At 45.6% G+C, this 144,179-nt stretch overlaps 3 protein-coding genes across 4 annotated transcripts; 1 reads left to right on the top strand and 2 right to left on the bottom strand.

The window, feature by feature from the left end:
- Positions 1 to 7,497: 7,497 nt before the first annotated feature.
- Positions 7,498 to 17,387, top strand: LOC115477749 (fibroblast growth factor 23-like). The gene is given in 4 exon segments (XM_030214818.1): positions 7,498 to 7,708; positions 15,687 to 15,790; positions 16,951 to 17,068; positions 17,071 to 17,387. Coding segments are annotated over 4 exon segments (750 nt in total).
- An 8,249-nt stretch (positions 17,388 to 25,636) lies between these two features.
- LOC115477355 (fructose-2,6-bisphosphatase TIGAR-like) lies at positions 25,637 to 42,805 on the bottom strand. Its single transcript, XM_030214185.1, has 6 exons — positions 42,707 to 42,805; positions 31,892 to 31,929; positions 30,046 to 30,167; positions 28,037 to 28,114; positions 26,690 to 26,800; positions 25,637 to 26,205 (listed from the first exon to the last, which is right to left on the bottom strand). Exons 1-6 carry the CDS (start codon positions 42,736 to 42,738, stop codon positions 25,792 to 25,794), a joined length of 795 nt encoding a protein of 264 aa, XP_030070045.1. The 5' UTR covers positions 42,739 to 42,805; the 3' UTR covers positions 25,637 to 25,791.
- Positions 33,657 to 73,707, bottom strand: CCND2 (cyclin D2). Of its 2 annotated transcripts, XR_003943315.1 has the most exons (7): positions 73,239 to 73,707; positions 72,371 to 72,586; positions 67,311 to 67,470; positions 58,159 to 58,307; positions 52,394 to 53,953; positions 48,005 to 48,012; positions 33,657 to 33,667 (listed from the first exon to the last, which is right to left on the bottom strand). XR_003943315.1 is itself a non-coding variant. In XM_030214183.1 (5 exons), exons 1-5 carry the CDS (start codon positions 73,431 to 73,433, stop codon positions 53,801 to 53,803), a joined length of 873 nt encoding a protein of 290 aa, XP_030070043.1. In that variant the 5' UTR covers positions 73,434 to 73,707; the 3' UTR covers positions 49,384 to 53,800. The 2 variants fall into 2 exon arrangements, 1 of the variants encoding a protein (XP_030070043.1); XM_030214183.1 differs by lacking the exons at positions 33,657 to 33,667; positions 48,005 to 48,012 and having other exon boundaries at positions 49,384 to 53,953.
- Between the last annotated feature and the right edge of the window lie 70,472 nt (positions 73,708 to 144,179).

Genomic DNA, 144,179 nt, shown 5'->3' with positions numbered 1-144,179 from the left:
ACTCTGTTCCTTTCATCTTGCTGCACCGTACACTTGGAATAGACTTCCTGAGTTCATACGTCATGCTCTCTCTCTCTCTCTCTCTCACCCTATTTGATTCCAGGCTAAAATCCCACCTTTTTCAGGTTGCTTGTAAGTCTTCATCCCTTACCTGTTCAATACCCATTTTGCTTTATTCCCATAATAAATCAGACTCCCTAATCTCTCATTTTTCCTGACTGTCTTGAATAGATTGTAAACTCTGTTGAGCAGGGACCGTCTCTTACGTGTCTGTGGACACCTAGTAGTGCTACAGAAATAAGAAGTACTAGTAGGTACTATGTCAGGCAGTGGCGTAGCCACAGGTGGGCCTGGGTGGGCCAGGGCCCCACCCACTTAGGGCTCAGGCCCACCCAACAGTAGCACACGTTTGGTGGTAGCTGGTGGGGATCCTAAGCTTTGCCAGCAGAAGACTCCCCCCTGATGGTAATGAAAACGCTGCTCTCCACGATACCGGCACCTGCGCATGCTCAGTTTTCAGCGCATGCCTGCTGCAGACTTCCAAGGTGGAAAGAAGCGTTTTCCCCCAGCTGAGATATTTTTCTGGTCGTAGTGGGGGAGGGGGAGAACACTTGGTGCCCGCCCACGTCTTGCTTAGGCCCACCCAAAATCTGTTGTCTGGCTACGCCCCTGATGTCAGGTAGAAAACGCTCCTGTGCAGGTGGGTTTTCACATTCTTATGTGCATTTTTTTTCCCAGCAAAGTTCAGCCCATGCAAAAAACAGGAACAGGAGTCTGGGTGGACTTTTTACTTTTAGTGATTTTCAGATGAAAATAATAAAAGAACATTTTTAATATATTGATATTGGAAAAATGATATTGGAGTGGAGGAGTAGCCTAGTGGCTACAGCGTCAGGTTGAGAATCAGGAAGCCCAGTTCAAATTCCTCTTCTGCTCCTTGTGACCTTGGGCAAGTCACTTAGGGGGCCGTTTTGCTAAAGGGTTGGCGCTGGGCAACAGGATTGCTGTGCGCCAATCCGGAGCTACTGCCGGGCTACCGCGAGAGCCCGGCGGTAGTTCTCACCCTCATTGCGCACCATTTCCAGCGCTACAAAAATACTTCCTGTTTTTCTTGCGCTGGTGCTTACCTGGCATTAATTGGGCAGGGTACCATGCGCTGCCCGGTTACTGCTGAGTTAGCACGGGAGCCCTTACCACCGCCTCAATGGGTGGTGTAAGTTCTCCCCCCTAAAAATGGCCGCATGGCAAGTGGTTCACTTACCACATGGCAATTTCTTTTTTAAGAAAACAGACAGCCTTTTGCTGCTGAAGTAAAAGTGGGCCTCAACATGCCTCAAAAACCAACGCTGATGCTAGCTCAGACCCCTTTTTACTGCAGCTTAGGAAAAGTACATAAGCACATAAGCACCGCCATACTGGGAAAAGACCAAGGGTCCATCAAGCCCAGCATCCTGTCTTCGACAGTGGCCAATCCAGGCTTCAAAAACCCAGCAACCCCCCCCCCCCCCCCACACACACACACAAAAACCCCCAACTTAATTCTTAATAATGTCCAATGGACTTTTCCCTCAGGAATCCGTCCAAACCCCCTTTAAATTCCGTAAGGCCAGCTGCTGTCACTACATTTTCCGACAACAAGTTCCAGAGTCTGAGTACACACTGAGTAAAGAAAAACTTTCCCTTAACTCTCCATTGCCTCAACTACAAACCTAGCTGGTAATTTCAGAAATTGTGCCAAGATTTAAATGCCCCAGTGCCAAGATTCAAGTGTAAGCTTAATTAAGCTTTAATTAACACACGCACCCAGCTTTTCCTACATGAGCACGCAACTCTGGAATGCATTACCACTTAACTTAAAAACAAATTACGAATTAATCAACTTCCGTAAATCTCTGAAGACCTACCTATTCAACAAGGCTTACCACAGCAAGCAATAATTTAATGATAACACAATACCACTTCAACTACACTCTTAACACTCTCTCGCTATATCCATATGCTTAATTCTATATTGCTATCCATGTACTCCAAGCAACTCCAATGTATCACTTACTCCAGAATGGCGATTGCCATAACGGAACTTTGTAAGTTAATTTGATATTGTCATCCATGTATTTCATGTATCACCAATTGTTTCTTTCACTCTGGAATGGCGAATGCCATAACGGAATATTGTAAGCCACATTGAGCCTGCAAATAGGTGGGAAAATGTGGGATACAAATGCAACAAATAAATAAATAAATTTGATTTACTGCCTTTACTTTGTTGGAGGTCAAAGCAGTGTCCAACGAGAGAAGAACTCCAATTACGATAGGAAGGAATTAGCGTGTCAGCATTGGTGCACCTAAAGGTAAACAACGGTTGCAGCAAATCAGTGGCAGATGGAACTGTTGGCATCTAAGTGTGCCCAGAGGTGCATGGAACTTATAGAATTCTATAGGTGGCACGTATATCCCAGAGACCCTCCCATACTTTGCCATGTTCACACCTCTCGCACTTGTGAGCTAAGTGATTTAGGCACATTTTTAGAGAACAGCTCCTAACGCCTGTTAGTGACTTCTTTTACGTGCATAAGAGCACCTGTTCTATAAATCGGGGGGTGCAAATGGTGTTGAAATTTAGGAGTTTCCTTATGCAATTGCCCTTCATCATTGCAAACTCTCCAGGGACAGGAAAATACCTAAAATATCTGAAAATAACTCTGCTTGAACTATTACTGAAAAGGGTGTGACCTAAATCCAAATATATAAAGGAGTTGATATTCCGCTGCCACCGTTAAACCTGGAAATTCAATGCTGGGTCACGTCTGAGCACCGGCACTGAATTAACACATAGCCGGTTAAGTGCGATTTTGAGAACTTAACCAGCTATGGGCATCACAGAAAGAGAGATCTGACTTTTTTGTGGTTACCCTGGCTGGTGATGTGCTGAATACAAGTGCCGACTCCATCCTGGAACATCCCCCAAATAGCCATTTTTCAGTTCAGCTCTGTTTTTTTCCTGTGGCATTAACCGGTTAAATCCACCAGTTAAATCAGCGGTTAGCCCTGAACGGATGATTTAACCTGTCAGGAGCTGATTCTGGCCAGTTAAATAACTTTTGCCTGAAATATAATAAGGAAAGATGGACCCAATGTGGGAAAAAAGGATTCTTCACAATTCATTAAAGTGCATTAAGTACTTGGGATAATTCTCTTAGACAAGCCACCAGCATTCAGGTGTCAAGAACATTCATAAATGAGCAGAATTCTGGCATGTATGAACCTATGTGCACATATGTGTTTGAACCCCAATACCTTGGTGCCTAGTTTGAATTGAATGTGGGTGGAGTCAGGGCAGAGAACGGACAGGTGCACAATTACACACGTATCACCCGTGAAAACACACAAACGTAAATACTTGCTTATGTTAGCATTCTATAAGGGTGTAACAAAAGAGAGGGAACAAAGTACAAACTAAAGTCCAAAAAAAAAAAAGCACCACGGGCCTTTAAAAATGGAACACAGTTCTTTAATGAATGAGCCTTGACAAAAAGACCCGACACGGGCCGTGTTTCGGTGACTAGCACCTACGTCAGGGGTCACAGTGATGACGTGGAAACACTTCACTTTCTGTATCATCCATTTTGATACAGAAAGTGAAAGTGCCTTGGTGCTTTGTAGCTTTTACTACATGAGACGTGGGTAAGGAATAATATATTGTAGAGGAATATATTCGAGTTATTCCCCAAGTTTTCCACGTCATCACTGTGACCCCTGACGCAGGTGCTAGTCACCGAAACACAGCCCGTGTCGGGTCTTTTTGTCAAGGCTCATTCATTAAAGAACTGTGTTCCATTTTTAAAGGCCCGTGGTGCTGTTTTTTTTGTTTGGACTTTAGTTTGTACTTCGTTCCCTCTCTTTTGTTATATAGCTATTCCACTAGCAACATTCCATGTAGAAGGCTGCGCAGGCTTCTGTTTCTGTGAGTCTGACGTCCTGCACGTACGTGCAGGACGTCAGACTCACAGAAGCAGAAGCCTGCGCGGCCACATTGGTGATCTGCAAGGGCCGACTTCTACATGGAATGTTGCTAGTGGGACTCTGGGCAAGTCACTTAACCCTCCATTGCCCCATGTAAGCCGCATTGAGCCTGCCATGAGGGGGAAAGTGCAGGGTACAAATGTAACAAAAATAAAATAGATACTATTGGAGATTCTGCATGGAATGTTGCTATTCCACTAGCTTTTCACGGCCCGTGTCGGGTCTTTTTGTCAAGGCTCATTCATTAAAGAACTGTGTTCCATTTTTAAAGGCCCGTGGTGCTGTTTTTCTTGTTTAGCATTCTATAAGGGAAAATTGGCACCCGCTCTCCTTTGTAGAATAGGCTCCTGTAGGCACCTAAAAAATATTTGCCCTTTATAGAAATTACCCTATTTATGCAGGAAATAATAAGCACTCAGGGCGTGGCCTGCACTAACAATTAACCTGGTGGCTTGATAGTAAAGCTTAGCGTGCTAACGGAATTAGCACACGCTAAATGCTGCATGTCCTATTTTATAGCTGGGGCCATGTGGCACTTCGCACACGCTAAGCTTTAGTAAAAAGGCCTCAGTGTGCTAATTCCCACGTTCGCTGCACAGTGGGGAATGGCAGGGGCTGTGCGTTAACTGTCTCCACAGCACAGGGATGGCCCATGGGGGATGCGGAGAGATGTGGGGCCTCATTTGCATAAGCAAGCGAGTAAGGGCTGAAAGCAGGATCATGTGTGAAAAATGTTAGGACCGGCTGGCAGAGCAGGTGGCATTAAGTGAATCTGCCTTATCTGTTGCGCAATTAACACATGGATCACCCCCACCAGTTAATGTTGAGACTTTCCAGTACTATGTGGGACAATTGCCATCTGGTAACTGCAAAACTTTACCACGCTCAAAACCTAGGAGCAATTAGGGCCGGAACTGCATACGTGTTAATGTGTGCAGCATGCACAAACCCCTCCAGCACGCATGTGAATCTGTGCACCCAAGATCAGTGCAAATTGTATTTAAATGCATTGAAGTGGATTCAAATCAGGGTGATTATGTATTCACTCCAATGCTCAGATGACAGCATAGAAACTAACGCTGGCCTTAATGCCAAAACACACTGCCAGGTCAGGGATGGCATTCGGGTTTTGAGAAGAGGAGGTTTTGTGTTTTCACACTAAATTGCCAGTTTGGGCTTCTTTTGAAAGGAGAAAGAAGCCTGTTCAGCGAGAAAAAGACATCTGTGAGTCCAAGCAAAGTCAGGGGTGAGGGCGGACATTAGTGATGGCAAACCAAGGGTGGGGCAGTGGGGGCGGTCCGCCCGGAGTGCATGCTGCAAGGGGGTGCAGGGAGCAGCCTCGCAGCTATCAGCTCCGCCGGTTCCTCCTCCTTCTGATGTCACTTCCTGTTCTGGGGCAGGGAACCAGCAGAGCCAATAGCTGCGCGGCTGCTCCCTGCACCCCCAGGAGGGGTGGCAGCTGACCTAGGAGCACCACTGGACATTTGGTGCCTGTTTTTCTGCACTTTAGGGGATTTAAAGTGCAAAAAATTGGGAATGGGGGCTTACATTTCATGGCACAGGGGAAATGTGCAGATATGTTCTTGCACTTCCTGTTTTGGTGCTGGTGCATGTTGGCATGCATCAGTCATGTTCCTCCCCGCTGCTTTCGTTCACATAAAATTTGCATCCATTGCTTTGAGCATTGGGGGGCTAGTTTTCTGCGCTGTTCTTTGCCATGGTATGGGCATGCTTGTCGCAGTTTTGCGCATTGGTCCCTTAGTAGAAAGACCCCTAAATACATTATACCAGAGCTATGGTAATTGTAAACAAAACGGGAGCTGGGCAGACTTCTACGGTCTACGCGCTGATCGTGACTGAATAGATATGGATGGGCTGGAGTGTAAATTTTAAGGGGCTTCGACGTTAGCTTCAGAACTTAGTACAAGAACAGTGCTGGGCAGACTTCTACGGTCTGTGCCCTGAGAAAGGCAAGGACAAATCAAACTCAGGTATAAAGTATCACATACCATGTAAAATGAGTTTATCTTGTTGGGCAGACTGGATGGACCGTAAGGTCTTTATCTGCTGTCATTTACTATGTTACTCTTTGGGGTTCTACATGGAATGTTGCTACTAATTGGGATTCCGGAATCCTGTAACTCTTTAGGATTCCAGAATCTTCAGAACTTTTAGTACAAAAACAGTGCTGGGCAGATTTCTACATTCTATGCCCTGATCGTGACTGAATAGATATGGATGGGCTGGAGCAGGGGCGTAGCCAGATGACAGTGGGCACCAAGTGTTCCCCCCCCCCTCCACTGCCAAAAAAATATCTCAGCTGGTGGGAAAACACTTCTTTCCATCTTGGCAATCTGCAGCAGGCATGTGCTGAAAGCTGAGCATGTGCAGGTGCTGGTATCATGGGGAGTAGCATTTTCGTTACCATCAGGGGGAAGTCTTCAGCTGGTGGAGCATGGGATCCCCTCCAGCTACCGCTAAACGTGTGCTACTGTTGGGTGGGCTGAGCCCTAAGTGGGTGGGCCCCTGCCCACCCAGGCCCACCTGTGGCTACGCCACTGGGCTGGAGTGTAAATTTTAAGGGATTTCCATGTTAGCTTCGGAACGTTTAGCACAGGAACAGTGCTGGGCGGACTTTTATGGTCTGTGCCGAGAATGGCAAGGACAAATCAAACTCTGGTATACATATAAAGTATCACATACCATGTAAAATGAGTTTATCTTGTTGGGCGGACTGGATGGACCGTTCAGGTCTTTATCTGCCGTCATTTACTATGTTACTATGTTACTCTTTGGGGTTCTACATGGAATGTTGCTACTAATTGGGATTCCGGAATCTTGTAACTCTTTAGGATTCCAGAATCTTCAGAACTTTTAGTGCAAGAGACTTCTACGGTCTATGCCCTGAGAATGGCAAGAACAAATCAAACTCAGGTATAAAGTATCACATACCAAGCAAAATGAATTTATCTTGTTGGGCAAACTGGATGGACCATTCAGGTCTTCATCTGCTGTCATTTACTGTGTTACTTGAGTTATAAGTAAAATAAGGGAAGGGGCAGAGAGTAAAGATCTAAATCTAATCAATGGCTGATGATGAAATATTGTCTGATAATCCATTGCTGTGAGAGTATTGACACAGCTGCAAACCCTGCTTTCTGCTGACTTCATGGGACAGTGTGTTGAGATGATAATTACTGATAAACTTTTTTTTTTTTTGCCAAAGAAATTTGGATTGAGTGGATACCTGTTAACCCCCCCCCCCCCCCAAAAAAAAAGCAGCAACCTGACCCTGGAAAGTGCCTCTTCCCGCCCCCTGAGGAAGTCGTGTGAAAGTCTCAGGACGCTGGGAAAAAGTTGCTTTTTCAGCATAAAGGATCCGGCCAGCAGATTTCCCTCGGTGATGTCAGCCAGCTGATCGCCTTTATAAGCTGCTGCACAAGCCTTGGCCATCCTCAGAGACGACTAGTCAACATGGCCCAGACTTGCCCTCCTTGGATGCTGCTGCTCTTCTGCACCTCAGGGGCTGTCACTGCCTTTCCCAACTGGTCTCCGCTGCTGAACCTGGGCTGGAGCAGCGCAGAGCGGCTGATGCACCTTTACACGGCCACGGAAAAGAGCAGCTTCCACCTGCAGATCAACTGGGACGGCCACGTGGACGGGAGCCCGCAGCAGACCGTCTACAGTAAGTAGAACCGGGTTCTGGCCCACAGGGACGAAGCCAGGATGACAGAGAGTGACATGATTTTCTCTACTTATGCGTCTGTGAGGAAGCATCCGTATCTTATCATAAACACATATATTACAGCTGCTATATAAATCGGATTATTCAAAAGCAGTTTGCTACCCCACTGACAGGGTTACTACACCTGCGGGCTGCCAGCTTTTACCGAGTTCTGGCTACTTTAGGCTGGAACTGCTCGTAGGAAGATGTTCACATCCTCAGGTCTCCCTTCTCTGTGCTGTTTACATGATCAGGTTTTCTCCTCTTTGCTGTTCATAGGTAAGTTCATATCCTCGGGCGGGCTTCCTCTTCTCAGTAATGTTTATAGGCAAGTCAGTTCATGTCCTCAGGCTTTCCCTTCTCCGTGCTGTTCATAGGTAAGTAAACTTCCATCCTCAGATTTCACTTTTCCCAGCAGCTCATAGAAAAGTAAGTTCACATCCTCTGATCGCCCTTCTCCGTGCCGTTCGTAGGATGGGGTTCCCTCCTCCGTGCAGTTTACAGGAAAGCAAGTTCACATCCTCAGGTTTTCTCTTCTCCGTGCTGCTCATAGGAAGGTAGGTTTATATCCTTGGGGTTCTCTTCTCCGTGCCGTTTATAGGAAAGTGAGTTCACATCCCCAGATCTCCCTTCTCCGTACTGTTTATAGGAGGTGTTCCCTCCTCTGTGCAGTTTACAGGAAAGCAAGTTCCTTTCCCTCATCCGTGCTGCTCATAGGAACGTGAGTTCACATCATCAGGTTTTTCCTTCGCCCTGCTGTTCATAGGAGGGTTTCCCTCCTCTGTGCTGTTCACAGGAAAGTGAGTTCACATCCTCTGATCTCCCTTCGTGCTGTTCATAGGAGGGTTTCCCTCCTCTGTGCAGTTTACAGGAAAGCAAGTTCACATCCTCAGGTTTTCTCTTCTCCGTGCTGGTGTTTCGTTATACTGAGGGAGGGAAGGAAAACGAGACTGTGGATTTTCAGCCTCTGGTGAGTTTTCTTACGCCTGGTTCTGAGTTCCTTTTTTCTATGTATGTACACTTCACTTTAGGATTGAAAACTCCCAGTGCCTCCTGCACTTGACACGGTCTGTTGAGAGAATTAGGTATTGCTATTGAATTAATTGAAACCCTGGATCATTGTCTTCCAGATAGGATGGGCTGCAACGCAATAACTCCAGTTGGAAAACATCAGCCCCAATCCCCTGTGGTTCAGTTCTGCTTTTTTTGCAGAAGACATTCTCTTACCGTTTCCTTTGATTCCAGCAGCCTAATGAAAAGTGACCTCACTTTCCCCCCTTCAGGAGTACTGAGCACACCTATAGACCTGGCTTCTGTCAGAGGTAAGATCTCTGGTCCCTAATTCAAGGCATTGGCCGACTGATTGCTGTGATATTATCTACCCTGACCTTTTTCTAAATCACTTCCAAATAATCTCACAGGGCTGCAGTTAGGGTGATGCTGTTGAATCTGCTGCCTGTGTAATTCCCACTTCAGGCACAGGCAGCTCCTTGTGACTCTGGGCAAGTCACTTAACCCTCCATTGCCCCATGTAAGCCGCATTGAGCCTGCCATGAGTGGGAAAGCGCAGGGTACAAATGTAACAAAAATAAAATAGATACTATTGGAGATTCTACATGGAATGTTGCTACTATTTGAGATTCTACATGGAATGTTGCTATTCCACTAGCAACATTCCATGTAGAAGGCTGCGCGGCCACATTGGTGATCTGCAAGGGCCGACTTCTACATGGAATGTTGCTACTATTGGAGATTCTACATGGAATGTTGCTATTCCACTAGCAACATTCCATGTAGAAGGCTGCGCAGGCTTCTGTTTCTGTGAGTCTGACGTCCTGCACGTACGTGCAGGACGTCAGACTCACAGAAGCAGAAGCCTGCGCGGCCACATTGGTCATCTGCAAGGGCCGACTTTTCTACATTCCATGTAGAATCTCAAATAGTAGCAACAGTGGAGGAGTGGCCTAGTGGTTAGGGTGGTGGACTTTGGTCCTGGGGAACTGAGTTCGAGTCCCACTTTAGGCACAGGCAGCTCCTTGTCACTCTGGGCAAGTCACTTAACCCTCCATTGCCCCATGTAAGCCGCATTGAGCCTGCCATGAGTGGGAAAGCGCAGGGTACAAATGTAACAAAAATAAAATAGATATTATTGGAGATTCTACATGGAATGTTGCTACTATTGAGATTCTACATGGAATGTTGCTACTATTGGAGATTCTACATGGAATGTTGCTATTCCACTAGCAACATTCCATGTAGAAGGCTGCGCAGGCTTCTGTTTCTGTGAGTCTGACGTCAGGCTCACAGAAGCAGAAGCCTGCGCGGCCACATTGGTGATCTGCAAGGGCCGACTTCTACATGGAATGTTGCTAGTGGAATAGCAACATTCCATGTAGAATCTCAAATAGTAGCAACAGTGGAGTGGCCTAGTTTAGGGTGGTGGACTTTGGTCCTGGGGAACTGAGTTCGAGTCCCACTTTAGGCAAAGGGCAAGTCACTTAACTCTCCATTGCCCCAGGTACAAATAAGTACCTGTATACAATATGTAAGCCGCATTGAGCCTGCCATGAGTGGGAAAGTGTGGGGTACAAATGTAACAAAAATAAAACAAATAATCTTCTGAGTACTGAGCTCCTGCCCATGCTCTCTCCTGACAGTTCAGATCTTCTCAAACTGCTTCCTTCCTTCCTTGAAACCAGCACTACTGGTGGAGGAGACTCACAGTAGGAAGCATTAGCTTTGCTGGTCCTGTGTTATAGAAATTTCCTCTGGCTCTTTCAGTAAAAGGCAAACGGCTTCTCCCATTCTTGGGCATTAATGTATTTTGTCAGTTCCATTTGAGTTTGATTTAATACTGTGCACCTTGCTAAATGCAAATATTTTTGGATTGGTGGGTTACAAAGAAATAAAATGGAAAAAAAAATTAGATATAAGCAAGTTAATAGGTAATGCAGCTAGAGTGACAGCTCCCCCCCCCCCCATGCCATGTCCTGCCCTTACTGACGTCTTTGCCCGTTTCCTGTCTGGTGGAATGCGGCAGACGGGCAGCCTGCGGGGCTGGTATAAGCAGCGATGACACCTGTACCGACACTGGGGAGGGAAGAGGTGCAGATGGGAAGGGGGGAAAAGAACAGTGTGGGGCCGCAGCAAGACCACCCAGGCCCACCTGTAGCTATGCCACTGGCATGAGTCCTTACTGCCTACGAAATAGGTGGAGGTAAGGGCTCAGTCGCTAATCTTTTTAAATAGCCACGGGCTATTGGCAACAAAATGCACGTGGCCATTAAGACAAAAATGTGAAGATTGGCCATTTCACTGCTGTGCTAGAAGTGGTCTTAAAGACATTTTAGCACTGCTTTATATAAGGAGCCTTGTGTAAGATTAATACACGGATGCATACCCAGCATGCACATGCCTACATGTGCACATACAGTACTTATTTACTATACCGTTACTTATTGCATCGCAAAACAGAACGGTCTACAAAAACTTTAAAATAATGTACATTTAGGAACTCCAATTAGAAGACAAATCTCTCACTCAAGATAGTAGGTCAGACAAGCATAAAATGACATTCATACGTCAGCCACAGAGACATGCATGACACTTCAGATTCCCGTCTGATCTATCTATTGAGATTCTGCGTCATTCGATGGAAAAAGCCAGTTGGTAAAACGTGTTTCTAATGTTTTACGAAACTGGGTGTAGGACCCTTTTAGTCTGATTTGCTGGGGAGAGAAAAAGTAGAAAGCGATGAGCGAGTGGAATCCCATCTTGCCCTACATGGCGGGGGTAGAACCAGTCTGTTATCTGTAAGTGAGCGAAGAGTACGGCCTGGCGTGTTATTGTCTGTGCCGCAAGATAAGATGGTATGTTGGTGTGAAGTGCCTTATGTGTCAGTACAAGAATTTTGAATCTAACTCTAAATTCAATAGGGATCCAATGAAGATATTGAAAGAGAGTAATCTTATCCTATTTAGTGGCTCGACAAATGACACGAGCTGCGGTGTTCTGAATGGTTTGTAACCGTTTCAAGTTACTCTGAACATGTGTGTAACTGTCTTGTACTTTATAGAATTTTCCCCATAACTTCCAAAACTAGCTGTTCTTCCCCCACCCAATGTCTTTTATGTCAGTTAGCTTAGCAGGGTTTAAAAAAGGTTTGGATGACTTCCTAAACGAAAAGTCCATAGACCACTATTAAAATGGGGAAAATCCACTGCTTATTTCTGGGACAAGCAGCATAAAATGCATTGTACTGTTATGGGATCTTATGACCTGGATAGGCCACTGTTGGAAACAGGATGCTGGGCTTGAGGGACCTTCGGTCTGTCCCAGTATAGAAATACTTATGTACTTTATGTATTCTTCTTACCGTTTGTCCTCTGCATCTGTCCCACGCGTGTTTAAAGTCATGGGTATTTTCAAATTCAGGTTACGAATCTTTGACTTTCTAAGGTTTGTAGATTATCATCCCTACTCTGCAGTATTTACCACTAAAGGAGATATACACCAGCCACTGAGCAGGTCAATTACTGGTCACAGCTAACCCCTGCTGCTTTGCCAAGGTCTTGTTAAAAGGGAACCCAGAAGTCTAGCCAGAGGCTGCCCAGTTTATGCCACAAACTACTGCGGAGTAAGAATGAATTAGTCGGCTCAGGCTGTAATCAGGCATGATCTGTCCAGGAGCTGAAGATATCACAGACAGAACAAGCTCAGACTTCTTACATCATTGAGCAGAACTAGGAGAATAAGAAAAGCAAATGTATTAGAACTTGAACAGATGAAGAGTTTGCAGCTTGCCAGTGCCGTAGCGAGGGTGGCTGACACCCGGGGCGGGTCGCCACTGCGCACCCCCCCCGGGTGCAGCACGGCGCACCCCCTCGGCGTGCCCCCCCCGGCGCGCACCCTCCCCCGGAGTGCGATCTTACTTAGTTTAGAAGCGAGGGGCGGGCCAATCCGCCCCCGAGTTCATGTCGCTGGGAGCTGCGTCGGCTCCATTGGTTCCTTGCTCTCTCTGCCCCGGAACAGGAAGTAACCTGTTCTGGGGCAGAGGGAGCAAGGAACCAACGGAGACGACACCCCCCCCCCCCCAGCGGCGTGCACCCAGGGCGGACCGCCCCACGCCCCCCCCCCCCTTCCTATGCCACTGCAGCTTGCAAAAGGTTGCAAACTACTTTGATGAACCTGGAAGAATTTTGTGTTTTGGGGAAATTAAACAAGCCTTTCCTTTTTTTTTTTTTTTTTAAGAACTCAGATATGGCTTTATCTAGCTTGGTAAACCCATCAAATCTCACTAAATCTGATCATATAGTCTTCAAAATTCTGTCAAACTCAGATTCACCTGATTTGAATTCAGCCTATTAGCATATTTTACTGGAAATCACAAAACGAGATACACCCAGAACCCAAATATGATAGTGACCTAACACTTCAGCTGAGAGAACTGATATATCACAGTAACATAATAAATGATGGCAGACAAAAACCAGCACGGTCCATTCAGTCTGCCAGACAGGTGGCCAGGGTTGTACCTGTTGCTGTGTGCAGGCTACCTCTGGATTCTCTCCCTGGAGTATTTTTTTTTTATATACCACCTTTCAAAAATGGCAATGGTCCACTGACCGACTGCAATTCTAGCACCTCATGACTTTAAGATTAATGCACAGCTGAGGGGAACTCCCACAACCTTTTTGTCTAGGACAACACTAGAAACGCTATTGCTGCAGAGGCTGTTCTTTGGATACCCTACAGGTGACGCCTAAGCTTTGGAGTTTCAGGAAAACTCCAAAAAAAGAATATTTTGCAGAAGTTAAATTCAAGACTTTAGCTAACTTTCATTTGGAGTAATGCAGTAAACTTTCTTTGGCCCTTGCTAAAAACCCTAAGGTTGAATGGAGGAGTAGCCTAGTGGTTAGTGCAGTGGACTTTGATCCTGAGGAACTGGGTTCAATTCCCACTGTGTCTCCTTGTGACTCTGGGCAAGTCACTTAACCCTCCATTGCCCCAGGTACAAAATAAGTACCTGAATATATGTAAACCGCTTTGAATGTAGTTACAAAAAACCTCAGAAAGGCGGTATGTCAAGTCCCATTTCCCTTTCCCTATTTGAGATTCTACATGGAATGTTGCTATTCCATGTAGAAGTCTGCCCTTGCAGATCAGAAACGCGGCCATGCAGGCTTCTGTTTCTGTGAGTCATACGTGCAGGACGTCAGACTCACAGAAACAGAAGCCTGCGCGGCTACATTGGTGATCTGCAAGAGCAGGCTTCTACATGGAATGTTGCTAGTGGAGGAGTAGCCTTGTGGTTAGTGCAGCGGACTCTGATTCTGGGAAACTGGGTTCAATTCCCACTGCAGCTCCTTGTGACTCTGGGCAAGTCACTTAACCCTCCATTGCCCCAGGTACAAATAAGTACCTGAATATATATAAACCGCTTTGAATGTAGTTGCAAAAAACCTCAGAAAGGCGGTATATGAAGTCCCATTTCCCTTAGCATCTGGGCTCAAATGTAGGCAGAGTCTACCCAATAAAACACTTCCTACCTACAAGGCTGTTAGTTAACAAGAGAACATTAGAACTATTATGATGGGTCAAACCAACAATCCATCAATCCCATCATCAGGCATTCTGGGTCACCTGGACGTACCTGGCAGATTCTGATAGGAAAATCTGTTCCCTATTGTTAATACCCAGACGAAGCATCGGGGGCAGTAATGTAACTTGAGCACCAGTTCAATAAATGGCACCGACGTACCATGATACATTATAAAATACTGGCACAAAGCTTTGTGCACCTACATTTACACCGGGTCAATGGCAGGGCGTAAACGGGCACAGCTGAGACAATGCACATATCATAGTAGTCTATAAGTTCCACGCAGATGTTGGAGACAGACCCATGCTCTGCCTATGTGCCTGGGGAGCCACTGCAGCTCTTGGGCCAGTCCATTGCCCCAGGGACAAAACTGAGCTTGGAAGCCCACTAGACACTAAGTACCTGTATAAAATGTAAAGCACCTTGGTTGTACTGCAGAAAGGCGGCACATCAAGTTCATAGTAACATAGTAGATGACGGCAGAAAAAGACCTGCACGGTCCATCCAGTCTGCCCAACAAGATAAACTCATATGTGCTTCTTTTTGTGTATACCTTACCTTGATTTGTACCTGTCCTCTTCAGGGCACAGATTGTATAAGTCTGCCCAACACTATCCCCGCCCCCCAACCACCAGCCCTGCCTCCCACCGCCGGCTCTGGCACAGACCGCATAAGTTCATGAGCCTTTACCGTACTTGGACACCACCGTACAGAATAGTGCACAGTGCAATGATGCACTTATATACGTAGGGTGCATATAGCCGCAGCCCATTTATAGAACGATTCCCCTGGATTCTATATATGGCATCCTGCTTCGGACACCCTTGCAAGGTATTTGGATGCTAACAATCATTGATGTTAATTGGCACTTATTAAAATGTATGCATCCATCTGGATGCACGCTATTGCATGAGGCATGGCCCCTAACTCCCCTGGCGCATATCTCAAAAGAGGGCACGGCCATGGGCATCAGGGGTGTTCCAAAAACCGCGCCTAATTTGGATGTCAGTTTCAGCATTTGTAAGTCCGCTGCCCAAGAGTTAGGCGCAGGATCCAAGCTGAATGCTATTCTATATAAGGAACACACCCTTCAGAGAATAATGTAACATACATTGTAACATAGTAGATGACGGCAGAAAAAAACCTGCACGGTCCATCTAGTCTGCCCAACAAGATAAACTCATATGTGCTACTTCTTGTGTATACCTTACCTTGATTTGTATCTGAACTGTTTCACTGCCCATTTATTGATTCCTTACATAAAAGGCAAAATGAGTAAATGCCATACTTTTTGGCTGAGCCTCAGGTTTGACTTCAGTCTCTTAATTTCCCAAACAGCTGCACTGATGATCAAGGCAGAAGACGCTGGATATGTGGTGATCAGTGGCGTGAAAAGCGGTCGCTATCTGTGCATGGACAGGGATGGCAATCTCTTTGGATCGGTGAGTACAATGCCACTATAATCTAGTCCAGAAGCAGCAGGAGAGGCAATTTCCTGGGGGGGGGGGGGGGGGGGGGCTGGGAAGGGTTCAAGACACATCTCTCCACTGAGCCCCGAAGTCTGCCTGGGCTCTTTCGGTACAATTCACACAGTCAGTTACTGCGGCCAGAAAGCTGAACCCGAGGCATACAAAGCTTTCTTTCTGTGGGTCATGTCCTGAGAGCACAGATGGACTAATGCATTAATGCGTGTTGCTGCTCTTTATACGTTTACTTAATGAAAGCGTCACTATTTTGTAATAACACATGTTAAATAGCAATAGTGCAGGTTAATAAATCCAGCCCAGTGTATGCTTTAAGTTCACGTAATCCTGCACAATATTAACAATGTGGACAACTGTGTCTGAACGGCACAACTCTCATCCCACCTTATGAGGGGCAAAGGGTTTGGATCTGGATTTAAAATTCTCCGCTCAAGTCTGGTTATATTCTAGGTCTATTAACCCCTGGATTTTACATATGGCACCAATCCAAGATATACACCCAACTGAACTGGCTAACAAGCCAATTAGTGCCAAAACTTGGGCGCTAATTGACAGCAATTTGAATTCGCACACGTCTTGCTACATGATAGAACACTGTGCGCCCAAATCCCATAGCACACAAACCAAAGGGGGCGTGGCCATGGGAGGAGCATGGGCGGCTCAGGGCATTCCTACAATTTACACAAGGCGTTAGTTATAAAATACCAGGAATCTGTGCCCAAATTGGGTGCTGGGATTTACACATGGGTTCAGCAGGGGCAAGTTCTGGTGCCATATCAGGACACAATGCTATTCTGTAATGGACACTCATCTTTGTGTACCCATTATAAAATAGCAGTGAATGCTGATTTTTTTTTTCGGTGACGATTTTTGAGCGCTATTTACTGAATCTGTCCCTAAGTATTTCCCTGCCGCAGTACATGGAGGTTGAAGGGACTTGCCTAGGGTCACAAGGAGCAGCAGGATTTGAGCTCACGTTTCCCTGCTCTTCACACTCTGTTAATGCTCCACTCCACTAACCTATCACTGATTATGTATTTTGTAATGGGGTGACCTATCCCTAGTGATGCGTTCTGTAATAAGCTATCATTGATGACAGGCATGTCTTTCCCCTACAGCATTACTTCAGCCGAGAAGACTGCCTTTTCAGACAGGAGAACCTAGAAAATGGTTACGATGTCTACCACTCACCAAAATACAACTTCTTGATCAGCCTGGGGAAAGCCAAGCGCCCGTTCCTCCGGGAATGAATCCACCACCTTACTCCCAGTTCCTGTCACGGAAGAACGAGATCCCCCTCATCCGCTTCAACACCCCTGAACCCCATCGGCACACCAGAAATGTAGATGCCGATCCTTCGGATCCCAATCAGATCTTAATGTCCGCAATAAATGTGCCCGCCTCCCTTCTCAACCACCTATCCAGAGAGCCCTTGAGAATTAAGGACGATGACATCAGTGACTCTGAAGACCCTTACAACATCATGGTGTCAAGCAGAATAGGCAGCCCAAAGCATTATATTACCAAGGAGCATGGCTCCCTGCTCACTGGTTGAGGATTTGCTAAGTAGGCAACATGAACTGTTAGGAGCCCAGATGAGCTTGAGCTCAATTTTATTCTTGTAGAGAGTATAAAATTATATATTTATGAAGTGGGTAGGAGAAATTCCCATGGGCATGGCCTATGGTTTTTAGCACTAGTTTTTTTAAAGATGCTTATTTTTCTTTGGTTTAGAAATGTACAAGGATACTCTGGGCTGCATGCGTTATCAGGCAATAACTCATCTCTTGGGTGGCTGAAGGCAATTTGTCTACACTCTGCAGCTCACCCAGTGCACAGGGACCTTACTAGAAGGTGGTTAGGTCTGGTTTTCAGGCTCTCCACACTGAATTTGCATCTACGGTAACACGTCTGCATTATCATATTTTAAAAGAAGCAGCTCGTTTGAATGTTTATGGTTACCTATTTGAAAGTGATTTGAGAACACCTGATTTCTCCTTTTTACTGATCTGTTAAATCCACCCTCAAGGGACTATGGCGCCCACCCTCCACCCAAAACCAGATCCCTCCCCCTTTCTCTAAAGTCCCTCCCTCCTGCTGACCTGGATAAGGCATTGGCGATAAAGGTTGCCAAAATCCCCGTCTGGCTTCTATCCTTCTGAACTGGGACTTTGGCATCCTTTAGTACCAGTGCCGCACCCTGGTACGTAAGTTTAGCCGACCCTGCACCCTCACACATTCTGCCAGAGCTACGTTTCAAAGTCAGGGTTTCTTTCTATACCACAAAGATCTGTTAAGCCCTGTGCTGGCTTCTGGCATTTCGATTTTTGAAGCTCTGGCGTGTTCCTTTACTTCTCTTGGGTGAACCTCGGATGGTTGGTTTGGTGGTGTTTTAACCCATTAGTGGGTTATTCTCATTCCCTGTTTGTTCAAATCTGCTAATCTTTGAAGGGTCTTGTTACTATTGCTGCCTGGTAGAAGATCTTAATCAACACCAAGAATGATCATGTTTTTTAGCATTTTTTAAAAAATATATCAATTTTAAAAGATTTAGTTTTAAATTTAGAAAGATTCGGTGTCTAGTATTTCCCCTACAGATAATGATCAGTTGATAAAACTTTATAACCATTTATGTCTCCTAGAGACACAGAATGGATTTAAATATTTAATACTTAACAGCAGATTTATATAAAAGCAGAATTAGTGTCTGCAGCCACAACCCTGAAAAATGCAGAAAACACACAAGGTTCAGATGCAAATAAAAAAACCCAATAATTAATGGATATGGTCTCTATTGACAGAACAAGAATCGGAGTCAGACTTTTTAAGCTAAGCCGAATACTTCTTTAGGAAGCTAATTTTTTTTCAATAAAAGTAAAATTAGCTCTGCTTTCTGTTGTTTGGAGGTCTGAGGGAGTTAGAGATCCCCCCTGGACAATAATTTGGTCAGTTTTCTGCAAAGATCAAGCATTTTTAAACAGAAGCTATCCACCAGATGGCAGAGAATCAATTTTTAAAGGGACAGTGAAGCCTACTCTGTTTTTCTCATTCGTACGTATGTATGACAGTGGGGCAGGCGTTACCAGTTTTACCATTTCCCATACTGGTGCTGTGGTATTTGGGTTGCCGGAGCTCATGCTCCCCACCCTTACTGTGCCTCTATGAACAGGCAACTTTCAGTCCCTGTGGAACCCAAGCCCCTTATTTTTCAGGGTATCCCTAATGGATACGCATGAGAAAGCCTGGCAAGCAAAGCGCTTCAGTTCTATACAAATCTCTCTGGTGTATGTTTATTAGGGGATAGTCTGAAAACCTGAGATTGGTGTCCACGGGGACTCCGGGATGCCTACCCAGAAGGCTCAGCTCTTGTCCTTGAGTCCTATCTAGTTTCAGGATGCCTGCTTCTGTTCTTTGCCTTTTAAGAAGCCAGTTAAAATTAGCAGAGTTTGGTTTTCCTGGTCACCCAAAGCTGTGGCTGGCAGTGGTGCCCCAGAAGTACAATTAATCTTGGCTTGCTTTTTTTCTGCTGCTTTACATAATAGTTGGGGACTTTAGCAATCTCAGCAGAGGGAAAGGACTTTCCAGGTCTGTGGGTCATTTCTCTGCATTCTGGCTTTTCCTGGTGATTGATGGCATTCTCTTCCAGCTGCAAAACCTTCTTCCCTACATTTTTCATGTAAGAACATTAAACCACAGATATTTCTGTTGAAGCAAAGGACCAAAGTGCAATTAGATGCCTTTTCTGTGGATAATAATCATGAGAATATGTAAGCGGGAAGCTCGAGACATTTTCTTGCTATGGCACTCTTCTTTATAGAATGATTAATAGTTGCACTATTATAAGGGGAAACCCCCCTATTTAAGTCAAGTTGGATTTGATTGGGCATTAAACGAAGCCTGTACTCAAAAACACTTACTCTGACATAGCAAGGGGTGTGGTACATTACGGTCTCTAAAATCCTAAGTGGAATGGAATGGGTAAATGCAACTCTGTTACAGAATAATACATTTAAAACAAATTGCAGAAAATATTTTTTCACTCAATGTATAGTTAAGCTCTGGAGTTCACTGCTGGGGGGATATGGTAAAAGCAGTTAATGTAGCTGGGTTTAAAAAAGGTTTGCACAAATTCCTGAAGGAAAAGTCCATTAACTGTTAGTAAGATAGATCTGAGGAAACCCACTTCTTATCCCTGGGGGTAAGTAGTAAGGAATCTAGTTACTTTTTGGAATCTGCTCAGCCCTGTGAACTGCCTTGGCCACTACTGCAAACAGGATACTGGGCTAGATGGATCTCTGGTCCAACCCAGTGCGGCTACCTTTATCTTCTTATGAATATTACAGTTTATTTTAGTAAGTAGTAGCTCAAGGTGAGTTACATCAAGGTATCACGAGTATATCCATATTGCCGGAGGGCTTACAATCTACGTCTGTGAATACCAAGGTAATGGAGGGTTAAGTGACTTGTCCAAGGTCACGAGGAGCAGAGTTCTTCTGGTTCTCAGACCACTGCTCCACTCCTCCAATCATTTCCACAGAGGCCCCTGCTTTTATGGCGTCCTGCGGCAGAGAATATACGGAATTAGACCTCGCAAGTGTTTTGAGTTCATTCTTCTGCTCAGGTGCTGGGCGCCACCAGCCTTGTAAGAAAGTGTCACCTTTCATGATGCGATATTTATTTATTTATTTCAATTGTTAAACATCTGCTGTTATTTATAGAATATTTATAATTATGTATTCTGAACTCATTGATCTTTTTGCAAATAAACTTTTTTTTTTCTGAAGAATGGCTTAATGTAATTATTTGTAAATTAAGCTAGCTCCTGGTTTGCAGGGTTTCCCAGTGAACCATTCAGCTCCAAACCTAGTTGCACATCTGCTTCTGAAATGGTTGACACGTTTAAGTGCATGATTTGGTGCAAATACTGAACCCTATGCAGTTCTTCAAGAGGTTGAAAGGAATGCAGTGTTTTTATGTGTCACCCTAATCTTCCAAAAGCTACTGAGTGGTAAAGCTGAGAGAATGCAAGGTCCATTTTACACACAATGTTGAGGTCGAATCCATACTGCCAGATTGGAACATGCTTCAACGTGATGAGCTTGTTCTAAAATACCTTTAGGACACACTGGAGGTATGTGTATTTGCCGGTATGCACAGAGACAGCAGTGATTTTACAACTATACACACAGTAAAAATAAGCGGAGTGAACCCCTATTTTTCCCCAAATGGAAGCAGCGATTTGCAAGGTCCATGTGTAAGGGCAGCCAATTAAACAGGGAGGCCACAGTTTTCTAGAGGAGAAAATTAACGGGGAATTGGCAGAGAATTACTCCCTTAATCACTCACGTAAAGCCCTGGGCAAAGTGCGCACTCTTACCATCTGTGCACGCCTCTGAGCTGATAGAAAAGTTGAGGGAAGAAACTAATTCCCATAACAGTTTATTCTCTTTGCAAAACTGGGAATATACATGCAGATTTTTTTTGAAATCCCTGTCTGGTGTGGGATCGCCACATATAAATAGGGGCTTTCTGAAATTGTCATTTACACCTTGTAAAATAACCCCCTTCATTGGGGAATTATTTCAGCAAAAACCAAATGGTCAGGCTTGTGGTTGAAATGTGTCTTCTATTCAGGCTGCTATCAATATGCTCAGAGCACAGTGACTGAACATGGCTGGTAAAACTGCTCCTTTTTGCCCGGCTTTCCAACTTAGGAATTCTTTGTTGCATTCTGTGTCCGGATGCTTATCAAATCTGCCATTAAACCAAACTAAGTTGTATTCAGCAGTGAGAAGGGGAAATTCTTTAAAAGCAGCTAAACCCTTTGAAAATTGAATCCTATGTACAGGTATGTCTGAGATTTTTCTCTTCCTGCTTCAAGGATCTTTCCACGTCTGATTTATTATTGCTCACCACAAACAAGTAAAATGCCAAAGAAGCAGCCTTTGCGGATTTGTAAGTATGGCTTCTCAGATATCCCACACTAACCCTAAAGGTTCAGAAGACTTAAGATGCATAAGCACTGCAAAGGATTATGGGTAACAGGGCAGTGCTTAGGGTCTCTCTGCCCAGTGTGGGGTCGGAGGCAGCTGTTACTGTGTGTCACACCTTTGACAAATGACAAAGCCCTTAGACATTATTAACGCAAGTGTTAAAAGCAGAAGGGCTGAGAAGGTCCAGACAACATATATCTCACTTCTCAGAGATAACCTACCCCGTGCCTCCTCCTCACCCCATCCAGACAGAAAAATATATCTACCGATGCTGTTCTCAGCACAGTCTTGCAACAGAAACCCATGGGACGGCTTATGGCTAAAAACCGGGGATCAAATCCATGTTTTATGGTCTAATTCTTCCAGCAGACATTGAACAACCTTTACTCCCATGTTATTAGCATTTGTATAGCGCTACCAGACGCACGCAGCGCTGAACACCTGACATAGAGAGACAGTCCCTGCTCAATAGAGCTTACAATCTAAAATAACACAGACAGACAAGACAATTAAGGAGCGAGGGAAGTACTGGGTGAGGAGGAACAAGGGGGGAGGCAATTGAGTAGTGGCTAGGAGCCAAAAGCAGCAGTGAAAAGGTGGGTTTTCAGCATAGATTTGAAAACAGGTAGAGATGGAGCTAGACGTACAAGCTCAGGAATTTTATTCCAGGCATAAGGTGCCGCGAGAGAAAAGGAACGAAGCCTGGAGTTAGCAGTGGAGGAGAAGGGGGACGACAAGAGAGATTTGCCACACTTACTTTCTATTTATCGGTGAAAATACACCGGGATTCTGACTGGGAAAACTGCAGTAGAAAACGGGAACTACCTCCATCTGGGTAAAGAGAAAAGAGGGACTTTTCGATATGATGTCTAAGTCCAAGGTTGGCTGTTTTGCTAAAAACGTCCAAAATTCAAGTGAATATAGCCATTTTCAAAACAGAAAAATGTCTCTCTTTTTTGTTTGAAAACGGCTATTTGCTAGATGTTTTTGTGCTCTCTGCATTTATCTTTTTGGTCCATTTAAAAAAAAAAAAAATGTCCCAGTGAAAAACGCACAAAATCAAGCCATTGGGATGTAGGAGGAGTCAGCATTCTTAGTAGACTGGCCAGGCAGAGCAATGGTGCTCCCTAGGGGCACTGCAGTGGACGTCAAATGCTTCCAGGTACACATCTTACCGTTGCTCCCTCATCTTGTCTGCAAAGCCCCCCAAAACCCACTACCCCCAAATGTACACCACTACAATAGCCCTTATGGGTGAAGGGGGTACCTATACGTGAGCTCACAGTTTCCACCACAAGTGTAACAGGAAGGGGGAAGTAGGGGCCTGGGTCTACACTGCACCCACCACTAGACTACTCCAGGGCCTGCTGCTCTAATGGACGTGAGTATTACATATGAGGCTGCCATACAGGCTGGTAATAATATTTTTAATCACATTTTTGGGGGGTGGGGGTCAGCGACCACAGGGGAGTTAGGGGAGCTCATCCCTGATTCCCTCCAGTGTTATCTGGTTATTTAGGGCACCTTTTTGTGCCTTATTCGTTATAAAACAGGTCTAGCTCAAAACATCTTACTTTTAGTCCTGGACGGTTTTGTTTAATTCCATTATGGCTGAAAAACGTCCAGGTGTTAGGAACATCCAGATCCCGCCCTTACCACGCCCCGACAATCCCCCTTGTGAGTTGAACGCGCTTCTGACGGACTTCATATAAAAGATCTACAAGTTGGTTTTGAAAATACCAATTTGGACGTTTTTGTGAAAAAAACATCCAAATGCAGATTTATGCCACTTTTTGGATGTTTTTCGGTTTTGAAAATGATCACCATTCTGTTAAGGAGCCTAATGGCTCAGTCAGGCTTAGTCCTCCCTTCAGAGATTTTTCCACCTTTGGAAACCAAGGACTAGAGCTGTGGCAACTGTGGCCTACAATGAAACGTCCAAGAAAGCAGCAGGGCAAGCGAGCCACAAAATGCAAAACAGAAGCATGAAAGGAGCAGATCACACAGGAAAATGTGACACAAGGGTCCAGCCCTAACAAACTGAGGTTTTCATACAATAAAACTGAATTACATTCACGTAACCAAGGTGCATGAGAGAGCTGGAGGTGTGATGCTGGCTGCATCCCTCCCATGACCTCAGGACCTCCCAAGGATATGCGGGAATTACATGTGCATTTGTTTAAGAACCGGGTGAATTTGCATCAGTTGGTTACCCTGAAAACCAGACTCACTGGTGGGTTCTGAAAGAGCAGATCTGGGATTCAGTGCAGAGCAGCTTCTGCCGGGAGGACGCCATGGCCTGTGTTTCTGAGCAGTAACATCCACACACATCTCATAGAGATCAGTGGAGATATTACACCGTTATTAAATGAACTTGGGGAAAATCCACTATTTCTGGGATAAGCAGTATAAAAATGTTTGTACATTTTTGGGATCTTGCCGGGTATTTGTGACCTGGATTTGCCACTGTTGGAAACAGGATGCTGGGCTCGATGGACCTTTGGTCTTTCCCAGTATGGCAATACTTATGTACTTATGCCCCCTCACATCAAATTAGTTTATATGTGCCAGTTATCAAGAAATCATGTTAATTATTTTTTATTTTATTTGTTACATTTGTACCCCACATTTTCCCCATCTATTTGCAGGCTCAATGTGGCTTACATAGTACCGTAAAGGCGTTTGCCAATTCGGTTGATAACAAATACAAGGTTATATTGTGGCCAAATGAGGTAGGTGTGAATCAGGTGTCATGAGGGTCAAGGGAATGGAGATTGTAAATTGTCCATTACGATCATTGGTTATGCTGTGTTGCTGGGTGTGGGGGAATTACAGAGGGCAGCCAGGAAGGTAACCCACAGAAAAGCCTTAACAGCTGAGAGCAGCAGGCCGGCAGTACTGCAGGTAACCCAGAGAAAAACCTCAGCAGATGAGGGCACATTTGCCCTGCCCTGAAATATATCCAGCATATTAAGTGCTACAACATAATGTAATACCTTCTCTGCCCAGAAAAAGTTGCTTTGGACCAGGGGCGTAGCCAGACCTCGACGGGAGGAGGGGCCAGAGCCCATGGTGGTGGTGGTGGGGGGGGCACATCTTGGCCCACACCTCCCCGCTGCCGCCCTCCCACCGCCACTTCTGTCCCCCTGCCGCTGGAAGGTACCTTTGGCTGGCGGGGGTCCCCAACCTCCGCCAGCTAAAGTGTTTGTCCTGCGCTGCTCTCACGTTGCCTGGCTCCCTGTCCTGTTTTCGGCGTTGTGCACACTCGTTTTAACGAAACTGAGCATGAGCGAGCATGCTCAGTTTCATTTAAAACGAGCGTGCACGCATGAAAAACAGGACAGGGCGTCAGGCAATGTTAAAACCCGCGCAGGACAAACGTCTTAGCTGGCGGGGGTTGGGGGCCCCGGAGCCAATCTGGGAGGGGCCCAGTCCCCCATGGCTACACCACTACTTTGGATTAAAGTCATTTACTTCCGAATTTGCCAGTTAGGGTATAGTTCTTTCACTGAGTCACTGTTAGAGAAGGGGTGGGGGGAATTGGTAATTTAATCCCTAGTGCTGCCCCTTCATAACACCAGGTTAAAGAAACACTTAAAACAGGAGAGGACCTTTAACGAAGCAGTTACTTTCTTTATCACTGATTATATAGAGACATAATAAGAGAACAGCCAGTGGTAACTACACTTTTAGTTAGTTTTGTGTTTTCTGGTCTCTGCCCCTGCTACCCACATCAATAGCTGTGTCTTACAAAGCATTCTGGGTAGAGATATGAGAAACGTGCTGAAAACAAAAAATAAATAAACAGAAATATTTAAAATATTTTAGTAGTAGCTCTCATGAGCGTTTAAATTGAAGGTGGGAAATACAGCTTAAATATTCTCAAAGCCCACAGAAGAAATAACTTAGTAGGGATTTCTGTTGTATTGTACATACGCTCCCCGATGGCTGACTTAGGAAACGCTGCTAACTGGGGGTCAGATCCGTGAGATGGTCCTGCTGATTAATGCAGACGCAGCGGACTTCAGGGCTGAAGGTCTCTCCTCTGGTCAGGCTTACCACAAATTGACTGATACCAGTGTTAGGACTGATGGAGAGTTCCTGGGCCTTTCGGAGGTCACCGGGCAGGCGGCACTCCAGTTCCTTCACAAAGTACAAAATCCAGATTCTCATGTAAGCACCGTGGCTCACTACTAAAACGTTTGTACCCGGTGTGGAGTCCAGGCAGTTGGTGTCAGGGTTGACACAGGTGCTTACCAGGGATGGGGGGGGCTCCAAGGCACCTTCGCAGCTGCTGCGTGGTACCCCCACTTCTCTTCCTTCCTCCTCCGTCACTAACTGGCAGAGAAACTCAAAGAAGCCCTTAGCTCGGGCTCTCACCTATGGAGAGTTGAAAGAAAGATAACGTGGCTTTAGGGTTTCTCTTCCGTCATTCAAGAATTACTTTCACCTCGGTGGAACATTAGCTTTTGTCCCACATCATTTCCACTGGCTTCATTTCTGGAATGAACAGTGATGTCTTAGCTTTAAGCCTGCTAAAAGTGCCAAGTGCCAGGACAGCTCTACAATTTGCTAAATGCTGGCTGAAAGTATTTCTTTTTTTTTTCCTTCCATGGTTCTGAATGTTGGTCTGTGACAGCCTCTCGTTCTGACGCGCGAGACTGATGTAGCCAAGCAGTGTGGGGCTCACATTGAAAGACAGTGACTCAACTGACCCTCCAAAATGTGGCCAACTGGACAGGAGAAAGGGCTGCATGTTCAGTGCACCCTCCAGTATCTTGTTAGCACATACAGTCCATAAGACAGACTGACTGTCTCTATAGCTGCACTCCCCCCCACCCCACAAGGAACACCACGACCTCACCTGCTCTATTGTCTCCCCGCCAGGAGGGGTGTAGCTTGGACACTGCTCCCCGGTAGCCTTGGCCATCGCTCTCAGATCGCTCAGTGGTTTTCCCTCAGCTGTCCCATAGCTCTGGAAAAGGTCAATTAATAGCATAACCTTTAGCTAAACTTCAAAACATTTCAAACCTAATAGTTTCTCAAAGTCATGAAACAAACATGCACCCGAATCCTCTTCATTTGAAAGAGAGTGACCAAGAGACCGAAGGTGACCCAGTCCAGACTCCCTCACCACATCTACAGACCTTTAATCCTGCTGTCCTTAGAGAAGTTCATATACCAGTCCACAGAGGCAACGAGGTACTGTAAGGACTAGTTCAACCTGTGACTAATGACCTAGGTCTGTTGCCACCCTAAAGCAGGACCATTTATTTGTGATACATCAAGTACCCTGGACAACCATCTCCATCATAATATGAAGCACCGAGCTTTATACCCGATTTCCTCCATATCCACCTGTATTACAGAAGTGTCCCCTGTATACTGTCCCCTTTACCTCACACTATTATGACAAAGGTCCCTTGTATACTGCCCCCTTACATCCACCATTATTGCAGGAAGAATCTCCTATATACTGCCCCCTATATCCACCACCATTGCCAGAAAGATCCCCTATATACCACCCCTATATCTACCACCATTGCAGGAAGGATCCCTATATACTGCCCCTATATCCACCACCACTGCAGGAAGAATCCTCTATATACTGCCCCTATATTCACCACCATTGCTGGAAGGATCCCTATATACTGCCCCTATATCCACCACCACTGCAGGAAGAATCCTCTATATACTGCCCCTATATCTACCACCATTGCAGGAAGGATCCCTATATACTGCCCCTATATTCACCACCATTGCTGGAAGGATCTCCTATATACTGCCCCTTATATCCACCACCATTGCCAGAAAGATCCCCTATATACCACCCCTATATCTACCACCATTGCAGGAAGGATCCCTATATACTGCCCCTATATCCACCACCATTGCTGGAAGGATCCCCTATATTATGCCCCTATATCTACCAACACTGAAGGAAGAATCCCCTACATACATCCCCTATATCCATCACCACTGCAGGAAAGGTCACCTGTATACCCACCTCCACATCAGGATAAGTCCCCCATATACTGTCGTGCATATCTATTACAGAAGAGTTCCTTGCCTGTATTCCCCCTAGATCCATCATTCTCATAATGATGGTCCCTTCTAGCCACTGTTACAAGCAGGGTTTTCTAACACTGTCCCTTGTCACCATGCCTGTTTTAGGAGACCTGCAGAGCATGGCTTTCATGCCAGTACGCACTCTCTCTCTTAGTCTTGTGTCCAGTTGGATCTCCAAGTCTCCGCAGTGTCTGCTTTTTCCCAGAATGGTGGCTGCAGTCTGAAAAATTAAAGCATCGATTTCATTATTGCACCCTCTTGACAAAAGATCTGCACTATAAACATCCTTTTAATACTCACGCCAGGAATAGTATACCTAGAGAAATAAACTCATCCAGCGTTTTTTAACAAAGTTTTGTTGTAAATATACAGGATTTACTGTTTTTATCATAAATCATACATATTTTGTTCTTTACTGTAATTTCTAATGACAGTATTGGTTAAATCTTGATTGTAAACTGCTCTTGACCTCTTGCTTGGATTGGGCAGTTAATAAGCCTCAGATTTTTATTGAACAAGGGGGAGAAAATGAAAGCACAGTTTATTTATTTATTAGGATTTATTTACCGCTTTTTTGAAGGAATTCACTCAAGGCGGTGTACAGTAAGAATAAATCAAACATAAGCACTAGACAATTACAGCAGTAAAAATATTCAAATAGCAATACAAAGTATGGCGTAGTGTACTACTTTCAATGTCAACACAATACATAATAAACATTTTAATAACAGCGTAGGGTAAAAGCAAAGATTTTAGGGGTCTTTTTACAAAGTTCTGAAAGAAGTGATGCGTGATTGCCCTGAGGACACATGCCGTTTCCCGCTTTTCCCTGACAATATAAGAGAGGGTCAGATGTGCTAACCCAGTGATTCCCAAGGCAGATTTTTGCTCTGGCAGATCTGCTATTTCACTGATTCTTAATGCAGACTGGCTGGCAGAAAGAACAGGAACAGGCCAGAGCAACCACTGCCTGCATGAATCTATCCATCCTTTCCCAATCCTTGTGCACTGTCCTCCAGTTGGCAGGAGGAACCGGTGACCTGCCGTCTCCTTCTCTTCCAGTTTTCCTCTGTATTGAGAATAAGGGCCCTACCAGCAAAGGAAGCAGGAGCAAGCAAGAATAGCTGAAGGAAACAGATGGGAGGGGGGGAGGAAGTTATGTGATGTGGGGGTTTAAAAATGTATTTGGAGATTGGTGGAGGACCAAATGGCCACCAAAGAATTGGCAGATGACATCATTCAAGCCACAGCCCTAACACATGCACCCTTTACATGCCTCACTCACCCCCTCAGAAACAAGTACACGCACGCTTCATACCACCCCCACATCTGGAGTTTATCACTGTTCACGTGCCTGTGTTTGTCTGCTTACGTAGCGCACTCTTCCTTGCCTGTCGGTACGTTTGAATTTATACCAGAATGTTTTGTAGTAACTAATTAAAATTAGGGCCACGTTGCTGGGTGGATAGGGCGGCAGGTGATACTTTTCCAGTATTCTTCTGCACCTCTGGCTCATAAGCACCACAGTTCTACCTAGACACAGAAATATAAATTCACCCAAGGGCATTTCCAAGCTGTTCTTACTCTCGCTCCCTTTAACCCATGGTTGCAACAGTACAGCATGCAGACAATACATAATGTAAAAACTCCAATCACCCCCTTGTGCGGACCTGCATTAGAAAGCACTCCTGAAGCCACGAACTCTGCATGCTGCCCCACTTGTTCTATTAAGAACAAACACTGTGCATCCAGAAAGCTTTGGGATAAAAGCAACACAAGATGTACTGTACAATCAGAGAGTCACTGGAAGACAGCATCTGGGTCAGCTCAACAGGGACCGTTTTCTCCAGAAACCATTTGACTGTTACACCTGTGCACAGAAGAATGAAAGATTCCCTGGGCTGGGAAGGAAAGCGGGTCTCAGTACACTGCTCTTTCATATTTTTACATGATCCTCTTCAAATAATATTCTTCACTAAAACATCAGCATCATTTCCTTAATAAACTTTCCCATTTGAAGTGTTTACTGGAAAACCTAAAAGTGATTTAATCGGAGGTGTGTTGTAACAAAATATCAGGTTCTTTCTCTGAGCTCAGTGTACAAGTTCTACTAACAAACCAGGAGACACACACACACACATGCACACTTGCCTGCTTTGCACGGATGAGGTCGCTGGAGAACACGCGTGTAAATTTCACACTGCTGAGGAACCTGCCAGCAGCCTCTGCCTGCCTAAACCCGGTCTCCGAGAGGGGCTCATCCACCCCTTGCCCTGTGACAAACAGAAATCTGTGCAGGTAAACTGAAAGATGCAGGGAAAGGCCAGAGCAAGACAGAAGATCACCACATAGCAGAACGAGAGGCAATGCTAAGCACCAGCTGTGTACTCTTTGCAGGCTCATTATGAAGAGGGTCCTTGCCTTCCTCTAACTTATTACAGGAACATCTTTCGGGCTGGTCTACCACAACAAATCACAAACGACACAGATTATAAGCACAATAGAATCGGCCACAGCTGGGCGACGTCATCACGATGGTACCAAAGCCCTAGAAAAGCCTAGAAAGCTTTGTGGGCATGTGCGAGCCCCTCATTAAGTGCAAGGTAAGCCCAGTCTTCTTCCAAATACAGATAAAGTGCAGTAACCAGTCAGGCAGTATCCCACTGAGACATGCTGGTGACAGCCTGAGCCAGACTAGCGAAGAATGTCAATTCAGCAGTGCAGGGGCCTGGTAACTATCAGGGCTGGCAAAGAGACACAATGACCTTGTGCTCTGCAAGGGAAGGAAGGTTATTTATCCGTTTACTTATAAACACGCTCAGCACAAATCTTTCTTAAGTGTAAAACAAATTACATAGATTTAAAGTCACATAATAATGGTAAATACAAACTAAAATTCAATCACAAATCAGTCAAATATAATTACACCAGAATACCAAAGTAAATTATGGTTGTAGGAAAACATTAAAGATAAAGGGCAGTAATGTTTTGCAGTTACCATGCGCTAGTTGCAAAAACTAACCCGTGGTAACTGCACAGCCTGTGTGGTAGCGCAGCCCAGAATCCACCCTGCAGTTACCGCACAGGGCAGACATTTTTGCATGAAAACTGTATGGGCAGATAGTGTGAATGCATTTACTGCTGCTTGATGCTTCAAAAAAAAAAAAATACTTCTCCTTGACTATTACTGTGTGATTTTAATTTTGTATCATCTTGTCCTGAACTATTTTTAGATTTAATTACACATCTTTTACAAATACAAGCTCAAGACAAATTATAAAAGCGGGTATAGCTGGTAGAAAGGACTTCCAGTCTACGCTGTTATAAGTATTGCCATACTGGGACAGACTGGAGGTCCATCAAGCCCAGCATCCTGTTTCCAACAGTGGCCAATCCAGGTCACAAAAAAGTGCAATACATTCTATACTGCTAATCCCAGAAATAAGCAGTGGATTTTTCCCAAGTCCTTCTTAATAATGGCTTATGGACTTTTCTTTTAGCTGTGGATTTGCATTAATAGTAAACAAGTTCCACTGCATAAAATTAGACTTGTGTGGCAAACAGCAAGTTTTAACGTGTTAACACACAGCAGCATCCTAGCGCCTTTCATTAAATCTAGGCATATGTTTGTACCCAGGGCAATAAGGGATGAAGTGATTCACCAGGAGCATAAGTGGGAGAAGTAGGATGATGCAGCCGTAGGATTCAGCCCGAAAGAAAATCAGTAAACTCGGGCAGAAAACAGGAAAATGAGAAAGGCTTTGTGGTCATTCTTAGCATCATACTCAGCTTTTCACTGGTATAAATCAGATACAGTGTTCTTATAACACGACTGATTATTCAGGCAGCATTTACCCGCAACTATGAGGACGTAAATGAGGGCTTGGAGAAACAAGAGAAGATCATCATAACTCCCTAAACATTACAAAAATCAACCTGTAAATAACAATTCTGTTCATACACCCTGAGTGCCTGGACACAGAAGCTTGACACCAACCTTGTAGCACCTTGTCCTTGTTGTATCGTGTTTCTCCACTGGTAAAAAAAAAAAGGAAAAGAAAAACAGGTACAGTGATATTAAAATAAACAGATGACCCTCTGCCCCAGTCATCGCTTCTCCGGACAGAAAAATAGTCGTAGCTTTTTCATGTCAGATGAATCTGGAATGAGCCACTGCTCTTAGCAGACAGACTCTAGGAGACCTACAGGTAACGAAGGAGGCTCTGCTAACAAAGCTATCGTCCTCATGACCACATTTCTGTTATATGATTGTTTTAAAGTGCTGTTAAACGTTTATATTACTGATACTGTATAATGTTAGTCCTATTACTAGGTTTCAATTTGCCATTTCCAAGTTTTCCTCGTTCATTCTTGATTATTTTACTATTGTTATGCTGTTAACAAAATTATAAGTTTTATGTTAAACTGTACCTGCTGTACACCGCCTTGGGTGAATCTCTTGATAAAGGCGGTCAATAAATCCCAATAAATAAATTAATACATTTTAGGAACACAGGTGTGTACATAGATTAATAGGTTACATTGGATACCTCCCATTATTTTAAAACTTATATTTTTAACTCTTCACTGACATGAATTAAGGAAAAATTTTGAGATATCAGAAGGCATCAAGTAACTATGATTCAAATTATTTTTCCCAATGTGCATCACTCTGCATTTGTCCACATTAAATTTCATCTGCCATTTGGACATCCAGTCTTCCAATTTCCTAAGGTCTTCCTGCAATTTTTCACAGTCCACATGTGTTTTAACAGCTTTAAATAGTTTTGTGTCATCTGCAGGTTAATCACCCTCATTTTCCAGATCAATTTTATAATTATATGTTAAATAGCACAAGTCCCAGTACAGATCCCTGTGGCACTCCACTATTTACCCTCCTCCACTGAGAAAAATGGCCATTTAACCCTACCCTCTGTTTTCTGTCCAATAACCAATTCCTAATGCACAGAAGGACACTGCCTCCCATCCCATGACTTTTTAATTTTCTCCAGAGTCTCTCATAAGGAACTTTGTTAAAAGCTTTCTGAAAATTCGGATACACTACAACCGGCTCACCTTTATCGACATGTTTATTCACACCTTCAAAGAAATGAAGCAAATTGGTAAGGCAAGACTCCCCTTGGGCTAAATCCATGCTGACTCGGTCCCATTAAACCATGTTTGTCTGCGTGTTCCGTAATTATATTCTTTATAATAGTTTCCACATACATTTTCAGAATGCTACTTGTTTACATCCTAGATATGTACCTATGTGCTGTTTTGTAAATAAGCTCATCTTGCAGTGCATGAATTTTACAGGTGCATGGGCAGATTGCACATTTCTGTACATTACTTACAGAACATTATAAATTACACATGTATCAATGATGCGCAGGTGAGGTAAACTGACTTCACTCCGCGCCAGCGGGCTCTCTTAAAGCAGGAATTCCTGCACATGCCTAGATCTGCAAAATAGGAATCTGCAAGGGGGGGAGCTCCGTCAGATGACGTCACCAACTAGTGTGCTTGCAATTCTCCTGCTTGTCTGCGGAGGGCACTCATGTCACAGTCTTAAGGACACATACACCAAAGTACAGTAGTAGCATTCTATAAAAGGATAGAGAAGAGGCACCTGCTACTGCCTATATGAAGAGATTCACCCAAGAATTACCCCCTATGAGTTCAAAAATAGATTAAATCAGAGTGGGAGTGGCACAAAAATAAAGACCCCCCCCCCCCCAAATGGTTTAATGCATTTCTAGAGAAGAAGCAACTCCAGGAGCCGTAGCACAAAAACATTGATTAGTGTAACACGGCACTTAGGGGACTGCACCTTTTAAAATGCCTCTCCCGTGTTTGCTCTTTAGAATTTCTATTTTTACATTTTAATTTCATGGCTTTATCATTTTGTACATCTACAAATGCTAGTGAGGACAGCCTATCCTGAACCTAATAAGCACTAGCAAAATATACTGAAACTTGCCTAGACACTGATATCTGAATAAATCATTATTATTTTACATGTTGGTTGTTTGCAGAATTAAAACTTATTTGTCTTGTGCACTGTTACCAACTGTTTATTAATCAACTTCCCTGTTTATTACCTCTTTCTCAGATCACTGATCCCTAATATCTTTATTGTATTCAGTCTGTAGGTGAATTTCTAGAACTGTGTAATCCCTGGATTCTGTGAGGATCTCAGTATCCCTCAAAACTATCCAGGAAGAGATTGCAGGTGGGATACTCACCCCCCTTACTGACTCAAACACTGCAGCACTGTCCCTCCTCATACTGTTCCAGACACTGCAGCTGCCCCTCCCCCTTACTGTCCCAGATACTGCACTACCCCCCCCCCCTCACTGCCATTGCAGTACTTCTCCTCCCCCTTACTGTCTAACACTGCAGCACTGCCCTCCTCCTCACTGGCCCAGACACTGCAGCATCTCCCCTCCCCCTTACTGTCCCACACAGTGAAGCACATCCCTTCCCACTTACCGTCTGACACTGCAATACTACCCCCCTCCCCTTCACTGTCCCAGACACTGCAGAACCACCCCTCCCCCTCACTATCCCACCTCACAGCATCTCCCTTGCCCCTGACTCTCTCAGACAATGCAGCACATCCTCTCCCATACTGACTCAGACACTGCAGTACCACCCCTCCCCCTCACTGTCTGACATTAAAATATTGCCCCTCCCCTCACTGTCCCTGACAGTGCACCACGCCTCCTCCTCACTGACACTATACTGCACCCTCCCCCTTTGAGCCCCAGACATTGCAGCACCTCCCCTCCCCTAACTGTCCCACACTGAAGCCCACTCCCTGCCACAGACACTGCATCAATGCCCCTCCCCCTCACTGTCTAACACTGCAATACTGCCCCTCCCCCTCACTGTCTTAGTCACTGCAGCCACCCCCTCCCCCTCACTGACATTGCAGCACCTCCCCTCCCCTAACTGTCCCACACACTCCCTGCCACAGACACTGCATCAATGCCCCTCCCCCTCACTGTCTAACATTGCAATACTGCCCCTCCCCCTCACTGTCTTAGTCACTGCAGGAGCACCCCTCCCCCTCACTGACATTGCAGCACCTCCCCTCCCCTAACTGTCCCACACTGAAGCCCACTCCCTGCCACAGACACTGCATCAATGCCCCTCCCCCTCACTGTCTAACATTGCAATACTGCCCCTCCCCCTCACTGTCTTAGTCACTGCACCACCCCTCCCCCTCACTGACATTGCAGCACCTCCCCTCCTCTAACTGTCCCACACACTCCCTGCCACAGACACTGCATCAATGCCCCTCCCCCTCGCTGTCTAACATTGCATACTGCCCCTCCCCCTCACTGTCTTAGTCACTGCACCACCCCTCCCCCTCACCGACATTGCAGCACCTCCCCTCCCCTAACTGTCCCACACACTCCCTGCCACAGACACTGCATCAATGCCCCTCCCCCTCGCTGTCTAACATTGCAATACTGCCCCTCCCCCTCACTGTCTTAGTCACTGCAGGAGCACCCCTCCCCCTCACTGACATTGCAGCACCTCCCCTCCCCTAACTGTCCCACACTGAAGCCCACTCCCTGCCACAGACACTGCATCAATGCCCCTCCCCCTCACTAACATTGCAATACTGCCCCTCCCCCTCACTGTCTTAGTCACTGCACCACCCCTCCCCCTCACTGACATTGCAGCACCTCCCCTCCTCTAACTGTCCCACACACTCCCTGCCACAGACACTGCATCAATGCCCCTCCCCCTCATTGTCTAACATTGCAATACTGCCCCTCCCCCTCACTGTCTTAGTCACTGCAGGAGCACCCCTCCCCCTCACTGACATTGCAGCACCTCCCCTCCCCTAACTGTCCCACACACTCCCTGCCACAGACACTGCATCAATGCCCCTCCCCCTCACTGTCTAACATTGCAATACTGCCCCTCCCCCTCACTGTCTTAGTCACTGCAGGAGCACCCCTCCCCCTCACTGACATTGCAGCACCTCCCCTCCCCTAACTGTCCCACACTGAAGCCCACTCCCTGCCACAGGCACTGCATCAATGCCCCTCCCCCTCACTGTCTAACATTGCAATACTGCCCCTCCCCCTCACTGTCTTAGTCACTGCACCACCCCTCCCCCTCACTGACATTGCAGCACCTCCCCTCCTCTAACTGTCCCACACACTCCCTGCCACAGACACTGCATCAATGCCCCTCCCCTCACTGTCTAACATTGCAATACTGCCCCTCCCCCTCACTGTCTTAGTCACTGCAGGAGCACCCCTCCCCCTCACTGACATTGCAGCACCTCCCCTCCCCTAACTGTCCCACACTGAAGCCCACTCCCTGCCACAGACACTGCATCAATGCCCCTCCCCCTCACTGTCTAACATTGCAATACTGCCCCTCCCCCTCACTGTCTTAGTCACTGCAGGAGCACCCCTCCCCCTCACTGACATTGCAGCACCTCCCCTCCCCTAACTGTCCCACACTGAAGCCCACTCCCTGCCACACGCACTGCATCAATGCCCCTCCCCCTCACTGTCTAACATTGCAATACTGCCCCTCCCCCTCACTGTCTTAGTCACTGCACCACCCCTCCCCCTCACTGACATTGCAGCACCTCCCCTCCTCTAACTGTCCCACACACTCCCTGCCACAGACACTGCATCAATGCCCCTCCCCCTCGCTGTCTAACATTGCATACTGCCCCTCCCCCTCACTGTCTTAGTCACTGCACCACCCCTCCCCCTCACTGACATTGCAGCACCTCCCCTCCCCTAACTGTCCCACACACTCCCTGCCACAGACACTGCATCAATGCCCCTCCCCCTCACTGTCTAACATTGCAATACTGCCCCTCCCCCTCACTGTCTTAGTCACTGCAGGAGCACCCCTCCCCCTCACTGACATTGCAGCACCTCCCCTCCCCTAACTGTCCCACACACTCCCTGCCACAGACACTGCATCAATGCCCCTCCCCCTCACTGTCTAACATTGCAATACTGCCCCTCCCCCTCACTGTCTTAGTCACTGCAGGAGCACCCCTCCCCCTCACTGACATTGCAGCACCTCCCCTCCCCTAACTGTCCCACACTGAAGCCCACTCCCTGCCACAGACACTGCATCAATGCCCCTCCCCCTCACTGTCTAACATTGCAATACTGCCCCTCCCCCTCACTGTCTTAGTCACTGCACCACCCCTCCCCCTCACTGACATTGCAGCACCTCCCCTCCTCTAACTGTCCCACACACTCCCTGCCACAGACACTGCATCAATGCCCCTCCCCCTCGCTGTCTAACATTGCATACTGCCCCTCCCCCTCACTGTCTTAGTCACTGCACCACCCCTCCCCCTCACCGACATTGCAGCACCTCCCCTCCCCTAACTGTCCCACACACTCCCTGCCACAGACACTGCATCAATGCCCCTCCCCCTCGCTGTCTAACATTGCAATACTGCCCCTCCCCCTCACTGTCTTAGTCACTGCAGGAGCACCCTTCCCCCTCACTGACATTGCAGCACCTCCCCTCCCCTAACTGTCCCACACTGAAGCCCACTCCCTGCCACAGACACTGCATCAATGCCCCTCCCCCTCACTAACATTGCAATACTGCCCCTCCCCCTCACTGTCTTAGTCACTGCACCACCCCTCCCCCTCACTGACATTGCAGCACCTCCCCTCCTCTAACTGTCCCACACACTCCCTGCCACAGACACTGCATCAATGCCCCTCCCCCTCATTGTCTAACATTGCAATACTGCCCCTCCCCCTCACTGTCTTAGTCACTGCAGGAGCACCCCTCCCCCTCACTGACATTGCAGCACCTCCCCTCCCCTAACTGTCCCACACACTCCCTGCCACAGACACTGCATCAATGCCCCTCCCCCTCACTGTCTAACATTGCAATACTGCCCCTCCCCCTCACTGTCTTAGTCACTGCAGGAGCACCCCTCCCCCTCACTGACATTGCAGCACCTCCCCTCCCCTAACTGTCCCACACTGAAGCCCACTCCCTGCCACAGGCACTGCATCAATGCCCCTCCCCCTCACTGTCTAACATTGCAATACTGCCCCTCCCCCTCACTGTCTTAGTCACTGCACCACCCCTCCCCCTCACTGACATTGCAGCACCTCCCCTCCCCTAACTGTCCCACACTGAAGCCCACTCCCTGCCACAGACACTGCATCAATGCCCCTCCCCCTCACTGTCTAACATTGCAATACTGCCCCTCCCCCTCACTGTCTTAGTCACTGCAGGAGCACCCCTCCCCCTCACTGACATTGCAGCACCTCCCCTCCCCTAACTGTCCCACACTGAAGCCCACTCCCTGCCACAGGCACTGCATCAATGCCCCTCCCCCTCACTGTCTAACATTGCAATACTGCCCCTCCCCCTCACTGTCTTAGTCACTGCACCACCCTTCCCCCTCAATGACATTGCAGCACCTCCCCTCCCCTAACTGTCCCACACTGAAGCCCACTCCCTGCCACAGACACTGCATCAATGCCCCTCCCCCTCACTAACATTGCAATACTGCCCCTCCCCCTCACTGTCTTAGTCACTGCACCACCCCTCCCCCTCACTGACATTGCAGCACCTCCCCTCCTCTAACTGTCCCACACACTCCCTGCCACAGACACTGCATCAATGCCCCTCCCCCTCATTGTCTAACATTGCAATACTGCCCCTCCCCCTCACTGTCTTAGTCACTGCAGGAGCACCCCTCCCCCTCACTGACATTGCAGCACCTCCCCTCCCCTAACTGTCCCACACACTCCCTGCCACAGACACTGCATCAATGCCCCTCCCCCTCACTGTCTAACATTGCAATACTGCCCCTCCCCCTCACTGTCTTAGTCACTGCAGGAGCACCCCTCCCCCTCACTGACATTGCAGCACCTCCCCTCCCCTAACTGTCCCACACTGAAGCCCACTCCCTGCCACAGGCACTGCATCAATGCCCCTCCCCCTCACTGTCTAACATTGCAATACTGCCCCTCCCCCTCACTGTCTTAGTCACTGCACCACCCCTCCCCCTCACTGACATTGCAGCACCTCCCCTCCTCTAACTGTCCCACACACTCCCTGCCACAGACACTGCATCAATGCCCCTCCCCCTCACTGTCTAACATTGCAATACTGCCCCTCCCCCTCACTGTCTTAGTCACTGCAGGAGCACCCCTCCCCCTCACTGACATTGCAGCACCTCCCCTCCCCTAACTGTCCCACACTGAAGCCCACTCCCTGCCACAGACACTGCATCAATGCCCCTCCCCCTCACTGTCTAACATTGCAATACTGCCCCTCCCCCTCACTGTCTTAGTCACTGCAGGAGCACCCCTCCCCTCACTGACATTGCAGCACCTCCCCTCCCCTAACTGTCCCACACTGAAGCCCACTCCCTGCCACACGCACTGCATCAATGCCCCTCCCCCTCACTGTCTAACATTGCAATACTGCCCCTCCCCCTCACTGTCTTAGTCACTGCACCACCCCTCCCCCTCACTGACATTGCAGCACCTCCCCTCCTCTAACTGTCCCACACACTCCCTGCCACAGACACTGCATCAATGCCCCTCCCCCTCGCTGTCTAACATTGCATACTGCCCCTCCCCCTCACTGTCTTAGTCACTGCACCACCCCTCCCCCTCACTGACATTGCAGCACCTCCCCTCCCCTAACTGTCCCACACACTCCCTGCCACAGACACTGCATCAATGCCCCTCCCCCTCACTGTCTAACATTGCAATACTGCCCCTCCCCCTCACTGTCTTAGTCACTGCAGGAGCACCCCTCCCCCTCACTGACATTGCAGCACCTCCCCTCCCCTAACTGTCCCACACACTCCCTGCCACAGACACTGCATCAATGCCCCTCCCCCTCACTGTCTAACATTGCAATACTGCCCCTCCCCCTCACTGTCTTAGTCACTGCAGGAGCACCCCTCCCCCTCACTGACATTGCAGCACCTCCCCTCCCCTAACTGTCCCACACTGAAGCCCACTCCCTGCCACAGACACTGCATCAATGCCCCTCCCCCTCACTGTCTAACATTGCAATACTGCCCCTCCCCCTCACTGTCTTAGTCACTGCACCACCCCCTCCCCCTCACTGACATTGCAGCACCTCCCCTCCTCTAACTGTCCCACACACTCCCTGCCACAGACACTGCATCAATGCCCCTCCCCCTCGCTGTCTAACATTGCATACTGCCCCTCCCCCTCACTGTCTTAGTCACTGCACCACCCCTCCCCCTCACCGACATTGCAGCACCTCCCCTCCCCTAACTGTCCCACACACTCCCTGCCACAGACACTGCATCAATGCCCCTCCCCCTCGCTGTCTAACATTGCAATACTGCCCCTCCCCCTCACTGTCTTAGTCACTGCAGGAGCACCCTTCCCCCTCACTGACATTGCAGCACCTCCCCTCCCCTAACTGTCCCACACTGAAGCCCACTCCCTGCCACAGACACTGCATCAATGCCCCTCCCCCTCACTAACATTGCAATACTGCCCCTCCCCCTCACTGTCTTAGTCACTGCACCACCCCTCCCCCTCACTGACATTGCAGCACCTCCCCTCCTCTAACTGTCCCACACACTCCCTGCCACAGACACTGCATCAATGCCCCTCCCCCTCATTGTCTAACATTGCAATACTGCCCCTCCCCCTCACTGTCTTAGTCACTGCAGGAGCACCCCTCCCCCTCACTGACATTGCAGCACCTCCCCTCCCCTAACTGTCCCACACACTCCCTGCCACAGACACTGCATCAATGCCCCTCCCCCTCACTGTCTAACATTGCAATACTGCCCCTCCCCCTCACTGTCTTAGTCACTGCAGGAGCACCCCTCCCCCTCACTGACATTGCAGCACCTCCCCTCCCCTAACTGTCCCACACTGAAGCCCACTCCCTGCCACAGGCACTGCATCAATGCCCCTCCCCCTCACTGTCTAACATTGCAATACTGCCCCTCCCCCTCACTGTCTTAGTCACTGCACCACCCCTCCCCCTCACTGACATTGCAGCACCTCCCCTCCCCTAACTGTCCCACACTGAAGCCCACTCCCTGCCACAGACACTGCATCAATGCCCCTCCCCCTCACTGTCTAACATTGCAATACTGCCCCTCCCCCTCACTGTCTTAGTCACTGCAGGAGCACCCCTCCCCCTCACTGACATTGCAGCACCTCCCCTCCCCTAACTGTCCCACACTGAAGCCCACTCCCTGCCACAGGCACTGCATCAATGCCCCTCCCCCTCACTGTCTAACACTGCAATACTGCCCCTCCCCCTCACTGTCTTAGTCACTGCACCACCCCTCCCCCTCACTGACATTGCAGCACCTCCCCTCCTCTAACTGTCCCACACACTCCCTGCCACAGACACTGCATCAATGCCCCTCCCCTTCACTGTCTAACATTGCATACTGCCCCTCCCCCCTCACTGTCTTAGTCACTGCACCACCCCCTCCCCCTCACCGACATTGCAGCACCTCCCCTCCCCTAACTGTCCCACACACTCCCTGCCACAGACACTGCATCAATGCCCCTCCCCCTCGCTGTCTAACATTGCAATACTGCCCCTCCCCCTCACTGTCTTAGTCACTGCAGGAGCACCCTTCCCCCTCAATGACATTGCAGCACCTCCCCTCCCCTAACTGTCCCACACTGAAGCCCACTCCCTGCCACAGACACTGCATCAATGCCCTCCCCCTCACTAACATTGCAATACTGCCCCTCCCCCTCACTGTCTTAGTCACTGCACCACCCCTCCCCCTCACTGACATTGCAGCACCTCCCCTCCTCTAACTGTCCCACACACTCCCTGCCACAGACACTGCATCAATGCCCCTCCCCCTCATTGTCTAACATTGCAATACTGCCCCTCCCCCTCACTGTCTTAGTCACTGCAGGAGCACCCCTCCCCCTCACTGACATTGCAGCACCTCCCCTCCCCTAACTGTCCCACACACTCCCTGCCACAGACACTGCATCAATGCCCCTCCCCCTCACTGTCTAACATTGCAATACTGCCCCTCCCCCTCACTGTCTTAGTCACTGCAGGAGCACCCCTCCCCCTCACTGACATTGCAGCACCTCCCCTCCCCTAACTGTCCCACACTGAAGCCCACTCCCTGCCACAGGCACTGCATCAATGCCCCTCCCCCTCACTGTCTAACATTGCAATACTGCCCCTCCCCCTCACTGTCTTAGTCACTGCACCACCCCTCCCCCTCACTGACATTGCAGCACCTCCCCTCCTCTAACTGTCCCACACACTCCCTGCCACAGACACTGCATCAATGCCCCTCCCCCTCACTGTCTAACATTGCAATACTGCCCCTCCCCCCTCACTGTCTTAGTCACTGCACCACCCCTCCCCCTCACTGACATTGCAGCACCTCCCCTCCTCTAACTGTCCCACACACTCCCTGCCACAGACACTGCATCAATGCCCCTCCCCCTCACTGTCTAACATTGCAATACTGCCCCTCCCCCTCACTGTCTTAGTCACTGCACCACCCCTCCCCCTCACTGACATTGCAGCACCTCCCCTCCTCTAACTGTCCCCACACACTCCCTGCCACAGACACTGCATCAATGCCCCTCCCCCTCGCTGTCTAACATTGCAATACTGCCCCTCCCCCTCACTGTCTGTCACAGCAGCACCACCCCTCCCCCTCACTGACGTTGACACTGCCCCTCCCCCTCAGTGTCTCAGACACTGCAGTACCCCCCACCCCCACCCCCACCCCCACCCCACTGTCCCGCACAGTCTCACGGTTTTCTATGTTACTTACTGCCGCACAAGTGTAAGTGCAAAGCGCACCATGATGATCAGAATAGAAGGTACCGGCAGTGGGGAACAGCTGTAGCCCGCCCCCTCCCTCCACTAGGAAATCTCCTCCACCAATCTCAGTTCGCCTTACTTCACCCCCCCATGTAAAGCTCTTTTTCATTGGCTACTCATGACAATTTTTCATTGGTCAATGAATAAAAGGCGGCCTCCTTGGGTAACTGTTGAAGGTCGGCGCTGAGGGGAGCGGAGTTTGAGATTGTGATTGGCCAGTGATTGCGAGGGCGGGAATACGTCTATTATGATTGGTCATTGAATGAGGGGGTGGGAAGCTGTGGGGACTGTGATTGTGATTGGCCAGTGCATAGAGGCGGGTCTGGATAGTGGGGCTTGTGATTGGTCAGTGATAGAAGCGGGGCGCGGAGCTTAGGGAGTAATGATGGGTCAGGGTTAGAGAGGGGCGGGTGTAGGGGGACTTGTATCCGCCAATCAGCTTCTCCGTGCCTGACACTAGTTTGTGCACGTGTTGCGGGTCATTGAAAATGTCACTTCCGCTCCGTGTTAGCCGGTCTCGCCGGCCGCCACTACCTCCCCCTCCCCCCACCTATCCTACACAGTAGTTATACGTTACTGCTAGATCTGTTGCGGGTCTGGCCCTTAGACAGAGAGGGCTGCATAAATGCACAGAGCTCCCTCTGATAATAAGTTCATTTTTAGAAATGTTTTATTACATTTTAATAACAGGGGTAGGAAATACAAATTACAAGAAATAATCACACCAAAGAATACCAGTGGACAGGAAACAATCAACTTCCGCAAATCCCTGAAGACTTTCCTCTTTAAGAAAGCCTACCACCAGAACCCTTAACGAACTATAACACAACACCTAAACAGCATCATTCAGAATTATCTTTCCACAACGACCTGAACAAATCCTCTTGTCTTCTTTTAACCTCTTTATAACACCAATTCTATTATTTAGGCGATGCCATAACAGATCTTTGTAAGCCACATTGACCTGCAAATAGTACTACTACTACTACTACTATTTAGCATTTCTATAGCGCTACAAGGCATACGCAGCGCTGCACAAACATAGAAGAAAGTCCCTACTCAAAGAGCTTACAATCTAATAGACAAAAAAAAATGTAGAACCCCAAAGAGCAGCAAGATTCTAGAATTCTAAAGAATAAAAAGATTCCATGCAGAATTTCAAAGTGTAGCAACATTCCATGTAGAATCTACTACTACTACTACTACTATTTAGCATTTCATAGCGCTACAAGGCGTACGCAGCGCTGCACAAACATAGAAGAAAGACAGTCCCTGCTCAAAGAGCTTACAACCTAATAGACAAAAAAAAATGTAGAACCCCAAAGAGCAGCAAGATTCTAGAATTCTAAAGAATAAAAAAATTCCATGCAGAATTTCAAAGTGTAGCAACATTCCATGTAGAATCTACTACTACTACTACTACTATTTAGCATTTCATAGCGCTACAAGGCGTACGCAGCGCTGCACAAACATAGAAGAAAGACAGTCCCTGCTCAAAGAGCTTACAACCTAATAGACAAAAAAAAATGTAGAACCCCAAAGAGCAGCAAGATTCTAGAATTCTAAAGAATAAAAAGATTCCATGCAGAATTTCAAAGTGTAGCAACATTCCATGTAGAATCTACTACTACTACTACTATTTAGCATTTCATAGCGCTACAAGGCGTACGCAGCGCTGCACAAACATAGAAGAAAGACAGTCCCTGCTCAAAGAGCTTACAACCTAATAGACAAAAAAAAATGTAGAACCCCAAAGAGCAGCAAGATTCTAGAATTCTAAAGAATAAAAAGATTCCATGCAGAATTTCAAAGTGTAGCAACATTCCATGTAGAATCTACTACTACTACTACTATTTAGCATTTCATAGCGCTACAAGGCGTACGCAGCGCTGCACAAACATAGAAGAAAGACAGTCCCTGCTCAAAGAGCTTACAACCTAATAGACAAAAAAAAATGTAGAACCCCAAAGAGCAGCAAGATTCTAGAATTCTAAAGAATAAAAAAATTCCATGCAGAATTTCAAAGTGTAGCAACATTCCATGTAGAATCTACTACTACTACTACTACTATTTAGCATTTCATAGCGCTACAAGGCGTACGCAGCGCTGCACAAACATAGAAGAAAGACAGTCCCTGCTCAAAGAGCTTACAACCTAATAGACAAAAAAAAATGTAGAACCCCAAAGAGCAGCAAGATTCTAGAATTCTAAAGAATAAAAAGATTCCATGCAGAATTTCAAAGTGTAGCAACATTCCATGTAGAATCTACTACTACTACTACTATTTAGCATTTCATAGCGCTACAAGGCGTACGCAGCGCTGCACAAACATAGAAGAAAGACAGTCCCTGCTCAAAGAGCTTACAACCTAATAGACAAAAAAAATGTAGAACCCCAAAGAGCAGCAAGATTCTAGAATTCTAAAGAATAAAAAGATTCCATGCAGAATTTCAAAGTGTAGCAACATTCCATGTAGAATCTACTACTACTACTACTATTTAGCATTTCATAGCGCTACAAGGCGTACGCAGCGCTGCACAAACATAGAAGAAAGACAGTCCCTGCTCAAAGAGCTTACAACCTAATAGACAAAAAAAATGTAGAACCCCAAAGAGCAGCAAGATTCTAGAATTCTAAAGAATAAAAAGATTCCATGCAGAATTTCAAAGTGTAGCAACATTCCATGTAGAATCTACTACTACTACTACTATTTAGCATTTCATAGCGCTACAAAGCGTACGCAGCGCTGCACAAACATAGAAGAAAGACAGTCCCTGCTCAAAGCGCTTACAATCTAGTAGACAAAAAATAAAGCAAACAAATCAATTAATGAGGAGAAGAGGGTAGGTGGAGGCGAGTGGATACAAGTGGTTATGAGTCAAAAGCAATGTTAAAGAGGTGGGCTTTCAATCTAGATTTAAAGATGATCAAGGATGGGGCAAGACGTAGGGGCTCAGGAAGTCTACTGCAGGCATAGGGCGCAGCAAGGCAGAAGGAGCGAAGTCTGGAGTTGGCAGTAGTGGAGAAGGGAACAGATAAGAAGGATTTATCCATGGAGCGGAGTGCACGGGAAGGGGTGTAAGGAAGGACGAGTGGAGAGATACTGGGGAGCAGCAGAGTGAGTACATTTATAGGTTAGTAGGTGGGAAAATGTGGGATACAAGTGCAAAAAATAACAGAGGGAGGAGGGTAGGGGGGGAAGCAATTTGTGAATGCATTCAAAGCAAAACCTGCAATTTACACTCGAGCACTATGAAGAACTCTTGTTTAAAGAAAGATAGGTTGTTAAAGGGCAGCCACACGTTATCAACATATAAGGAATTTCGCACTTTGAGGGCTAAAGATTGCTCAAATTTGTGGAGCTGTAAGACACAGAATGCCACCAAAAGTGAGAATTAAGAAAGGAGTTATCCTTCCAATTTGTTCCAACATATAACTAAAAATGATTACAACAAATCGCTGTAGCGGCTGTTCTAAAAATATTTGCAAAATAACAGTGTTTATAATCACTCTGGTTAGTGTCGTTTTCAGTGTGTAGTTCACACTGTCCACAGGTTGGCCACCAGCCCTGATCACTTGCCTCCCAACTGAAGAAAATGACACTCATGGCCTGTGGCTGTATTTGCTTAAGAGCTATAAAAGGGATTTTAAATAAATAGCTGGGCAGCAGATAAACATTGATCTAATTTATCCCACATATTTAGAAGGAATACATTTTAATGAGATCTTCATATGGTCCTAAAAAATCAGTGTTCCACCACATGAAAATAGACTGGAATTATGCTTTCAAAGTTGATCAGTTTGAGAGCTATGGAAATTTAAAAAAATCGAATAAAGAAGCATCTTCATCAGAAAGAATGGCAAGGGCCATCCAAACTATTCTCCCTTTTACAAAGCTGTGCTAGCGCTTGCCGGTGGCCCACTCAGACCGACAATGATGCTAACGCATCATTAGGCCAAGAAGTGGTACAAAACTTTTTTTTTTAATAAGCTTTAAGCTGAGGAAGTCTTACTAAAATCTCTGCCAAGTAGAAACGTTTTGCAAACAGATTGCGCTTACATCGAGCTGTGTCAACGAAACTATAAAGGAACTTACTAGAAACATGAAACAGCAGAAGAAAGTTCTCTGGTTTTTTTTTGGGGGGGGTAAAACCTGTTTTATGTGCAGAAAAGGGCTTTGGCAAAAATAGCCCAATCACACACATGTAAAAGTATGTGGGGATGACAAGGTACACACAAGAAGCCTGTAGAGGTGTAGTGTAGACAGCGTGTGGGGTGAATTGCACTTAACACATTTATAAAATACACATCTGTCTGGCATAGTGACACACGCACATTTGTACCTGTTCCTGATCAGGTTTGAACATATGAGGGTACATTTTACTACTACTACTATTAGTTGCAATAGCTGCAGTATTTGTCAGACTGTTTTATACAGACGCTTTGACAGCTACCATGAGGTATATTTTCAAAGCACTTAGAAACTATGGAACTTTTTTGTAAGGCTAAGGGGGCCTTTTACTAAGGTGCACCAAAAAGTGGCCTGCGCTGGTGTAAACACGTGTATTGGATGTGTGTAGGTTCATTTTTCAGCGCACCTGCAAAAAAAGGCCTTTTTTGGGGCTGAAAATGGACATGGAGCAAAATGAAAATTGGCACGCATCCATTTTGGGCCCGAGACTTTGTCGCCACCCATTCACTTAGCAGTAAGGTCTTACACGTTAACTGGGCGGTAATTGTCAGCATAAGTACAATGCCGCTAACTGCCCGGCCCATGTAAAAAATAAAATTACCGCCCTAAGCAGCTTGTTCTGTACACTGCACGTTATGTATGTATTGATTTATCTTGACACAGCTGCTATCCCCAAGGGTTCTTCATACCAACATCTTGAAGCAGGGGTGCTGTTGTCATGTGGTCTAGGAGAGATCAGTATTTGCTACCTGGGATAAACACATAACGCATTTTGTGTTTAGATTTCACTTTTGCTCAAGGAATATGTGTCACCTTGCATGAGATGAATTTGGTTTCTTGCTTCTTTCAATAGGTGCAGGGGTTGTTATAACTGCCAGGATGGTCCTACCACTGAGCAACTGTTTTTTCACACATGACCCCACTTTCCAGCAAACGAGGCCGGCATTGCTCTCAGGCTGCCTCGTATTAAAATGTGGTGGGATTTGTTCTTGACTTTTGCAAAAAAAAAAAAAGAGCTGAGGTGGGGTTACTTAATAAACTTGCCTCCCCCAACACTGCTCAACCTGGTTATAACCCATGGCATTTATGGAGTGTTAGCTTAAGGACCCTTCATTTCAGAATAGGGGATCCATGGTCCATACTCAACATTAAAGCTACCAGGGAAGGGAGCAGAGGATATAGAAATACAGCCATGGCAATCCCCTACCCCTTCTTACATTTCAGAAGTAGACTACAAAATGCAGCATTGTCCCCTCTTCTCAGGTGCAGGGGCTTGTCGGTAGTGTCAACCTACTGAAGGAAGGTCAAAGGGCATTATGGGACAAAGGTTACATTCAGTTTACTAAATCATTTTAATTTTATGTGTGTGCAATTCATTCCCATGTATTAAAAAAAAATTCTTAAACTTAAAAACAGGTTTTAACATAAATGTGTGAAATAAACAAAAGGGGGGGGGGGGGGGGGGGCACATTTTCCAAAAACAAACCAGAAAATTTGAATTGTCCTTATTCTTGAAAAACACACATAAAACTTCATCCCCAGAACATTCCTCTGTCCAACAGACAGGAGGAGAAAGAAGATGCTGGTTCTTGAAAAGGATGATAGCACAATTGGACTGGGTTCAACAAACATGAAAAGGGTAAGGGGGTCAGGAGAGGTCACAGGGAGACAATTCCTCCACCACACTACTGTTTTAAACATCTTTCTAACACAGCTGGCACCTGGCATGAAGAATGCAAATACCCTGCTGCAAACACAATGTAGTAAGGGGAGTTTCCCCATTTTGGCTGTACGGGGGAAATGCTTCATACAGCTGGATTTAAGAAGTTATAGAGAGACTACCACTGGGGTGGCAGCCAGCCTGTGTGGAAATGCCATTTCTTTGCCAAAAAAACCCCCAAAGTGTCATCCCCAGAAACAGCTGTGGCTGGGATCTTTCATCTGCCACTTCAGATATGTGTAAAATTTATTGATTTTTATTACATTTGTACCCTGTGCTTTCCCACTCATGGCAGGCTCAATGTGGCTTACATGAGGCAATGGAGGGTTAAGTGACTTGCCCAGAGTCACAAGGAGCTGCCTGAAGTGGGAATTGAACTTAGTTCCTCAGTTCCCCAGGACCAAAGTCCACCACCCTAACCACTAGGCTACTCCTCCAGCAGGTACACAGAGTTCAGTAGGGAGGGGTGAAAGCAATCCAATCCCACGTTTTCAAAGCTCTATCTCAACATGGGTCGTTATTATTTTCATTATGGCATATGGCTCAATGGTTCTGCCCCACAAATGTTTCCACCTTCTCCTCCAGCAAGGGGTTATTTTTGCACCTGGTTTGCCCTCTTTCAGCAGCTAAAGCTCCCTCTATCAGGGAATATTTGAGGACTCTCCTTTTCAATGTATTTCTCGAGTAATGAGAGAAGTAAGAACAGTCCAAACGCTTTAGGTCAAGGTGAAATTTATTATTCATAGCACACCCAGTCCCTCTGAAAGACATACCAGAAAACCATCCTTTAAACTAGTCAGAAATAGGTTATTAATAAAATACAACTTAACACTGAACAGACAAAACCTTTTACATGTCACCAGAACTATATGGCAGCTGTCTTCTCCATTAAACACAAACTCTCAAACTTTCAGGGACCATTTGCTTTTCTTGTCATACGGGCCTCTCTCCGACCACATCCACACCTGCTAGAAAAGCATGCCGTGAGAGGGCTACATCAAGGATATAGACCAGAACTGAAAATTTGTGCAGTGGAAAGACTGAGATCAAAGAGGGGGAACCATTGTGGAAAAAAAAAAACCCCTCTCGGTAGCCCTGGTAGCAGTTTGGGGTGCAGGAGGAACTGGAAATCCCCCCCCCCCCCAACATATACACAGGGTGCCCATGACACTGCGAGGAGCTGTGTAAGGTTTAGCTCATGCTATCAGCAAACTGCAGTTCACACCTGGTTTTCTCAAACCAATGGAAAAGCGTCAGGTAACCCAATGAGATTAAACTACAGGCTGGATCCTTCGCTACTGGGACGATCCATAAGGAAACCAAGCAGCAGGAGCTTTTCTTTTAAGATCCTGGTCCCTTTAAGTAGAAAGCATCTAGCTCCACCTTTATGAAGCGTTCTCACAAGTGTGCACAGTCCAAATTACAGCAGTCAAGCACCCGGGCTAATTTACCTGCAGAACCATAAAATCCCAACATAGTAGGGGGCAAATCAAGTACAAATTGTAGGATGGGAGGAAACTAAAAATAAGCTTAAGACCTAGGCCACAGAGGGCAAATCTGTACAAAATGCTTACAGTATTCATTGTGTGCTTGTGAACAAAGACTTAAAGCAAATTAAAATGAAAGAATCTCTGAAATTGTTATTTTTTTTTAAATTCTGGTCGCTCTGCTCTCGAGGTTCTCCAGAGGAGTTAATTTTGGCACATACCATGACGGCAATGAACCTCACTCCTAAGACAGGGAACTGGTGGAGAACCGGCTTAACCTCTCAAACGTACTGTTAACATTTACCAGACTACGTACGTGTATCCAAAAACAGCTTCCATCTGGAGCACAGAAGATGTGGGCCTGGAAACGGCTTTTATACAATAGGAAATATTTCTTTTCGCCACACCTTCTCTGATTCCAGTTGCATTTCTCGGTATTTAAGGATCTTCTCCCTCTTTACCTGTTCCACAGACTAATCTCTTTCTTGTTTGGGTGGTGAAGTAATTCATTGTTTGAAATAAGACCGTGCTTCCTGCACCAGCAGCGAAATATTATACCTCATATGGGAAAAGAAGGCCTCAGACACCACCCTGGGCTTCACTGACTCATTCCTGCCCAGTCTGGTCACACTGAATTCTTTCAACACTGCATTTTGCCCCACTGTAGCGTACTGCTATCTGAACCAACAAGATCCAGGGGGTGGAGAGTCCAGCACCATCGCACAGAATCTAGACTCCAGCGCCTGAGCTAAAAGGACCTCCCAGCAGTCCTGCTGCACCCCAAAAAAGCCAGAAAAAGGGACCAGGATCTCTTTCTCCCTCCTCTACAAAGGATGTACAGTGCTTTGTTATTAAAAAGATTACATTCTCTGTACAATGCGTAATGCTATATTTTAGAAGTACATTCCTGTGCTATGCGTGTATTTAAACCTATTCTTTTTCCCACTATGGTATTCTAAACCAGAGGGGGAGGGTGATGTCCCCCCGAATGCAGAATGGTTGCAACAGCCCTGAGCCTATGGTGAAAGGCCCTTATCCCCTTTGTGTAGAAGGGTTAAGGGGTGATAACCAGGCCTCAGATATGGCTCACAACCACCGATCTAAGAGGCACTCAGCCAAAACTGTAAAGGGATGAGGTATTATGAAAATTTGTCCAGTAAACCTGAGGTACGTTGACCATCAATTGCAGAAAGGCACCAGGAAACAAAACTTGAAGGAGGTTATCACCTGTAACAAGCATATTTCCAGTAAAGTAAGAACCAAAAAAACAAAAAAATGAAATTCATCTCGCTCTACTTACAACCTACTTCGGGGTTTCAAATTTTAAGCAGTAAAATATATTATAAAAATGTTTACAAAATAGCAGCACACTCAGTGAAACAATACAGCTAGGTTCTCTTAATGTGAACAATGAAATGAGTTCATAGCTTCTTAGCAGCAAAAAAAAAAAAAAAAAAAAAAAATTAACAATGAATTTAAATTGTCAACTCCATTCTCTGCTCTTGCCCAACCAAACCTGGAAGAGCTTGTCCCAAAGGGGAGAGGGGGAACTTGATATAAAAAGATTCAAAATATTCTTTATAGTCTCAATATTTGTCATCCACATTTAATAAAAAAAAACTGTTTTATAAATCTTAACAGTTGTCAAGACAGTGTCTCCCACCCTGCCTGCGTATTTTCAGACTCTATCAGGCAAGCAATGGCAGGCAATGCCCGCACCGCCAACTGCCGAGGTCCAACACAAGGCAGCAGTGGCTGTTAATGTGCAGGAGCTCTATTCTGAACACACATGTAATCCCATGTGCCTCGCTCCTTCCAAGACACAGCATGAGCACTGGCGGCAGGCACAGCGCAGACAGCTGGACCCTGCTCTGTAGAGCTCACATGCTGTACAGAGCGCCCCTCCCCCCCCCACACACACTTAATCCTTCCAGCATTTGGCAGGCTTCCCCAACTTTTCTGCTCTGCAGAGGGTGAAATGCTGCACATTTTTAAAATGCAGCCGTGTCTTAAACTGGGAAAGGTTGGGAAACACTGGTTCAAGAAACAACTGTTAATACCATCAAGGGATAACCAAGAGGAATCCTTACATTTTAGGGAAAAAAACCACAATTTTAAGTGTAATTTCCCTCCCCAACTCTACTTACCATCTGAATATAGATGGATTAGAAATCATATTCAAGTCTGCATGATGCTTTTGCTGGGTTTTGTGTGTGTCTTCTGTACACTCTATCCAACAAAGATCCCCCCTAGGACTAAAGTGGTGCACCTACCAGTTTCAGCACTGGATCATTTTTTACAAAAATTCATTGTTTTCCCTCATTTCTCATCCGGAATGTTGTCAACAGGAATGTCCAGTCAAAGCACCCATAAAAAAAAATTGTAAAACCCCAAAAAACTATCCACCAGATACTGATTTAAAAAAACAAAAAAACAGCTAAAGACAGCCAGACATCTTCCCCTACGCTTTGCGTTTTCTTCTCTTCTGCCCTGTGTTTTGCTTTCAGCTCAAATGTTTGTTTCTTTTCAAAAGCCACTGCATTAATCCTTTAGGAACTAGGCTCAAAGTGCTTTTCCCCCTCCAGAGGGAGAAATGTCAGGCAAAAGGTGATAGGGACAGGGGCTCAGAAAGGTGATCCCTTGTCATGATTTAAGACGTTAGGCTTGCACAAGAAATCACCTCCCCTATAGTAAAGGTGGGCAGAGAGGTGCAGGAGTGGGTCTTCAGGAAGGGGGCAAGGTTACCTGCCCTGAACTGGGACATGAAATACTGTGCCCAGATAGAATACAGTGACGGATCTCAGCTTCACTTGGAGTTGTCACTTGGCCGACAGCTCAGACGACTCCAAGCAAGCCTTTCTGCCGAACCTCCATCAAACAATTTACTCTGGCTTGGCTCACAGTTGATAAGGTGAGAGCAGTCTTATGCCAGAATTCTGGCAGTAACAAGGGCTGAACCACACCTGGAGGACGAAGGAGTGGGAGTGTGGGGGAGGGAAGAAAATCTTGCAAAAAAAACAAAACAAAACTGGAAAAACCCTAATAAAAGCATCATTATTTTTTTTCTTAGGTAGCAGCTCCTGCAGACAGCACCAACACTGATTTTCCATCTCTGCAAGTAAAGGACAGAGGTAACCAAAGCCAAAGTCCTGCCTGCGCTCACAATAATTCAATCAATCACTTTCTCAGGGGAAGGAGGGAGAAGGCATGTCCCACCCTCCACCCTTCCCTACAGCGGGGTCATGGAGCTTTAAATGTGCACAGTACCATCCCCCATTAACAGAGAGTAGGGGGCCAGATATAGCACAGTACAATAACCAAGGAAACATCTGAAGGAGAGCCATACAATGGGGTCTCCTTACAGCACCCTTGCCCCTGCCGCAGGTACACAAGCCAGAGCACAATTACCTGCCAGATGGAGGGGGAGGGGGTTCCCTTCTGAAAATGACAGGCACAAAAAAAAAGCCTTTTCTTTCTTTTTTTTTTAGACTTTTCAATGTTTTCTTTGTTTTTTTATATCTAAAATAGCTTTAAATATGTCCTAGGTTGGAGCAGATTAAAAAAAAAATCTAAAGATAAAAAAATAAAACAAAGACTAAAATGGTGGGGCAAACGCAGGCCACACGCTACCGGGCATGGCCGCTCTCACAGGTCGACATCTCGCACGTCTGTCGGGGTGCTGGCCTGGTCCAGCTCATCGGATGCCTTAGAGGGGTCGCTGGGCTGCTGGAGCCTCTCCTGCTGTAGGCTGCTCACCAGCACGGACTCGATCTGTTCCTGGCAGGCCTTCAGACAATCCTGAGGAGGGACAAGAGACAGCAGTGGGCACAGGAATACTGCACCAGTTCAAGAAGAAAGGCCCAAGCCACCTACAAGAGAAGTTAATGCAAAGCTGCCAAGCACGCCTTGCCCGTGAAAAAGGAGGCGAAAGGCTTTCACGGTCTAAGTGAAATGAACTACTGTCGTTCATCCAGACTGCACCAAGCAGGTAAAGAGAACATTCCAGAAAATAAGTGTTCCAGCTGGCTCTGGCTCACTTACAAGGCAAGATGGAAAGTGGGGTTGAAGGTTTTAGACCGTTTAGCATTCTAACCACAAAAACTCACTATAGCCTAGATTCTATGTATCACGCCTAAAAAAACGGTGCCGGAAAAAATACGCCTAGGCGTATTCTGTAAGGTACGCCGAAATTTAGGCACACTTTATTGAATACAACTAAATTTCAACACAGTTTATAGAATACACCGAGCACCCATCTGCGCGACAAAATTTACAGCGGGCGATTACACCAACTAAAACTGGGTGTAAATGCCGACGCCTAAATTAGGCACGCACAGATTTTAGAAATGCCCATGACCCACCCATGGCCACGCCCCCTTTCCAGCTAAGCAGCTTAGAATTTACACGCATGTTACAGAATACGCTTGCACAGTTATGCGCGTAAATTCTAATTAGAGTCGATAATCACTTGTTAATTGGAAATTATTGGCGCCGACTGGCTTGTTAGCTAAGTAAGTTGCGAGCACAAATCCGAATATGATTGGATGTGCATGTGCAACTTACGCTGCGCGATATAGAATCCGGGCTATTTATATAAAATCACTGCTAGTATTACATGTCCTGCAACAGACAAGTAGCCCTAGGGCAGTGGCCTGAGAATCAGGGGACCAGGTTCCATTCCCACTGCAGCTCCCTGTGATCCTGGCAAGCTGCAGTAAGAAATTTTGCCTTACTGCACCATTATGTGGGTCTTTCCCGCGCTCTCAGGCCATTTTTAATGCAGTCATAAAAATGCCTTTTTTCCCCCAATTCTTTCATTAATGGCAGTGCACTAATGTTTGCCCTTTTTAAAATATTACTGCGGCCGTATTTACCGCTTTCTATTTTGCAGGCGGTATGGACTCCCGCATTCTCCGTGTACTAACCAATTAGTACATGGTAATGCAGATAGCACAGGAACTCCCCGCCCTTGACACACCTCAGAAAAAAAAATTATTAAAAAAAAAAAAAATTTAAACGTGTGGTTAGCACATAAGTCAAAAACTAATGTGCGAGGGTGTTAGCCCATTTGTTTGCTGCTAATGCAACTTAGAAAAAGGATTTCTTATTCCTCCATTACCCCAGGTGCAAAAAACGAGTCAGCTGCAGGTAAAACAAGTAGCTAATGTGTAAACTGCTTTGGTACATCAGATGCAAGACCCATTCTTAACACTAAGCACATGGAAAATTAATCTGGAAGTTTAACGCTAGACCCTGCCGGGGCACAGCAAAAAGGACTGCGACACCTCGAGACAACTTTTGCAAGAGCAAAGGAAGATGCTGTCGCTGCTGTGAAGAGTGAGCCAGTGAGGCAGGCATTCGGGGCCACGAAACAGTGGCTCGCCTGCAGTGACTCCTTGCCACACAGACCTCAGATTCCTCTCCTTTAATATCTAGGTGATTGCTTATGCCTGGAGATTAAACCGGTGATTCTCAAGCCTTTCCTGGAGGTCAACATAGCCAGTCAGGTTTTTCAGGATTACTACAGTGAATATGCATGAGATAGATCTGAATGAAGAAGGTATCCAGTACAGGGGCAATTCTGTCAGCGTTGATGCTGCATAGTGAGGGACCTGTTCGATAACAGCGCTGAGCTATTTTAGATCAGGTCCCATTTTATGCAATGAGACTTAGGGGGAAGTTATCAACAGAGGCTATCATTAAAGATATGTTATTTAGGTCTCATTGTATAAAATGGGATCGGTGCTAAAATAACACAAGCTACTGGTAAAACACGAGCTAGTGGTAAAATAACACTTATTAACATTAGCCCATGTTGATAACTTCCCCCCTTAGTGTGAAGAGTTTCAGTCTCTGGTAAGCAGAGCTGATATTGTGATGTCATAATGCCTCATTCCACCAATAAGAGCCAACCTCATCAGTGATGTCACATTGGCTTCATTGCCCTATACTTGGCTCAGCTCTGATATTGTGATGTCATAATGTCTCTTTCCACCAATGAGCCAACCTCATCAGTGATGTCACAATGGCTCGACTGTCCTATACTTGGCTCACGTTACATATAGCAATGATTTAACCAGAGCTGATACTGTGATGTCATAATGCCTCATTCCACCAATGAGCCAACCTCATCAGTGATGTCACAATGGCTCGATTGTCCTATACTTGGCTCACGTTACATATAGCAATGATTTAACCAGAGCTGATACTGTGATGTCATAATGCCTCATTCCAACAATGAGCCAACCTCATCAGTGATGTCACAATGGCTTGATTGTCCTATACCTGGTTCATTTTTATTACATATCGCAGTGATCTCTAGAGACAGTTCTTTTTTTTCTTTAATTAAGGGGAGAAGTTACATTGATAAGATGTGTTATTTTACTGTTAGCCCGGTTCTTAGTAACTAGGTCTCACTGCATAAAATAGGATCTGTGCTAAAATAACATATCTTAACAGCAGCCCCCACTGATAACTTCCTTCATTAATCTGTTAGCATTTCCCGGTCTACTTCTTCATCCTAACCAAGCTTCTATGCATTAATCTACTGACTGCAGCACATTTTCACTGTAGACTGCACTGGCAGATAAGCAGTTGTCTTTATTAAGTACAGAAGTAATTAAAGTTCATTGAATCCTGGTATGTTTCTATCATTGGTGTGCAGGCTGAAAGGGGTGGGAGGGAGGTCTTTCTCCTCATCCCTTGCTCCTCCTAGGCTCCCTTTCACATGCAAGCAGAACAGCCCTTCTCTTTTTCCAGTATCCAGTCCTTTCCGTTGTAGGTTACCAACAGGTTTGCACATTCTTTCAACCAATGGTCAGAACCGGGCCAGATTTGCTTATAAAGTAGACAGGCTTTAGCTTAGGGCCTCATATGTCACAACCCCCCCCCCCCCCCCCCCCCCCCCCCCGTTTACTAAGCTGTGCAGCAATGTCGACACAGCCATGCAGCTTAGTAAATGGGATGTAAATTATGATTATTTTATATCATTATCTTCAACTATTGTTGGTTGTTTTATATTTATCATTAATATTACCACTGCATACAATAGAGTAAAGCAGGTGAGAAAAACTACTGAGCCTAAAATTTACTTCCTACTTGAGGGGAATCTCTTAAATGTTTTAGCTTAGGGTCCAAAATATACATAAACCTGTCCTTGTGTCAGAAAGAGAAGGCAGAGGGTGTCACATTTGTGACTGCTTTCCATGTGGGTGCTCTCCTCGCCCGCTGGTGGCTGCTATGGACTGTTTTCTGCTGTCTTCCATGTTCCAGACTTCAGAGAGTCCGGTCCAGATTTTCCATGTTGCCAGACTTGCTCTGCTGGTTTGTCCTTGAACAGCAACCTTACTTGGCTGGTGATTGCTGCAGCTGAGTGTCAGCTGCTGAGGGGCTTATTAGCTTCTGGGAGCCTTGCTTGCTTTGCCTTGGTATCAAAGGTCTTCCATGAGTTCCTGTTGGTTTGTTCGAGTTCCTGCTCTGAAAGTTTCCTGTGTGTTTGACCCTGCCTGTTCCTGGACCTGGGCTTTGACTTTGCTTTCTGCCTGCCTAAAGACTCTGGTTAGTTTATGGATTACCCTTGTTTGCCGCCTGCCTAGAGACATTGCCTGGACCCGATTACTGCTTTTGGTAGCCACCTGCCTACAGACTTTGCCTGGATGTGATTGTTTGCTGCCTACTATTAAAGTCTCTTCTAGTTATCCTGTGGTTCCTGCCTGTTATGTTCAACCTTGCTATTTGCTTGGGTGATTTGCCTGCCGCTGCTGCTCCTCGGCAGTGGTCCAAGGGCTCACAAACCTAGTTGCTGCATTGAGAACGTGACAGAGGGGGACACTACTGGGTCATAGATGTTAATATCTGTTCCCCACACTGCTCACTTCCAATCAGAAAAGTTCCGGGACCTCAGTTCTTATTCCCATCGGGTCTCTGTTTTAGTCAGTAAAATGTAACATTTCAAAATTTCAGTTTTGTTCAGAAAAACGTCCTGGGCTTAGCAGACTACTTACCACATCTATGTTGGTCACCTCTGCCAGCAGCTTGGTCAGCCTGTCCCCAGACAGGGCGCTCACTCCTTCGTCCAGCTGAAGACCACACACTGCAGCTCCCACACTTCCAGTTGCTACCATGGATGGCGGGTACACAGCGAAGTTAAAGTCTGCGGAAACAATCACGGGAAGAGACATACCCAGGGCTTAAAACACAACATCAGATTGAGATCTTCCAGTTTACCAACCACGACACTGGACCTCATCATCCCAGACTGATATGGGTCTAACCTCTTACAAACATCCAGTGTCGGAGCGTCTACCGCACCCCACCTGGTAACTGGTTCTACTACTATTACTAATCATTTCTATAGAGCTACTAGACGTAAGCAGTGCTGTACACATTATATGCAGGTACTTTCTCTGTCCCTAGAGGGCTCACAATCTAAGTTTTGGTACCTGGGGCACTGGAGGGTTAAGTGACTTGCCCAGGGTCACAAGGAGCTGCAGTGGGAATTGAACCCACTGAACTAACCATTAGTGCTTAACTCCTCGCATGGGTTACTAAGTTCTCCTTCATGGTCAACATCAATCTCCCTTGCTGTAACCCAAGTCTTGACCTCAGTGGAGATTGAAGCAGGTCACTATCCAGCTCAGGATAAAGAACCTGCTGCAGGCAGAATGAAAGCGGAGGGCAATTTATCATTTTCAACGTAACAATGCTGTAGACCTGGTGAGAAAGCGAGCCTGTGTATCTCCTCTTAAAAAGACAGATTCTAAGCAGTCAAGTCAGTGAGAAGGTATTTGGGGCTACAGACAAATTTAAATGAATGCTCTAATAAGATAGTTTTAATAGTTTGGCCATAATGGCCTAAAAAATGCAAAACAGCCACCTTTCAGCTAAAGATGTATAAGCTTCTGCAGCCTTTAGGTGCCGTGGAGAGAGGGGTACCAGCCAATGACAACTCTTTTTACTTTCAATTCAACAAAGCTCAGCGCCTTTTTTGATTGTGCTCATGGGTTTTAATTCCCAACCTTTCCAGACTTGCAGGAGCACAGGGGCTGGTGGGACTTTTATGGTTTTCAGAGTCAGAAATGGGTTTGTCTGCTCATGGAAATTAAGAGATGCAACCCTCTCCTCAAGACCCTTCACTGGCTCCCTATCCGTTTTCGCATCCTGTTCAAACTTCTTCTACTAACCTATAAATGTACTCACTCTGCTGCTCCCCAGTATCTCTCCATACTCGTCCATCCCTACACCCCTTCCCATGCACTCCGCTCCATGGATAAATCCTTCTTATCTGTTCCCTTCTCCACTACTGCCAACTCCAGACTTCGCGCCTTCTGTCTCGCTGCACCCTACGCCTGGAATAAACTTCCTGAGCCCCTACGTCTTGCCCCATCCTTGGCCACCTTTAAATCTAGACTGAAAGCCCACCTCTTTAACATTGCTTTTGACTCGTAACCACTCGCCTCCACCTACCCTCCTCTCCTCCTTCCTGTACACATTAATTGATTTGATTTGCTTACTTTATTTCTTGTCTATTAGATTGTAAGCTCTTTGAGCAGGGACTGTCTTTCTTCTATGTTTGTGCAGCGCTGCGTACGCCTTGTAGCGCTATAGAAATGCTAAACAGTAGTAGTAATTTTGCCTTGAGCTTGTCTGAATGAGCAAGTAACCAGAAGGAACTGTACGAACCAACGAATGAATGAAGCAGTACTGCTAACTCCAGACTCCGCTCCTTCTATCTCGCCACACCTTAGGCTTCCTGAGCCATTACGTCTAGCTCCATCCCTGGCTGCCTTCAAATCCGGGCTAAAGGCCTACCTCTGTTTGATGCTGCTTTCGACTCCTGACTTGTCACTTTTATCTTATCCTTGTGTGTCCTTCTGTCTGTCCTTCCCTTATCCTTATTGATCCTGTCTGTTTGTCCTGATTTAAGATTGTAAGCTCTTTTGAGCAGGGACTGTCTTTCTTCATGTTCAATTGTAAAGCGCTGCGCACGACTGGTAGCGCTATAGAAGTGATTTATAGTAGCAGTAGGTTATAGTAGTACTGCCCGACAGCCCCAGAAAGAGACACTGATCTCTGCACATCAGCAAGACCAGGGTGCTGTGGGAACAAATGTCCCAAGTCATTCTGAAATTTGAACCGGACAAGTGAAGAGCCAATTCAGTTGGGATCTGGGCATCTCCCTGCAAAGGATTTCCTTGTTCATGGGGAGTCTGTCAGCAAATTCCGACACCGTTCTCCTACATTCCACAGTAATGAACTATGAAAACCTTCTGAGCCTGTTAGTGAGGCAGTAGGAAGAAACACACAGAGGGAAACCTTTCTGTTTATCACGGGGGTGGGTAAATGTTTTGACATAGAGACACACTGGTGACACCTGCCTACACAAAGGGCTGGGGGAAGGCAGTTTCTCTCGAATATGCAAGTTGGTGTGGGGGGGGGGGGGGGGGGGGGGGAGAGGGGAGAAGAGTCCTCCTTGAAACGGTATTTTGAACTGTGGGTTTATCGTTGTTTATTTCATTTCCAATGGTTTACTCTCAATACTGTGAAGAAATGCAGGTATGGGAAGACTCATACTTTTCATGTTCTGTAACCAGGTTCATTGCTACGTTAAAGGGTGAAAGAGAATGGGACTTGATATACCACCTTTTGCAACTACATTCTAAGCAGTTTGCATAGTCTATACTGGGTTAAGTGACTTGCTCAGAGTCACAAGGAGCTGCAGTGGGAATGGAACCCAGTTTCCCAGGATCACGGTCTGCTGAACTAACCACTAGGCTACTCCTCCACTAGCAACATTCCATGTAGAATCTCCAATAGGGAAAGGGAAACGGGACTTTTGATATACTGCCTTTCTGTGGTTGTTGCAAGTACATTCAAAGTGGTTTACACAGTATATACAGGATAAATCCCTCCTCTCAGTACCCTTCTCCACCACCGCCAACTCCAGGCTCCGCTCATTCTGCCTCGCCTCACCCTATGCTTGGAACAACCTTCCTGAACCCTTACGCCAAGCCCCCTCCCTGCCCTTCTTCAAGTCTTTGCTTAAAGCCCACCTCTTCAATGCTGCGTTCGGCACCTAACCCTTACCGTTCAGTGAATCCAGACTGCCCCAATTTGACTGCCCCTATCGGACCGACCATTCACTTGTCTATTAGATTGTAAGCTCTTTGAGCAGGGACTGTCTCTCTTTGTTAAATTGTACAGCGCTGCGTAACCCTAGTAGCGCTCTAGAAATGTTAAGTAGTAGTAATAGTAGTACTTATTTGTACGTGGGGCAATGACACCGGGGCTTTACAATGATGGTTAAAAATAAAGATACGTCCCTTTGCAGCTTCATTTCTGCTCAGTACTGGCACTGCGTAAACCATTGCTAAATTAAGATGCCCAAAACAATAATGGATCTTTCGGTTTCACGTATATAGCAATCCTTCTGATCCTGCAATAGTCAGTTAATTCATGCTTAGTATACATAACACAAAGCTTAGAAGTAATAGCATTATTTCTATTCCTCTGACACGCTCTCATGTCCTCTGAATTTGACAGTACAACATAACTGATGCAATGTTTTAAAATGCATTGATCTGAGGACTTAACGCTGTCAAACTGCAAAAATCCGTTACCTGCGCACTACTGAAGAGAAAGGAACGCCTATGTTTACTAAGGCGCGCTACTGTTTTTTAAGGCACATAAATGGTTTACATGTGTTAAACGCTAATGTACCCATAGAAATGTATAGGCACGTTAGCATTTAACGTGCCTTAACTTTAAAGGCGCGTTAGAAACACTAACGGACCTTTGGTCTTGAAAGAAACCTGAGAGTGTCTTAGGGGTATGTTTACTAACGTGTGTTAGCGTTCAACATTTTGGGATACTATCAGGCTCATTTTCGAAAGAGGAGGACATTCATCTTTCGACATAAAAACGGAAGATGGACGTCTTTCTCCCAGAGACGTCCAAATCGGTATAATCAAAATCCGATTTTGGAAGTCTTCAACTGCACTCCATCACAAGGACGGCCAAAGTTCAAGGGGGGCGTGTCGGAGGCGTAGCGAAGGCAGGACTTGGACGTCTTTGACCCATAATCGAAAAAAGCAAGGACGTCCCTGACGAACACTTGGGATGTTTTCACCCGGACGTGATTTGTTTTAACGAATAAGGCACAAAAAGATGCTCGAAATGCCAGATGACCACCGGAGGGAATCGGGGATGACCTCCCGTTACTCCCCCAGTGGTCACTAACCCCCTCCCACCCACCCTCAAAAAACATCTTAAAAAATGTTTCTTGCCAGCCTCAGATGTCATACTCAGGTCCATGGCAGTGCATGCAGGTCCCTAGAGCAGTTTTAGCGGGTACTGCAGTGCACTTTAGACAGGCAGACCCAGGCCCATACTCCCCTTACCCATTACATTTGTGGAGGTAATAGCGAGCTCTCCAAAACCCACCACAAACCCACTGTATCCATATATAGGTGCCCTCCTTCACCCGTAAGGGCTATGGTAGTGGTGTACAGTTGTGGGTAGTGGGTTTTGGGGGGGCTCAGCACACAAGGTAAGGGAGCTATGTTCCTGGGAGCATTTTATGAAGTCCACTGCAGTGCCCTGGCATGTTAGGGGGACCAGTGCACTACAAATGCTGGCTCCTCCCACGTCCAAATGGCTTGCATTTGGACGTTTTTGACATGGACGTCTTTGGTTTCGAAAATCGCCGAAACGTCAGAAATGTCCAAATCCAAGGACGTCCAAATTTAAGGATTTGGACGTCTCTGACGGTATTTTCAAAACGAAAGATGGACGTCCATCTTTTTTCGAAAGTACGGGTTTCCCCGCTCCTGGATTTTGCTGTTTTGCAAAGACGTCCAAATCACAACCTGGACATTTCTTTCAAAAATGCCCCTCTAGGCTCATCTCCCCATCCAGTATTGCAGCTGCTCAAGCATCAGCATCAGGGCCCTCACAGAATCGGAGACGTCCAAGGCCACTGCAAATTAGGAAGTCCAGTATCCTAGAACTCCTAATTTATGGAGAAACAACAGAGGCAGACTTTTACTTGTAGAACTTGTTCATAATTAAAGAAAAGTATAAAAAGATAACACACTTCTTCTCATCTAGCTGCATTAATATGGAATTCATTACCTCTGGCGATTAAACTCTGGAATTCATTGCCAGAGAATGTGGTAAAGGCGGTTAGCTTAGCGGAGTTTAAAAAAGGTTTGGACGGCTTCCTAAAGGAAAAGTCCACAGACCGTTATTAAATGGACTTGGGGAAAATCCGTTATTTCTGGGATAAGCAGTATAAAATGTTTTGTACATTTTGGGGATCTTGCCGGGTATTTGTGACCTGGATTGGCCACTGTTGGAAACAGGATGCTGGGCTCGATCCCAGTATGGCAATACTTATCAGAATCTAATTATATGCAGTTTAGGAAAGATTTGAAGACTCATTTGTTTAAGGTTCTGCTGGAGAAATGGTGATTTTATCTTTCTAAATACCTAGTTTACTGTTATTGTAATTTGTAATTGTTTTTTTTTATTATAGTTTCTCGCAAGTAACTAGTTAATTTTTATTGTAATCCACTCTGTACCATTTGTAAGAAATTGTGGAATACAAGTGCTTGCATTTTAAAATCTAGTAGCCAAATTTCATGTTCAGTTAAAAATATTAAACCAACTGGAGGTCCCCTTTCTGTGTGAGGCCTGGTCCAAATTACCCTTCTTCCCTCCTCTCCCCCCCCCCAAATAAGCCCTGACCCACAGAGCTGGTGCCTATGAACGTCCCACCATGCAGACTGCAGAGGCTATCCACGACTTGTTTTTGTCCCGTCTGTCTCCTGCATCATAATGGTATTTTTTTGGTGCCTCCTTGAAAGAGCTATTAACGCACTGACTGATAAGATGGCTCTCATTTGTAACAAATCTGGCCTTTGAAAACCTACCAAGACAAAAAAAAAAAAAAAAAAAAGACAGCCCTCCTTTCCAGAAAATTCAGGTGCCGACAGCTGTGCTCTAAAGACCAACCCCTGGGCAAACTGATGCAAGAAGGTGGCCCCCAAAGCTGAGGCTGGGGTCCACAGTGGTCAGTACCCACTGTAGCACTTTCAGGGTTCTGGCATGATCGTTTGGCAGTATAAAAAAATATTTTATTTCCCTGAAAATGCAGGCCTGATCTAATCCCACAGGGCTCAGATGAAACCCAGGAAGACAGAAGGAGAACCAACTTCATCGCGCAAAGATGAGCAGAGCCTAAGGCCACAGAATCTTAAGTCAACTAGTTCCAGAAAGTTCTGATCCCATCTGAAGTAGAGGAGTGTGGTAGCCGTGTTAGTCCACTCTTAAGGTTATCAATAGAAATCAAACAAAATAAAACATGGAAAAGAAAATAAGATGATACCCTTTTTATTGGACATAACTTAATACATTTCTTGATTAGCTTTCGAAGGTTGCCCTTCTTCGTCAGATCGGAAATAAGCAAATGTGCTAGCTGACAGTGTATATAAGTGAAAACATTCAAGCATTACTATGACAGTCTAACAGGGTGGGAGGATGGGGGTGGGTCGGAGGTATGCATGGGGACATCAAAGCATATCATTGATATTCTAACAGAATAGGTGTGGATAGGTGAGGGGTGGGGTGATCAACAGAGACATACAGCTTTATGGTTTATAATGTCCCCAAGCATACCTCCAACCCACCCCCATCCTCCCACCCTGTCAGACTGTCATAGTAATGCTTGAATGTTTTCACTTATATACACTGTCAGCTAGCACATTTGCTTATTTCCGATCTGAGGAAGAAGGGCAACCTTTGAAAGCTAATCAAGAAATGTATTAAGTTGTGTCCAATAAAAAAGGTATCATCTTATTTTCTTTTCCATGTTTTATTTTGTTTGATTTCTATTGATCCCATCTGATAAGCTTCCTGTGTTCTTGAAAAAAAGGAAACCAGGCTGTTATGCCCCCTGCGACACTCCTAACATCCGTATCCTCTGAAAACATGGGGCAACATTCAAAGGTTTTCTGTACGTAAACGCGTGTCTACCCTTGCAAAAATACATTTGGAAAATTACCCTTCTCTTCCTCACACATAGGTAGTGGGAGGCTGTTTCACGCTGTGATAATTTCCCACATATAACATGAAGGCAGAATTAGATGTGAAAGTACACACAGATTTCACTTTACTTTCATGGGCTTTCAGTAAGTACAGCCCTGTACCTCAAATCTAACTTTGTACATCAAGGAAACCCAGAAAATTGTAGGCTTCCGTGGCACTGAACACAGTTCGGGGTTTGCAAAATCTAGTTGGAAAATGTTGGGAACAGGATGCTGGGCTTGACAGATCTTTGGTCTGTCCCAGTATGGCAACACTTATGGTGTCCAGGGAGCTATGGCAAACGGTCCAAGATGGCAACTGTGGGGAGAAGCAGGGTCATATATATATATATATATATATATATATATATAGGGGAAAGGGACTTGATATACTGCCTTTCTGTGGTTTTTGCAACTACATTTAAAGTGGTCCTTATTTGTACCAGGGGCAATGGAGGGTTAAGTGACTTGCCCAGAGTCACAAGGAGCTGCAGTGGGAATTAAACCCATTTCCCCAGGATCAAGATTAGCTGCACTAACCACTAGCCTACTCCTCTACTCCAGATCCGCTGCTCAGGCAGCACACGAGCAGCCCAAAAGCAGAACTTGGCAGACTGTCCTGCTGCAGCTCTTCCCCTCATCCCCCGACCAGCAGAAGAGCTAAATGCCAGCTGCTAGCGTCACTCGCACATCCCATGCCGTATTACCCAGGGGACATCACTGCTGGAGAGTTAATGCATTTAGTACAGGGACTAAAGGGTGTCACGAAGTTACCCCCCAGATTCCATATGTCCAAGATGTGCCCCAATTGAGATTTTCATTTACTGAGCCGTGCTAGCGATTCCCATGCAGCAGCCCACAGGAATTGAAGGGGTTTCCTCTCATTTACCGTGCAGGAATTGCTAGCACGGCTTTGTAAAAGCAAAAAAAAAAAAAAGCCCTAAATTGGCTAAGGAGTGAATAATTGGGTGCTAATTGGCTCCACTTTGAATCTGCGCACACATCATGCTATGCGCTATTCTATAACTATGTGTGTGCAAATCTCATAGCACGCAACCCAAAAGAGGGCATAGCCACAGAAGGTACATGGGTGGGGGCAGGGGCGTTCCTAAAATTTGCATGTAGTGTTACAGAATATCGTGGATGTGCACCAGGAATTGCACCCGGTTTCAACAGACATCCTGGAGCTCAAATCTGGCTGCTGAAATCAGAACTCGATGCGATTCTACATCGGGTGCTCATCTTTGCCCATTGTAGAACAGCATTTTGCGCCGATTTACACCTTTACGTATAGTTCGCGCACAACCACATTAAGGCTTTTTTGGTAGTTTGCCTGTTATTGCGTTAATGAATTTCTCAGAGTGTGGGGGCAGGGAAATATTATCTGTATGCTAACGCCTAAACGGGAGGAACCAAGTGGTCCTGTGTTAACTGTGAGCGGGTACCATGTGCTAATGGAAATATTCGCACGACCTGAGTTTAAAAAAACACAACAAATGCCTCCACTCAGTGCTGTGTTAGATTTGTGGCCAATGTGCAGTCGTAAAAGGAGCCCCTTAATCTTAAAAGACTTTTGCGAAACAGGGAGGCGTCAAGTCTGCATTTTCATAGTGTTCAGAAACGTACCTAGTTCTGTAAATGTGAAACCAACCAATTGGAGAAATACTTTGTACACCATGAGGATGCAACTACGAGGGACCATCCTGTTACATCTCTTCTAATTTCATCGGCAGAAGATGAAAACAAACAACACAGATTAACTGGTCCATCCTGTCTGCCCAGTTCTTCCAGTCCACATGGCTAAGAATGCAGACCAGTTGCTTGTAGGGTATCACTCTTTAGTCCATGTCAGGTTTTCTGTCTCTACTATCATGGGTAAAAACCTCACAAGATTTCACAATTAAACACCCTATTCCCACCCCACACCCATCCTTAGCCCCAACCCCAAATCCCAGCATCCCCAGTCCTTAATGGCTTTGCTGGATGATACCCAGTCAGCACCAACTCGGATGGTTTCTGGGGATGCTGTAAGAATGCCTTTTAGCAGGATGGTACGAGAAAGATCACCCTACCTGTTGCACACAGGGCAATAAACGTCTGTGAATGCTTGCGGACCAGAAGCAGCTTGTCTTTCGGCAGGGGTAGCTTTCTTAAGATGTGCTCGATGAAATCGTGCGGCGTCACTGCAGCTAAGTTCCACTTCAACCTTCCTAAAACCACCAGCTCCCACTCCTGGGGAAAGAAAACAGAAGCAGCACTTGAAAAAACAAAATATGAAAGGAAACTGATGCGCCGTGAATCTAGCTGCAGGGTCACCGAGGGCTTGTACGCACATGGCAATGGCTGAGCACTGCACAGAGGGGTTGAGAATGGGTTTAACTTGCACGGAAGACATGGCCTCACGCTGCATGGAAATGAGGCCACCGAGTATTTCGTGGCAATGCACAGAAGGCTTTTTGACGCAAGGACCACACAAAAATTCTTTTTTTGCCAGGTCCAGGGTGGCGTAATTTGAGATATAACTACCAGTTCTGTCTTGCTTTGCAACTTCAAAACTGACCACAGCTAACAGATCATGTTCGTGTGTCTGAACGAAAAGTAAAGTGACCGCATATACCCATGACTGTTAAATGTCAGCCTCACCAAAATTTTACATGCAAGAAATTTTTGCAAGGCTGGTACTTATACACAGAACGGCTGCCAACGTGTGCCGACACTTCCTTACTGCAAAACCTTTGTGTGCAGGCTGTCAGCAGACTCCCCCATTTAGCATGTAAGTTCTGCATGCATAAAATTTGAATATACTTAGCTTTCTACATGACACTGTATTCCCATATTACATCTGTTCTGGCCGAATTGCACTGATTACCAGAGTTAGAGAGGATAATTTGAAAATCCTGTGCTTGATATTTAAAGCTTTTCGGTTTAAAGTTAACTATTTTTCTGCTGTTATTAACAAATATGTTCCATCCATAACTTTATTGGAACTTCCCCCGTTATCCGAGGCCAAGCTGAAAACCACTATGAAACGGGCCTTTTGTTATTTTGGCCCTTTATTGTGGGATCAGTTGCCTGAAGGTATCAGGGGTCCTGTTTAATATGCAGCGCTAAGGGTGAGCTAGCGTATTTTAGCGCACGCTGAATGCCAAAGACACCCATAGGAATATATGGGTGTCTCTAGCGCGTGCTAAAAACGCTAGAATGACTTAGTAAACAGGGTCTGAGTAATTATTTACAGTTTGCGAGGCTGTGAAAACCTGGCTATATGTCAATAGTTTAGGACAATTACATGGCCGAGATTGGGTCTCCTCTGTACTGTATTCGATTGACTGGGCATTATTTAAGTTATTTTCTGAATTGTAATTCTAGCAACTGTAAACCACTTTGGTGTCCTCTGGGCATAAATGCGCTATATGAAATTAATAAATCAAATAGAAGGCGTACACCAGACCCTTGAAAATCTTTTTAAAAACAGTTCAAGGGCAAAATCTTTGTGCCCAGCAGCTTCTCAGCAAACTGCCTTCAGTTACTCGGGATCCTCAATCAGTTTGCCTAACCAAATGGCTCTGAAGTCAGTTTAAAAGTTGCAAAACACTCCACTTTCCATTTATGCTTAGCAGACCCTTAAAAACCAGAGTGCAAGTCCTGTGTAAAGAGAATGAAATAAAACATGCACAGTTCACATTAGGTAGGACACCACCGTTACATGCTGGGAATTTATTTCATCCCAATCCATGGCAGCTGCCTTAGGGGGAAAAATGGCCTTAGCGCACCTTTACGCGGGTCTTTCCCACAGGCTAAAGCCATTTTTAGCGCAGCTGGAAAAATGGCCGCTTTTCCATTCTCTGATGCGCTGATGTTCCCGTTAAACACGAGCATGTGAGCACGTAACGACACCAAGGGGCTAATCCTGCGCTAACCAGTTAGTGCACAGTAATTAGCATAGAAAAAAAACACCCAGTCACCACCCTAGACATGTGCACTCTGCAGAAAAAATAGAAATGTTTTTTTAAGTGGGTGGTTTGTGCACGCACATTGCAAAACAACCATGTTTAAGATGCGGTAAGCACGCAATAGTACAAGAAGCCCTTAGTGAGGGAATGTCACGTTATATAAATCAAAACAATGCAATGCACAGGATCTACTCAGCATGATGAATCGCAACAAGGAAAATTTGCCCTATGCAACAGGAAGCACTGTGCCAATATGTGTACAGCAGGCTCAGCAAGACCACTCCGATCTCATTCATAAAATCCTCTCCTGGCAGGAAGTCTTCAAGGACTGGCACACTCTGCCTGGCAACCGGAATGACATTTACCAATCCCATAAACCCACAGGAGGCTCTCAAGGGTGCTTTCCCACCATGTGGCTCTTATACACAATATGAAAAAGGTACTTAAAAGGTTTAAATACTGCTTGAGAACGGGCACGTTCCCTACCGGAGAACAAAAGCAGGGGTATCCCAGGCTCAAGGCCACTGCAGTTACCCTGGTGGCAGAACCGGCTGACCAGTGCTTTTGAAAGAAATTGTTATTTATTTTACGTTTTAGAGTCTGCAACGCTGCCCAAGACAAAAGACCCGTGTGCCAATCTTCCTATCTCCTTTATAACAAAAGACAGGCACCTTTTTGTTTTGGGTACGTCTCCCTCTACCCCTGGTGGGGATTCCTAACAGGCAGAATGAACTAAAAGGTTTTCCTGGGCTGGACAAAATTCTCTCTGCTCCTCCTGTGCAACAGCCAAGTCTGTTTCTTTTACTTCGATAAAAGATAAATATAATATATATAAACTAGTAAAAAAAGGCCCGTTTCTGGAGCCAATGAAACGGGCGCTAGCAAGGCTTTCCTGTGCCCCCCCCCCCCCCCCCACCGAACGCACCTTGGTTGTTAGTGACGGCATTGCGCCGCCGTCGATGTGTGACTGTGGCCCCCCCCACCCAACGCACCTTCGTTGTCAGTGGGTGACCCATAGCGGCGCCCTGGCCGTCATCGATGTGAGTGAATTGCTCCGCCTCCGCCCTCAACGTCATAACGTTTGACGCAAGGGTGGGGCCCCGAGGCTGTGAGTTTCTTGGCTTCAGAGCTTCGAACTTATGAACTTTGGCTTCAGTGACGTCATCCGACAATAGAATGTTGAGGGTGAGTTTTATATATATAGATATATATATATTTTTTAATTTATTTTACCACGCACTGGTGCAGCGGTCACATCATCTGTAAAGTCTAATGTCTGTGGTACTACACTATAACATCTGTAATGGACCAGTCAGTGGAAGAGTTCTCTATTCTAATTACTTTCACAAGTCTTGATGCCTTTCTGATGGGGAGAGGGGGAAACACAAGCCAGCCCCCTAGTTACCACATTCAGTGTTTAAATGGGGGCAGAACATCAGTAAGACCATGATCCCAACTGCCCACCCTGACTCCTTGCTGCCTGTCACTGTGAGGTCCAGGGCTGCTACACTACCACCAACTTTTTCTGAAAAGTGCTTTAAGACCACCCAGAATTTGCAGGGCTTCCTCCCGATGCTGCCTTCATGTGACAAAATCTCCCGTCGGACTGACAAAAACCACACTCATGGTATTGCACAAGGTTGGTACCTATTCCTTCCCTTTCTTAAGTGCATTACTGGTTCTCTTTTTAAAATGTTACTTTCATTTTTCAGTCCTTGGAAAGTTCAAAGCCTTCGGTACACCCAGTGAAAAAAACTGGAGAGTATGGAATATTTGTTGAGTGGAGGAGTAGCCTAGTGGTTAGTGCAGCGGACTTTGATCCTGGAGAAACTGGGTTCACTTCCCACTGCAGCTCCTTGTGACTCTGGGCAAGTCACTTAACCCTTCATCGCCCCAGGTACAAAGACATACCTACCTAAACCACTTTGAATGTAACTGCAAAAAAAAACCCACAGAAAGGTGGTATATCGAGTCCCAATTCCCTTTCCTCCAAGCCAATGTCTGCTGCATGAAAGGACAAAAGTGATGCAAGCAAGAAACCTGCCACACACCTTTATTTTATTCCAAAATGTTCAGTACCTTAATGTTAACCCTTTTTATTTATTTTTTTTTTCGGCAAACACTGCTGTTGACAGCTTTTGAACTTTCAGTTCAGAATGCCTTGGGTACCCGGGATTTATCTGCAAGTGACTATGGCACCATTTGATAGTTTTAAGAAATATGTGATATCAATGGGTAGAAACCTTCCGGCTTTCCTACCAAACTCTTCCCCATTCCTGAACAGAACTGTGACAGCGACAGGACCCCCCATCCAGCTGCAAATATGCACATAAAAACAATCACATGTATACTTTAAGCCATGCTCTTGCAGACCAAACGTAACAAAAAAAAGTAATTATCAACATTTCCACTCAAATAATCTCTTCTACCTAAGAACAAGTCAGTTGACTAAACGGGATTTGGAATGCACCAGCAAAATGAACTGCAATGGAGGTGGTTAGAAACGGGTTCCGCTCGATACAGTGCTCGCACCACAACTGGCAGATGAGGCCAATAAAGAGCGTAATTGTTTAAAAGTACATCTTGGGGGACCTTCTCTGAATCCACCATGCAAGCCAAGAGCTCATGGCCTTGGCAATGCATCAAGGGTGAAGTCACTTCCAGCAGCACATGTCTGTCACTGGATGGCAGCAAATACTTAGAATAAAAAGGCACCTCCCGGAGAACGTTCACCTCGGAAATTAGCACGTACAAAAAAAGAAAGATTGAAACAGGGGTGGTCGAAAAAATGACCATCAAGGATTTCGGCTTCACAAGAGCTCTGCTGTTCAACACTTCTTTTCCATGTGGTTGATGTATGAACGTATATTATTATTATTAATAAACTAATTCCTGGCACCGTTTGCTTAAGTAAAAAACAAAACGAGTCATCTGCACAATGCATCAATTAAACCAGTGAATACACTACTAATTCCTACATAATGAATGTTATATTCAAGAAATAAAGCAGTAAAAAAATAATCTGTTTTATATTAGGAAGACACGATACCCTTCAATATGTATATACATCAAATTAATATAATTGTCTATATAGTGATTTCTTTGAATGCAAGGGGCCCATTTTCATAAAGGCAAGCGAAATTCACAGTATAGAATCGGAGAAAACAAAGGCTGCTTACCAGCAGCTCTTGCGATTTGATGGAATTGTCAGTGTAAATGCAAAGTTTATCTGCAGTTAAGGGAATTGTCTCTTTCAATTTCGATGCCAGGAACATGCAAACGGCCCCCAGGAGTTGCAAATGGCATTTTCTGGTGGGAACCACAGCTAAGAATCTATCCAGGTAATTTACAGCCAAAGGGAAAACCTCCTCTTCGCATTTCTGCTCTTCACAGACCTGGATTGTGGGAAGAAAGAGAGAGAAAGAAAGAGTTAAAAATGGTTTCTGGCACGATGAGGGCAGATCACGCCGGCCAGGGGCTTCCCAGACCTGGGCTGCACTAAGGAAAGAATTCAAGACATAGCCTCCCCCCCCCCCCCCCCCAACCATCCAGCCCAGCGACAGGCAAAACCCCATTTTCGATTTCGTCATGTTTTCCAAAAATATTTTTAAATGGGAAACAAGCAGCAGGACGGTAGCTGCCGGCACAAAACACAACATGGGACGATCCTGCATCGATCTCGACCATTGTAAAAATTCCCCGGGCTCATTTTCCGGGGTGGAAACGTGGGGGAAAAGCCTCCCCCCCCCCCCTCCGGCATCGTGGCGAACCGGGCACCGGGCAATGCAGCGTGGAGAGGGGGAGGGGGCGCAACAACGTGCAGAAAAGTGGCTGCAATGCAGCAGGGGAAGGGGTCCGAGCCCCTCCGACACCCCTCCCCCCACCCCTAATAGTCATGGCTCCATGCAACCCTCGGCCCCAGCTTCCTCCCCCGGTCACTTTCCTTCGGGGAGAGTCTTTGCAACGACTTATCAAGCACAGAGGGGGAAACGTTTGCAAAAGCTCTCCGCGATCGCTCCGGGGACCCCCTTGTCGGTGGCTACCAACCTCGAGCATCCAGGTGGCCACCATCCTGCGCATGAAGGGCTGGATGTCCTTTTGCACGCATTTGAAGTAGGAGCATTGGGGCTGGTAGCGCTCTTCGATGCTGAGCAAGTTGTGCAAAACGCGCTGGTCCGAGAGCAAGTTGGGGTCGGGCAGGGCTCGCTTGATGGCCTCCACCTCGCAGCAGAGCAGCTCCATGGGGGGGAGGGGCGGGCGGCTCTAGCACGGTGCACAGAGGGGGCTTCCCGTTCCCGGCCGGCTGCAGCTCAGGGCAGTGACGCAGCCCGGCTGGGGCTGAGCTGCTGTTATTATGTAGAGCAGCAGCTGGGCCAGACGTAACATCAAACGCTGGGGAACCGAGGGGCCCTACTACAGGGCTCAGCGAAAAAAGTGACAACTCGCCTCCTCCACAGGGAGGAGGAGGGGCAAAGCAGCAGCAGCAGCCGGCGATCGCCCTCTGCAGCGCGCCTTCTGCTAATTAGGCGCCTATAGGCTCCTGCAGATTTAAGAAAAGCTTCCGCTCTTGATATCCGCTTCTCATTAGGATGCGGGGGGTTTCCTCTTCCCCCCCCCCCCCTTGAGTGATTCACCTGTAGCACTGGCTACTTATTCCCTGTGCACATGACAAGGAGAAAAAGCAACGTGCAAGTTAAGGAAATGTTGCTAAATGAAGGGGGAGGGGGGGGGGGCTGTTCTCCCTCCCAGAGACTGCTTGTCTGCATTGCAAGTGCGATCTCTCTCCTTTTGCAGTGACACCGACTCGCTTCCAGGAATAGTGTGAGCTACATCTGCGGCCGCCCAGCCTGGCCACACTGATAGAGCTTTCTAGGAAAAGGCTGCACCGCACTTCCGAGGGCTGCAGCGAGCTGAGCTATCTAACAGTGTGGCTCTCGTTCGGTGCTTAACACCTCCACAGAGGCTTCCTCTATGCAGCACCCCACCCACCCCGCTCACTGTCACTCATTCCTCATCCCCGTTCACTATCACGCATTGCCCCCTCAGTATCACTCATTCCTCCCCCCCCCCCCGCTCACTATCACTCATTCCCCATCCCCTCTCACTATCACTCATTCCCCATCCCCGCTCACTATCACTCATTGCTCCCTCACTATCACTCATTTCTCCCTGCTCACTATCACTTATTTCCCCGTCCCCACTCACTATCACTCTTCCCCACTCACTATCACTCATTCCCCCCTCGCTCACTATCACTCATTCCCCCCACTATCACTCATTGGCCCCCTCACTATCACTCATTTCGCGCGCCCCTCCGCTCACTGTCACTCATTCCTCATCCCCGTTCACTATCACGCATTGCCCCCTCAGTATCACTCATTCCTCCCCTCCCCCGCTCACTATCACTCATTCCCCATCCCCTCTCACTATCACTCATTGCTCCCTCACTATCACTCATTTCTCCCTGCTCACTATCACTTATTTCCCCGTCCCCACTCACTATCACTCTTCCCCCCTCAGTATCACTCATTCCCCCCTCGCTCACTATCACTCATTCCCCCCACTATCACTCATTGGCCCCCTCACTATCACTCATTTCGCGCCCCCCTCCGCTCACTGTCACTCATTCCTCATCCCCGTTCACTATCACGCATTGCCCCCTCAGTATCACTCATTCCTCCCCCCCGCTCACTATCACTCATTCCCCATCCCCTCTCACTATCACTCATTCCCCATCCCCGCTCACTATCACTCATTGCTCCCTCACTATCACTCATTTCTCCCTGCTCACTATCACTTATTTCCCCGTCCCCACTCACTATCACTCTTCCCCCCTCAGTATCACTCATTCCCCCCTCGCTCACTATCACTCATTCCCCCCACTATCACTCATTGGCCCCCTCACTATCACTCATTTCGCGCCCCCCTCCGCTCACTGTCACTCATTCCTCATCCCCGTTCACTATCACGCATTGCCCCCTCAGTATCACTCTTCTCCCCCTCAGTATCACTCATTCCCCCCCCACTCACTATCACTTATTTCCCCGTCCCTTCTATCACTCATTGCTCCCTGCTCACTATCACTCTTCCCCCTCAGTATCACTCATTCCCCCCCTCGCTCACTATCACTCATTTCTCCCTGCTCACTATCACTTATTTCCCCGTCCCCTCACTATCACTCATTGCCCCCTCCGTATCACTCTTCCCCCTCAGTATCACTCATTCCCCCCACTCACTATCACTCATTGCCCCCTCCGTATCACTCTTCCCCCTCAGTATCACTCATTGCCCCCCCCCACTCACTATCATTTCCCATCCCTGCTCACTATCACTCATTGCCCCCTCAGTATCACTCATTCCCCCTGCTCACTATCACTCATTTCCCCCTCAGTATCACTCATTTCCCCCCTCCGCTCATTATCACTCATTCCCCATCCCCGCTCACTATCACTCATTCCCCCTGCTCACTATCACTCATTGCCCCTCAGTATCACTTATTCCCCCCTGCTCACTATCACTCATTCCCCCCACTATCACTCATTGGCCCCCTCACTATCACTCATTTCGCGCCCCCCTCCGCTCACTATCACTCATTGCCCCCCTCAGTATCACTCATTCCCCCTGCTCACTATCACTCATTGCCCCCCTCAGTATCACTCATTCCTCCCTCCGCTCACTATCACTCATTGCCCCCTCACTATCACATTCCCTCCCGCTATCATTCCCCATCCCCGCTCACTATCATCCCCCCCCCCCCCCCGCACACTATCACTCATTGCTCCCTCAGTATCACTCATTGCCCCGCTCACTATCACTCATTGGTTTCCTATGACTTTTTCACAGGTCACTTTTTCCAGATGGGCTAGTTTTGTGCCTACAGGAATGAACTTCACAATCTGGACGTAGTCGTGATCGCTCAGACTGGTGCACAGGAAAAACGTGTATTGGAAGTTGTGTCAGATCTCTGCCCGAATGAAGGCACGGTGGTGGTGGGGGGCCCTCCCACGAGTGCAACACACGTCCACAGCCCACTGGAAAAATGAAAGAGAAAGGAAGGATCTCTTTAAATGAAAGTGAGTAACCCTCCCCCCCCCCCTTTCCCTCAGTATTTGCATAGCCAATGGTTCTGGGGCCCCTGCTCCTGCGCGCTGATTGTTACTGGGCAGAATTATTTTAAGAAAGGCATTCCTCTCCACTTCAAAGGAAAGCCCCTGTTCTTCCCCCACCCCCACACCCACCGTAATCCTTATCAATTCATGAAGCCAGCCACCGAACTGCAGCTGCAAACAAAAATTTATAGCACATACCGATCGGAACAAACCTGCAACTACAGTAACAAAAACCTGAAAGGCACGTGGACCTTAACAGACTTTATAAATTTTTTAAGAGCAAAACTTTGTGGGTTTTTTTTTCTTCCGGAAAGATGTTGAGTAGCACAAATTAGATTAATGCATACTGGACAAGAAAACTTTGCTTTTGACTCCTAACCACTTGTAACCACTCGCCTCCACCTACCCCCCTCTCTTCCTTCCCGTTCACATTAATTGATTTGATTTGCTTACTTTATTTATTTTTTTGTCTATTAGATTGTAAGCTCTTTGAGCAGGGACTGTCTTTCTTCTATGTTTGTGCAGCGCTGCGTACGCCTTGTAGCGCTATACAAATGCTAAATAGTAGTAGTAGTAGTTTTTAATCTCTAATATGGGAATACACGTAGCTCGGTTTATGCTTCGGGAATCCCGCAGATAACGTAGACGCAATCAAATGTAGTGATCATTTAACAGATTCATTAAAATGCATAAGAAAAGTAGATTTACAGATGTGTGTTGATGTGCACAAACGTATAATAGAGTTTTTTTAATGCAAAAATTTTAAAGATGCAAATTCCTGTTCGGATGATCACAGATATATATATTTTCAGTTAAAGACCTGTGCTTTATGGATCCCGTACTGGCGGGCGTTATAGGTGCAGCCCTATATATTGGCCTGGTTACCAAGGTTTTCTGTATTACTTACGAGAAAGGATCTCTCTCCCCCCCCCCCCCCCCCCCCCCCCCCCCGAGGTCTATCTATGCCCATGCAGCAGTTCACAACTATTTGCTTTCAATCCAACATGCCAAATGAATCGATCTCGTGTGTCTTTCTAAAAACTCTTATGGTATTCTTTTGTGTTTATGTAGGGGTTAGAATGTCATAGTATATATATATTTTTTTACATTACTGTGTATGTTAGTGGAGGTGGGGGCAGTGGAAGTCGCCCTACTTGTAAGTATGGAAGTTCTCTCGAATCCCAGATAAACCATTTATTTGTCAATACGGGAAAGATAAATGCAACAGAATTGTATATGGACAAGGGGAGAAAACTGATGCCATTTTGCAGCTTTTGCTCCAGCACCGCATCTTAAGAAACCGGTTCTATTTATCTTTTTTTCTCGGTTTAACTCTGGTAGGCAAGAACAGCCAGAGGAAACGCTGCTTTTTAACCTATTGAAATGAAAAATGTAAAAAAAAATATATAATGTCTATATATTACGAGCAATGATGTAAAATATTGTCTTAGACCTCATATTAACAGCTGTTTCTCTCAACTGGAGAAAATATTTAGGCTTTGAAATTGCTCAAGTGCTGTAAGTAAGCAACAGCCCATTCTAAAGCTGTCTCCGGCCGCAACAACACGTCTGACCACGTTGATTTTTCGCGGAAAAATGACGTCAGAACATATTGGCGCTCCGGGGTGTGTTTTTCGCGGGAACGTGAGGCGTGGCTTCTCTCTGCGGCATGTTTAGGAGGAACGGGACAGGACTTTGAAACGAGAGCCTAATAAAGCACAGGCTACATACAACTATTAATTTATTAAATCATTCATTTTATTTTGCTACAGTTTAAGGGAGGCGTTGACTTGAAACGACTTCATGCCGCAAACACAAGTGTGCTTTCCTAGGGCTTTTAACGTTATTAATTAAGTGTATTCACACATTAAGACCATAGGGCAAGATTATTACTTTGAATGAAATATGTGGATTTTTGTTCTCGGCTAACTAGAGCAGAGAAGCTTGTGAGTCGTGTTTTGGTGTGTGTATTTTTTGTAACTTTGGAATGGTTAGTTATACTTTGGTCCTTCTTGGGGTGGATGACACCCGATTTTCACTTTCTAAAAGTTGGTGAGTGATTTGGGAAGGGGCACAGCTGGCACTGGCTGCAGCCTCCTGAAAATAAATACATGCAGTTTCCTTGTTCACCCCTGTAAGTTTGTCCTTCTGTGGTCACTAGACCTCTCCACGTTTCAAAGTTTGTAGGTGACTGGGTGAAAGGGCATAGGGGGGGGGGGGGGCAAAGTTGTTAGGTTTGGAAATGATGTGTGGAGGAGAAGGGGTCCTGAACCAATGCTATCTAGATTGATGACGATTATAGAGAATTACTTAGCAGTAATTGTCTGCATGTTTGACATATATTCATGCAAAAGAAATTGTAAGTTATATCACTGTATTGACTACTTAGTGACATTTAAATTTATTGGAGTTTGACATTTTATCCATTTTTTATCCCTAATCTTCAGAAGATGATACCTGATACAGCTGGTAACATTGGGCAGGGGATGCTAATATATGTTGCATTTTTACAAAAAATCTTATATGGGAACTTTGCCAGAAGGACACAAATTTGGGGCTCATTTTCAAAGCACTTCGAAGTTCCATAGGTTATATAAGGCCCTTATATAACTTGCAAGCTAAATGCACATACGTTTATCTGCCATATAGGACAGAAAATTGTATACAAACCTACATAAATCCAGAAAATGGCCCTTCGGGGAGTAATTTTATAAAATCTTTTTTTTTTTTAATATAAGAAACTGTGAAAAATACAAACAATTTAGACAATTTACTCAAGTATTTAGGTTTGTCCCATTTTTTTAACTTTTTCTTTGGATAAATTTTGATTTGTGCATGCTCATTTTTTCAGAAAATGTCAGTGTTTATGTAAAATATTATATTATTATCTTTTTATTAAAATTGTCATATACATGTTTTAGAGATTTATAAATTATTGTAATGTTTTTGCTGATCTTTATATTATTCAGTGTTTTTAAATATTCATTTATTTTTTCATTTCATATCACATTATATTTGTATAGTATTCAAATTATGTGTGTATCATATTTTCATTTTTATATATTGTTTTTATTTGTAGACTCCTGATGCAGGCCTTTTGGCCGAAACACAACGTTGTGTCGAGTCAATATACTGTTTAATAAAATTTGGTTCATCTTCACTGTGATCCAGTCTCTGGGACTCCTGGTTTTTTACCCACTTCTTTGTTGTTTTGTGATTATCCGTGGGACTTCTTTGAGTTCTCCACGTTTGTGGATTCTCTACTACCATACGCTTATCTGCCATATAGGACAGAAAATTGCATACAAGCCCATTTCTCTACATAAATCCAGAAAATGGCCCTAGTGGGAGTAATTTTATAAAATCTTTTTTTTTTAAATAGTTATAAGAAACTGTGAAAAATACAGACAATTCAGACAATTTACAAAGTACACTTTGACACATTTGATGTGATACCATAACCATAACGAGATCTCTAGCCAACTGTGAGGGAGTCTGCCACTTCCCCAGATTCCTAGCCCCGCCCAAGGGGGAAGTGACACGGGAGGTATGGAGCCTTTTAGCATGCTCATCATTCACTAAAAGGAGTGTGCCTGATGTGAGGGGAAGAGAAAGCAGGGCAGGCAATGTGGTGGCAGCGCTGGACGAAGTCTTCATCTGGCAGGGGTTGGGGAACCCCTTCAGCCAAGATGTTTACAGCAGCGGCATTGAGCAGTGGGGTGGTGGAGGGGGCAGCAACCAAAATATGTCCCCACCACCACCTTGGGATCTGGCCCCCTCCCACCTCAAGGTCTGGCTACACCCCTGGCCTTGCAGGAGCAGACCACCCAAAGACCCTATTGTGCACAGACACCTTTAATAAAATATTATTTGTTTTCACCATAACATGTGGCATGCGTGTGGCTTATCTTGCTGTTCTCCGCAGCCCATTCTTGCTCACAGTACCACACCAACATAGTATAGCAACTCACAGATTAAAAATAAACAAAATCCTCCAGAGATCCACAATCCAGGATCCAGTGGGAATTTACCAATTAGGCAGAGAACAAAGTCAATTCAACAGTCATTTTTACATGTATTTGACCACAGACCCGTGTAAATAGCTTGTTATAAAAGTCCAACTATCATAAAAGCACACATCTCTGGCATAGCTACAGGTGGGCCTGGGTGGGCAGGGGCCCACCCATTTTGCATTCAGGCCCCCCCGAGCAGCGGTGAACCTCAGTGGTGTTGCTGGCAGGGTTCCACAAATCCTGCCAGCTGAAAACGTCCTCTGCAGAGCCTCCCAGGCTGTCTGAACAGCGGGAAAGTCGGCTGCTTGCTTCCAGTCGGTTGTTACATAGACTGCCAGTACTAAGATTCACAATGCTGAACTTGCTTTCCGTTGAAATTGAAATTAGACTCCTGATGCATGCATCTGCAGAAACCTGGCCATGTTGGTTTACTATTTCTCAATAAGCTTTCTTCTGCCATACTGGTGGTCCAGTGTCATCATTTTTCTTCTGTCTTGATGACCGATTTGTTCTTTTTTGCTTCTCTCTTTTGAAGAGCAGGCATACTTTCAGCCATTGACACTGGCATCCCCCTTGCATGGTCAGTTCATGTGCATGAACTGATCATGTATGAGGGTGCGGGGGTTGCTGGCTAGAAGCACACCACTGACTTTTCCGTTGTTCAGATGGCCTGGGGGGGGGACTCAAAGAAGACATGGAATTCTGTTCTCTGAGTCTACGACAGCAATGCATGCAACAAGAGCAGGAGCAGGACGGAGAGGACGTCGGCTGGCGGGGAGTGGGGTCCCCCGCCAGCAAAAGTGAAGGTAGGCGGCAGCGGCGGGTTCGCGGCGGGAGGGGGGTCGGAAAAGACGTGGGGGGGGGGGGGGGCGGCAATGGCAATGTTATTTTTTATTACATTTGTACCCTGCGCTTTCCCACTCATGGCAGGCTCAATGCTGCTTACATGGGGCAATGGAGGGTTAAGTGACTTGCCCAGAGTCACAAGGAGCTGCCTGTGCCAGGAATCAAACTCAGTTCCCCAGGACCAAAGTCCACCACCCTAACCACTAGGCCACTCCTCCACTGTTGCTACTATTTGAGATTCTACATGGAATGTTGCTATTCCACTAGCAACATTCCATGTAGAAGTCGGCCCTTGCAGATCACCAATGTGGCCGCGCAGGCTTCTGCTTCTGTGAGTCTGCACGTACTCACAGAAGCCTGCGCAGCCTTCTACATGGAATGTTGCTAGTGGAATAGCAACATTCCATGTAGAATCTCCAATAGCAGCAACATTCCATGTAGAATCTCCAATAGTATCTATTTTATTTTTGTTACATTTGTACCCCGCGCTTTCCCACTCATGGCAGGCTCAATGCGGCTTACATGGGGCAATGGAGGGTTAAGTGACTTGGCCAGAGTCACAAGGAACTGCCTGTGCCAGGAATCAAACTCAGTTCCTCAGTTCCCCAGGACCAAAGTCCACCACCCTAACCACTAGGCCACTCCTCCACTTTGTAAACTGCTGTGATAATCATAGACATGCTGTTTGTATGAAATGCTTCTAGATTTGTTTGAGCTGTGAAAGACTTTAGAAGCCAGGAAGAAGCATGCACCTAGTAGTTTAAAATAGTCGGGTAGGGAGTCTGTGGCGTGGAAAGACAGGCAAGCTGAAACTCTTTGACAGTGGAAATACGTTTTGCATTAAAGGTGCTAGAGGGGCTGTGTGTTGGCTGAGAAAGTTCTGACTGGGAGCCCGAACTGATCTGTCCTCTGGGTAGATTAATATCGAGAGGCCAAGGTCTGCTCTGTAGAGTGACAGGGAATGTTAAATGACTCATAGGCTATACTATGAGTGTCAGACCAAGGGCGAGAGGGGACTTTTATTGTTTGTTTCAATTGCACTTTGCTTTAAGTTATCCACATGGATGCTTGCTTTTGCTGTAAAGATTATTCTTTAGAAGCCTATTCCTTTCAACAGCAGATTAATCCATTAACTGATGGGTTGTATCCGCCTACCAGCAGGTGGAGATAGAGAACACTGAAAGCACATGGTGTTCCAGGACGCCCAACTCCCTCTGCCTTCAGTATATCTCTATCTCTCAGCAGGTGTGGACTGGGGTAACTGTTCGTACGGTGCCTTCTTTTCTGCCTAAGGTGGTTTCAGCTTTTCATCTCAACCAGCCCATCTTTCTTCCATCCTTCTCTAAGGGGCAGTTTCCGGACTCCTTTGGGCAATTGCGCCTTTTGGATGTCCGCAGAGCTGTGTGGCAGTATCTGCAGATGTCAAATGAGTTTAGGAATTCTGATCATTTATTTGTTCTGTTGGCAGGTCCCCGAGGGGGGTTTCCGGCGTCTAAGGCCACTATAGCCCGATGGCTTAAGGAATTCATTTTTTCGGCTTATCTGCTTTCAGGGCGGTCGCCGCCTGAAGCGTTTAAAGCGCACTCTATGAGGTCAATGTCCTCTTCGTGGGCTGAAACGGGTGTTTTTTCTCTTCAGGAGATCTGTCGTGCGGCTACCTGGGCTTCTCAGCTCTCTTTCGTGCGGCATTACAGGCTGGATGTGGCAGCGCGGCAGGATGCGCATTTTGGAGCGCAAGTGCTTGCTAGCGGAGTTGCCTGTTCCCACCCTACTTAGGGAGTGCTTTAGTACATCCCATCAGTTAATGGATTCATCTGCTGTTGATGACAAGGAAGGGAAAATTAGGTTCTTACCTTGATAATTTTCTTTCCTTTAGTCACAGCAGATGAATCCATGATCCCTCCCTGACTGACTTTAGTTTTTGTACAGATGTTGCATACAGACATTGTGCCTCATCAGGAGTACTTGAAGACAAGCTATCAGAGTTTCTACATGCTGTTTTTATTGCAGGAGGTTGATAACGTCCCTCCTTTGTTTGGTTATTGCCCCGGTTCTGGGGCGTTTGTTCTCTTTGAGGAATGTTTATGTTATATTGCCTTTTTTATTCACTCTGCTTTGGAAATTTCATATACTGAATGCACAGGGAGTTGGCATCCAGGAATACCATGTGCTTTCAGTGTTCTCTATCTCCACCTGCTGGTAGGCGGATACAACCCATCAGTTAATGGATTCATCTGCTGTGACTAAAGGAAAGAAAATTATCAAGGTAAGAACCTAATTTTCTCTTGTGAAACATCCACCCAAATTTGTGAGTAAGGTATGCACATAGCAGGGGCGTATCTGAACTGCGGCGGTAGGGGGGGCCAGGGCCAGAGAGGGGGGGCACATTATAGCCCCCCCCCCCCGCCACCGCCATTGCCGATCCCCCTCCCCCCAGCCGCTGCCATTGCTAACCCTCCCCCTCCGTTGCTCGCCTACCTTCGCTGGCGGGGGACCCCAACCCCCGCCAGCCGAGGTCCGCGTCCTCCTGCCGCTGCCGGCTGCCTTTGGTCCTTTCATTCTTCCATTGAAGCTGGCGCCGACGAAAAAGTTTCTTTTGAATCTGACGTCGCTGCACGTTGCACGTTGTACGTGCAGGATGTCAGACTCAGAAACAATTTCTGAGTCTGACGTCCTGCACGTACAACGTGCAGCGACGTCAGACTCAAAAGAAACTTTCGTCGGCGCCAGCTTCAATGGAAGAATTAAAGGACCAAAGGCAGCCGGCAGCGGCAGGAGGACGCGGACCTCGGCTGGCGGGGGTTGGGGTCCCCCGCCAGCAAAGGTAGGCGAGCAACGGAGGGGGAGGGTTGGCAGCGGTAGGGGGGTCCAGGGCGAAATCTGCGGGGGCCCAGGCCCCTGAGGCCCCACGCAGATACGCCCCTGGCACATAGTACTCCAGAGTCCTGCCTCCAGTATGGAAAATGGAGAGTATTGAGTTCCTGACCAAGGGACCAGACCTGTGGCATCAGAATTTAAGCTACTGATGCAGAATAACCCCAGGTGTGCTGTAACAGGGTATGGTAAGTGGAGGGATTTCAGTTCTCTGAGCCAGGGGTGTAGCCAGACAACAGATTTTGGGTGGGCCTAGACAAGAAGTGGGTGGGCACCAAGTGTTCTCCCCTTCACCCACCACCAAAAAAAAAATCTCAGCTGGCAGGAAAACACTTCTTTCCACCTTAGCAGTCTGCAGCAGGCACGCGCTGAAAACTGAGCACGCGCAGGTGCTGGTATCGAGGAGAATGGCGTTTTCATTACCATCAGGGGGAAGTCTTCAGCAGGCGGAGCTTGGGATCCCCACCTGCTACCGCTAATACGTGTGCTACTGTTGGGTGGGCCCCTGCCCACCCAGGCCCACCTGTGGCTACGCCACTGCTCTGAGCTGCTGATATAGAAATACAGCAATGGCCATGGTTGTTGCAGGAGTCTGTGCTTCCTGCAGTTTCTCTCAGGTGCTTTAGATTGCCAAATTAAAATTCCTGAAAACCAAAAGCCATAAGGCAGTAGACCATTTCCCTTTAACCCCCTCCCACACAGCTTCTTCCTCCTCCGACTTGCTTTCTTTTCTTCATACTGGCTTATCATGCCTGGTTAAATTTTGCTTCTCCCGCACTAGCTGAAACATCACCTCAGTCTGTCTGCCCTCCAGCTCATCTGCCCTCCCCTACATGTCCCTCAGTTCATGCCCCCCCCCCAACACACAATTCTCTCTCTCTCTTCTCTAAATTATATCCCCTAAAACACATTTTTCCTCCCCGATATTCTCATCCCACTCCATCTGTCTCTGTCCAACACTTTCCTCTTGACTTCCCTCCATGCACATTTCTCTCCTCTGTTGCCATCATCAGTCAATCTCCACTTCTGTAAATTCCCCCCCCCCCCCCCCATTTCACCTTGCTTGGAAGCTTGCAGGTGGGGGCTGCTCCGCATCATAGGGGAAGGTAAGGGAGAACTGAGAGATTAGTGGGGGACAGGCCTGGGTGGAGTTCAGATTTAATCTTTTCCTCTCTTCAGCTCCAAGCCAAATTCTATGGAAGAATTGAACGTTCTGAGCAAAGGGGGGGGGGGGGGGGGGGGGGGGGGGGGGGGAGGGGGGGGGGGTTCTGCACTGCTGGAATGCAGATTCTGTGCAGAATTCCCCCAGGGTAATAACTGAGAAGGGAAGATGAGGATCACGCATATTGTAAGGAAATGTATAATGTATTACACACTTCCTAGAGCTAGGGAAAGACCAACATAAAGAGGCTCTATTCACGTCTTCTCAACTCCATTTTTAAACAGAGGATGGGTTCAATTCAGCCACATGTGGGAGTCCGAAAAACCTCCAACAAAAAAGTACTTTCTTAGCTTTGTCTCATGTACAACAGTTTATATTAAGCGTTGTAGATTACTGGGTTTAACCCCAGACACTTCTTATCACTATCTCTGGTCTTGCAGAAGGTCTGATGCCCTCTGAAGAATCTACCTCCATGCAAAAGTTGGTGGATCTAGGTTTAGTTGATTCAACGTTATAAAGGTGGGACAGAAAATGTACATAAATGCCACATTCATCCCCACCTTTACCTTCCACCCAAATTGCTTACTGACTTTGAAGAATGGAAAATACTGGTGTTCTCTCAAGCACTTGTTTCCACACAAAGTTCTGAGGTAGGTCCGGTCATTTCCAAGTGGAGGAAGGGGGGTGGGAGATACAGAACGAACTGCAGACACATTACTTCTCTCCGTTTCTAATCACCACACTGGCTGAAAACTAGGAAAGGCCTCTTAGCCGAGGCCCCTTTTTACCGCCGCTGGTAAAAGGCAAGTCTCGTCTTCCTACAGGGTGTAAAACAGGAGACGATGCCCGTGCCAGCCCCATTTTGCCGCAGCATGGTTTACAATTCGACAATATCAAAAAAGTATCATAGAAATCAGCACTTAACTAGGTCTCCCACTTAGCCATCTCTCTCCTCTTCAATCTGTTCAAAATTCTGCTGCACGACTAATATTCCGCCAGTGTCGTTATGCTCATGCTAGCCCTCTCCTCAAGTCACTTCACTGGCTTCCTATCCGTTTCCGCATACAGTTCAAACTCCTCTTATTGACCTATAAGTGCATTCACTCTGCAGCTCCTCAGTACCTCTCCACTCTCATCTCTCCCTACATTCCTCCCCGGGAATTCCGTTCATTCGGTAAATCTCTCTTATCTGCACCCTTCTCCTCCACTGCTAACTCCAGACTCCGTTCCTTTTATCTTGCTGCACCATATGCCTGGAATAGACTTCCTGAGCCGGTACGTCAAGCTCCATCTCTGGCTGTCTTCAAATCTAAGCTAAAAGCCCACCTTTTTGATGCTGCTTTTAACTCCTAACCCTTGTTCACTTGTTCAGAACCCTTATTTTATCATCCTCACTTTAATATTCCCTTATCCCTTATTTGTCCTGTTTGTCTGTCCTAATTAGATTGTACGCTTTGTCGAGCAGGGACTGTCTCTTCATGTTCAAGTGTACAGCGCTGTGTACGTCTAGTAGTGCTTTAGAAATGATAAGTAGTAGTAGTAGTAGTAACCCCCCCATTTACAAAGTCCCTCTAGCGGCTGCTGTGTGCTAATGCGCAGCTTTGTAAACAGGGAGGTAAGTGCTGACTCCACTCCCAGAATGCCCACAAAATAGCCAGTTTCACATTGGACACTAACTGGGTATTTTCAGTGGCACAGTTGGCTGAAAATTCCTGATTAGGCCCCAGACAGGTGAGTGGCCTAGTGGTTAGGGTGGTGGACTTTGGTCCTGGGGAACTGAGGAACTGAGTTCAATTCCCACTTCAGGCACAGGCAGCTCCTTGTGACTCTGGGCAAGTCACTTAACCCTCCATTGCCCCATGTAAGCCGCATTGAGCCTGCCATGAGTGGGAAAGCGCGGGGTACAAATGTAACAAAAATAAATAAAAAAATAAAATTTAAATGGTCAGCCTATAACAACGTCAACTCCATAATTAATACAAATACACCTGGTCGCTCCTATCAGCCGCCTTATCCTAGAATTAGAAGTTTAATTCTGTTCTAATATATTCAGTTTCCTTAAATATTGTATGTTGCCCCAGACTTGTGGACTAAAGATGAGTAAATAGCTAGTCAATAGTTTGATTGATTATGTATTATATACTATTTCCCTTTTTGATTGTGTAATGACTAATAATCATCTTTTTCTGAACTCAAGATTTATGCTTGAAGTAAACTGTAAAAATATAATAAATACAATATAAAATAAATAAATGGCCAGGAACCTCTCGTTTTGCATATCGGGCCCAAAGAGTAGGTGCAGTGCAGTGTGGGAACAGCTAGGCGCTACTGGGGATTATTCTAGGAAGCCATTTTACAGAAATGTGTGTTGTATTAATAAAACAGTTGCAGCTTCAATATTTTTTTTAATAGGTGCCTTGATATAAAATTATCCCCAAGAAGGGCAATTTACAAAAATCATTTACCCAGGAAAATGGGCTGTTAAAGAAGGAGAAATCAAACTCAGGTATTCATAAAAAGTATCACATACCATGTATAAAATGAGTTTATCTGGTTGTACAGACTGGATGGACCGTTCAGGTCTTTGTCTGCCGTCATTTACTATGTTCCCTGCATGTAAAGTTGTGCTGATGGTTCTTTGAGTCATGTGGCTGTTGGGAACTAATGTTGTGCTTTGCCTAAAGCTGCTTCTTCTCCCACTCCCTCCCCTACCCCAGAAACTGCCACCCTAGGCATCCCTCTATCCAGCCTACTTCCACTATTCAGGACTTGCTCAGAACTATACTGGATTCTACCACTAGGGGTCTCCTAGAATATGTTGCAGGGGCTACTATGTTCATTTTTTAGGATGAAGTCCAGATCATGTGTGAAAAGGAAGACATGTAACGAAATGTACCAGAAATGGGAGAGGTTTTGCTGTTGGTTTATCTATAGAGGCAGGGCTTTTTTTGAGGGGGTACTTGGGGGTACTGAGTACCGGCACCTTTTCCATTGTCTGCTAAAATTGACCCATGGACCCCAAGTTTTAATGAAAGAGCTCTGGCTCCACACACCAATTCTGCCTAGTCATAGATTCTGTGACTGGTTGCAGGGGGGGGCCTGGCTATTGTGGGGTGGGTCCCTCAGTGATCACCCCACCCCTGAAGGGTGATCTGGCATTTGAGTACCGGCACCTTTTTTGCTAGAAAAAACGCACTGCATAGAGGTCAACCTTACCCGCAACCTTACCCAAATATTAAAATCTTATGCATAGTGCGGAAAATATTTGAACGATCTCATCTGGAATCTGTAATAATAATAAGGTTAATATCTTGATGACAAGTAGTCAGATTAGCCTTCCAGAAATGTGCTTTTCAGCACTCTGGAGCAGAGAGAAGCTAACGTACCTAAATGCTATCCTTACCCAGTTCTTCTAAATTCAGATTGAGTTCAGAGGGAATTTGAAGCTCGTTCTTGTAGCGATAGCTGTCTCTTGACTCCATAATACACTTTGTTTTGGATTTAGCTTATGGCCTGTTCTGTAGTAGCAGTGGTGATCCTAGGTTGGCTGCCACCCGGGGCGGATTGCCGCTGCGCACCCCCCCCCCTGAATGCAGCGGCGTCTGTCCCCCCAGGGTGCAGCATGCCCCCCCCCCCCCAGTGCAATGACACCCCCCTCCCCAGCGCATCAAGCCCCCCCCTCCGGGTGCATTCTTGGCTGCTGGAGGGTGCAGAGAGCAGCCGCGCGCCTGTCGGCTCCACTGGCTCCCTGCTTCCTCTGTTCCGGAACAGGAAGTAACCTGTTCCGGGGCAGAGGGAGCAGGGAACTAGTGGAGCCGACAGGCGCATGGCTGCTCTCTGCACCCTCCAGCAGTGTGCACCCGGGGCGGACCGCCTCCACCGCCCCGCCCTTGCTACGCTGCTGTGTAGTAGTTCAATATGAGTTGTTATATTCAGGTACAGTAGAGGTTTCCCTGTCCCCGGAGGACTTACATTCTAAGGGCCCTATTTACTAAGCCATTCTGTAGGTGTGCTAACGTTTTTAGTAATGCTAGAGACACCTATAGGAATATATGGGTGTATCTAGCGTTTAGTGCGTACTAATTTTATCCCACACTAAAATCGCTAGCGCACCTTAGTAAACAGGGCCCTGAAGTAATGGAGGGTTAAGTGACTTGACGAAAAGAAGCAGTAGGATTTCGACCCTGGTTTTCCTTGGTTGTCATCCTGCTGCTTTAACCTCTAGATGTTACCGTTTTATTGAACTACCATGTGCCAACTGAACGATGGTCCAGTTACTGTAAAAAGGACCTGGAAGAAAAATGAAAACCTAAAATCAACTCCATCACTTATGCTTCTAAATGGTAATATTCAGCCACGAAACGTCAATAGCAAATCCTATGTTGGAGAGACTTGGCATGTTGCCCTTGTTCCATCTGTATTGTCTCCTGATCCTTTCAGTGGTCAATGGCTTCTCTGGAGTGAGGGTTAAAGCAGTGAACAGAGGACCGAGGAAGTTAGGTTCAAATCCCACTGACGCACCTTCTGACCCTCCAGTGCCTCAGATACAAACTTAGGGGGCCTTTGACAAAGGCTTACCGCATTGCAAAATTGGAACTACTGCTGACCCAACAAGGCCGCCGCTGATAGTTTTGGCTCAAGCGTGCGCCATTTCCGGCATGCCGGAAAATTCCTTTCTAGCATGACACTTACCCGGCGGTAATCGGGCATCGTCATGTGCAGTTACCGCGGGAGCCCAAAGGGTGGCGGTAAGTACTCCCGCCGCATGGCCATTCGCTAAGAGTTATCTTGCCGCGTGGCCATTTTCTTGGGATTTTTACCCGCTGCGCATGGGAAAAACGGCCCCCCGCTGTTACTGCGGGGCCCTTTTTCACGCAGCTTAGCAAAAAGGACCCCTTAGACTGTAAGCCATCCAGAGACAGGAGAAAATGTCTACTGTACCTGAGTGTAACTTGCCTTGAGGTACTACTGAAAAAAAGTCTGAGCTAAATCCAAAACCCTTTCCCCTTTCTCACTCCAAGGGAACAGCCTACTTCTCTCATGCAGCTGTTACTGTGTCTTCACTGGGGTATCTGCTACATTTTCCCATGTTTTTCTCAATATCTCTTTGGAGCTCTGCTGTCACAGAACAGCTGCCTGCTGATACCAGATAGAAAGAAAGAATTTGGCTCTCCGGCACACCAGCAAACTTATGAACAAAAAGGTTTTTAAGAAACACTGATAAATGAGGAAGCTGTTTTATACTAGGCAGTGTTACCAACATTCCTGACATTGCTTCTAAGCATTACTTTACTCTTCCAGTAATATTGAAATGTAGCCCATTCAGCTGGTTAACACAAGCATCAGTATTCCTGTTTAATTCTTATTTATTCAACCGCCAGCAAGATATCAGTGTTTAAAGCCTGTCTTATATATCCCTTCCTCCGCTCTTGATGATTCTCATCATTTTCTGATACCTTGTCCACAAAAATATTGGGTTTAAAAAAAAAAAAAACAGCAACAGTTGCAAGAGGGCAGCCATGTTGTTTTCCTACAGCCCCAAACTCCCAGAGTGCCTTGCAGGTTATCCTGTCACAGTGCTTGTTGTAGTAGGCTTATCTGAATTTCAGGCATTGGAGCAAGAGCTGTCTTATATATCCCTTCCTCCGCTCTTGATGATTATCATCATTTTCTGATACCTTATCCACAAAAATATTGGGTTTTTTAAAAAAACAGCAATAGTTGCAAGAGGGCAGCCATTTTGGTTTCCTACAGCCCCAAACTCCCAGAGTGCCTTGCAGGTTATCCTGTCACAGTGCTTGTTGTAGTAGGCTTATCTGAATTTCAGGCATTGGAGCAAGAGCACTGGTAAAACTTATCATTGTGGTGCAATAATACAGTTATATTTAGAGTGTAAAGTGGATTGTGAGTTGCCAAATGCAAGTGAGATCGGAATTTGCTTGAGTTTGCCATCAAAATCCATTTTGCCTATCTCAATTCTATTTTATGAGTCAGTATCCAGCAACATGGTGACATTTCCAGGCATGTTCATTTTGGGTTTTTTTTTTAACTTATGTTGTCGTGGGAACAATTTAATAAGTGTGCATGTGTTCACGCAGTCCACTCTTCCATGAGCAGTGTACACCAACAACATGAAACTTTCACATTTTCTGCTCGTTTTTGTTGGCTGACAGGAAACAACATAGGATATGCTGTTGACATTTCTTTTGTTGTTTCAAGGGAAATGCCCCCCCCCCTATTGAATATAGGTATAATTTGAAAACGTCTTTGGCACCACTGAATGTACCTGCTGTCCAAACTAGGCATTTCATAGTATACGTACTCACTTTACAGGTCACCTTGATGTGTAGCTTATGTGTTTAGCAACCGAATATTACCATTTAGATGAGGGTCCGCCAGGGTGAGGAAACACATTGAACACATTTCTCACTAATGGTCTTTTTAAAGAGCATTATCTATCGCTTGAAAATCACGCAAAATCCATTACAAAGAAAATGTTCAACACGATGTGGATACTGAAACGCGTAAAACCATATCTCCCCCTGAAAACATTCCGGAACTGGGTGCAATCCACAGTACTTACCCATGCCGACTACTGTAACAGTATTTTCTTAGGCTGCAAGACCCATATCCTGAAAAAAGTTCAGACTGCACAAAATACAGCAGCAAGACTCATTTTTGGCAAATCACGATTTCAAAGTGCAACACCTCTTCGTGAAAAACTTCACTGGCTCCCTATCAGAGAACGAATCAACTTCAAGGTCCACACATTAATCCACAAGACTATCCACGGTGAATCTATGGGCTGTATGCTCAATCTGATTGACCTTCCCACCAGAAACATGTCTGTAACTTTGCGAACTTACCTCAACCTACATTACTCCAATTGCAAAGGACTCAAGTACAAAACCTATTATGGATCCAACTTTTCCTTTTTAGGCAGCCAACTCTGGAACGCCCTCCCCAGAGCTATCCGATCAATCAGTGACTATCTACCCTTCCGGAAATCACTAAAAACTCATCTGTTCAAGCAAGCCTACCCAAATGACCCAGGTTAATCCTATGAGCTCATCTACCCATTACATATCCAGGAGAAAACGGCATTGACCTAGACTACTTCTACCACCTAATTTCCCTATGCTTGTCCCATGTCTCATCACCCACCGCCTCCTCTACCCCTCCTCCAATGCTCACTTTCCCTTGCTCATACCTCTCCTAGTCCCTTCACTTTCGCCCTTCTCTACCTACCTATTTCTTTCATTATTCTACTATACTTAACTTATATTTCTTCAGCAAAACTCTGTAATCCCTGTTACTATGAAAGCCGCATTGAACCTGCTTTGAGTGGGAAAGCGCGGGGTATAAATGTAATAAATAAATAAATATTGTATCACCATTCTGTGACCAGTTGATGGTTTTATGTATTTTACACAAAGACTCCCGAAGCAGGCTCACAGCCGAAACACGGTACTGTGTCGAGTCTTCATCAAATAAATTATCAACATTCGAAGCCTCCTTGTTTGATTCTGGTTTGCTTGGTCCATTTCCCACTCCCTTTCGTGCTCACATTATTACCATTTAGAAGCATAAGTGATGGAGTTGATTTTAGGTTTACATGTGTTACTGCATTTATGGGTGTTAAAAAAAAGCATTTATATAAGTACTAGTAAAACATGCCCGTTTCTTGCGGCAATGAAACGGGCGCTAGCACGGTTTCCTTCCGGACCTCCCCCCCACCTCCCTCCCTACTCACCCCGTGGGCGTTCGTCCGGCATTGTTGCTGACCTCGGCACGCCACCTTTAATTTGCTGACGCTGCTCCGCCCTCGATGTCATCACGTTTGACGCGAGGGCGGGGCCCTAACACTGTGTTTTCAGTGGCTTCACCACCACGAAGGCTTCGAACCGGAAGTGCCCGGAGGACCTGACAGTGACGTCAGTGTCCTCAGAACGTTGAGGGTGAGTTTTATTATATAGGATTGTGATGAGGAATCAAGGGTAGGAGCAAGGAATACTCTCCAGCAGGTGAAAATACAGGAGAAAGTGAAAGGATCCTTGCAGAACCAGGGGTGGGGATGTTCCATGGTATTACCTAGGCAACAAACCTGTATGTTCCTTAGTCCAAAGGAACCAATCACCTTAGAAGGGGAGGAGCTCTAGTTTCCTTGGAGCCATATAAGACTGCCTCCAATCACTAGGGGTGGGGCTTGCTTTTCCACCAACAGGCGCTAAGGACAGTGTGGTTGCTCTGGTCCATGGAACTGGAGACTGCTGGAGACTACCTGGAACCCCAAGAAGGGGAGGAAATGGAGGTGCTGGAGCATTGGCACAGTGCAGTCTAAGATGATAGATTTATTTTAATCAAATCCAGGTGCGCTTGTTCTTTTCCACAGCAAAAGAGTTATGGGAGCTCATCTACATAACTAATTTTCATGTGCATATTTAGTTTGCTGTGTTGGAGCTCACCTCCTTTCTGAACTAAAAGCAAAGATACACTTCTGAAAAATACATTTTACTTCTGAGGGTGCTCTGCTGTAGATTTTGTGAAAAGATTTTGATTCATTGTTTGGAAATTTCACCCTGAATGAATTAGTGAGAACAAAAAAGGGCCTCTGCCGAGCTACAGCTGCCCCAATAGGGCAGATTGTTTTGGGATTCTACTAGACTGGAGTCTTTCCTGGATCTCTGGAGGATGACTTGTCAAGTGTCAATGCCATGGATATGTAGAAGGCATATGGTAGGAAGCTTTGGTTGGACTTCAAAGTAATATAAAATTATTTTGCACTTTTGTGACCTCTTTCAAAAGTCTGACTAGTACCATGGCATTTACAGGGAAGGAGGTTTGGGTGGAATTTGCAGGCATGTGAGTAGATTACGTAATTAGCATATTTTATAATCCAGGTGCAGACATGCACCTGCTCTCAACAGGGGGTAAATGCCTGGGCCTGCAGTGTACGTGATTTGTAAAGGCTTATTTATTAAGATTTATTTACCAGTTTTTTTTTTTTTTAATTCACCCAAGGCCAGAGTACAGCAAGAATAAACTGGATACAGGTAATAGACAGCTACAGCAGTAATTCTGTGAAATCCATCTAGTAAGGATATGCGGATTGTCTTCGGTCCATAACTGGGTCTGAGTCCAGATTGAAACAGATCTAGCCAGTTTCTCTCTTCTTGTGGGGATGGGACGACTTTCCTATGAAGAGAGGCTGAGAAGGCTAGGGCTTTTCAGCTTGGAGAAGAGACGGCTGAGGGGAGATATGATAGAAGTGTATAAAATAATGAGTGGAATGGATCGGGTGGATGTGAAGCGACTGTTCACGCTATCCAAAAATACTAGGACTAGAGGGCATGAGTTGAAGCTACAGTGTGGTAAATTTAAAACGAATCGGAGAAAATTTTTCTTCACCCAACGTGTAATTAGACTCTGGAATTCGTTGCCGGAGAACGTGGTACGGGCGGTTAGCTTGACGGAGTTTAAAAAGGGGTTAGATAGATTCCTAAAGGACAAGTCCATAGACCGCTATTAAATGGACTTGGAAAAATTCCGCATTTTTAGGTATAACTTGTCTGGAATGTTTTTACGTTTGGGGAGCGTGCCAGGTGCCCTTGACCTGGATTGGCCACTGTCGGTGACAGGATGCTGGGCTAGATGGACCTTTGGTCTTTCCCAGTATGGCACTACTTATGTACTTATGTACTTATGTACTTATGCCAGTCTCTGAGCTGAATGTATATTGTTTGTTCTACAAGTTAGATACTGGCTGGTAACTTTCAAGCTCGTCCTGGTCAAGGTTGTTCTTCTTTAGCAGAGAGGAGAGACTTGATGACCTGAACATGTATACTCTGGAAGAAAGGAGGAACAGGGGTGATATGATACAGACGTTCAAATATTTGAAAGGTATTAATCCGCAAACGAACCTTTTCCGGAGATGGGAAGGTGGTAGAACGAGAGGACATGAAATGAGATTGAAGGGGGGCAGACTCAAGAAAAATGTCAGGAAGTACTTTTTCACGGAGAGAGTGGCGGATGCTTGGAATGCCCTCCCACGGGAGGTGGTGGAAATGAAAACGGTAACAGAATTCAAACACGCGTGGGATAAACATAAAGGAATCCTGTTCAGAAGGAATGGATCCTAAGGAGCTTAGCCGAGATTGGGTGGCACAGCCGGTGGCGGGGATAGTGCTAGGCAGACTTATACGGTCTGTGCCAGAGCCGGTGGTGGGAGGCGGGGATAGTGCTGGGCAGACTTATACGGTCTGTGCCAGAACCGGTGGTGGGAGGCGGGGCTGGTGGTTGGGAGGCGGGGATAGTGCTGGGCAGACTTATACGGTCTGTGCCAGAGCCGGTGGTGGGAGGCGGGGCTGGTGGTTGGGAGGCGGGGATAGTGCTGGGCAGACTTATACGGTCTGTGCCAGGGCTGGTGTTTGGGAGGCGGGGATAGTGCTGAGCAGATTTATACGGTCTGTGCTAGAGCCGGTGGTGGGAGGCGGGGCTGGTGGTTGGGAGGCGGGGATAGTGCTGGCCAGACTTATACGATCTGTGCCCTGAAAAGGACAGGTACAAATCAAGGTAAGGTATACACAAAAAGTAGCACATATGAGTTTATCTTGTTGGGCAGACTGGATGGACCGTGCAGGTCTTTTTCTGCTGTCATTTACTATGTTACTATGTTCTTTAGCAGAGGACACACTGCTGTTCTTTTTTAGCTTCCCATTAGAAAGAGAGGGGTTCACGATTTTTGTGCAGGCAAGCAGGGGCTTCACAGTGTTTGATGGGCAGGAATCGAGGGGACAGGTGGTTAGTCAACAACCTCTCAGGATTTTGTCAAGGCCCTCCTCTATTGGGTTAAGGGTCCCATATGTCTGTGTAAGGAGTGCCTTCTCCGTGCTGTCTTACCCTAGGTGCTCCCTTGTAAATTATTTATTTATTTGTTTGTTACATTTGTACCCCACATTTTCCCACCTATTTGCAGGCTCAACGTGGCTTACATTGTTCCGTCATGGAGTGAGAGATACAAGTGGTATTACATTAAAGATCATGATTGACATAGTAGATTAAGCAGTCAAGTAAAAGAGTACATATTCAGAATGAGGGATAAAGTGGTATTGCGTTAGAGTTCATTCGTGGTAGAGTAGACCTCGGTAGTCAAGTATAGAGAGTTAGGTTTTATCCAGTTCTAGCTTCAGGTTCGTTATCTGGTATTAGGATGGATCAGTGTAGTATGCCTTGTTGAACAGGTTGGTCTTCATTGATCTCCGAAAGTTAGTTAGGTCGTGCATTTTTTTCACGGCGAGTGGTAATGCATTCCACAGCTGCGTGCTTATGTAGGAGAAGCTGGATGCATATGTTAATTTATATTTTAGTCCTTTGCAGCTGGGGTAGGGGAGATTCAGGAATGTGCGTGCTGATCGTTTAGTGTTCCTGGGTGGCAAGTCTATGAGGTCTGACATGTAGACCGGGGCCTCTCCGTAAATGATTTTATGAACCAGAGTGCAGATTTTGAACGTAATACGTTCTTTAAGTGGGAGCCAGTGTAGTTTTTCTCTTAGGGGTTTGGCACTTTCGTATTTCGTTTTTTCAAATATGAGTCTGGCTGCTGTGTTTTGGGCAGTTTGGAGTTTCTTGATGATTTGTTCTTTGAATCCGGCATAGATGGCATTGCAGTAGTCTAGGTGACTTAGCACCATTCATTGTACCAGGCTGCGAAATATTTCCCTTGGGAAGAAAGATTTTACTCTTTTGAGTTTCCACAATATCAATTGTACACCCATTTTATGTGGTCATTTTACCTCCCTGTGACCACCACTGTTACTATAATAGCTCTAATTATTTCTTTATGAGTCCCGTGAAGGGCTACCACAAGTCTCTTGTAATCCCTTGAATTGGGTCGTTTTATATCTCCTGCGAGTTCTGAAATGCAACATTCTTTAGATGTTTCCTCCTAGTGTTCTATTAACATCCTCCGGAGAGCTGCCACCGTTACCATCTCTCCTCTACTTTTTTGTCTTCACTGAACTGTATAGTCCTTTCTTGCAACTCCTTAATTTCTCCACTATATCCTCTCATCACACTGTGCTTTTGTGGGATTCCATTCCAGTTGTAATCAAGCCCAGCACAATTGTGCTTCGCTCTAGGCGTCTTCAGGGGCGATGACTATAACCAAGAAAAATGCGGCGAGGAATACTCTACTTCCACTCAACTTTCTGTCTACTCAGATTTGATCGTTACATCTTGTTACAACACCAACGTACCTTATAACATGCCAAATATCACTCTGCTTCTTCAGCTTTGTCAGGTCGGAACGCAGACCGACTTGTCAAACATGGCGCTGAACTCTTCTCAGACGCCACGCATGCGTGATTCAGGTTCCCATTTCATTTAGGAAGCCTTTTGTAAAACAGGTTGCAAAATATAAACATTTTGACTTGATCATCCCTTTTTCCATCTTGGGTGACTCTACAAAATTAGGGTTTAGAAGGGGCAATTCTGTAAATGGGGCCTCCACGTGCCGAGGGCCTATTCGATAACAGTATTAAGTTTGATAGAATGCTAGCGCGTAACCGGGTATTGGTGAGCTTATATGTAACGCACTCGAAGTTACACCTGACATAGAGCTGGCGTAACTGCAATCATGTAAATGCAGCAGGACGCACATAACTGACGGCATTCTGTAAGTGAGAAAGACAAGAGAGGCAGAAGATCTGTGTTGCGAACAGCAGACCAATTCACGTTGGAAGTAGTTACGAGAACTTTAATTAGACCCAAATACTTATGCCTGACATGGCCTCGTTTCGCCAAAAGGCTGCAGCAGAAGCAAAACTAGAGAAGCAAAGTCAAATGCACACTTCTCTCTAGTGTAACACACAGAGCAAATTAGTCCTGTAGCAAATCCTCAGGAGAATCTCCACAATAAACTAGTTTTTGTAATTGCTTGCAACATGTGTCGTCGGCTGTTCGTTCTGCAGTATTCTGTAATTTGCATGCATGACTGTGAGCTCCGCCCATGCTCTGCTCCCTTGCATTTATGAGTTATGCAACTTAATCTGTTGATGTCATCCTACCTTAGATCTAAGGGCTGTGAAGAAATATCTTGTCAAAGAAAAGTTGAGGATGGTTTTGCTGGGTGCCCTTCTCCCCGTGATTTGCTTTGCTCTTTGGACTTCAAGGATGCTTACACGCACATTCAGATACCTCCAAGTCACAGAAAGTTTCTCAAATTTCGAGGAGGGAAATGCCACTACCTGTACCTTGTCATGCTGTTTGACCTCATGTCATGTTCGCCGCCATGGTCTTTACAAAATGTCTTGCAGTAGTCGTAACAACAGCATCACTATTCAAATGGAGTTCATGGGTTTCCCTACCTGGACGACTGGCTGGTCAAGAGCACACCCTAGGAAAGTGCCCCAGAGTCAATGCAGAAGACTATTTGGTCATTGGAGCTGCTAGGATTTGCTGTCAACTACCCAATGCCCCATCTTCTCCCTCTTCATTGATTGGAGTTCATTGGAGCCCTGCTAGACACTGTACATTATCGGGTCTACCTGCCTCTGGCTTGTGTTAAGACCCTAATGGCCATTACCATTCAGGTTCAAGACAGCCAGCAGTCTTTGCATATTTTAATGTTACTGGGCTACATGGCTTCCACTGTTAATGGTACGGTTCCAGTTGAGAGGTGCCCAATGGACCCTAGCTTCTCAGTGTACCAGGCCACGGGGAACCTAGTGGATGTCATTTCCATAACCCCGGTGCTCACCCGGTCGGACAGTTTGGCCTTTTGTGACCCTGGGACTCCTATTCCAAATTTTTCTGACCCAGAAAATTCTGACTACAGTTGCAACCTCTCTAGGTTGGGGAGCCCATGTAGATAGGCTTCACACTCGGGGAGTATTGTCTGCTCAGGAGTCTAGTTAACAGATCTACCTCCTAGAGCAATGCTTTAATTCAAATGGACAAATCCTCAAATCTCTGAAAACCTACCTCTTTAACAAGACTTACCAGGAGTACCCATAACTAACTATGACACAACTCCTACCTACCTTTATTCAGAAAGTATCTTCCTATAACTGCTTGACAAGATCCTCTTGTTTTCCTTGACTTCTGTTTAACATCAATTGTATTCTGTACCCTGGTATGGTGATGTCATAACAGGTCTCTGTAAGCCACATTGAGCCTGCAAATAGGTGGGAAAATGTGGGATACAAATGCAATAAATAAAAATAATAAGTATGTCTCTATAGAATAGTGCTTAAGTGCCCTGCTGACACTTTCACATATCAATGTACACTTAAGTGTGTAAGGGGTAATTTACTAAGGCGCGTTAGCATTTTTGACATCTAAATCTGACTTTTCAGCAAAAGGTCCAAAAATCAAGTAGTGAAAATGACCATTTTCAAACTAGACAAACATCTCTATCTTTTTGTCTTTGAAAATGACCATTTCCTAGATGTTGTTGTGCTTAGCAGATTTATCTTTGTAGACCATTAAAAAAAAAAGTCCACATGCAAAATGCACAAAATCAAGCTGTTGGGATGGAGGAGCCAACTTTCCAAGGGGGCACTTCACATAAAAAGTCCTAGGTACACAGCTCACCATTACCCCCTTCAAAACCCACAAGAAACCTACTATACCCAAGTGTACACCACTACAATAGCCCTTATGGCTGCAGGTGTCACTGATATGTCGGTACAGTAGGTTTTGAGGGGTTTTTTTTGAGGGGTGACACTTTCCACCACAAGTGTAATAGTTAGATTGGATTATGGGTCTGGGTCATTTTCTGTACAGAGCACTGCACCAACCACTAGGCTATTCCAGGGCCGCCGAGAGGGGGCAAAATTCCCCGGGCCCGGACGCCGGTTCTGCAGTTCCTGGACTCACCCGCCTGCTTCTTCGGCTCCGGGCCCCTTGCATTCGAAGTGGCAGTCACAGATCCCCTCCCTTCGGGCCTTCCCTCCCTGTGTCCCACCCTCGCGGAAACCGGAAGTTACATCAGACGAGGGCGGGACACAGGGAGGGAAGGCCAGAAGGGAGGCGATCTGTGACTGCCGTTTCGAATTCAGGGGGCCCGGAACCGAGGAGGCAGGCAGGTGAGACCGCGGACTGCAGCGATGGGGGCGGCAGCGGTGGGGGGAGCGATAGGGGGCGGTAGTGGCTGGGGGAACGACGGGGGGCGGGGCGGCTTTACCCCGGGCCCGGCCTAGTCTCTCGGCGGCCCTGCCTCTAATAGAACTGGCCATAATGTCTGAAGCTGTCATAAAGGCTGGTACGTACTGTTTCATTTATTTTTTTTGCAGGGTGAGAGGGGTCAGTGACTACTGAAAGAGTAAGAAGTTGTCATTCTTCTATTCCTGTAGTGGTCATCTGGTCATTTAGGGCACTTTTTTTGTGGCTTATTTGATAATAAAACAGGTCTAGACCAAAATGTCCAAATATAGCCATGGATGTCCTTGTTTTGTTGTATTATAGCAGAAAAACGTCCCACGTGTTAGTAACGTCCACATTCCATCCTTAACACACCCCTGACATCCCGTTTGTGATTTGAACACACTTCTGCCAGATTTCATAGAAAAACATGTAAAAACTGGTTTTGAAAATACCAATTTGGACTTTTTTTGTGAGAACAGGTGCAAATTTGTGCCACTTTTTGGACGTTTTTCTCTTTTGAAAATGAGCCTCTTTGTGACCTTAATTTTATCTCTCTCTCTCACACACACACACAGGAAAATTTGCAGACGTAAACCTCTTGCATACTACATATTTTAGTCTGTTAAAAGTAAAGTAAAAAAACAAGTTACTGAATACAAGTGGCAGACGGGGCTGTCATTCGTATGCCAGTTTCTTGACAGAAACCCCAGTGCATGGGCACAGTAGGCAAATTACTTACCAATTGCACCATGAAGCCTTCGTGTAAAAAAAATAGAGGGCATCTAAGTGAAAGCTGACAGGCAGCTGTGCCTCCCGTGACCAGTGCATGTGTGGCCGATCTCTTGCAGTTTCCATGTCAAAGGAACTAGTCTTAGACCCAGTTCTTCAAATATTTCTTCAGAATCGGACATAGAGGTATTTAAACAACTCCCCATTGACCTACTATTTCAGCCACTGAACAGAAAACCTCTATGAGAGTGGAAGTCTGTAGCCAGATCCATAGAAGAATCTTTGATAAATTTCCCTGTCTGTGCAGTGACCACCAGAGAATGATATCCCTCTGAAATAATCATTCCAGCATGTTGGGAAAGCAGACACTCTTCACTCATGCCAGGATGAAAAACTTGGAGGCTGCATTGCCTTCGTTAATGTACAAGATTAATAATCCCACTGCAGCTCCTTGTGACGCCTGGGCAGTGACTTAAACCCCCTCCCCCCTTGCCTCAGGTACAAATAATTACCTGTATATAATATGCAAACTGCTTATCCCTTTCCCTTTTAAATCCAGAGACAGTGCTGTATGTGAGTTAATGGACCACACGCAGGTCTTTACTTCAGATGTGCCTGCTATTCCTATAGAAGGGGGGGAGGGCGGAGAGGATTTAAAGGTAGATGCAGAACATTCGTTACCTCAACAAGTGGTGCAGCCAACATCTCTGCCCTATATGGGGAGATTCTGTATATGATCGGAGAAATTATAGACCGGTGAGCCTGACGTTGGTGCCGGGCAAAATGGTAGAGCCTGTTATAATGAACAAAATTACAGCACATATTCAAAAGCATGGATTAATGAGACAAAGCCAACATGGATTTATTGAACGGAAATCTTGCCTCACCAATCTACTATATTTCTTTGAAGGGGTGAACAAACATGTGGATAAAGGGGAGCCGGTTGATATTTTGTGTATCTGGATTTTCAGAAGGCGTTTGACAAAGTATCTTATGAAAGACTCCAGAGGAAATTGGAGAGTCATGGGATAGGAGGTAGTGTCCTATTGTGGATTAAAAGCTGGTTAGGATAGAAAACAGAGAGTAGGGTTAAATGGTCAGTATTCTCAATGGAGAAGGGTAGTTAGTGGGGTTCCCCAGGGGTCTGTGGTGGGACCGCTGCTTTTTAACATATTTATAAATGACCTAGAGATGGGAGTAACTAGTGAGGTAATTAAATTCGCAGATGACACAAAGTTACTCAAAGTCACTAAATTGCAGGAGGATTGTGAAAAATTACAGGAGGTCCTTACGAGACTGGGAGACTGGGCGTCTAAATGGCAAATGACGTTTAATGTGAGCAAGTGCAAAGTGATGCGTGCTGGAAAGAGGAACCCGAATTATAGCTACGTAATGCAAGGTTCCACATTGGTAGTCACTGACCAGGGAAGGAATCTAAGCGTCGTTGTTGATGATACTTTGAAATCCTCTTCTCAGGGATAAGCAGTGGCTTGTAAATACACTATCACAATAACTTAAGTACACTTTCCCAAGATGTGGTTAAGCCTTGGCATGAACAAGTCTGTTGTAACTTTGCATGTTTTAACGTGCAATATTTATATACCAAGAGGAAATGAGCTATTTTGCATAATTTTGTATCTACTCGTTAGCATAGGTTCTTGCAGTTAATACACCTTAAAATTGCTGTTAACAAATGTCATCTGGATTGAATTTTGTAGTAGCTGTTTTATTCCACACAAATGTTTGCAGATATGTTAACACACTTTGTGGATTCCTGAGTGTTCAGTCCACTCCTTCGTATAGTTTTGAAGTCCTTGGATCATTGTGGTTCTGCTTTATTTTGTAGCAGGGATGGTATCAGGTTAATTCTTTTAGAAGCTGAATACTAATTCAGTTTGGCGGTGGCTTTCCTCCTCTTACTCTACAGGATCAGGTTGGCGTTTTATTTTAAGTAGTGTAAAGTTCATGGCTGTAGCAGATGAAGGTTACACAACATATGTGTGTTGCAGATTCTGTTGAGAAGCCGGAGGCCTGGGAAATTTGCAGAACTGTGAAATTACCTTGATCTAAGGATTCCACTCTGGCATTCCAGAGAGCTTGTGATTAAGTCAGCAGTTAACAAGTTCCAGCAGAAGTCTGACCTAGTGACAGGGCAGCAGTGTATGTAAGAGATTTATTAAACACGGCAAATTAACCCTCGAAATGCAGCCCTACCTATGTAATGGGAATCTGGGTCACAGAGCATCTATTATAACCTAAATCATTCTGTGTGGATGAAACTGGTGTTAGACAGTAGCAAAGCCAGACACAAAACCCTGGATCTTAAATGTACCCTTTACAAACATTTCTGTGTTTGGCGAGAAGGGAATGGCGATATGCAACGCGCAATTGTTAAAGCGTTGTGGACTGCCTTGCACAGTTAACGCTTTTTAGGAGATGTCACCTCTGTAGAGAGATGCTGATTCCCTCAAAACCAGGTTTTTAAATTTTCTCATAGGTCTAGGAGGCACAATTTTGCAAGCTGTCGCCTCTTGCAATATGTGCAGCTCATAAACTTGGGTACATAAGTACATAAATATTGCCATACTGGGACAGGCCAAAGGTCCATCAAGCCCAGCATCCTGTTTCCAACAGTGGCCAATCCAGGTCACAAATACCTGGCAAGATCCCCCAAAACTACAAAACATTCTATACTGCTTATCCCAGAAATACTGGATTTTCCCGAAGTCTATGGACTTTTCCTTTAGGAATTCGTCCAAACCTTTTTAAAACTCCGCTAAGCTAACCGCCTTTACCACATTCTCTGGCAACGAATTCCAGAGTTTAATTACACCTTGAGTGAAGAAACATATTCTCCGATTCGTTTTAAATTTACTACATTGTAGCCTCATCGCATGCTCCCTAGTCCTAGTATTTTTGGAAAGCTTGAACAGACGCTTCACATCTACCCGTTCAACTCCACTCATTATTTTATAGACCTCTATCAATCTCCCCTCAGCTGTTTTTTCTCCAAGCTGAAGAGCCCTACCCGCTTTAGCCTTTCCTGGAATTCCATGCTGCTAAAAGAAAGTCACTGTCCTCTTGTAATTGTTTGCCTTATTCTTGATACTAGGAATGATACTGGCTAATTTATTTAAATCCTCTAAGGAGAAACATGGTTATTGCTTGTAGAAAAGGTGGCTGAGGGGAGATATGATAGAGGTCTATAAGATAATGAGTGGAATGGAACGGGTCGATGTGGAGTGTCTGTTTAAGCTTTCCAAAAATACTAGGACAAGGGGGCATGCGATGAAGCTGCAGTGTAGTACATTTAAAACGAATCGGAGGTAAGTTTTCTTCACTCAACGCGTAGTTAGACTCTGGAATTCGTTGCCTGAAAAAGTGGTTAAGGCAGTTGACTTAGCGGACTTTAAAAAAGGTTTGGACGGCTTCCTGGAGGAAAAGGCCATAGAATGTTATTGAATGGACGTGGGAATAATCCACTATTTCTGGGATGGGCGGGACAAATTGTTTGTTCTTTTGGCCGCTGTCGGAGACAGGGTGCTGGGCTCGATGGACCCTTGCACGTCTGTCCCGGCATGGAGATGCTTATGTACTTATGCAACTAGAAAAAGGGGAGGCAATTTTCAAGCCCTGTGGTTCTGCGCCTAATGTTTTTCAAGGTAAATACCCCATAGAGTTTGCCTTTAAAATCGGGCTGATGCACACGTGTGGTACAAAATACCTGTAGATTGTGCATGTCTATCAAAGTAAGATGTGTTATAGTCAAGCACCATATAGCCAATGGCACTATCACGCTTATTTTCGAAAGAGAAGGACGCCCATCTTTTGACACAAATCGCTAGATGGGCGTCCTTCTCGCAAGGTCGTCCAAATCGGCATAATCGAAAGCCGATTTTTTGACACCCTCGACTGCTTTCCGTTGCGGGGATGACCAAAGCTCACGGGGCCATGTCAGCAGGGTAGTGAAGGTGGGACTGGGGTGTGATTAGGAGATGGTCATCCTCAGCCAATAATAGAAAAAAGAAGGGCGTCCCTGATGAGCACCTGGCTGACTTTACTTGGTCCATTTTTTTTCATGACCAAGCCTCAAAAAAGTGCCCGAACTGACCAGATCACCACCAGAGGGAATCGGGGATCACCTCCCCTTACTCCCCCAGTGGTCACTAACCCCCTCCCACCATAAAATACAAGTTTAAAAATACTTTTTTGCCAGCCTCTATGCCAGCCTCAAATGCCATACTCAGGTCCATCGCAGCAGTATACAGGTCCCTGGAGCAGTTGTAATGGGTGCAGTGTACTTCAGGCAGGCGGACCTGGGGGGGGGGGGGGTTCGGGGGCTCAGCACCCAAGGTAAGGGAGCTATACACCTGGGAGCAATTTCTGAAGTCCACTGCAGTGCCCCCTAGGGTGCCCGACTGGTGTCCTGGCATGTGAGGGGGACCAGTGCACTACAAATGCTGGCTCCTCCCACGACCAAAGGGCTTGGATGTGTTCGTTTTTGAGATAGACGTCTTTGGTTTCCATTATCGCCGAAAACCGAGGACGACCATCTATAAGGTTGACCTAAATGTCAAGATTTGGGCGTCCCTGACCGTATTATCGAAACGAAAGATGGACGTCCATCTTGTTTCGATAATACACGCTGCCCCATCCCTTCGTGGCACCATCCTTAGAGATGGGCGCCCTTAGAGATGGTTGTTTCCGTTCGAAAATGCCCCTCCACGTAGTTAACTAGGACCTCCTAATATGCATTTGACTGGTGACTATCCATTTACCCTTGGATTCTATTTGCATGTGATGCTGAGATTCCCATGCAAAGAAATGAGTTAACGTGCTATGAACAATCAATTATTGACATTAATTGGCTCTAATTTGAATTTGCTTGCGGATCTGGCTGCACACGATTCTATAAAGATCTGCACCCAAATCCTCTTGTATGGGCGTGGCTATGGGATTCAGGGGTGTTCTGAAGAATTATGCGCAGTGTTATAGAGTTTCACATGCTGACCGCTGCTTTGTAAAAGGGGTCCCACATGTTTCATTAGTATTACGCTGACATTGTATTATATCTCCCTATGCAATATATGTAAAACTAATGTAATTTCACCTAAATGTAAACTGTAAGCCACTTTGAACCAAAACCTGTTTTTGGAAAACAGTGGGATACAAGAATAAATAAATAAATAAATAAATAAATATCTCTGGAGAATGTCTGTACTAATGTTGACTGGTCTTCACTGTCTGAGCTTTACTATCAAATTATAGCGTTCCTTCATGCTTTCATGTTTTATTGTAATATTGTCAATATTCGCAATGGAGAAGGGTAGTTAGTGGGGTCCCTCAGGGATCGGTGCTGGGACCTCTGCTTTTTAACATACTCATAAATGACCTAGAGATGGGGGTAACTAGTGAGGTAATCAAATTTGCCAATGACACAAAGTTATTCAAAGTAGTCAAATCGCGGGAAGACTGTGAAAAACTACAAGAGGACCTTACGAGACTGGGCGTCTAAATGGCAGATGACGTTTAATGTGAACAAGTGCAAAGTGATGCATGTGGGAAAGAGGAACCCAAACTATAACTACGTCATGCAAGGTTCAGCGTTGGGAGTCACGGACCGAGAAAGGGATCTAGGTGTCGTGGTTGATGATACGTTGAAAACTTCTGCTCAATGTGCTGCTGCGGCTAGGAAAGCAAATAGAATGTTGGGTATCGTTAGGAAAGGGATGGAAAACAAAAATAAGGATATTATTCTGCCGTTGTATCGCTGCATGGTGCGACCGCACCTCGAGTATTGTGTTCAATTCTAGTTTTCGCACCTCAAAAAAGACATAGTGGAATTGGAAAAGGTGCAGAGAAGGGAGACAAAGATGGGATGACTTCCCTATGAAGAGGCTGGGGCTCTTCAGCTTGGAGAAGAGGCGGCTGAGGGGAGATATGATAGAGGTCTATAAGATAATGAGTGGAATGGAACGGGTCAATGTGGATCGTCTGTTTACGCTTTCCAAAAATACTAGGACAAGTGGGCATGCGATGAAGCTGCAGTGTGGTAAATTTAAAACGAATCGGAGGAAGTTTTTCTTCACTCAACGCGTAGTTAAACTCTGGAATTTGCTGCCGGAAAAGGTGGTTAAGGCGCGGTTAACTTAGCGGACTTCAAAAAAGGGTTGGACAGTTTCCTGGAGGAAAAAGCCATAGAATGTTATTGAATGGACGAGGGAATAATACAGTATTTCCAGGATGGGCGGGACAAATTGCTTGTTCTTTTGGCTGCTGTCGGTGACAGGGTGCTGGGCTCGATGGATCTTTGGTCTGTCCCAGCATGGTGATGCTTATGTACTTGTGTACTTATCTTACACATTGTAAACTGTTTTAATTTGATTACAAGAGAAACGGTATAGCAAATGAAATAAATGATAAACGGTAAATGTGTATATTTCGGATACTGTTTTGTGGTAGTTCTATTATTTGCTGTTTTCCTCATTGATTGTGTTTATGTTTATTCTTGGTTATTTTACTATTGTTATGCTGTTAATAAAATTGTAAGTTTTATGTTAAACTGTACCTGCCGTACACCGCCTTGGGTGAATCTCTTCATAAAGATGGTTAATAAATCCCAATAAATAAAAATAAGTGACTTCCCTCTCATCCTTAGACTTCACTGCTGTTTGGGTCAGTGGGTTCTGCTGTCCTTTCATGTACACGACAGGTCATAACATAACCTCCTGTACCTTAAGAGCCTTTTGGGTGAGAAATGAACATAACTTATGCCCTAGTTAATGTTCAATAACCAGGATGCAGAGGCTATTTAAGGAAAGCCCAGCGCATACGAAGGTAAAGCTGGTGTAAACAGTGACATACAGTGATAGATAACCGTACATTACAAAAAGGTGACGTTCTTCCCACTGTCGGAGCTAAAGGCGTTATTTACAGTAAAGGATGTGGCAGGAACTGATCCAGCGTTGTCATTTAAAGTAAGCAAAATGTCTATATTACCCTGCCTTCCACTGAGGCCACCAAGTCCGTGCGTTGTACTAACAACCTGTCAAGTAGAAATTCTTTTTTTGTATCCTGATCCTGCTTGTAATGTTAACAAAGCATCATTTCTTTTGCAAAACACTAATCAGCCTTTTTATCTTCTGCCCATACTGTGTTGCGCTTCAACAGAAGTCCTCAAACTGTAGCTTAAAATGAGTTTGGTGGTGTCTTTTGTTTGTTTGTTTTTTGGTTTTATAACTGAACACATGTTACAAAGTACAGGTATAGTTTTTCTCTGTCTGGGTTTAGCCAAATTTTCATAACGAAAGAATCCATGTATTGTTACTTCCCATTTTGAAAATGGCTCCAGGCAATTCATACACTTAACATAGTAATGTGTAACGTAGTAGATGACGGCAGAAAAAGACCTGCACGGTCCATCTAGTCTGCCCAACAATTGAAACTCATATGTGCTACTTTATGTGTATACCTGACCTTGATTTGTTTCTGCCATTTTCAGGGCACAGACCGTAGAAGTCTGCCCAGAACAAGGCCCACCTCCCAACCACTAGCCCCGCCTCCTCCCACCGGCTCTGCCACCCAATCTCGGCTAAGCTTCTCAGGATCCATTCCTTTTGAACAGGATTCCTTTATGTTTATCCCACGCATGTTTGAATTCTGTTACCGTTTTCATCTCCACCACCTCCCGCAGGAGAGCATTCCAAGCATCCACCACTCTCTTCATGAAAAAATACTTCCTGACATTTTTCTTGAGTCTGCCCCCCTTCAATCTCATTTCATGTCCTCTCGTTTTACCGCCTTCCCATCTCCGGAAAAGGTTCGTTTGCGGATTAATACCTTTCAAATATTTGAACGTCTGTATCATATCACCCGTTTCTCCTCTCCTCCAGGGTATACATTACACACACCTTCTCTTTACCACACAGGAATATTCTGTTGTATTTTAACACTTATGTTTACTTAGAATTGTTTGAACTTAGGTTAGCTATTGTCAGACACATTGGCAGTTGCTGCAATTCAGTAACTTAACTCAGTAATTAATCTAAAACAATACAGCCAAATGTTAGATAAATATAATCAATGACCCTATGAAGGACTGTGGGGTTGGTCCTGCTGAAAAAGAGCCTTCCTTCAGGACAAGCTGGAAAACTACTGGTCAACATCCAGCTTCCCTTTTCCGGGCAAACATCAGGAACAGGCAGTCTGCATTCCAGATAAAAACTGGCTGGATCTGTGTCTCAGGGCTGTCCCAAGGTCTGTGCACTTCCCCTTGCATTGGCTGTGGAGCAGTGGGTAGGGCTGGGGCATGGGGAGGAGGGACACAGAGGATGTGAGTCCTGCTTGGGATGCTCCTGCCTTCTCTGTCTAACTTCAGACCTGAATATGGAACAGAGAAGGTTCTTCTGATCCCCACAGAAAGCTTAGGAGGGATTCATACTCTTTCCTATTTTATTTAATACTAGTAAAAAAGGCCCGTTTCTGTTTGAAAGGAAACGGGTGCTAGCAAGGTTTTCCTCTGAGTGTGTATGTTTGAGAGAGTGTATGTGAGAGTGACTGTGTGAGAGAGGCTTCTGTTCCTGTTGCTGTGCATTCCCCGTGTTGTGCTGATTCGCTGCTCCCTGTATCGTGGCTCCGCCCCTCTTCCTTCTACCTGCCAATCTGGTGTGGGTTGTGTGACGTCACTATTATCTACTCCAACTCCAGACCACCTCCAAGGGATCCACGGTTCCAGGCAGCCTCAGAATGTTGGAAGTGAGAATTATTATATAGGATCTATCTCAAGCCTGTAGCTGAGCTATTACAGTTGATAGATACAAAGGGGTCCTTTTACTAAGCCGCGGTAAAAAGTGGCCTGGGGTTGTATGAGCGCGTCTTTTGTGTGTGCGCTGGGCCATTTTTTTTTACCGCATCTAGAAAAAGAGCCTTTTTTTAGGGGCGGGAAAATGGACGTGCGCTAAAAATTCAAGCCAGCGTGCGTCCATTTTTGGCCTGAGACCTGACCGCCACCCATTGACCTAGCGGTAGGGGCTCATGAGCTACATGCGCGGTGACCGGGTCGGTACGTGCCAACTGCCAGGTAACGCCGGAAACGCCACATGTGGTAGGAAATAAAAACATAATTTGTCCAGGTGTTATGGGTACGCGCCAAATCCGAAATTACTGCCTGGCGGTAGTCTCATTTTGGCACACACCGCATGCACATAGAGCCTACCATGCCTTCGTAAAAGGAGGCCCAGAATTCCGTATCTGTGCCGGTGATGTGCTCGTACCCCTCCGAACCAAATCTACCCACTTCTTTCAGTAAATTGACTGCCTGTTTAACAGCAACTGAAGAACGGGCAAATCAACAACAATCTTGACCTGAATTCAAGCAAAATGGAGATCCTGTGGGTTCCTAACACAAGTGGACTGGTACCTGACGTCAAAATCCCTTCTGGGAACTACAAATTATATCCAGACTAGCTTGCAGTACTGTAAGACCAGCTGCACGTACAGCACACAACTGTACATATAATTTATCTTCAGTTAGCCACCTACTTCAGGGCCGCCCAGAAGGGGGGCAAAATTCCCCAGGGCCTGGCCCTCAAGGGGTGCCGGTGCCCGCCTGGCGCTAGCATGGCTCTCCTGCTCCTGTGTGCCGCAAAGCACAGTTATCGCGTTAACTCTGACAGCCACAGGTCCTTCTTCCTGCCGTGTCCCGCCTCCTGTGTAAAGTACTTCCTGTTTGGACACGGCAGGAAGAAGGACCTGGGCAGCAGAGCAGAGCTAGTAGGAGAAGACAAGCAAATAAAGGCCGGGGGGGGGGGGGGGGGGGGGGGGGGGGGGGGGGGGCTTGGGCCCGGGGAGGGGCAGCCCGCAGGCCCTGGGGGGTGTTTGCCCTGGACCTGGCTGTGCCCCTCAGCAGCCCTGACCTACTTCAATTTATCCCAATGCCTTCATCTTACCCATCTTGTCTATGCCTTAACTGCTCGTGTTTCCTGTGCCCACCCAGGCCCACCTGTAGCTACGTCACTGCCCTGCCACCACATCCCTGGTCAGTTGGTCTACATAGGGGAAGTTATGAAAGTGTGGCAAAAGGCAATCTTTTACTGCACCTTGATTTATCACAAGAGTCACACCTGTATTATCTCTGTACTGCAGCTTACTGACTCCTGTGGTAACTGAATAATGCTGCGTGCAAGCCACCTCGCAAGCAGTGTTATCCCATCAGCATGGGAGTATTGGGATGCAACTGCACAAATTGGTTACATAGAAGTTGCATAGAAGTACTTTTAAAACAAATAGGAGGAAATATTTTTTCGCTCAACGAATAGTTAAGCTCTGGAACTCGTTGCTGGAGGATTTTGTAACATCAGTTAGCATATCTGGGTTTAAAAAAGGTATGGACAAGTTCCTGGAGGAAAAGTCCATAGTCTGTTATTGACAAAGACTTGGGGGAAGCCTCTGCTTGACCTGGGTTTGGTAGCATGGAATCCTGCTACTCTGTGGGATTCTGGAACCTTGTTGCCCTTTGGGATTCCGGAATGTTGCTACTATTTGGGATTCCGGAATCTTGTTACTCTTTGGGGCTCTGGAATGTTGCTACTAATTGGGTTCCTGCCAGCTACTTGTGACCTGGATTGGCCACTGTTGGAAGTAGGATACTGGGCTAGATGGACCATTGGTCTGATTCAGTATGACTATTTTAGGAATGGCCAGAGCGCCCCCCCCAAGCTGCAATGAGAAGCTATGCTCAAAGTCCATAAACTGGTGTGGTTTTCTGGATGCAGAATCACATCCCCTCTGATGTGTTTTTTCTGAGTCATTCTTTAAATGTCCCTGTATCATGATACATGAAGGTACAAGCCCATGAAGAGTGAAGAAGAGACCAGGGCTTCCTGCACCTCCACAGTCAGTATGCAATGAAGTCATGTCCGTATGGTGGATTTCCAGTGTGTGCAAATTTATCTCAAGAATATTCATTGTGGTCATAAGTACATAAGTAATGCCACACTGGGAAAAGACCAAGGGTCCATCGAGCCCAGCATCCTGTCCATGACAGCGGCCAATCCAGGCCAAGGGCACCTGGCGAGCTTCCCAAACGTACAAACATTCTATACATGTTATTCCTGGAATTGTGGATTTTTCCCAAGTCCATTTAGTACTGGTTTATGGACTTGTCCTTTAGGAAACCGTCTAACCCCTTTTTAAACTCTGCCAAGCTAACCGCCTTCACCACGTTCTCCGGCAATTCCTGCTAAAATCCTGTCTATGGTATGCCTATTTAGGCATAGAAAGAAAACTCAAGAATCGACTATGAGTGATGTATAGAAATCAGTGCAGTGCTGCATTAGGCCTCTGAAATATGCTACAACAGTGTTTCCCAAGTCCAGTCCTGGAGTACCCCTTGCCAGTCAGGTTTTCAGGATATCCACAATGAATATGCATGAATGTTATATGCAAATCTTTCATGCATATTCATTGTGGATATCCTGAAAACCTGACTGGCAAGAGGTACTCCAGGACCGGACTTGGGAAACGCTGTGATACAATATATTAGTGCAGGAGTGGGCAACCTCGGTCCTTGAGAGCCGCAATCCACTCAGCTTTTCAGGATTTCCCCAATGAATATGCATGAGATCTATTTTCATGCACTGCCTCCATTCTATGCATTCATTGGGGAAATGCTGAAAACCGTACTGGATTGCGGTCCTTCAGGACCAAGGTTGCCCACCCCTGGGTTAGTGACAGGGAGAAAGAGAAGGTGTGGAAAGCCTGGCTAATCGAGTTCTGTTTCAAGACTGTCCCTGAGCTCAGGGCATTGTGAAATGCATTGTAAATATTTGTATATTGTACTAACATGAGTATGTTCAAAGGACCAGCCGCCTTTGTGGATTATACCTTTGGGTCATTTGATACCTCATTCATTACAGAGATTTGGACTCCTGGCACAAATATCTGAGGCTCAGCACGGCTCGTATTCAATCTGCTTTGTACTGGAAGTGATACAGCTGGACACTGCTTCTAGTCTAACCGACCCTTCTGTGCAAGTCCAAAGGTTACCAGAGTCCTTCACACCCTTTCTGCTTGTATGTTAAAAAGATGTTGGACGAGCTCTGCTGATCATGGTGGTTACTTCTGCTTGGTTTTAGTATCTTACGGTTTTCATCTCATGTTTATTTATTTATTGGGATTTATTAACCACCTTTATGAAGGGATTCACCCAAGGCGGTGTACGGCAGGTACAATTTAACATAAAACTTACAATTTTGTTAACAGCATAACAATAGTAAAATAACCAAGAATAAACATAAACACAATAAATGAGGTAAACTTGAAAACAGTAAATTGAAACCTAATAATAGAACTACCGTGAAACAGTATAAAAAATATACACATTTAACAGCAGCAGAGATATAATACAATGTTAGCATAATACTAATGATACACCCAGGGGCGTAGCCAGACTTTGGTGGAAGGGGGGTCCAGAGCCTGAGGTGAGGGGGCACATTTTAGCCCCCCCCCCCCAGCGCCGCCGACCCTCTCCCGCCATTGCTGACCCCCCCCATTGCCAACCCGCCGCCACTTTTCACAACCTCCTGCCCTCTCAACCCCCCCCTCCGCAAACTCTCCCCCGCCGTCGCCTACCTTCGGTTTTGCTGGCGGGGGACCCCAATCCCCGCCAGCCGATGTCCTCTTCATCCTGCAGTCAAAAAAGTCTTTGTTCTGTTGCATGCTGACGTCCTGCACTCAGAGAACAGAACGAGCTTCCCAAATTTATTTATTATATTTATGGCATTTATACCCCGCTCTTTCCCGCTCGATAGCAGGCTCAGTGCGGCTTACATGATGTGGTACAGAGTATCATAGAGATAACACAAAGTAAGGTACAAGGTGTGGTACAAAGTACCACAGAGATAACACAGAGTATGGTATGAAGTATCGCAGAGATGATCCAGTTGGAAAGAGTAGGACAATAGGGAGGGATGTGTGGGAGGGGATTGTAGTGTGGTTTGAGTTTGAGAATTAAGTTGGGTTATTTGGGTAAGCTTGTCTGAAGAGGTAAGTTTTAAGCAGCTTTCGGAAGGGTAGGTGTTCATTGGTTGTTCGGATGTGTCGAGGTATTGCGTTCCAGAGTTGGCTGCCTATAACGGAGAAGTTGGATGCATAGTAGGTTCTGTATTTGAGGCCTTTGCAATTGGGAAGATGGAGATTGAGATAAGTACGAGAAGATTTGGACCCGTTCCTGGCTGGAAGATCGATCAAGTTGGTCATGTAGCTTGGAGATTTGCCATGGAGGATCTTGTGGATCATTGTGTGGGCTTTGAAGTTTATGCGTTCCTTGATAGGAAGCCAGTGAAGTTTTACCCAAAACAATGCGTTATTAAGGGTACTTCTATCTTTGACTGGTGACTCATCTACGCACCTCCTGCATATGTAAATGTAACCAACCTGGCATGTTTGCAGGAAAATGAGACACATACATGATGGCAGAGCGACATATTATTCCATTAGGGTGCGTAAGAGCAGCGTAGGGGACTAGCCAGACTCTTTGATCCGTTGTGGATTGCGTTCCTTGGTGAAACATTGACAGACAGAAGTTCAGACTCACGGGCAGCTTCTAGGGTAACTGTGCTGAGTCCCCTGCCCCCCCTACCACCCCTGAGCTGCTGGATTTAATTCAAACTACTCGTATATCCAAAATATTCAGGAACTGCAGCAAGGTTTAGCTTATGGCACCGAGGGACTTCACTCTCTTAGTCTGAGAATGGAAAAGTTTACTTATTCCAAGTTCTCAACTGCTGACATCAGAAAGGTTTCCAAGCTGTACCTCCCAGGCACATTAGACAAATTCAGCCTTGGAGTTGGAAGGTACTGGAATTTTCCATGCCGGTGCAGGTGAAAAGTTTCTTGTTCAGATTCCCTGGTGCAGTTGGAAGCTACAGCTCGGATTTTGCTGTCCAAGGGGCCTCATCTAAATTAGGTCCCTGTTTACTACAGCACAGTGGGGTGCTACCCTAGTCCATCCAGTTTGGAACATGTGTTGAATGCAACCCTTTTTGGTAATGTGTGGGGGATGGTTGACATTTTGGGGACAGTCAGCTGTGATGTTACAAACCGCTTAAAGTGCCTTAATGCCGTGACAGAAAACGTGATGTACAGCCCTGAAGATACGGGGAAATGTTCCACGCTGTCCACCGGTTTGCAACTGCACTTTTTTTTATGTTCAATTTTACTGTTTATGTGTAAAGTTTTTATGGATGTTTTATTGTGGTCTGTCTACTATATTTAGGTGGAATATAAATGGATTAATAAATAAATAAATAACTTTGCATTATGTTAATGTTTGTTAACTGCAATAACTAGTTCCTATTCTTTCCCTGCGCCATCGTAAAATTCCACATTATAGGGCTTGTTGAAAGGCAGTAGGACTTGATTTACTTCCCTTCTGTGCTTTCTGCAACTACATTCAAAGAGGTTTTACATACAGGTAAGGGGCATAAGTGGCTTGTTTATAGGGAAAGGGACTTGATATACTGCCTTTCTGTGCTTTTTTTTTTTATTTTGCAACTACATTCAAAGTGGTTTACATAGTATATACAGGTACTTATTTGTACCCTGGGGAATGGAGGGTTAAGTGACTCAGAGTCAGAAGGAGCTGCAGTGGGAATCCAACTCAATTCCACTGCACTAACCACTAGGCTACTCCTCCACTCATTCCACCAATAAGAGCCAACCTCATCAGTGATGTCACAATGGCTTGATTGCCCAATACTTGGCTCACTTCTGATATTGTGATGTCATAAGGGAAAGGGAAATGGGACTTGATATACTGCCTTTCTGAGGTTTTTGCAACTACATTCAAAGCGGTTTACATATATTCAGGTACTTATTTTGTACCAGGGGCAATGGAGGGTTAAGTGACTTGCCCAGAGTCACAAGGAGCTGCAGTGGGAATTGAACCCAGTTCCCCAGGATCAAAGTCCACTGCACTAACCACTAGGCTACTCCTCCACTCATTCCACCAATAAGAGCCAACCTCATCAGTGATGTCACAAGGGCTTGATTGCCCAATACTTGGCTCACTTCTGATATTGTGATGTCATAAGGGAAAGGGGGAAAGGGAAATGGAACTTGATATACTGCCTTTCTGAGGTTTTTGCAACTACATTCAAAGCGGTTTACATATATTCAGGTACTTATTTTGTACCAGGGGCAATGGAGGGTTAAGTGACTTGCCCAGAGTCACAAGGAGCTGCAGTGGGAATCCAACCCAGTTCCCCAGATTCAGAGTCAGCTGCACTAACCACTAGGCTACTCCTTCACTCTTAAAGTTCTCCTTCTATAAAAAGCATGTTCATATGATGCATGTACTTTGCTAGTAGGTGTGTACAGGTGCAGAGTTTGCAAATAAGTCTGTAGGTTATAAACTAGACTAATTTACATGTGTACTTAAATAATTTACGCATGAGCTGCAGAGCATGTGTAAAACATTGTGTGATTTCTACTGTTTACACTAGTAACATAGTAACATAGTAGATGACGGCAGAAAAAGACCTGCACGGTCCATCCAGTCTGCCCAACAAGATAAACTCATATGTGCTACTTTTTGTGTGTACCTTACCTTGATTTGTATCTGTCATTTTCAGGGCACAGACCGTAGAAGTCTGCCCAGCACTAGCCCCGCCTTCCAACCACCAGCCCCGCCTCCCAATCTCGGCTAGTAGTTTCTATTTTTCAGGTACAGCCCTGCCATGTGGGAAAACATAAGGCAGAATCTAGTGAAGCCTGGTGTTTGGCCACTAAGATTTAATATGCATTTAGGCTACAAAAACTCAAGGGAGTGGTTCTGTATAGGGGATGAAGTACTTCTAGGAACAAAACAAGAGCAGGCGATGCTGCCTGTGTATCTGGTCAGAACTCATTTGGTCTCGTATGTGAAATTCTGGAGACTGTACATTCTCAACAGTATCAACCGGACTGCATGGAATACTGTGTGCAGTTCTGCTCACCACATCTCAAAAAAGATATAGCGGAATTAGAAAAGGTGCAGAGAAGAGTCATGAAAATGATAAAGGACGACTTCCCTATGAGGAAAGGCTGAAGCGCCTAGGGCTCTTCAGCTTGGAAAAAAGATGGCTGAGGGGAGATTTGGTAGAGGTCTATAAAATAATGAGTGGAGTGGAACTGGTAGACATGAATTGCTTGTATACTCTTTCCAAAAATACTAGGACTAGGGGGCACGCAATGAAGCTACAAAGTAGTAATTTTAAAACAAATCAGAGAAAATATTTCTTCACTCAATGAGTAATTAAACTCTGGAATTTGTTGTCAGAGAATGTGGTAAAAGCAGTTAGCTTAGCAGGGTTTAAAAAAGCTTTGGATAACTTCCTAAACGAAAAGTCCATAAACCATTATTAAGATGGACTTGGGGAAAATCCACTGCTTATTTCTAGGATTAGCAGCATAAAATCTATTTTTACTGTTTTGGGCTTCAACGTACAAAATACTGTGGGCATGTAAATGGAGGCCTGCCCATTGCACATTGGAAGACTGGACATCCAAATGGCAGATGAAATTTAATGTGGACAAAGGCAAAGTGATACATATTGGAAAGAACAATCCAAATCATAGTTACCTCATGCTAGGGTCCATCTGAGGGGTCAGCATCCAAAAAAAAGATGCAGATGTCGTAGACAACTTCTGCCCAGTGTGCTGCAGCAGCCAAGAAAACAAACAGGATGCTCGGAATTAGGAAAGAGATGGTAAATAAGACCAAGGATATTATAGTGCCTCTGTATTGCTCTATGGTGCGAACTCACCTTGAGTATTGCATTCAGTTCTAGTTGCTTTATGTCAAAAAAGATATAGCGGAATTAGAAAAGGTTCAAAGAAGAGTGACCAAAATGATAAAGGGGATGGAACTCTTCTCGCATTAGGACATCCTAAAGAGGTTAGGGCTCTTCCGTTTGGAAAAGAGACGGCTGAGGGGGGATATGAAAGAGGTCTATAAAATCTATAAAATCTAAAAATCTATAAAAGAACCCGAATTATAGCTACGTCATGCAAGGTTCCACGTTAGGAGTTATGGACCAAGAATGGGATCTGGGTGTCGTCGTCGATAATACACTGAAACCTTCTGCTCAGTGAGCTGCTGCGGAGAGGAAAGCAAACAGAATGTTGGGTATTATTAGGAAAGGTATGGAAAACAGGTGTGAGGATGTCATAATGCCGTTATATCGCTTCATGGTGCGACTGCAACTTGAGTATTGTGTTCAATTCTGGTCGTCGCATCTCAAGAAAGATATAGCAGAATTGGAATAGGTGCAGCGAAGGGCGACTAAAATGATAGCGGGGATGGGACGACTTCCCTATGAAGAAAGACTAAGGAGGCTAGGGCTTTTCAGCTTGGAGAAGAGACGGCTGAGGGGAGACATGATAGAGGTATTTAAAATAATGAGTGGCGTGGAACAGGTGGATGTGAAGCGTCTGTTCATGCTTTCCAAAAATACTAGGACTAGGGGGCATGCGATTAAACTACAGTGTAGTAAATTTAAAATAAATCAGAGAAAGGTTTTCTTCACCCAACACATAATTAAACTCTGGAATTCGTTGTCGGAGAACGTGGTGAAGGCGGTTAGCTTGACAGAGTTTAAAAAGGGGTTAGATGGTTTTTCTAAAGGACTAGTCCATAAACCACTACTAAATGGACTTGGGAAAAATCCACAATTCCAGGAATAACATGTATAGAATGTTTGTACGTTTGGGAAGCTCGCCAGGTGCCCTTGGTCTGGATTGGCCGCTGTCGTGGACAGGATGCTGGGCTCAATGGACCCTTGGTCTTTTCCCAGTGTGGCATTACTTATGTACTTTATGTACTTATGTGTTGAACGGGTAGAAGTGAATCGATTTTTCTCTCTTCCAGAAAGTACAAAGTTTAGGGGACACTCAATGAAGTTACATGGAAATGCTTTTAAAATGAACAGGAGGAAATATTTTTTCACTCAACAAATAGTTAAGCTCTGGAAACCTTTTGCCAGAGGATGTAGTAACAGTGGTTAGCGTGTCTGTTGGACATGTTCCTGGAGGAAAAGTCCATAGTCTGTTATTGAGACAGACATGGGGAAACCACTGCTTGCCCTGAGATTGGTAGAATGAAATGTTGCTACTATTTGGAATTCTGTCAAGTACTTGTGACCTGGATTGGCCACTGTTGGAAGCAGGATACTGGGCTGGATGGACCATTGGTCTGACCCAGTATGACTATTCTTATGTTCTTATAATAAGTTCTCAGTGCATGGCATCTGGATGCCAAAATGGAGGCCCCACTTATAGAATGGCCCCATAATATTCAAAATTGCTAACAATTTTTGAGAGAGCAGGGACGGTGTATATGACTTCCATCAGTTTGCCTTAAAATCGGAATTCATCTATTCTTTGGAATGCAACTATTCTACATGTGTCTAGCCAGGTTCATTTCCTATCCTGTCTGAAAAAGTCTCTCTAAAATATAAAAGACAGTCAGTCATGTCTCACTTATAATTTTTCATCCTGTTGGAGGAAGGGGGCATGAGAGGTGATGCTTGGATTCGAGCAGCCACAGGATACCCCAGAGGTCAGATTCCAGGCAGATGAGATCACATCCTTTCTCCTGGATAAGAGGGGACTCCTTCTCCTCGGGCACCAGGCCACATAAATATATGCAGGCCCGGCATTTAGCCTGCAATTATAAAACAAGGAGAGGACATGATATCACCCAGTGGGCAGAGTTAGAAGGCCTCTGGCTTCCCAGTCCAGCGCTTTCCAGATGGAAGCCATCTCCAGAACAAAGAAAAGCAGCAAGATTTTCTAAATATATATATTTCTCCATGCTTGCATTCCTCGCAGAAAACAGCTGGGATTCTCTTGACTCTGTCAACATGAAATTATGACACATTAGGCAGGAAGATACATCTCTGGCACAGTAAAGCAATACCGCGCCGAGAGGAGAGAGGAGGGAGACAGCGGAAAGCTGGTGAGGGGTTCCTGTGTTGGCCTGCACGCAAGGGGATTCTGAAGGGAGGCCAGGCATGTGGTCAGCTTACGAATTGATCAAAATGTTATTGAAGAATTATTAAGATGAATATCTTAGAACTTTGCTGTGATTGGGCATCAAGTCGGGCTTTGACCAAGCAGATGGGAAGAGAGATTGGTCAGTAGAGTCTACTGTCATGTTCCTTAACATCAAAGGGAAGAACAGGATAGATTCTTTTCCTCTGAGATTTTGCACAGCCTCTTGAGTAATAGAGGGGAGGGGAGGGCAGAGGGTGGGGACACACCACAGCGTTCCTGCTCATTCCTTCTGGTTCGATTTTCTAGGAGTCCTTGAATTCCATGGAATGGATGTGGCCTTTATTTAAAAAAAACATGGAGCATCCTCCAGCCCACAGAGTTTCACAAGAAATGATATGGCGCATAACTTTCACTGTCTGTTCTGCTGAATCCCCCAAAAATCTCAATTTGAAGATGCCACGGGGAGGAACAGTTTAAGGAGTGGTTTAAACTTTGCAGCTGCAGAAACTGAATTTGGAATTCCAGTGTCAAGTAATTATTGTGCATGAATAAAAAGCTTTTGCTGATTCCTATTTTTCAAAAGGCTGGGAAAAAAAGCAGAGCTACAATACAATTTCCAAAAGTCACATGTATTAAAGTCCAGAAAAGGGGAGGGAGCCTTTGCTTGAGAGATACTAGAATACCCCTCTGTGATGGGAGCATGGGATAAGTGTTGGGACGCTTCTCTCTGAGATGCAGCTTTGAGGCCTGAGTGTTAGGTCACACTTTCTGTGAAATGAGTACTGGGACTCATCTCTCTGCAGCTTGAGTGCTGGGACGCTGTGATTAGGGTTACCATATGGCTCCAGAAAAAGGAAGAGACACATTGATCCAGTCCGGGTTTTACTTCCATTGAAAGCGATGTAAGTAAAACCCAGACTGGCTCAATCTGCCCTCCTTTTTCTGGAGCCATATGTTAACCCTAGCTGTGATGAGTTTATATTCCCACATGTGACCAAGATATCCCTCAGCGCAGGCAAAGATCATGCAGGACTACAAATCCCAGCATATCTCAAGTGATTCAGGAATAGGGGGTTCTCACCATTGCCTGCGCCTCTGGGGAACCCTACGTGGAGGGGCATTTTCGACAGAACATCTAAATCAGAATTAATGTCCAAATTCTGAACAGGAAAGAAGGTCATTTTCAAAAAAGATAAACGTTTATCTTTTGTTTTTGAAAATACTATGGATGTTTTGTTATTTGGACATTTTTCTTTGGGGGGGGGGGGCATTTTCGAAAAGAAAAGAAAACGTCCAAGTGCAAAACATCCAAAATCAAGCCATTTGGACGTAGGAGGAGCCAGCATTTTTAGTGGACTGGTCCCCCTGACATCCCAGGACAGCAATAGGGCACCCTAGGGGGCTCTGCAGTGGACTTCATAAACTGCTCCCAGGTACACATCTGACCATTGCTCCCTTACCTTGTGTGCTGAGCCCCCAAATCCCACCCCAAACCCACTACCCCCAACTGTACACCACTATCATAGCCCTTACAGGTGAAAGGGGCACCTACATGTGGGAACAGTGGGTTTCTGGTGAGTTTTGGAGTGCTCACAGTTTCCTCCACAAGTGTAACAGGTAGGGGGAGGTAGGAGCCTGGGTCCACCTGTCTGAAGTGCACTGCACCCACCACTAGACTACTCCAGGGACCTGAGTATAACATCTGAGGCTGGCAAGTAATGCTTTTCATCACATTTTTGGGGGGTGGGAGGGGGTAAGTGACCACTGGGGTAATAAGGGGAGGTCATTCCTGATTCCCTCCAGTGGTCATCTGGTTATTTAGGGAAACATTTTGTTCCTTATTTTGTAATAAAAACAGGTCTAGCTCAAAACATCTAAGTTTTAGTCCTGGATGGTTTTGTTTTGTTCCATTAAGGCTGAAAAACATCTAAGTCTTAGGAACGCCCATGTCCCCGCCTGAACCACGCCCCCTGACACACCCCCTTGAGATTTGGATGCACTTCTGACCGACTTCATAGAAAAACGTCTAAAAATGGGTTTTGAAAATAATAATTTATTTATTTATTTGTAGCATTTGTATCCCCCATTTCCCCCACACATTAGCAGGCTCGATGTGGCTTACAAGTCACCGTATTTGGGAGCTCCAATACGGTCGATGTTAAACAAATACAAATAGAATCAGGGTAAGGGAAGGTAAGAGCTACTGTTAATACAATACTGTTTTAATTGTTAATTCATTCTCGATCTCGTTATACCTAATGTTTTATTTATTGTTTATTTATTTATTGCATTTATCCCACCTCTTTGAAGGCTCAATGTGGCTTACAATATATCATGGATAGCGGAAATGAAAGGAGAATTGACATTTAGTGTTACAGAAGTATTTTGGGTTGCATGGTAATGGAAAACATGATAATCTCTCTATATAAAAGGCAACACCAATGTTCTATGAAGCCTCCAGCCGGAAGTGTGAAGGGGGTGAGATATCCGGTTTCCCTATGAGTGTCTGCCCCGCCCTCTCTGTAACACAGTCAGTGAAGGAAAACAGCAGAGCACGAAATCAAATCGCTGGCTCTGTAACAGTGAAGGACTCAGAGGGGGGAGGGGAGAGAGGCCAGAGGGCAGGGACACACACACTCCCACATGCACACAGAAGAAAACATTGCTAGCCCCCCGTTTCATTTGCATCAGAAACGGGGCTTTTTTTTTTTACTAGTGATATAATATAAGGCATTCCTAACATTATTAGATATATGTGGGGATTTCACATGTTTTGGTCTTTTGTGGTATGTCTTGTCGAAGAGATGGGTCTTCAGCAGTTTGCGGAAGTTGGTCAGTTCATAGGTTGCTTTTAGGTTTTATTCCATTATGTACTCATATTCTTGTATTATTATTATTAATTGTATCTCTACTCAGCCATGGCAATAGCCAGGGCGAAACATTGTAAGCCACATTGAGCCTGCAAATACAGTAGGTGGGAAAATGTGGGATACAAATGCAACAAATAAAATAAATAAATAAACAATAAATGACAAAGATATAAAAAATAACGTTTGTGAGAAAAACGTCCAAATGCCGCTTTAAGCCACTTTTTAGACGTTTTTCTGAGCCCGATAGTCATCTAGTATAACGTCATAGAGGGTGGTGTCTTGTTATTCCTTGTCCTGCAGGTGGGTTGGTGTCCTGAAGTCTGAACTCAGCTGCTGGCAACACAGGAGGAGCCCAATGCTGACCTTCTCTGTGCTGACACCGAGGTTAGAGTAGGAAATCTCTCTGGAAGGTGCATTGCATCATCTGCCTGACATCAACCCGTTCAGAACTCAGTAACCGGGGATGGATTGGCACCCACCTACTCAAAGAGGGGTTATATCAATGCGTTTCCTGCATTTATGATTCAAATTCATCGCCAGTGTCATTAGGCTCATGCTAGCCCTCTCCTCAAGTCACTTCACTGGCTTCCTATCCGTTTCCGCATACAGTTCAAACTCCTCTTATTGACCTATAAGTGCATTCACTCTGCAGCTCCTCAGTACCTCTCCACTCTCATCTCTCCCTGCATTCCTCTCCGGGAACTCCGTTCACTGGGTAAATCTCTCTTATCCGAACCCTTCTCCTCCACCGCTAACTCCAGACTCCGTTCCTTTTTTTCTTGCTGCACCATATGCCTGGAATAGACTTCCTGAGCCGGTACGTCAAGCTCCATCTCTGGCCGTCTTCAAATCTAAGCTAAAAGCCCACCTTTTTGATGCTGCTTTTAACTCCTAACCTTTATTCACTTGTTCAGAACCCTTATTTTATCATCCTCACTTTACTGTTCCCTTATCTCTTGTTTGTCCTGTTTGTCTGTCCTAATTAGATTGTAAGCTCTGTCGAGCAGGGACTGACTCTTCATGTTCAAATGTACAGCGCTGCATACGTCTAGTAGCGCTTTAGAAATGATAAGTAGTAGTAGTAGTTTTCATGTGATATGTTGGTGATTGACATTCTGAGTTTTTTACATGGTAAAGTAGATGTATCGGGAGAGTAAATTAGTCCATTATGTCTGGATTTCCATTTGTGGGTCTTTGAATTATTGTAACTGATATCATTAAAAAAATATAGAAAAAAGACAATAGTTTACAGATGTTCCTAAAATCCCAAGATGTGTTTGAAGCCTTGTTGCTTTCCATTTGTCAGTTAATATTTGTAAGAATGGAAGAAAGGAGGGAGTCTGATCCTGAGATCACCTGTTTTTCTGCTTCTGATGTGTTGCTATTACTCAGCCCTGTCTTCATTTTTTATCCATCTGGCGCTGGGTCTGCTAGTATTTTTCCTGTTTGTTTCCAAGTACTTCATTTAACCAGGGCTGGCTAGGGCTCTTCACCTTGGAGAAAAGGCGGCAGAGGGGAGATATGATAGAGGTCTATAAAATAATGAGTGGAGTTGAACGGGTAGATGTGAAGCGTCTGTTCACGCTTTCCAAAACTACTAGGACTAGGGGGCATGCGATGAAGCTACCATGTAATAAATTTAAAACGAATCGGAGAAAAGCTTTCTTCACTCAACGTGTAATTAAACTCTGGAATTCGCTGCCAGAGAATGTGGTAAAGGCGGTTAGCTTAGCGGAGTTTAAAAAAGGTTTGGACGGCTTCCTAAAGGAAAAGCTCATAGACCGTTATTAAATGGACTTGGGGAAAATCCACTATTTCTGTGATAAGCAGTATAAAATGTTTTGCACATTTTTGGGATCTTGCTGGGTATCTGTGACCTGGATTGGCCACTGTTGGAAACGGGATGCTGGGCTCGATGGACCTTTGGTCTTTCCCAGTATGGCAATACTTATGTACTTGTGGCTCCAGGTTAATTGGTTCCTTGTTTAAAAACTGAAATTTGTACCTCCCCTTCAGTGGTGGCAGCTCTGGGGCAGCAAAGGAAAGGGCAGCAGATGTTGTCCAAAATAACACCTTTATTGAAATATCGAAGACTCGACGTCCTACTAAGTATTGATTGGAAGAAAGCAGCAAGATATCGAACATCACCAGCATCATAGTAGGTTTAGCTTGATATCAGTTCATATCCAACTAAAGACTCCTGAAGAAGGCCTTTTTAGGCCGAAACACGACTTGCATCGCGTCTTGGATATTTCAATAAAGTTGTTATTTTGGACATCGTCTGCTGCCCTTTCCTTTGTTACCCTTGTTTTGTCTGTGTGTCCACGAGGGTTACTGTTCTTCTGTTTTCCAGCTGTGGGGCAGCACAATCTCCTTTGGAAGTGGCAGTGCCTTTCATTACAAAATCCCCCTTTCTCGCTTTACTACCCAGAATCTTTTTCTCTTCATCCTTTTCCCTGCACCATTATTCCTCCAATCCCCTTTTCTCCCTTTCCCCATGATTTACCGTCCACATTGGGGGAGGGGAGGGGAAGTAGCATGGCAGTATCCTCTGCGGAGGAGTAGCTTAGTGGTTAGTGCAGTGGATATTGATCCTGGGGAACTGGGTTCCATTCCCACTGCAGCTCCTTGTGACTCTGGGCAAGCCACTTAACCCTCCATTGTACCAGGTACAAATAAGTATCTGTACATACTATATAAACTACTTTGAATGTAGATGCAAAAACCACAGAAAGGCAGTGTATCAAGTCCCATTAACAAGATTCCAGGCACAATCTCAAAGAGTAGCAACATTCCATGTAGAACCCCAAAGAACAGCAAGATTCTGGAATCCTAAGAGTGACAAGATTCCATGCAGAAACTCAAAGAGTAGCAACATTCCATGTAGAACCCCAAAGAATAGCAAGATTCTGAAATCCTAAAGAGTAACAAGATACCATGTAGAACCCCAAAGAATAGCAAGATTCTGGAATCCTAATGAGTGACAAGATTCCGTGCAGAATCTCAAAGAGTAGCAACATTCCATGTAGAACCCCAAAGAATAGCAAGATTCTGGAATCCTAATGAGTGACAAGACTCAATGCAGAATCTCAAAGGGTAGCGACATTCCAGATAGAACCCCAAAGAATAGCAAGATTCCGGAATCCCAAAGAGTAAGGAGTGCAGGAGTAGCCTAGTGGTTAGTGCAGTGGACTTTGATCCTGGGGAACTGGGTTTAATTCCCAGTGCAGCTCCTTGTGACTCTGGGCAAGCCACTTAACCCTCCATCACCCAATAAACCACTTTGAATGTAGTTGCTAAAACCACAGAAAGGCAGTATATCAAGTCCCTTTCCCTTTCTTGTGCACAGCCCAAAAGCTGGCTCAGGAACTGTCTATGAACTAGGCAGAGCATACAAGGTAATTCCAAGTTCCAGAGGGTCTTTAATTGTTGAGATGTTGAGCGTTCTTAGTAAATTGAATCTCTCATTTTATTTTCTAGATCTAAGTCTGTTCCCTTTAATTAAGATGGGCAAATCAGCGCTAGTAACTTGACTTAGCTAAGATGGTTAATACCTCTGTGTGAAAGCTTTCGGCTCTGGACTCCGATCAGCCTGTATTGGACCCCTGTGGCTTTGTATAATTTTAGATTTCTGTTTAAAATGATCAAATATGCAGAATTAGTCGAGATGATGCTAAGGTCTTGGATTTCCTCCAGTCTCTCTTTAGGGCTCGCCACGGAAGGAGAAGCTGTTCTTACGGCCCTTCAGATTGATCAACTTTCCACTAGGGACTGTGGAAACCTTTCTGTCTTTTTTTTTCCCAAGCTCTTGATTTCCTAGATCTTGTAATTCCGTTGGAAATCTTGCCAGAAATTGGTGTTTAGGGAACTGTATCCATTAGTTTTCTTTCTTTTATCAGTGGTTACTTCCAACAAGTTTTAACTGAGCATCTACATCCGTTTCTTTCTCACTGTTTTACGGGGTCCCCAGTTTCTCTTCTCTCTCCATGGTTTCTAATAGATTCCTGTGATACCCCTGAGATGTAATTAGGAAATTCAGCTTGGATATCCACAGAAGTGGATGAAAGCTGGCTGTTTATCTCCTTGAGGATTGATGGAAACAGGGTCATAGAAGCTATAGTGGTTAGGGTGGCGGACTTTGGTCCTGGGGAACTGAGGAACTGAGTTCGATTCCCACTTCAGGCACAGGCAGCTCCTTGTGACTCTGGGCAAGTCACTTAACCCTCCATTGCCCCATGTAAGCCGCATTGAGCTTGCCATGAGTGGGAAAGCGCAGGGTACAAATGTAACAAAAATAAAATAGATACTATTGGAGATTCTACATGGAATGTTGCTATTCCACTAGCAACATTCCATGTAGAAGGCTGCACAGGCTTCTGTTTCTGTGAGTCTGACGTCCTGACTCACAGAAGCAGAAGCCTGCGCGGCCACATTGGTGATCTGCAAGGGCCGACTTCTACATGGAATGTTGCTAGTGGAATAGCAACATTCCATGTAGAATCTCAAATAGTAGCAACAGTGGAGGAGTGGCCTAGTGGTTAGGGTGGTGGACTTTGGTCCTGGGGAACTGAGGAACTGAGTTCAATTCCCGGCACAGGCAGCTCCTTGTGACTCTGGGCAAGTCACTTAACCCTCCATTGCCCCATGTAAGCCGCATTGAGCCTGCCATAAGTGGGAAAGTGCGGGGTACAAATGTAACAAAAAAAAAAGCTGGGCTCCCATGGTCCGGCATCTACCTCTCCCTTAATGAGCTTCTCTCCTCAAAAGGGCAGCGTCCTGCCCCCCTCTGACACAGCTTCCTATTTCTAATGCATGGAATACAGCAGAAGGAAAACTTCAGGGTCAGCTGCAGGCAGTGTGTATGAATCGCTGCCGCTGCCCTTTTGAGGAGAGAAGCTCCTTAAGTAGACACAGGGGGAGGGGGGAAGGAGGAGATCCAGACCGGGGATGCAAGGGAAGAGAGAATTGGCCACAGGGAGGGAGGGAGAGGGGGGAGAGAGAGGAACGAGAGATGCTGCATGGTGGCCAATCCAGGTATTTGTGACTTAGATTGGCTACTGTTGGAAACAGGATGCTGGGCTTGATGGACCTTCGGTCTGTCCCAGTATGGCACTTATGTACTTGGGATTCTGAATGGAATCTTGTTACTCTTTAGGATTCCAGAATCTTGCTGTTCTTTGTAGTTCTACATGGTATCTTGTTACTCTTTAGGATTCCAGAATCTTGCTGTTCTTTGTAGCTCTACATGGTATCTTGTTACTCTTTAGGATTCCAGAATCTTGCTATTCTTTGGGGTTCTACATGGTATCTTGTTACTCTTTAGGATTCCAGAATCTTGCTGTTCTTTGTAGTTCTACATGGTATCTTGTTACTCTTTAGGATTCCAGAATCTTGCTATTCTTTGTAGTTCTACATAGTATCTTGTTACTCTTTAGGATTCCAGAATCTTGCTATTCTTTGGGGTTCTACATGGTATCTTGTTACTCTTTAGGATTCCAGAATCTTGCTATTCTTTGGGGTTCTACATGGTATCTTGTTACTCTTTAGGATTCCAGAATCTTGCTGTTCTTTGGGGTTCTACATGGTATCTTGTTACTCTTTAGGATTCCAGAATCTTGCTGTTCTCTGTAGTTCTACATGGTATCTTGTTACTCTTTAGGATTCCAGAATCTTGCTATTCTTTGGGGTTCTACATGGTATCTTGTTACTCTTTAGGATTTCAGAATCTTGCTATTCTTTGAGGTTCTACATAGTAACTTGTTACTCTTTAGGATTCCAGAATCTTGCTGTTCTTTGTAGTTCTACATGGTATCTTGTTACTCTTTAGGATTCCAGAATCTTGCTATTCTTTGGGGTTCTACATAGAATGTTACTACTATTTGGAATCTTGCCAGGTATTTGTGACCTGGATTGGCCACTGTTGGGAAACAGGATGCTGGGCTTGATGGACCTTTGGTCTGTCCCAGTATGGCAATACTTATGTACTTAAGAGAGGGAAAGATGCTGCATGCGGGTGTAGAGGGGCAAGAGTTTCACTTATGTAGGACACTGCACCATTTAATTAGGCCAGTAGAGTCCACAGGATGTCATTGAAGTATCACCTTCCCATTAAGTGTAAATGGGCAGCTGCGTTTGCGTACACATGCTATTGTGTGGTGTGTCACATTCCACCTGTGGTGTGTGCAGTTAAAATGGCTAGGAAAGATCTAACACATGCAGACAAAATTGGCTTGCTTGAACAATTGAAAAAACAACCACCAAACGCCAATTGGCAGAGATTACTGGAGTGCCAAAATCTACAATAGTACACGTTGTACAACAAGAAGAGAAATTTGAGAAATGGATGGACGTTAATGAGAGGCAACAGGTAGTTTTCCAAAAACGGAAGCACGAAGGCACTGTACTCGGTTTTCACAATACTCTGACAACTTTGTTTATCTGGGGCAGCCGCTTAATTGGGGCAAAGTATAGGAGTCCTGATGTGTCCCAATTAACCAGAATCTACCGTATTGAAAATTCCCTAGACATGCCATATTGTGATTCTAATGAGGCAATTTGAGTTTCCAGAGATTGAATCTGAACATTGCTCTCTTTTTTTTTTTAAATAAGAAAACAAACTTATGAGTTCTTCCCTTACAGTAGCTTTAAAAGCTTCCCAGACTGTAAGTGGGGTTGAATCACCTGTAAAGTTTTTCTGAAGAAAAAATCAGTAATAAATGTATTGAGATGTGAAGTATGACGTTGTTCCATTATTAGCTGAGTATTCAACCTTCAGGGTGGACTTGCCAGTTTTATTCAATTTCCCAAAATCTAAGTGAACAAATTGGATGGATTGTTGCTCCTTGCAAGGTTTCAGAGATCATTTTTTCGTGTACAGAAATGGGATAAGAAGTGGTGAGAGAAACTATCTATATGAATCTCTCCCCAATAGTTTTGATGTTATTTCTTTAGTAAGACCTTCCACGGTTGCTGGTGGCCTCGCTATCTTTTATTCCACCAGCCTTAAGGTTGTGAAACTCCCTTTATCCCTGTTATATGCAGAAGTATCAGCTATCTGAATTTGCACAATGACTCTGCTTACCCTACTGCTTTTTTACTGTTCCCCCTTCTCTGACCCGAGCACTTTCTATCTCAGTTGATAACACCCTCATCCTCCCCATCTCATCTGCCCGCAACCTCGGAGTCATCTTTGACTCCTCCCTCTCCTTCTCTGCGCATATCCAGCAGATAGCCAAGACCTGTCACTTCTTTCTCTATAACATCAGCAAAATTCGCCCTTTCCTCTCTGAACACACCACCCGAACTCTCGCCAACGCTCTCATTACCTCTCGCCTTGACTATTGCAACTTACTCCTCACCGGCCTCCCACTTAGCCATCTATCCCCCCTTCAATCTGTTCAGAACTCTGCTGCACGTCTCATATTCCGCCAGAACCGATATACTCATATCACCCCTCTCCTCAGGTCACTTCACTGGCTTCCGATCAGATACCGCATTCAATTCAAGCTTCTCCTTCTTACCTACAAATGCACTCAGTCTGCTGCCCCTCACTATCTTTCTACTCTCATCTCCCCTTACGTTCCCGCCCGTAACCTCCATTCACAGGATAAATCCCTCCTCTCAGTACCCTTCTCCACCACCGCCAACTCCAGGCTCCGCTCATTCTGCCTCGCCTCACCCTATGCTTGGAACAACCTTCCTGAGCCCTTACGCCAAGCCCCCTCCCTGCCTGTCTTCAAGTCTTTGCTTAAAGCCCACCTCTTCAATGCTGCGTTCGGCACCTAACCCTTACCGTTCAGTGAATCCAGACTGCCCCAATTTGACTGCCCCCATCGGACCGACCGTTCACTTGTCTATTAGATTGTAAGCTCTTTGAGCAGGGACTGTCTCTCTTTGTTAAATTGTACAGCGCTGCGTAACCCTAGTAGCGCTCTAGAAATGTTAAGTAGTAGTAGTAGTAGATTCCTGTTTCTAGGCTATCACAGATGCAAATATTCAATTCCCAAATACTAACAAGCTAGGAGACTTCAATACTCTGTTGATACTCTGGATCATGCATGCGCTAAGACTGCGCTAAGACATTCCTTTCATTCATATCTGATCTTGATCTTTTACAATAGATTCCCATTCCAACTCATCGAGATGGTCACACCTTGGATCTTGTCCTATCCTCCCTCCTTCTTCTCTATCCAAATCCCATGGTCCGATCACTTAGAGAAGCATAATCCAACGGTGCCGGCCATCTACATGGGTGGCCATCTATATGGCCAGCACCGCCAAGAGCAGTCCCGAACCGTATTATCGAAAAAGATGGCCGGCCAGTACAGTAGCAGATACAGTGCACTCCACTTACGTGTACATCAGATCAGCACACACTCCATTTATCTGCAATGGACAGTTACAGTCCCATTTATTGTTATGTCAACTCAGTGGCGTAGCCACAGGTGGGCCTGGGTGGGCCGGGGCCCACCTACTTAGGGCTCAGGCCCATCCAACAGTAGCACATGGTAACGAAAATGCTGCTCCCCAAAATATTGGCACCTTTGCATGCTCAGTTTTCAGCACACGCCTGCTGCAGACTACCAAGGTGGAGACTGGAGAGAAGCATTTTCCCACCAGCTGAGATATTTTTTTGGTGTGGGGGTGGGGGAGAGAACATTTGGGGCCCACCCAAAATCCACTGTCTGGCTACGCCCCACTTATTCCATTTAGGCACACCAGCATAAGCAAATGATCCATTTAAGTGCAATGCTTCAAATCAGCTTCTTCGACAACATCACTCCATTTAGGTGAACTCTCCAAAGTTAATGGCGGGGAACCAGCACCTTCCCTCATTCACTCCTAGCCCTCTGATGTACTAACGCTGCATGTCACAGTCAGCTGCACATCACAATACTGTAAGCCAATGAGGGAAAGAGAGGAGAGAGGCAGGACCACCCCTCCAACTTCATTGGCGCTCAACATCGTGATGTACAATTGCAATTCCAAGCGCGAAGGAGTAGAGAGGCTGGCCGAAAGACAATCCAACACAGAAGATGGTGCTTTCAAAGATGCTTTATTTGCTGCTTGGACACAAGGGACTCGACACGGTCCGTGTTTCGGCGTCACAAAACACCTGCTTCAGGGATCACAATAGTGTTCGGAAAAAGACACTGAACAACCAAGGTAGCTGCAAAGCAATCCACTCTACATTTGACTGTGACTTTCTTTTCCTCCAATTTTGTTCAGCTTTGTGTAATTACTGCTTAACAAGTGCAGGCCATTGTGGTACCACAGTTTTTTCCAGTAAGGAAAAGAAAAACTAGTTGGTTTCAAAGGGACAATCTGTGCTCCTAATCTTAGAAATAAGCAGTGGATTTATGTGTCCTTGGGGCAATGAAGGGGTTAAGGGTTTGGAGAGTGTTGAGTGCAAACAGCTAGTCTGTTGTCTAAATTTAGGGAAGTAAAGTTGGATGAAAAAAGTGAAGAGGGACAGGGATAAATTATGTGGGTCAATGTCTAGCCCATTTTGGAAAATGCTGTGCAGCGGAAATTGGGAAACAGATTGTGATGGAGAAACAGATACACGTAACTAACCAGCTTATTTTCGAAGGAGATCGCCGGCCATCTTCTGACACAAATCGGGAGATGGCCAACGATCTCCTGAACCCGGCCAAATTGGTATAATTGAAAGCCGATTTTGGCTGGCGGCAACTGCTTTCCGTCGAGGAGCCGGCCAAACTTCAAGGGGTCATGTCCTTAGGGTAGCGAAGATGGGATGGGGGCATGGTCACGAGATGGCTGGCTTCGCCTGATAATGGATAAAGAAAGCTGGCCCTGACAAGCATTTCGCCGGCTTCACTTGGTCCCTTTTTTTCAGGACCAAGCTTCAAAAAGGTGCCCCAACTGACCGAATGACCACCAGAGGGAATCGGGGATGACCTCCCCTTACTCCCCCAGTGGTCACCAACCCCCTCCCACACAAAAAAAATATATATTTTTTTGCCAGCCTCTATGCCAGCCTCAAATGTCATACCCAGTTCCCTGACAGCAGTGTGCAGGTCCCTGGAGCAATATTTAGTGGGTGCAGTGCACTTCAGGCAGGTGGACCCAGGCGCATCCTCCCCCTACCTGTTACACTTGTGGTGGTAAATGTTAAGCCCTCCAAAACCCACTGTACCCACATGTAGGTCCCCCCTTCACCCCTAAGGGCTATGGTAATGGTGTAGAGTTGTGGGGAGTGGGATTTGGGGGGGCTCAGCACCCAAGATAAGGGAGGTATGCACCTGGGAGCAATTTTTGAAGTCCACTGCAGTGGACTGCAGTGTCCTGGCATGTGAGGGGGACCAGTGCACTACAAATGCTGGCTCCTCCCATGACCAAATGCCATGGATTTGGCTGGGTTTGAGATGGCCGGCATCGGTTTCCATTATTGCTGAAAACCGATGTTGGCCATCTCAAACCCGGCCATCTCTGACATTTGGCCGGCCCCAACCGTATTATCGAAATGTGCACGTAACTGGAGTGCACGGTATCTGCTACTGTACGAGTTCAGTGAGGAATGATTTCAGCTCGACAGTGGTGTTATGCACAGTTAACTCTCATCCAAGTAGGGTGAGTTAGTCAATAGTGTGCTTCCAGTTTCTTCAAATGTAGTCTCGTAGGCAAAGACTCGTTCTTCCTTGCAGTGATGGACTTTGCCAAATTTGGGAATGATATGGATCTTTTTCCTCTCAAACTCCAATGGGCTCTTAACTTAGGCTGTGTTCAAGATGTGCAAAATGTGAGGGTAACATAATAATTTTAAGACAATTGGTCTCACAAGCCTGCTGGCATTGAGAATTTTAGAAGGATTTCGCTGAGTTCTATTTCTCTAAGGGTTTGTTGAACGAGATCTGAAGGAAGTCAGGGAGCCACTTCTCTGAAAAGGAAATCATAGGTGGACCTCAGCTCCCTCCCGAGGTCCCAGAATCTGCAAATTGCTACGTCAGTTAGGATTAGAATGATCCTTGATTTTGTGCTTTAGTTGGCTCAGCTTAGGCAGAGGTCTCTTTATCAAGTCAACATTCTCCACTATCTGCCAACTGAGCCTCAACCTTTTCAAGCCACTTTTGATAATCAGCGATCGCTGAAGCTAAGCCTTCCACTTCCGACTTAATATCACCATTGGTCTGACCCAGTATGAGGTTCATTGGCACCCATGAGAATTTGCACGTGTATCTGGCTGCATGCTATTCTATAAGGCAAGGTGCCTAATTCACATAGCGCATATCTCAAAAGGGGGCATGACCATGGAAGTATGAGTGTGTCCGGGGAGTTCCAAAAATGTACACATGTAGTTAGTTTGGCACGTAAAGTTAGGGCACAGGAATTGACACTAAGCAATGATTCTATAAAGGGCGCGTGGCTTAGTAGCATCTTTTCTGGCGCCCATTTTTCAGCTCCATTTATAGAATGTGGCCCTATGTGGGCTGGAGGGTTTGAGTGGAAATGTAGATAGATGACTTTAGCAGGTTGTTAGCTCTACAAGTTAATATTCCAGACATAGTTATCAAATGTCTCTTCTGTTGCAAAAATATTGATTTTTGCAGGCGGCATATGTTGCAAGACTGGGATGATCATGTCCCTGGTAGTTCTGCCATCTGCTGGTCATTCCTGATACTAGATCCAGTTTGTCCGTGTCACGGTGGAACAAGTTTAAATAAAGATTGTTGAAAAGCATGACCTACTTGCTAAACATATATCGTCAGTATTGTGGATAGCAGGGGCATAGCTGCTATGGGGCCATGGGGGCCTGGGCCCCCATAGATTTGGCCCTGGACTCCCCTGCCGGCGACCCTCTCAACCCCCCTCCCGCCGCCAATCTGCCGCCTGCTACCTTTGCTGGCGGGGGACCCCAACCCCTGCCAGCCAAAGTTTTCTTCCTTCGCTTGGTTTCTGACTGAGTCTGACGTCCTGCACGTTGTACGAGCAGGACGTCAGACTCAGTCAGAAACCAAACGAAGGAAGAAGACTTTGGCTGGCGGGGGTTGGGGTCCCCTGCCAGCAAAGGTAGGCGACAGCGACGGCGGGCGGGGGGGGGGGTCGAGAGGGTCATTGGCGGGGCGGGGTCAAAGTTGTTGGAGGTGTTGGCAATGTCGGGCGGGTGGGTCAGTGTCGGCAATGGGGGGGGGGGGGGGTTGGCGGCGCTGAGGGGGGGCTAAAATGTGCCCCCTCACCTCAGCTCTGGACCCCCCTACCGTTGAAGTCTGGCTACGCCCCTGGTGGATAGAATTAACTAGGCAAACTGAATAGGATAATGGGTCTTTTTCTGCCCTCCTCTACAATGCTACTCGGAGAATAAGCAGAGAAATCGTACCTCGCTTCATAGCTTCTGGCATGGACAGTCTTTCAAGAGGAAACAAGTCTGATGCTATCAAATGGAAACAGCTTGATACAGAGCATTCTCTAATCGTTATGTGGGCGCATTTCTCGCAAAATGGAAGAATGCCCTCCTGGTCTGCCTAAGGCTGTTTTCTGCATAACTGCCACCCATGTTCAATTTCTTGTTCTGTTTTGCAAAGTGTGCCATGATTTATACATCTTCTGGGGCCTGGATTTATGTGACAGTCTAGAAAAATGAAATTTGCCTTTGAGTCCTCTCAAGTCTTTGGCAACTTTAGATGATTTAACAGAGAGTTGTTCCAAATGGCTTATTTTGAATAAAAATAGCTGTTAAACCTTTGGCACAAGCTAGAAGCAAAGACAACAAACCAGACTATTTTAATAGCTTGTGACTTGTTCGGACATCTTTAGCTTATTAGTATTGGGGCCAGAGTTTAATTTGGTTTATTCATGTGGAGGCTTTTTTTGGAACAGGATTTGTGTCACAGGTTGTACCAGAGTATTATAAGCTCTGGTGACTTGTGAGGTCTAATCTTAGCTGGGTTACTGATTTTTTTTTAAATTTATTTTGCAAGATTTCTGCACCTTCAGTCAACTCATCCCTGAGCTATTTGCTCTCTGTAAAAGAAGAGTTGCCATTTTTTTGTTGTTGTTTTGGGGTGTTGGTTTACAATAATATTTTTATGTGACGTTATGTATTTGTTTAATCCATGCATTCATTGTACCTACCTTTAGATTTAATCAAGTTGTAATAAATAATATCACTTCTTATTTTGACATGCTGGATATAGAGTGTTGACTCACTAGGGATCTTGCCAGGTATTTGTGACCTGGATTGGCCACTGTTGGAAACAGGATGCTGGGCTCGATGGACCTTTGGTCTTTCCCAGTATGGCAACGCTTATGTACTTATGTACTTGGGATTCTGAATGGAATCTTGCTACTCTTTGGTGTTCTACATGGAATGTTGCTACACTTTGAAATTCTGCATGGAATCTTGTCACTCTTTAGAATTCTAGAATCTTGCTACTCTTTGGGGTTCTACATGGAACGTTGCTACTATTTGGGTTTCTGCCAGGTATTTGTGACCTGGATTGGCCACTGTTGGAAACAGGATGCTGGGCTCGATGGACCTTTGGTCTTTCCTAGTATGGCAACACTTATGTACTTATGTAGTCCAGTCTTCTTCATTGCAAGGCTTAGGGATTGGGGGTGGGGGAGGCAGTGGCAGCCTCCATCGATCCTGTGTGACCCTTTGACTCGTCCCACCTACCCACCCACCTTGAGTCTAATGGCTCTACCTGTTATTAGTTGATCTGTGTCCATTTAGCTCTCTGTAAGTTTAAGGCCGTTCTCAATTAAACATGGTATTTTTTTACTTATGTTGCGAACAAAAACAGTGCCCTGCTGCTGCTGCTAGTCACAAAGGGAAGTCACCAGAACATTTCATTCTCAGACTCGAGTCTGATGATGAACAGAACCTTCCCAGAAGTTAAGAAAAACAAGAGCAGATGCAGGAAATACCATTGATTGAAATCTAATCTGCATTAGTTTTGCTTGTTCATAACTTAATCTCAAGGTCATAGGTCTTGTTCAAAGCTTAAACTCAAGGTCATAGGTTACAGGTATTACACCTATGACCTTGAGATTAAGCTATGAACAAGCAAAACTGATGCGGATTCCAATCAATGGTATTATATTCTAACGTTTTGCATCCTGGTGATCCAGTAGGAAGTTTGTCACAATGACCTGTTTGTTTGTTTTTTTTAATACAATTTTTCCCCTGCTTTTTTATTGGTGATCAGCTGTTTTATAATGCAAACCCATAGTGTTATTTTTTTATAATGTAATATGTTACTTATAAGTATAACCCTAGTGTGGACAGCTGGTTGTAGAGGAGCAGAGTGGATATGATCAAACTTTGACTTTTGACTGATGGTGCGAGGGAAGGGGGGCGGCCCTTAAGATCGTTTGCTCTGGGCATGGCTTTGAATTTCGATGGCCCTTTATGTGCCTACGTGTGGACTTCACTAGCGGGTGCATTAACACCTACTGCTGAGCGGGTGCTGATAAACGTGAGTGCATTGACCAATACATGAGTGTCTCTGTGTCTTTTATAAAGTAGCCCCCAAAATAGGTGCCTAGTTGGACTTCCTTCCTATATGACTTCTAAAAAAACTACCCTAACCCCCAGATTTCAGTGTGCTACCGAACTGTGCATGCAACTTAATTGGCTAACGCGCTTAACCATCAATAATTGGATTGTAACAACCAATTATTGAAGTTAATTGGCAGCAGTTAGGATTTGCATGTGCATCTGGCTGTACGCTATTCTATAACACCGAGCGTCTAAATCCCACAGCGCACAACCTCAAAGGGGGCATGGCCATGGGAGGGGCACTGTTATAAAATATACCCCTCTGCGCCAAAATCTACGTGCCGGTCTTTATACCACGTTTCCCTCGGTGTAAATGGACGTGCGTAGTTCTAGACGCTGGGATATCAACTAAGTGTATTCTATATACTGTACCTAAATCTAGGCGCAGGGGCGTAGCCAGACTTTGGCGGGAGGGGGGTCTAGTGCCCGAGGTGAGGGGGCACATCTTAGCCCCCTGCGGTGCCGCCGACCCCCCCTGCCATTGCTGACCCTGCCACCACCAACTTTGCCCCCCCTGCCGCCGACCCTCTCGACCCCCCTCCCGCCGCCAACCCATGTACGTGCAGGATGTCAAAAACAGACAGAAGCCTTTTGCGAGAAGAAGAGGACCTCGGCTGGCGGGGGTTGGGGTCCCCCGTCAGTAAAGGCAGGCGACAGTGGGAGGGGGGGGGTCGAAAGGGTCGTCGGCAGGGGGTCCAGGGCCAAATCTACGGGGGCCCTGGCCCCCCTGGCCCCATGTAGCTATGCCACTGGAGCCGCTTATAGAAAATATGCTTAGGCGGAAATTTGTTCCGCACGGATTTTTCAGGGGCCATATATAGAATCTATCCCTGCATGTCCGAAAAAATTAGATTAAACTTCGGATAGAGTTTTTTTTTTTTTTGCATGGGTACATTTATGACATCTTCCGCCATAGGCAAGTCACCTGACTGACTAGTTGCAGTATCACAGTGATGTAAAACAGTGAAATTCTCATAGTTCATAAACTTAGGATTTTACTGTGATCGTTGGTGTTTTTAAAATGTTACCACATCTGGTTAAGCCTTCTGACAATAGATTTCAATTTGAATCAAGGGATAAACTGATGTATCAAATAAAAAGATATTTCCTGTAAGACTAGGTCAAAGAAATTTCCAGTTCACTCAGAGATGCAGATTTGCAGACATTTCAAAAGCAAGAAAGCGTGAGATGTGGTCTGAAGGTCCTGCTAGGAGAGTGGAAATTCAGCATGAGAAAGCACCAAAATATACTAATCAACTTAGAAACAGAGCTGCAACGATCTGATGCTTGTACCCACTTTAGCAATGATAACTGAGGAAAAAAAAATAGCATAACCCAATGGGAATTGTTTTTTTGTGTCTGACATTTTTACTGACAAGGCGAAGTCCATGATTTAACCGCGCTGTTTCCCATAACTGCTGAAGAGGGACAGGCCCCTCCTCCACATTCTTCAAACCTCGAATGACTACGGAGGCAATGATGCACTCACTATTAAATCGGTCTTTGCTCCTTGAGCATGGAATGGAAAAGTCCGCAGAATGCTCTGTCCAGCTCTGGAAGAGATCCCTCCCGACTGTCCACTGGGGGCATCTCCTCTCTCACAACAGGAGTAAAACAGTTACATTTTTCTTTTGGTGGAAAGTCTAGGTTTAGTAGCTGCCAGGTCACCTAGTTCCATTACATAGTATCGTGGAGGGGCATAATCGAACGGGGCCGGCCATCTATATGGGCGGCCATCTTCAAGGCCGGCCCCGTAAAGCGGCGTCCCGACCGTATTATCGAAACAAGATGGCCGGCCACCTTTCGTTTCGATAATACGCTCGGAGCCGGCCAAATCTCAACATTTGGGCCGGCTTTAGAGATGGCCGGCACTGGTTTTCAGTGATAATGGAAACTAATGGCGGCCATCTCAAACCCGGCCAAATCCAAGCCATTTGGTGGTGGGAGGAGCCAGCATTTGTAGTGCACTGGTCCCCCTCACATGCCAGGACACCAACCGGGCACCCTAGGGGGCACTGCAGTGGACTTCAAAAATAGCTCCCAGGTGCATACCTCCCTTACCTTGTGTGCTGAGCCCCCCCCAAATCCCCCCCAAAACCCACTACCCACAACTGTACACCACTACCATAGCCCTTAGGGGTGAAGGGAGGCACCTACATGTGGGTACAGTGGGTTTTTTTTTTGGGGGGGGGGTTGGAGGGCTCCCATTTATCACCACAAGTGTAACACGTAGGGGGGGGGGATGGGCCTGGGTCCACCTGCCTGAAGTGCACTGCACCCACTAAAAACTGCTCCAGGAACCTGCATACTGCTGTCATGGAGCTCGGTATGACATTTCAGGCTGGCAAAAAAATGTTTTTTAATTTATTTTTTTTGGGTGGGAGGGGGTTGGTGACCACTGGGGGAGTAAGGGGAGGTCATCCCCGATTCCCTCTGGTGGTCATCTGGTCATTTGGGGCACTTTTTGGAGGCTTGGTCCTAAAAATAAATGGACCAAGTGAAGCCGGCCAAGTGCTTGTCAGAGCCAGCCTTCTTTTTTCTATTATCGGCCGAAGCCGGCCATCTTGTAACCACGCCCCCGTCCCACCTTCCATACCCTGCCAAAACGCCCCCTTTAACTTTGGCCGTCCCTGCGACGGAAAGCAGTTGAAGCCGGCCAAAATCGGCTTTTGATTATACCGATTTGGCCGGCTTCAGGAGATGGCCGGCCATCTCCCGATTTGTGTCAGAAGATGGCCAGCCTTCTCGTTCGAGAATAAGTAGGACAGTAACATAGTAAATGACGGAAAATGAACAGAGCAGATCGTTAACAATCAAAAACAAGGTTTATTAATGGAAAACAAATTGCACAATATGTATACACACAAACAGCCCGACACAGGCCGTGTTTCGCCCAACAGGGCTGCTTCAGGGGCTATACGATAGTCCTTCGTTATCAAATATCGCAATTTCAGAGATATGTGACTGAAGTATTGACTCCAAGTCAGCAGTTTATGTTTTGGCATCTCTGATCCAGCTGTTTTTTTTCAGATCAAAGAGGTCTTCTCTATATTCCATAGGTAGGACATTTCATATTTGTCCTTATATTTAATAACGAAGGACTATCGTATAGCCCCTGAAGCAGCCCTGTTGGGCAAAACACGGCCTGTGTTGGGCTGTTTGTGTGTATACATATTGTGCAATTTGTTTTCCATTAATAAACCTTGTTTTTGATTGTTAACGATCTGCTCTGTTCATTTTCCATCTTGGAGTTTGCAGACCGTCTGCCTTTGTGCTTTCTTGGACATAGTAAATGACGGCAGATAAAGACCTGAACGGTCCATCCAGCCTGCCCAACAAGATAAACTCATTTTGCATGATATGTAATACTTTATATGTATATGGGAAAGAAAGCCAGCAGATCAATGTCACAACAAAAAGATTTTATTGAAGATACCGTGTATGAACTTTATATGTATATCCAAGTTTGATTTGTCCCTGCCTTTCTCAGGACGCAGACCATAGACGTCCTCCCTGCACTGGTTTTATTCTCCAAATACTGGCGTCGCCACCCAATGTCCGCTAAGTTTCCATAGATCCATTCCTTCTAAACTGGATTCCATTGTGTTTATCCCACACGAGTTTGAATTCCATTACCGTTTTCATCTCCACTACTTCCCGCGGGAGGGCATTCCACGTATCCACCACCCTCTCCATGAAAAAATACTTCATGACATTACTCCTGAGTCTGCCCCCCCTGCAACCTCAATTCATGTCCTCTAGTTCTACCGCCTTCCCATCTCCGGAAAAGGTTCGTATGCGGATTAATACCTTTCAAATATTTGAACGTCTGTATCATGTCACCCCTGTTTCTCCTTTCCTCCAAGGTATACATATTCAGGTCGGCAAGTCTATGCTCATACGGTTTGCAATGCAAATCTCATACCATTTTCGTAGCTTTTCTTTGCACCGCTTCCAGTCTTTTTACATCTTTAGCAAGATACGGCCTCCAAAACTGAACACAATACTCCAAGTGGGGCCTCACCAACGACTTGTAGAGGGGCATCAACACCTCCTTTCTTCTGCTGGTTATTATACCCCTCTCTGTGCAGCCTAGCATCCTTCTAGCCACGGCCCTCGCCTTGTCACATTGTTTCTTCACCTTCATATCCTCCGACACTATCATCCCAAGGTCTCTCTCCTGAGTCAAGCTTGCTAATCTCTCCCCCCCCCCTAGTCGGTATCTCTCTTTTGGATTTCTACACCCCAAATGCGTCGCTCTGCACTTCTTGGCATTAAATTAGGGGCATTTCAGGCCAGTCCTGGGTTTCTGATGATCCTGTTGTGATGCAAGATAGGACCTGCAGTGCTGACTACAAATCCCAAGCTACTTCAGTTTGCAATTTCAAATCCTTGTAACTTATTTCCTGTTAAAATTTGACTTGCAGTCACATGGAGAGGGAAACTGGAGCTGTTCACATAACAGCGAATGGTGACTAGTATACAAATGTGTCACACACAATATTCACTCAGGAAATCAGGAGGTGACTCTCAGTATGGTCACCCAGAGATGGGAGTTTATCATTATTTTTTTATTTACCTACATTTTTTAAAATTCTAAGGAATGTGTGGCAACATAAAAAAATAAAATCTTGTATACATGTATAACCTAGAGAACTTGAACTATGACTGGGCTGAAAACGCCTCTGGGCTGGGGTAATATTAGCTGACTTTACAATGCCAAAAATCAGTGGCTCTTGGGACAGAGTGGGTTAGTTTACAAGTAATTTCTTCAACAGTGTCTAGTCTGTTGGGTCATAAGCACCAGAGAAACTCCCCAAATAATATATTTCTTATTTCTTTCCAAGGATCAGCAATGTCTTTCTCAAATTTATTGGCAACTCATTTTATGGCCTTTTCCTCCAGGAACTTGTCTAAACCTGTTTTGAATCTTGCTATGTTGGTGGCCTTGACTAGGTCCTCTGGCAACAGATTCCACAAATTAATTATGCACTATGCGAAAAAACACATTCCACAATTCTTCAGTCTGCTGATCATTAGTTTCGTGGACGGTACTAAAGGTTAAGCAACTGTTTCCTATTAAGGAGGAAGTTATCAACATGGCTACCATTAAGATGTGTTTATTTTATTGATGTATTTATTTTATTTTAGCACAGGTCCCATTTTGTGCAATGAGACCTAGTTACTAGTAACAGGGGTTATCAGTGAAACAACACATCTTAACAAAAATAATATGTCTTAGCGGTAGCCTTGGTTGATAACTTCTCCCCTTAATTAAAGGCAAAAGAAATGTCTCTAGAAATGGAAATCACTACTATATGTAGTGAAAGTGAGCCAAGTATAGGACAATGAAACTATTGTGACATCACTGATGAGGTTGGTTGTTACTGGTGGAATGAGGCATTATGATGTCACAATATCAGCTCTGGTTACCAGAGATTGAAACTCTTCATATTAAGGAGGGAAGTTATCAACTTGGACTGCCGTTAAGATGTGTTATTTTACCACTACCTCGTGCTAATTCAACATAGGCTGCATTTTATACAGTGAGACCTAGTTACTAATAATCCAGGTTAACAGAAGCCCACATTGATAACTTCCCCCCTTAATCAAAGAAAAAGAAATGTCACTAGAAATCAAAACCACTGCTGTATGTAATTAAAATGAGCCAATTTTATACACCCACAAACTTAGAGCAAGCTTTATTTGCCCCTTACGATATAATGGCACTTCTGCACCTGCCTCATAACAAAATACCCCCCAGGCTTAAAAACAGTGTTTTGTTGCAGCCGCTCCGTGAGGTGTGGCATTGGTGGGTGCGTCATTTAGGGGGAAAACCTCATATCACTGACTTATTACCAATTATGGGAAATGTCATGTTTCCAGCAGGAATGGACAATCTGATTTTTGGCACTTGGGCGAAGAAGGGAATTGTGCAATTAGAGCATTTGCTGCAAGATGATGGGGAGGTGTTGCCATTTGAAGCTATACAGGACAGGGTGGGAGTGGCCTGGGGTAATAGGTTTGCATTTGCACAAGTCAAGCATTATATGAAGTCCTTGCATCAGGCCTCCTTGAGGGGCCGTTGGGGGAACCGGATCCATGGTTTTTTTGAAGAGCTGGTACCTGATAGGCATTTGGTCTCTGATTTGTATGGGGCTCTGGTTCGGCGTATACCACAGAGAAGATATGAGGGCCTCAAGCATAAATGGGAGCAAGATCTGGGATACTCCTTGACATCATGGAATGTGGAGGCTACTTTAATAGGATTAAGGCTGTTAGTAAAGGATGAAAGGTTAAGAGAATGTGGGTACAGGATAGTCCTTCGGGGTTATATGTCTGCAGCGCAGCGGGCTCATGTGTTGGGTTTGGTTAGTACTGCCTGTTCCAAATGTGGGGGGGTTCCAGGCTCCTTCTACCATGCATTGTGGCAATGCCCAAAAGTGCGTGCATTTTGGCAGCGGATACGAGGGTTTCTGATCAGACTAGGATATAAAATACAGGGAACAGAGGGCCAGTTTTTGCTTGATCGACCAAGAGCTTTTTCCCCTTTGTGTGCTCCAGCAACTCTGTTATGTAGAAAGTTGAGTTTGGTGGCTCGAAAGTGTATAATGCAATATTGGACCTCGCCGGAAGCGCCCGCCTACTGGCATTGGCGTAATCAGGTGCACCAATTAGCTTCTTG

The sequence above is a fragment of the Microcaecilia unicolor genome, chromosome 9, assembly GCF_901765095.1.
Source record: "Microcaecilia unicolor chromosome 9, aMicUni1.1, whole genome shotgun sequence".
Taxonomy (NCBI): Eukaryota; Metazoa; Chordata; class Amphibia; order Gymnophiona; family Siphonopidae; genus Microcaecilia; species Microcaecilia unicolor.
The sequence above is the reverse complement of the archived record's forward strand: the minus strand, read 5'-3'. Positions and strand labels throughout refer to the sequence as shown.

Coding starts and splice junctions, on each gene's coding strand:
- LOC115477355 (XM_030214185.1), bottom strand. CDS start 42,738: ATGGTGCGCTTTGCACTTACACTTGTGCGGCA. Junction 31,930..42,706: donor GCACTTACACTTGTGCGGCA/GTAAGTAACATA, acceptor TTTTTTTACCAG/TGGAGAAACACGATACAACA. Junction 26,206..26,689: donor GCGGGGAGACAATAGAGCAG/GTGAGGTCGTGG, acceptor AACTCTCCATAG/GTGAGAGCCCGAGCTAAGGG.
- CCND2 (XM_030214183.1), bottom strand. CDS start 73,433: ATGGAGCTGCTCTGCTGCGAGGTGGAGGCCATCAAGCGAGCCCTGCCC. Junction 67,471..72,370: donor TCAAATCGCAAGAGCTGCTG/GTAAGCAGCCTT, acceptor TTCTTTCCCCAG/GAGTGGGAGCTGGTGGTTTT. Junction 58,308..67,310: donor TATTGCCCTGTGTGCAACAG/GTAGGGTGATCT, acceptor TTGTTTCCGCAG/ACTTTAACTTCGCTGTGTAC.